Raw genomic sequence first — 144,179 nt, 5'->3', positions numbered from 1 at the left:
ACTCACGGTTTCTCTATAGAGAACTCACAGCCTGTCTCCCCCATATGCCCACCATCATCCCAGCTAGACTAGCCACAAAGGGTTGCAATTGAGCCTTGGGTAAGAATGTGGAAAGGAAGAGATATGCTAAGCTAGGACCTCAAGGTCATTCTTCAATGTCTGTGGTCTCAGTACGTCAGGAAGGACCAATCACCCAGTGGAGCACAGCAGTGGGGCAGGCTCAGACCATGTGGAGCTGGCATGATAGTTCCATCTCAGAGCAGCCATCTGTGCTGAGAGGAAAAGAAGGAGGAAAATGGACCAAGCCAGTGCTGCCCTCCAAAAGCCCAGAGTACACAGAGCGAGCCGCTGGATGGGAGTGCAGCAGAGAAGGAAAGCAAGGAGGCTGAGTGCTGCTCTGCAGCCATGGTCAAGGAACAAGCTGAAGCTCCTGGTTCCTGTCCGTGAGCCCCACAGGAAGAGGCTGAGAAACACCCTCCATTCTTTACTTCATACAGGGTCATGGAAAGACGGTTTCAAAGACAAATCTATCTGGGTGCAAAGCATGTTCATAACCATGTAGATTCTTTTAAAGATTTATTCATTTCCACAGATGGGGCCAGTGGCGCAATGGATAACGTGTCTGACTATGGATCAGAAGATTTATTCATTTCCAATTTAAAGGAAGATAGAGAGAGACAGAGAGAGACAGAGAGAGACAGAGAGAGAGAGAGAGAGAGAGAGAGAGAGAGAGAGAGAGAGAGACAGAGAGCAATCTTCCATCCACTGGTTCATTCCCCAAATGGCCGCAACAGCCAGAGCTGAGCCTATCTGATCTGAAGCCAATAGTGAAGTGCTTCCACTGGGATTCACATATGGGTGCAGGGTCCCAAAACCTTAAGCAAGGAACTGGATCAGAAGTGGGGCAGCAGGGACATGAACTATCACTGTATGGGATGCTGGCACTGCCAGAAGATTAGCCAGCTATGCCACTACACCAGTCCCACATAATTTTTTTTTATAATACACATTTTTGTGACCTTTTCGAAGACCACTCATATGCATAGGTTTCTAAACATTCTTGTACCAAAGTAAACTTAGTTTTGAATTTAATTTCTACAAAATAGATTTATCATTTTTCTTTTCGAAAATCAATCTTTGGGCCCGGCGCTTTGCCCTAGCAGCTAGTGTCCTAGCCTTGAACATGCCAGGAACCCGTATGGGCACCGGTTCTAATCCTGGCAGCTCCACTTCCATCCAGCTCCCTGCTTGTGGCCTGGGAAAGCAGTCGAGGATGGCCCAAAGCTTTGGGATCCTGCACCCACATGGGAGACCTGGAAGAAGTTCCTGGCTCCTGGCTTCAGATCGGCACAGCACTGGCCATTGCGGTCATTTGGGGAGTGAATCATCAGACGGAAAATCTTCCTCTCTGTGTCTCTTCCTCTCTGTAGATCTGACTTTGTGATAAAAATAAAATAAATCTTTAAAAATTTAATATTTTTATTTGAAGGATTTAGCAACAAAAAGATTAAGAGAGAGATTAAGATTAAGGGAGAGAAAGGTCTTCCATCTATTGATTCACTTGCCAAGTGGTCACAACAGCAGGGGCCGGGTCAGGCTAAAGCCAGGAGCCTGGAACTCTGTGCAAGTCTCCCATGTGGACAGCAGAGGCCCATGTACTTGGGCCATCTTCTGCTGCTTTTGCAGGTGCATAATCAGAGAACTGGATCCTAAGCAGAGCAGGCAGGACTTGAACCAGCACCCTGAAATAGGATGCCAGCATTGCAAGTTGTGCATTAACTCACTGTGTTACAATACCAACTCCATAATTCAGCCTAGTGTTTTTTTTAGGATTTATTTGTATGTATTGGAAAGTCAAACTCACAAAAAGGAGAGACAGAGCGAAATATCTTTCATTACTGATTCACTCCGCAAATGTCTGCAATGACCAGAGCTGAGCCAATCTGAAGCCAGGGGCAAGGAGCCAGGAGCCAGAAGCTTCCTCCTGGTCTCCCACGTGGGTGCAGGGTCCCAAAGACTTAGGCCATCCTCCACTGCTTTCCCAATCGGTAAGTAGAGAGTTCGATTGGAAGTGGGGCGGCTGGGACACATACTGGTGCCCAAATGAGATGCTAGCACTTAAAACAGAGGATTAGCCAGTTGAGCCATTGCACTGGCTCCTCAGCCTAGCTTTTAACTCCACTTTCTGGGAACCAAAGCACCCTCATGCCTGTCCCCAACACCTGTGCCCAGCACCCAACCCAGCACAGAGGAAATGTGTGGGTTTCTCTCAGCTTGGGGAAGAGGTAAAAAGAGTAAACTCCTCACTTTTATTCAAACTCTTGTTGTCTCAGCTGTGACTGCTTAAAAGGGCAGAAAGGGGAAGTGTCCACAAGTGTGAAATTTCCTTTAGAACTGTTTCTTTACCACCACTCAACTTGCTTTTGGCCCCTAACATCAGCAGGAAGACTTGAAATCCTTACAGGAAAGGTCACAAAGTGTCACAATCATTGCAACATTCTGTCCAGTCACAAGAGCCAACATAGCTGGGAGCCAGTGGCTGGGTTACTTTCCAAAGTTGAGCACTGGGGCCTTGCTGGCTGCAGGAAATGAGAAACAGTCAGGACATGTGTACATTTTCAGGAGCCCCCTCCCCCTCCTGTCCCCGAGGATCCTGGAGCTCACATTAGGGAAACCTCTGGGGCAGGCTCCTACCTCCATCCAAAACCATGCTCTCATTTCCCGTGTGTTTCCTGTGGATGCAAGTTAACAGCCTTTGTGTTCTCAGCAGTGTTCTCTTACTGGTATCTCTCTACCTCTCTCTTTCTCTCTCTCACTCTTTCTCTTTCTCAAACACACACACATACACATGCATTCTTAATCACAACTCTAGATCACTATGCCATGAAGAGCAGCAGAGGACCATTAGTTATATTCTCGGGTGTCAGTGTTGCACATAATTTGCTAAGCCACTGATTAGAAGTCCCATATATGAGCATAATGTTGAATCCCAGATGCTACGCTCCTAATCCAGCTCCCTGCTAATGTGCCTGGGAAAGCAGTAGAAGATAGCCAAGCATTCGGGCCTCTGCATCCACATGGGCGATACAGATGGAGTCCAGGCTTTTGGCTTTAGCCTGGCCCAGTCCTGCTGTTTTGGTCACTCTCGCAGGATGTCAGGCCCATCTGTGTCTTCTCAGGGACTATCCTGCCCCAGAGTAAAAGTGCCTAGAATTGTATGCGACAGTTCCACCATGTGGCCTGAGGTTCCCCAGATGGGTTGCAAAATTGGAATCTTTGAAGAAGCCCACGTGCTCTTTGTCCCAATGTCTGCTGATTCCATGGGAACTCTTGTCAGTTGCAACAGGTCATGCAGTCTGCAGCAGGCTGTTTGTGGGCAAGAAATCAATGTGTCCATGATGGATAGCACAGCCCACAGACAGCACAGGGTGAAGCCAGCGCCATGGAGATGGTGCCGTCAATAATCTGATTCTGAGGAAAGGCGACACACAGCCTATTGTATCTGGCCTCTTTCTAGTTCCGGAGGTAGTTGGAAGCTGGCGACCTATTGTTAACTCTTAATTTACTGGGCTTTTTCATTTAATGAGGATTTTCTTATTCCACTCCCGTTTTATAGATCTATAGAAACGATGCAGATTCTAAGTTTGATTTAAAAATTTTATTTACTTATTTATAAGTCAGAATGAGAGACATATGAGAAAAATAGAAAAAAAGGAGAGAGAGAGAGATATTTCCCATCCACTGATTCACTTCCCAAATGGCCACAACGAGAAGAGCTGGATCAGTGTGAAGCCAAGAGCCAGGAGCTTCCTTTGGTTCTCCCACATGGGTGTAGGGTCCTAAAGACTGGGGCCATCCTCCACTGCTTTCCAACCAGGCACACAAACAGGGAGTTGGATCAGAAGGAGCAGCCAAGACTTGAACCAGCACCCATGTGAAATACTAGTATCAAAGGCAGCAGCTTTACCTGCCATGCCCCAGTACTGGCCCCTGGTTTTTAATATTTCTTTTGAATAGACAATCTTCTTGTTTTAGAATCACTGTAGATCTCTTTCTGTTTTTTTTTCTAAGGTTTATTTATCTATTCGAAAGACATAGTAAAAGAGTGAGGTAGTACCAGCAAGATCTTCCCTCCACTGGTTCATTCCCCAAATCTGTAACAACCGGAACTGGGCAAGACTGAAGCCAGGAGCCTGGAACTCCATCCACATCTTCCATAGGGATTCAGAGGCCCAAGTACTTGGGGCATTCTCTGTTACTTTCCCTTAGCAGGGAACAGAATCGTAAGTGAAATGACCAGGACTGGAACCAGCCAGTACCATAGGTAGTACGTTAGCCATCTGTACCATACCATTGCCCCTAACCTCTTGTTTCTGGACAAAGCCTTAACCAAAGGGGTACTTAGAATGACTGTTCTAGAACTTTGCCCACAACTTTTATAATTTTTCCAGCAGGTTTAGTTATTTCACTCCTTTTTGTCTCTAAATTTTTCTTTAAGACATCATACTTGGGCTTTTTTCTTGTTAGAGGGTTTGTGTGTGTTGTTCACACTGTTCTTATTGAAATGGGGTTTGTGGGAATCACACCTATTATCTGTAGCAAGATGGGGTTTGTGGGTAACCTACTGTTATTACTGAAATGGTGTTTGTGGATGTTGAACCACCCTTTTTAAAGAGATAGGAGTATACAAATATAGCTCTTACTAATTTTTTTTCTTTAAGATTTACTGATTGAGATGAAGTTGTTGCATCTGCTCATCACATCTGACACCATGTGGGCAACAATTCCAGTCCCAACTTCTCTACTTCTAATCCAACTCCCTGCTAATGCATCTAGGAAAGCAGCAGAATAGAGCCCAAGTCCTTGAGCCCATGAACCCACCTGGGGGGCCCAGATAAAGTTCGTGGCACCAGTTTTTAGCCTGACCCAACCCTGGCCATTGCGGCCATTAGGGGAGAATACCAGCAGATGGACGATCTTTATCGTTCCCTCTTTCTGTGTATCTCTGTCTTTCAAATAAATAAAGTAAAATTTTTGAAGTTATTGATTGGAGCTAACATGATAGCTCGACTACATAATTTTCCACCTGAAAGCACTGGTATTCCATATGGACACCAGTTCATGCCCCAGTTGCTTGAACTCCAGCTCCCTGCCTGTGGCCTGGGAAAGCAGTGGAGGATGATGGCCCAAAGCCTTGGCACGCTGCACCCATATAGAAGACTTTAAAGAGGCTCTTGGCTTTGGATTGGCTCAACTCTAGCCATTGCAGTGAACTAATGAATGAAAGATCTTTCTCTGTCTCTCCTTTTCTCTATAATTCTGCGTTTCCAATGAAAATAATAAATAAACCTTTTTTTAAGGAAATTGTTTGCTTCGGCAGCACATATACTGAAATCAGAATGATACAGGATATTGATTTAGCTATTTGAATAGCAGAGTGCCAGAGAGAGAGAGAAAGAGAGAGAGAGAAAGAGAGAGATTCCACCTACTAGGTCATTCCCAAAATAGACACAACAACTAAATCTGGACCAGGCAGAAGCCAGGAGCCAGCAACTCCATTCCAGTCTCCCACACAGGTGGCAGAGCCCAAGGACTTGGGTTATCTTACGCTGCCTTCTGAGGCACAATACAAGGAAGCTGGATTGGAAGCAGTGAGCCGGACTCTAGCCAGCACTCTGAATTGCAAGCAGCAGCTTATGCCCCCTACCGTTACTGACAGAGGTTTGTGGTTTCAACCCCTGCTGTTCTAGTTGAGATGGGGATTGTCTGGTTTCATCTATGTCCTTAGTGAGAGGGTGGTTTGTGGGTACTCAGGGAAGTGGGCTTGCTGAGAGCAGCTTGTACCTACAGTTTTAGTGAGATTAACACACACATTTACAATCCTGAGGCCCATCTGTTCATTTAGTGACAGGTCCAGTCCACATGCACCTTTGCCTCTTTCACAGGGACAGAGTTATGACTCTCTCCCCAGTCTGTTTGCAGTTCAGAGCACTTCCCTAAAGCAGGCACTCTCACATTTTAGGCATAACTGGAAGATCTGTTGAACATCAGACTCCTGGGCCCCATTTTAAGAAAAGAGGAGGGAAAAGAAAGGACGAGGAGGGAGCGAAAAGCAAGGAGGAGTTCATCACATGCAGTAGGTCAATGAAATGACATGTGCACTTTCAAGAACCACTGTTCCACCACCAAGGAGCTTCTGTAGCCCACCCTTGACTCCTCTGAATGCATAGAAAACCCACAGCTTCCCAAGAAGCACCTGCAAGCTCACGCAGCTGAGAACAGCCACATCCCTGTGGGAGAGAGGCAGCCAGGAGCCAAAGTCTTCTATCTCTCTTGGGGTGATCTACACACATTTTTGCATAACATTTACTGTTTTTTGAGTGTATGTCTTCACATCAAATAGATTTGGGGGTTGTATGTGTCTATTTTTTATTGATCTCACACACATTTTTGACTGTTGTAGTTAAATAAATACCAGATATAGAGTGAGAACATATCTGTGCTCTGTAATCTCACATGAAAACAAGTCTTACTTTTTCAGCTACTATATATAAACAGAAGCTCCTACTTTTCTCCATTTTCTCCTACTTAATCCAGGGTCAAAGAAAGGTTTTGTTGGCTTCCATTCAATGGGCAGCTCCTGTCTCAGGCTCTATGAAGGGCAGACCAGACCATCCCAGCCTCCAGAAAAAGAATTACAATTATCTCTTCACACATTTGGTAAAATATCCCAGTAGACAGGGAGATTTTTCTGTGCAACCCAGGCACATATTGTGCAAGGAAAAAGTGTCTCTGTTCAACAGTAAGGAAAGCAATGTCTAGGATACCCAAGAAAGGAGCTTGTATTTGCTAATTCTAACAAGAGTGCAAGTGGCTTAGGGATAATGAAGATGGAGACCTGGTTGGACAGGGAGGGCCCAAGCCCAACAACCAGGCCTCAAGTGGGAAGACTGACAATCTACAGCATAGCCCTCCACTTACTCTTATATGTGCAAAGTCATGGGTCTTCTACCCCCTCCTGAACCCACAGAGTAATGGGGCTGCACTGGGACCAGCAGGTCAGCTCCTTGGTCCTCCCACCAAACTCAGGTGATCCTTCCATAGCCCCTGTAACCCGGGTTGGTTACTGTTATAGAAATGCTTCCGGTGCAGAGGACCTTGTTGTCCATCAGGCACAAGGTCAGAAAATGTCAGAGACAACAGACCATTCAAACATGGGAGGTTTTCTAGCCACTGTGTGCGCATTCTTGAGCCAACCTAATTTTAGAAATGCCTTTCTGATAACTTACTTGAAAAGCCATTTTGGGGCCCAGCGGTGTGGCCTAGCGGCTAAAGTCCTTGCCTTGTACGCACCAGGAACCCATATGGGCACCAGTTCTAATCCCAGCAACTCCACTTTCCATCCAGCTCCCTGCTTATGACCTGGGAGAGCAGTTGAGGATGGCCCAAAGCTTTGGGACCCTGCACCTGCGTGGGAGACCTGGAGGAGGTTCCTGGCTCCTGACTTCAGATCGGCGCAGCACCGGCCATTGCGCTCACTTGGGGAGTGAATCATCGGATGGAAGATCTTCCTCTCTGTCTCTTCACCTCTCTGTATATCTGACTTTGTAATAAAAATAAAATAAATCTTTTTTAAAAAAGCCATTTTGTTTTGGGCTCTTCCTAGCACACTGACTCTAACTTTCTCCTCTGAAGGATTGCTTCAAATAGTTAAAGAGTCACAATGTGGAATAGGCTCACAAGGAGAGACGCAGTACCAGGGAGTCCCTCTTTTCAGAACCATAGAACTCCAACTGACATTTGTTACCTAAGCTGGGTGGGGCGATTCTGTGAAATTGCAGTTCTGCACTGAGCCACTAGGTGTCGATGACATAGTAGGTGACAGATGGGTCTAGGCATAAATACTGATTTTTCCAAGACCACTGGCAGGAAGCTGGGTGGGAAGTGGAGAAGCAGGGACATGAAACCTGCACTTAAATGAAATGCCAGTATTGTGGGGAACAGTTTAGCACATTTTCAGATCCACTGATTATGAACACAAGTCTTCAATACATGTGGCAGTCCATAATTTCAGTAATTGTAAAAAGATTCGTTTATTTTTATTTGAAAGACTTACAGATAGAGAAGGCGCAATGGAGAGCTAGCTATTCCATCTGCTGGTTCATTCCCCAGATGGCATTGACCAGAGTGAGTCAGGCCTCTCACATGGGTGTGAGGGCCAAAGGCCTTGGATTCTCCTTCACCCGCCATTAGTAGGGACTGGGATCACAAGTGGAACAATCGGGACTAGAATCAGTGCCCACGTGGGATGCTGGCACCAGAGTTGGAGGATTAGCTTGCTATACTACTGCATTGGTCCCAATTTGAGTCATTTTTTTTTTTTATTAATTCCATTGCATTATGTGAAACAGTTTTATAGGCACTGGGATTCCCCCCACCCCTCCCCAAACCCTCCCCCTATGGTGGATTCCTCCACCTTGTTGCATTACCACAGTTCAAATTCAGTTGAGATTCTTTCATTGCAAGCATATACCAAGCATAGAGTCCAGCATCTTATAAATTCACATTTAAAATGTTATTTTTAAAGCATCTGTCATTCTGTTGCTGAAACATTAAATTGAGGAATGCCACAATTCATTCATATCCTATTTTACACAACTCATTACAGTACTGATGCATTATAATGTTAACTAGCTAAGTGAATACAAACCATTCCAGTTACAATTAATGTTTTCCTTCTATCTCTAGCTAGTGAGACCTGGCCAGACCCAGGGGGCGGAAACCACCAAGTCCGTTCCACTCTTCCTGATCCCCAACCCCCACCTGGGCAGGGGTGTACCTGCCCAGGAGGTCCTGGTTTGGGCTCAAGGCTCCACCCCAGTCATCTCCACCAACTTCTGTTTAGTGGTGACTCACGCAGAGCCACCCGTGCTGAGGCAGGGTCTCATCTGTGAGGCCAAACAAGTCCAGTTAAGCTCTGGTCCTTGGCATAGGTGGTTTGAAAGTGGTCTTCGGTAGAACAGCATTGAATGCTGGGAGCACAGCTGGACAGATGATAAGCTAGGCCAGGGCTCTCTCCATAGAAATTAAAGGACAAGAAAAGTTTACCAACTCACCTAACCTGTCAGTTCTTTCCCATGCTGTGGATATGCACGAGAAGAAATGTGAGGCTGTGTCCAGCATCTGTTGTGAAAAGTTCACTGCAAGGCCAACATTCCCCGAGTGGGAGTTGGCCTGCATGGACGGAGCATCCCAAGAGCAGAGTTGTGTTTTGTGTCAAGTGAACCCTCTTCATCTTCACTCAAGGATTTCTTCCAGTTAATAAATCACCTTCCAAGATATGGGATGACTTCTCTATTCTCTAACTTGCATGATGTTTAGCTATAAAGAGAGAGATAAAGATAAGAAATCCAATCCTTCTGGTGGGGCAGGGGGTGAGGAATATCCTCCAGGGTTTGCTCTGTTGTGCATTTGCCAGCATTTGGTTTCCTCCAGGCCTTGCTTCTTGTGATGGCAATGCCGATGGTACATATTGGTTATCGAGGTGGTGGAGACAAAAATAAGCACACAGCACACATCAAAGGACGCTGCTCTCTGGGCACAGAATCAGTGCATAAGCTCAAGGCATCAGCCTGAAGTAAGAGAGAATTCAGAGGAAAACCACAGAAGTTAAGTTCCCAAAATGCAGCTCCCCACAATCTACCTCTCAGGCACTTGTGTGAGCAGCTGAGGATTTCAACAAAAGTGAATTCACCTGTGACACTGCCACACGTAGTGCTCATGGAAGCTGCCAGTTGAGAGGGGAGGCACTGCTGTACACACACACCCCTCAGGTCAGTGACAGACAAGACCGTTCCATGCCAATAGCAAAGGCAAATCCTGCATGTTGTAACACATAATAATTAGAGTTAAATGTTTCTTCAAGAAATGCATGAAAACTCTACTGAAAACTTAGATGTGGTAGATGTTACTGTATGTCATTTAGAACTCCATGAAAAATAAAGTCTCTTAGGACCAGCATGGTAGCACATCAGACTAATTCTCCACCCTGTCGTGCCGACATCCCATATGGGCACCAGTTCACACCCACGCTGAACAACTTCCCATCCAGATCTCTGCTTATGGCCTGGGAAAGCAGCAGAGTGTGGCCCCAGACCTTGGACCCTACACCCATATGGGAGACCTGGAAGAAGCTCCTGGTGTCAGCTCAGTCTGGCCATTGGGACCATTTGGAGAGTGAACCAGCAGATGGAAAACCTTCTCTCCATCTCTCCACTACAGAGAGCCTTTCAAAATAAAAATTCTGCCTTTCAAATAAAAAACAAATGTTTTAGCAAAAATAAAAAGTCCCTGAATGATAAACTTTGCACCCTCCTACTTTAGGCATTTCCCTCTGGCTAAAATGGCATATCCATTTCCAACCCCCAGCTCCTTTCTGATAGATCTAACCCCCAGTACTTTATTTTTAAAGCAATTACTTGAATTTCTAATTAAGGGCAATGTATATCTGTTTCTCTAGCATGCACTTCTATGACAGATGCTCAGAAGGGCTGTTTGCTCGTCATTGGATGAACACAGGATGGAAGGTGAGTTGGAACTTCTGCTTCTCATCCAACCCTCAGATCATGGAATATACAAGTGCTCCTAAAGAAGACTCAGTAAACTGCGTCTGAAGTGCTGACCTCAGTCCCCGCCAGGGGCTGTATTGTCCTGCACCCTGCAGTCTCCAGTCTGTCCAACACTCTCTGCTTGCCTTCCACAGCCATTCAAACTGCCACCACAGTCAAGATACAGAGCGCGCGCGCACACACACACACACACACACACACACACAGATTTCATCATTGTCATTTGCAGTGGAACCCTATTCCTTGAGATCCCCCTGAGCCCAGGCAACACTGCTGTGCTTTCTTGCCTTAGAGTTTGCCTTTTCTATAAATTTATTTAAATAGAATTGTCCAGCAGTGATCTTTCATGTCTGACTTCTTTCTCTTACCATAATGTCTCCAGAAATCTATGGTGCAGTGGGAATTGGTCGTTGGTTTTCTCTCAGTGAATATTATTATTCCACTACATGGCTGTGCCTTAGAAGGATTCATCATGTGACAGACAGCTGAGCTACTTCTATGTTTTGGTTATTTCAAAGAAAACCACATGGACATGCAAGTCTTTGTGTAGACATGTTTTCTCTATGGCAAGGCAAGGGAGACAACAAGAGTACAAACTTTAAGGAGGCCCTCACAGTTGTGTAGGTGCAGCCAATCACCTGTGCAGCTCCTTAAGGTCGGTACCCTGAATACATACCTTGACTCAACCTCTGCCCTAGTTTCAATTCCTTAGTAACGATTGTTGAGTCAATGTCTAAGAGTGGGTCATATAGAAAGTACATGATTAAAATTATAAGAACGTACCACACAACTTCCCAAAGTGGCTGTATCATTTCACAGTACTTCCAGGTGTGTTCAAGAATTCCAGATACTCTAGACTCTCCCCAACATGCTGTATTTTGGTCTTCCAATGTCAATCATTCTGAGGTTGTGTGGTGATGCTTTTAGTTTGCATTTGCCTGGTGATAATGGCACTAAGCACATTTTAATTTCTGATTGCTTCTCATCTATTTTCTCTGATATATGCCTGTTGCAATAATTTGCTCATTTTTACAAGTTGCTGGTTATCATTTTTTTGTATTTTCTAAATACGAGTCATTCATCAGCTTTTTTTTTTAAAAGTATTTTCCATGGTGGCTTCCCTCATCATTTTGTTTAAATGTGATTGTTTAGTTTGAATAAGTTGTCTTCTATCTAGTTTTCTGGAAATTTTAGCAGCATTTAATTTTGCAAAATAGGGTGTTTTTTTTTTTACCCTATTGAAATGGCCACATGGGAGTGGAATAAAGGACACTACTTGGTTTTAGTTCAACCTATGTTGGAATAAACTCCACTTAATCAAGCAGTAGCATGTTTCCTAAATGTTGCAAGATCCAACTTACAAATATTTGGAGAAGTGAATGTGCTCGTGAGGAATCATGGTCTACTTGTTTGTCAAGTCCTTGCTTGGCCTGACTCTCCAGAATGTGCTGGCCTCATTAACTGAGTTCACAAGCAGTTCAGCCTCTTCTGTTTTCCGGAAACATTAATAATGGGTTGTTTCATTTTTTAAAATTTCTGCTTTTGTTGTTTGGCAGAATTTTTCTCTGCGGGAAGACTTTAAACGATAGATTCAACTTTCCTAATAGGTGAAAGGTTGTTTATATTATCTCATTCTTTCAAAGCCTCAATGGTTTGTGTCTTTCAAGGAATTTGTATGCACCATCACATAGACAAATTAGTTGGTAAAGTTATAACATTTGCATAAGATCATTTTCATGTGTTGAGTAAGTAATGATGTTCCTTCTCTTGTAATAGTGTGTGTCCTCTCCATCTTTTTCCTTATCATCTAGCTAAATGCAGTGTTATTATTTTTTATTTAAACAATAATATGTATTTTTTAAAAATAAAGAATAGAAAACCAAGCTTATGTATGGCTTTTTATGTTTGCCTACATTTTTACAATTTCCAGTGTCTGTTTTCTCCTGCTGAACTGAGTCGTCATTATAGTCCCTTCCCTTCCAACTGAAGTAATCTTTAAATTATTTATTGTGTAGATCTACCAGCACAAAATTTTGTTACTTAGTTAAAAATATCTCCTACTTTATTTTTCTAAAATAGTTATTTGTTTTTATTGGAAAGGCAGATTTACAGGAGGAAGGAAAGCCAGAAAGATGTTCCACCCGTTGTCTCACTCCCTTTAGGCCACAACATCCAGAACTGAAGCCAGGAGTCAAGAGCTTCTTCTGAGTTTCCCACATGGGTTTGGGTCCCATGGGCCATCCTTTACTGCTTTCCCAGGACAGAAGCAGAGAACTGGATCTGAAGCAAAATAGCTGGGACGTGAACTGGTGCCCTAGGTGCTTATAGGTGGAAGATTAACCTGCTGAACCACTATGCCAGACCTTACTACTTCATTTGTAAATACAGATACTCAGTGACATTTTTTTTTCATCAACACTTTGAACAATCATCCCAATGAATTTGGTTAACAAAGTACTATGAGAATGTCAACCACTCATCGTTGTTTCCTTATGTGTTTCCTATCATTTTGGAGGCTGTAATTTCACAGTTTTGTATTTTAAGGATTTATTTTACTTAAAAATCAACAGTTTTATTTTTATTATTTGACTACAATGTGTCTAGGAGCAGAGTTTTTTACATTTCCTGTATTTTCAAAGTTAACAATTTCTATTTAAATTTTTACATTTTGGGACATGTTTTACACCCTCAGATGTATTTTCTGCTTCATTCCTCCTTTTCTTCTGTAATCCCAGTTACATACATATCATATTTATTCATTTTGTCACATATAACACTGAGCTTGTATTCATTTTTACTCAATCTTTATTTTCTCCTTGATTCAGAATGAGTAATTCCTTCAGTTCTATCCTGTATTTCATTAGTTCTCTGCCAACTCATATCCAATCTATGTTTAGCGCATCAGACAAAACAATTAATATCAACTTTCAGATTTTTTTTCCATTATAGAATTTTCATTAGTTTCTATTTGGGGTGGGGTAGAATACTCTGTCAGCTCATTATTGATAGGGTACTTTCCTTCAATTCTTTGAATATATTTATAAAAGTTAAATTCACATTTTATCTGTTAAATGCAACATCTGGATGCTCTTGAGGTCAATTTGTTTGGTTGCCTACTTTTTCCTAAACATGTTTAACTTTTCCTTTGTATATATAGGAATAGTAAGCTAAAAATTAGTCATACCACACTGTATTTCAAAATAATTCTATATTTGGTCATGTTGATATGAGAATGAACATTGAGCTAGTACACGTTGATCCACTGAATTAAAACTGTAAACACTGTCAATTTCTCTGCCATATTTAGACACAGTTCTTTAATACTTTAAACATGTTTGGGTTCAAGCTTGTGGCATTACATTGCACACCACTGGGATATGCTTTTAACTGTGATTCATTTTAGTGATGGCTCTAGTTCCATGTAGCTCCATCCTTTGATTATACATTCCTCCTGCTATCTGCCTAGTTTCTCACCAGGCCTTTGAGTCTTCCCTTCATATTATATTTTAACTGTCAGGCAACCATTCAGAGAGTTTATTTTCTGAATTTCAATCTCAGTCCTTATAAAATTTTAAGCCAAAATCCTTCTTTTTAACTTCTAATTGCATGACACCTCTGAATTCTGGTCTTTGGTGCATGTAGCTGGCAAAACTGCAGTTCCTCCTGTGGGTGTGTCCCACAGTGGTGCCTGCTTGGATTTTGCTGGTCTGTGGGTTCACTCTGTCGCTCAACTGATTCACATTTTCTGCATCTCCCAACCCAGCCTCAGAATCTTGCTTGAGATTCTGAAGACCAAGCAGCACTAGGCACCCAGGCTACGTAGCAGACAATGTAGAAGGGCGTTTCCCTGCGCCTTGTGGAGCTGCACTGTCACTGCTCTGACAGTGAGTGAACCCAACCCTCACTGCTCCGTGCTGCTCCTTTCCACATGGGCAGGTTGAGGAAAGAGAGGACTAGCAGGGATTCCAGCTCTGTTCCAATGCCCCGTCCTGTCTTCCTCATTCTCACATCTTTCCAACCCATGGTGGGTTATCACCTTCTCTAAGGTCCCCTCCAACCCCAGCAGTTCCAGGTTCCAGGTCAGAAGAGAGCTGCTCTGGCTCCCATTTCCTCTGTAGGCGCCAATTTCCTTCCTGTGTGCCGGCATTCACCTCTGCTGCAGCCCCACCGGCCTCCCCTTCCTGGATCACACTGGGCATGTTCCTCCCAGGGGCCACAACACAGGCTGTCCCCTCTTCCTGGACACTGTTCCTGTGGACGTCAGCTAGACTGCTTACTCACCTTCTCCCAGTAGTCACCAGGAAAAGGCAAATCAAAACCACAAGATATCACTTTGCTCCAGTTAGGCTGCCTAAAGCAGAAAAGTTACATGACAGGACAGGCACTAGGGCAGGCAACTTACATGCTGTTTTTGAAGTGGCTGCATCTCATAATGAAGTTCCTGAGTTAGATACCTGAGGTCAGTGTTCTTACTTGTTGTGCCGGCTTCCGGCTGATGCAGACCCTGTGGGGCAGTTGTGATGGCCCAAGTTATCTGGGCTCCTGTCACCTACTTGGGAGACCCAGTTGGATTTCAAAATCCTAACTTCGGATCTGCCCAGCCCCACTATTGCAGGCATTTGGGAAATAATCCAGAAGATGAGAGCTCTGCTCTATCTCTCTTTCTCTCCCCCTCACTGGATTTCAGCCTCTTAAATAAATAAATAAATAAATAATCAAACAAACAAAATTTTAAAAAATTGATCTTCTGATATGTTCTAAGATGAGTTTTTCAATATTTTATAATAAGTGTTGGCAAAGGCATAGATGAAGTGTGACTCACACACTAGTGATGGAGTGCAACATGGTGTGGCCATCAAGTCCTAAAATGATTGGACACAGAATTTACCATTCAACCCGGTCACTGCACTCCTAGAGGCATATTCCAGTGAAATATCTGTTCATGTTCACTCAGGAACTTGCATGTGAATTATAGCAACATGGGTCATAGTAGCCAGGGAGAGGGGAGAGAGCAGGCCAAACAATGACTGAATGGATAAGTAGCAGCTGTAGAATGCCTGTTCCAAGTAGCTGAACCTTGGACTGCTTGTGTGAAGGAAACCATTGATTCCACCAGCAGGAAAGTCCTGAATAAGGAACTCTATAGGGATGGGAAGTGGATTAGTTATCACTTACAGCTGAAGAAAAGTGGCATTGGGAAGTAGTGTGACAGTTGAAGGTACCAAGTTTCTTTTGACATGATAGCAATGTCTTAAAATCTATTCTTTTGATGGCCATTTCTACCTGAACTCTGCATGAATACACTGTGTACTTCAAATGAATCAGATACATAGCACACAACTTTTATCTCAGGAAAGCTGTTTTTTTCATAATTTATTTAATTTTATTTGAAAGATAGACTTTACAGAGAGAAGAGAAACAAACAAGCGGGGAGGAGGTCTTCAGTCTGCTGATTCACTCCCCAAATGGCCAGAGCCAGGAGGTTTCTCAACATCTCTCATGTGGGTGCAGGGGCTCAAGGACCTAGGCCATCCTCTGCTGCTTTCCCAGACCATAAGCAGAGAAATGGATTTGGAAGTGTAGCAGCCAGGACACAAACCAACACCCATATGGGATGCCAGCTGTAGCAGGCAGAGGATTAGCTGTCTTTTAAAGCATGCATTGGAAGTATTAAAAAATGGGAAGTGCCTTTGTGACCACACTGACCTTGCTCTGAATTCCATCTCCATTATTAACCAGACTGGGTCTTGAATAAGTCACTTGGATTCTACAGGACTCATTTTTCCTGTCTGTAAAGGGGATATAGTGGCCATGTCCACTTTATAGGTTGGATTTGACAATGAGATCAGGCATATCAATTTTCAGTATTGCCTTGTTTATAATAAGCAATAAACTAATCTTATCCAGCTACAGGATGCCAGGGCACACCTGGCTGAAGGTAAACAAGTGATGTGAATGCTGAGACCATTAAGGACTATTAAGCTACCTGTAAGGTTTTGTCCACTGATGAAGACAAGGGTCCAAACCATGGGGACACACCTGCAGTACAGTTAGCTCTAGATACTTACCTGCAGGGTGAGGGAGCTGTGGTATTGCTCAGAATCTGACAGACTGTGCTCTGTAAAACGGGTCAGTGACCTGCTGCCCCCCTCTTCCACACATTCCCTTGGCAGGAGTTCCAAAAGAAGGAAGGATGGACAGAGGTAGAGTTGTGATACTCAAACAATTAAATAATAAGTAATAAATAATGGCTTTAAAATGAGCCAAAGGGAGTTAGACATTTGGTACAGCAGTTAAAACAGGGACGCCTACATCCCTATCATATGGCCTGGATTTAAATCCAATTTCAAGTTGTTGTTAATACTACCCCAGGGGGCAACAGATGACAGCTCAAACAGTGGGGTCCTTGCCATGCCTATGGGTTAGTGAGCTGGGCTGATTTCAATCTATCCCAGTCCCAGTTGCTTTTTTTTAGAGACTTGGAAAGTGACCCAGATGATGAAAAATCATTGCCCCACTACACCATCTCTCATAAAATGACAAAAAAATCAATAATTTTAAGGTGAAAATGAACAAATCATTTAACTAACTTTTATTTTTGTTTTTAGATTCATTTTGAATATCAGAGTTACAGAGAGAAACTGAAAGACAGGTATAGAAAGAGCTCTCACACCCACTGGTTCCCTCCCAGATGACCACAAGATCCAAGGTCAGGTCAAGCCTGATCCAGTAGTTTCATCTGAGTCTCCCACATGTGATGGCAGGAGCCCACATACGTGACCCATCATTTGCTGCCTTTCTGGACCATTATCAAGGAGCTGAATAAGAAGTGGAGCAATTGGGACATGAACCAGTGACCACAGGGGATGCCAATGGCATAGGCAGCAGCCTTACCTGCTGTTACAACACCTCAGACATTTCTTAAAATAAAACATACAAATAGTCAACAAGTATATGAAAAATGCTCAATTTATCATGAAATATAAATTTGTATCACAATTAGATATCATGTCCTGCCTGTTAGAAGGGCTAATATGGAAAAGACAAAAGGAAAATGTTGGAGAGGGTGTGAAGGAAAGGAATCCTCTTTTACTGCTATGGGAGTTTAAATTAGTATAGTCATTAGGGAAAACAATATGAAGATTCTTCAAAAATTCTTTTAGAAGAACTACTATTATAATTCAGCAACCCACCAGTGAGTTTATAACCAAAGGAAATGAAATCAGTATGTCAAAGAGACATCTGCAGCCCCATGCTTATTACATTATTATTCACAATAGCCACGATACACGTGAAATCATGCATCCATCATGAACAAAGACAAGAAAAGCAAATGCCTATTTATTTTAAATGCAGAAATATACAAAGAGGAAGAAAGAGAATGTCTTCCATCTATTGTTTTAATCTCTATGCGACTGCAATGGCCAAGGTGCAGCCAAGCCAACACCATGAGTCATGAACTCCATTCAGTTCTCCCACATACATGCCAGAGGCCCGAGTGCTTGGGGCAACATCCATTATTTTCCTAGCTGCATTAGCAGGGATCTGAATCAGCAGTGAAGCAGCAGGGACACAAAATGGCAGCATGGGTGGTGGCTTTCCCTACAGGGCCACAATGGTGGCCCCACACAGTCTTTAAGAGGGAAAACCTGTCATTTGCCAACAGTGATAAATGAACTGGTAGGATATTATGCTAAGTCAACTAATCCAGGCACAGAAAAAGAAATATTGTATATTCTCAGATGTGAAACCCAAGAAAGCCAAACTCTAGCAGAGAGCAGAGTGGTGGTAGCTAGAAGTGGTGTGGGCAGGAAGATGGAAATGCTGGTCAAAGGATACAGAATTTCAGCCTGATGGGAAGAATATGTTCAGCAGATCTATTACATGTGGTGGTAATAGTAATTAAGAATCATGTGTATTCTTGAAGTTCCCATAGAGAGTAGATTTTAAGTATTTTCAGCAGAGGTGACATACATATTCTTCATTTGAATGTAACCATTCCATAATGTGTACATATTTCAAAACAACATGCTATGTACTATATCTATATATCTATATCTATATCTATATCTATATCTATATCTATATATCTATATCTATATCTATATCTATACATATAGTCAATTAAAAATAAGCAAGCCTTTCAATGGGAAATAAACCAATTATTCTTGTGAGTCACAGGTCATGGTATACAACAGACAAATGTACAAGTGCCTAGCAACCTTGCCCTCCTGCTCTGGAGCAGGTTGCCTTTCCTCCTGGAAAGCAGGTGGCTGGTGTTTAGCAGCCATGATGTTAGAAAAGCGTGTTTCATTACACAATAAATGTGATTTGCACATTAAATTTGATTTTCAACCATTCATCCCCCTAGTTGGTCTTGGGTTGGTATGTTCTCAGCATTATCAAGCAGAAAAGGGCATTGAGGCCACCAGGATGAAGCTTGTGAGATTTTTGATAAAATTGAGTCAAGCAACTGTAACCTTTAAATTGAAGTGTGGAGCACAGGTCCATGGAACTATCACAGATGTAGATCTCAGCATGAATATACACTTTAAAGTGACCCTGAAGCAGGGCTAATTGTGCCCACTGATGCATGCATAAGCCAGAGTGGGTGAGGGTTGGTTGGTCTTTGCCGCAGCATTAGCTGACAGATCCCGGCACAGAGTGCTGCTTCTGTCGAGCTGAACTGTGGAACCACCTGGACAGTACATGATCTGGGAGTGGGAGAGGGCCCAACAGGGAGCCTGTGGGCACCTCCCTCTTGGGTTGTCACTCCCACTGGTGTGCATGAGAACCAGGACTAAGGGTAGGCATGGCTAGACAGAGAGTGGCACCTGCTGGCACATGTGTGGGTTGGATAGTGGGCCTGGTTAGGTTGAACTAGGCTTCAGTGTCCATTGACATGTATGAGAGCTAAATGAGATACAGGACAGACTGACCCAGTCTGCTGTACACACTAGCAATCACAGGAACCAGGGCAGGGCACAGGCCTGGTGGAGGTTATTGTGGATCACTTCAACTAGGCTGCAGCTCCCATTGGTTTACGTGAAGGCTGAGTGTGTGGTGGGCAGGATCAGGCTGGGCTGCAACACCCATTGGTTTGCGTAGCAGATGGGGTGGGGACAGAATTGACCTGAATTGCATGAAGAACTTTACTGGCAAGCACACACAAGAATCAGGTCTGGGATCACATCTGACAACGTTTTTTGGGTATCCCCCAAACTAAACCACTGAGCTCAGAACTCCAATCATGGAGAAAATTGCAGGGTCCCTGGTCTAACTGTGGAGTGCATGTGTCAAAGCTGGGCCTCCTCAGTGGCTTAGATGGAACAGTGGAAAGTATAACCCCATGCACTTGGAGGATATGGCAGTACATTGGAGCCTGCAGAGGATGGATCCTACAGAGGATAGAGGACAGAACAAATTAATCAACTACCCTAGCCAAGCACTAGCTGTGGATATCTGGACAAATGGAGACTCCAAAGTGGGCTATGTCAGCCAGTGGATTCCGGAGGGATTTCATGGTGCTTGGAGTAGCAAGATCAACAGCAGTTCAGAACTGTTGAACTATCAAAACTACTTGATCAGGACCCTCAGAGCATACCCCCACGTCAGGGACCCTGGGATGGCATCAGTGGCCGACCCCCATCCTAGGGTACTGAGCCGGTTGAGAGGCTGGGTGTGGATTCTTCTCTTATATCCCCTGTTCCAGCAGATACAGGAAGGAAAAAAATGGAATGCATAAACAGTGATCTCACCCATTTTGTTCTAGCCCTTGACCCTTCCCATCCTAATCAACTATGTAAACATCATCAAAAATAAAATAAAATAAAATGACCCTGAAGAATAGAGCCCATACAGCTGGAAATACTAAGTATATGAGGAAACAACATCCAAATATTTAATTCTGCCAGATGGATTACTTCTGGACACACTACTTAGAGATGTTGAACCCAAGGTGAAATCTAAGAGAAGGGAAGCTGTTGCAGGAAGAGGTTGAGGCAGATATAGAGGAAGAGGATGCGGTCGTGGCCGAGGACAAGGAGGTCCCACGGCATGTCTCTCAAGATTACTGTTTCAGAGTGATGAATGATTCTGCGTTCTTTTTGGTACATGTTTTGTTTATGTCACTTTTACATAAATGTTAAGTGTTGGGGGGGAGGAAATATTAAATTCACCCTCAGACAGCCATGCATGGCAGCCAGCTGGAAACAAGTAGAATGAGACAGTTTCTCACATGTCTTCCTCTCTCCATGTTCAAGGTTATGGCTTGAATTTAGCCATAGAAGAGGTTTCTACACCACAGAAGCCAGCAATTATTAGCAACCAGGGTGTTTTCCTTCTGTAGAGTTGTCCTTTAAACAGGTACTGAACATCGCTAGCAATGGGAAAGGCATCAAATGGTGGAAGCAGAGGGAGGGACCGCAAGAAGACCAGCGGAAACCCACTCCAAGGCCCTTGGTGTTGAAGAGAGCAGATGCCACTGCTAAAGTAGTTGTTGTTCAATGTGCGATGCTATTCTCCTTCTTTCTCCCTTCCCTTCCACAGCCTTCCATCCATGCTTATTACTGAGGCATGTGATGTGTCTGTCTTCCCTGAAAGATGGAGTAACAGCTGACGCTGGACTTTGTCCTTAAGGCCAGCCCTGTGGAGGGGCCATACCTGGATGCTGAGGACTGAAGGGGTGGGATGCCCACACAAGGAGGGCAAGGAGGCTGGGACAAGAACACACACACAACAACTTGGGGCCTATAAAACTCTATACATTCAACCCCTAGGTATCAGCTGAAGGAGCAGGTGCAGCGTTAAGGCTGTGTTTCCCCTCAAGGCTAGGTAACCACAGCAGATGGGGACTGAAGACAAAGTGAACACTCTTCTAGTGCCTGGAAACCAGTGGGCACAGTAAATACGTACTGAAGGGAAAACAATCCATGCTGCCTTATGTCAACTCATTAAGGTCTGCTTTCCCTTCCTGTTGAGACTCTGGGTCCTGAATTAGAGGAAGAGGCCCAGAGTCAATACACCCGGTGTTATCACTAGTGACCAGCTAAGGGCTGACCAGCTAAGGTGAGTCTGGAGCCCAGAGCACCTAATTCCACCAGCAGCGGTCACAGCTGGCTTCCTGGGACCATGGTAGTTGTTCCTGGGAGGGTTAGATTAAGAAACCACAGAGGATGGCAGAGAGGGGCTGAGCAGGCTACTGGAATGTGCTTCTTGGGTGCTGAAAGGGCAGTGGAGCCTCTACAAATGGGGCGTCATTTTTCCCAGTACCCACCTCCCGCTAGGGCCCCCTTCCCTTCTGGGTCCCTAAACAGGTGGTCTCCAAGGCCTGTGGGTCAGTTCTGGGGTCCACTGGTGGAAATTGAAGAGCCTGCAGTCCCCTGTGGGGGTGGACAGCGTTGACCCAAGCCCCTGGGGTAGGGGACTGTTGTTCTGACAGCACAATTCGTGCTCCCTAGAGGAACAGAGATGTTGAGAGCTAGGGAACGAGAAGTGAGATCTGTCACAAAAGAAGTTCAGTAGAAAGGCACGTGACCAATGCGGTTGGGTTGTGAAGGTCAGGGACATACTGAAGTTGGACAGGCACCCTGGTGGGTTTTGGGGGAGAGCGGGAGCAGGAGAGGGGGCAGGGCAGAGCACAGCCAGACGTATCTGCACAAGGGGGCGGGGGGGCTTCATTCAGACTCAATGACTGTGAGCAATGCCAGAGAGGGCTTTCAACTTGCAGACGATGAGGACCCATGACCCAGATGCGAGATCACCAAAGCTTCTCCCAGCAGTGTCTTCTGCAGGTCTGGGCTGAAGCTCAACGTGTAGACCCTTTTGCGATTCATTGAGTGCAGGAGGCACCCGAGGCTGCCACAGACCATCCTGTGGCCCAGCAGCTGCTGAAATGCAGCCATGGGTCTGGGGGAGGGGACATGCTACCTGGGAGAGGCCTGGTCTCCTTGCTCACTGTGGCTTCTCGGGGTCTGCAACTATCTTGCTAGGGGAGACTAGCTTCCCTCCGTCAATGCACTGGAACTTGTAATGACCATCAGTCTAGGAGGCAGAGATGTGGTAGTAGACTGGGCTCTGCCACTGACACATGTCCCAAACCTCAGTGAGATAACAGTTTCCTTTTCAGGAATGGGCAGGATTGATTCCCCATGCCTCCCACAGGTGGGTTGCCAGCAGGCACGTGGGAGGAGGTGACCATGGCTTGGCTGCCTGGAGAGTCTCTTGAGCAGACACAGCAGATCCTGAGCAGCAGGTCCATGAGTTGGATTCTGCTCATGGAACTCATCCTGGGGCAGGCTCTATTGTCACAGCACAGGAGCTCATTCAAGTTTTATTCAGGGTGCAGGACTGAGGGAGTGCTTCAGGTCAGGTTGCCCTGCCCCATCCTACCCTGTCTTCAGTCCCCATCTGCTATTGTCACCTAGCCCTGAGGGGAAGCACTTGCTCTTCCAGCTGCCCTGCCTCACACAGAACAGTCCAGCCATTCTCATTCTTAGATACTAAAACAAGTGAGTTAAATAAATGACATTATTAAAATATATTCCAGATTCTGTTAAAGCTTACCCAACAAGGAGAGCATAAGAAGTTCAGGATCCTTGGTCCTAGTTTTCCCGGTGACTTTGTGGCAGCTGCACATATATTCAGGGTTTGTGCTTGTGCTCAGCAGATCACTGAGAGGAAGAGATGACCTCATTCTTTGGGGTGACCCCACTCCCAGCTGCCCTGACTCACCACAAACCTTTGCAGCAGGCAGGGATAGCAGGGACACATGCATGTGATGTGAAGCTCTGAGTCCTGAGTTTTAGGTCTATTCCAGGGCCCTGGCTCTACCATGGACCCACAAACCTCAGAGGAGAATTAGAAAGAAGAGAGAGAGCCCAGACAGGACAGGAAAGAGACTGCCCAGTTGGCCTCTGCATGGCCAACAGCTGGAGCCCATGTTGGGCATTTCCGGGATGTGTCCAGGTCATGTAAATTTTGGGGAATTTTGTGAGTAATGGATGGGTCCTGCCTTTGGAACACAACCCCACTAACTTCTGCTTCTTCTGAACTCCTGCTCAGCATTCTCAACCATTGGTGGTCCTAAAGGACTCTCATCCTCAGGCAGTCTCTCTCTCTCTCTCTCTCTCTCCCTCTCTCTCTCTTCCCCCCTCCCCCTTTCTCCCCATACCCTTATCTACACCTTTTGGCTCTGCTTGGCTCAAGCCCTCATCTCTGACTGTGGATAGTACAACATCTCTTTCTGGTCCCTGTGGCTGGAGAGAATTCCAATAGTCTGGACTGCTCTAATTGGCCCAGAGCATGCATCTTTGATCCTGCCTCACCCCTTGCCGAAAGCTTCAGAATCCACAGAATTCATTTAAGATGACCCAGCCTGGCATGTGGCATCATTTACAGCATTGCACTTAGCGTGTGAACACAGACTAGGAGCTCTGGCATCACCTGGGTCCTGTTAGGGAGTGCAGAGTCTCAGTACCCCCAGTCAACTGACTCTGAAGCTGTTCCGTTAAAAGATGGCCAGGTGAAGCCCCTGCACAACCAGCAGGTTGCACTCAGTTTATTTTCTGCTTTCGTGACACACACACTTATGGGATCCCATAGATGGACTATAGCTCATAAGTGCAACAGCTCATCAAAGTCACGCATATACATGGTTTCCAAAATGTGCTAAAAGGTCACAGGCCCCACTAGTCTCAATCTCTCTTCCCCCAAAGGAAACCGCTTCTAATATTATTTCTGCTTTTCTTTTTCTGTGGTGACTTCTGTGTCCCTAGGCAACAATTAGTAAGCAATTTCTGGGGTCTTCAAGCTGAATTGTCACCCAAAGACTTCCCGCTAGTCTAGGAGGATTTTAACTCACTCGTGCTATCCCAGTCCCCTTTGCTACTCAGCACCAGCAGTGGCAATTTCTCCTTCCTACTACTGCCTTCCACCCCCTGTCTGCTGAGCCTCAGTTGTCTTCTTGTATTGAGAAACGGGGGCCCAGCATTGTGGTGTATCAAGATAATCCTCTTCATGCATCATTGGCATTCCATATGGGTGCTGGTTCCTGTCCCAGCTGTTCCACTTCAGTCCATTTTCTTGCTAATGCACATGGGAAGGCAAAGGAATATGGCCCAGTACTTGGAGCCCTATCACTATCACTCCTGTAGCAGACCAGGGTTGGATGCTTAGCTCCTTGCTTTGACTGGACCCAAGTTCTAGCTGCTGTAACCATCTTGGGAGTAAACCAGAGAATGGGAGATCGGTATCTGTCTATAGTCGATCTTTGTGTGTGTATGCATGTCTGTGTGACCTTCTCCATGTCACTCTGCCTTTCAAAATAAATAGATCCTATAGGAAGGGAAGGGCAGTGGAGGGGGACAAGCATTGCTTCATAATTTTGTTACTTTTCTATTTACTTCATATATACTTTTTGGGTACGTAAGACATTTATACATGGCTTCATACTTGTATATATTTAAGTAACATAATAAAATAATTTAAGTCAACAATGAGTACTGATAACTCTTTGAACGTAGTCTTTTTCTGGACTAGAATACAAACTTCTACTGATTATTAAAACAAGCAAAGGTAAAGGGACACTTTATAAGCAAAATGCCAACACTAAACTAACAAGATGGAGCGTAAGAAATTATAGGAGAATTCTATTTATGGATAATTAATGATGCAAAAGCCCCCAATAAAAATATTTTAAGAAATAGGAAATTAAAATAAACTAATCAGCTGAGGTTTTCTCCAATAATGTAAGACTGAAACCCTATTCACATATTATTAACACACAATAAAGAGCAAAACCATATAATATATTCAAAGATATTGGAAGTAAATTACAAAATGTGACATTTTATTTGTTGTAAACCTTTTTGTAGGATTGAATTGGTACATATCTTCTTACGGTAATGCGCATGTTCTCTGACCTTCTAAAACCTTTCACATTGAGGAAACCATTTATATTAAAATTCTCAATGAAACAAAATATTTTTTTCGTCTTTGTCTTTTATTTTGGCTTTGGTGGTGGTATTAATTAATGCAATTATGGTACAGAAAAGAACCATTCATAGTAATTGGAAAGAAACACAAGCTCTCTCTTTTAATTACATGGTTACTTACACACAATTTCAATGGGCTAAATAAAAACTGCTACAAACAACAGGGAAATGTAATGACATGGCTTCCAACATTTTATTGTTTTCAAATAGTTACAAGATAGTTACAAGTTACTATACATATAGAATATATATATTTGTAGCATTATATATATACTTACTGTAGCAACAAAATTAATTGAACATCATTATTTCCACAAGACCTACTTTCTGAACTTTTATGTTATGTAATAAAAACAAAAGGGTCTTTGAATTCCTTAAGTTTTGAGAAAGCCTGAGAAAATGCATTGACATGCTCAGAATGAAGCTGGTGGCTGGTGGAGTGTGAGAACTATTCCCATCCCTCTCCTTCCAACTTCCTCTGTCCTGGTCCCAGTCCTGGGTCTTGTATCTGCAGGAATCACAGTCACAGGCCACCCCTACTGGATAGCGACTCATCTCAAAAAGGCCCTGCAAAAAGCACCTCCACGAAGGTTCTGCCTGAAGAAGGGTGCTCCTTTAGAGGGATGGAGTGGGTCAGAGACCAGAAGTCATGGCTGCACCATGAAAGGATTGCCTCTCCATTTGATGCCTGAGTAGCTAGAGTGTCCACTTGCAACTTGTAATGTGAGAAAGTCTGGTGGGTCTCTTGGTTCCTTTGTGCTGCTATGCTGAAAGACCACAGACCAGTTCAGCAGAAACATCAGTATCTCACAGTTCTAAAGGCTAAGAAACCAAGATGCCTGTAAGTTCAGTGCCTGGTATCTGAGGGGCAGCACTGTCTGCTCCCCACACTGCCTCCTGGCCGTGTCCTCCACAGGGGACCAAGTCTGTGTTCTAACATGACAAAAGGCAGAAGGGCAAAAAGAGGTTAATTCTGTGGGTCAAACCATTTCTAGGAGCTTTAAAAACTGTCTGCAAGCACTGGCATCCCCTATAGGCACCAGTTTGTGTCCTGGCTGCTCCGTTTCCGATCCAGCTCCCTGCTTGAGGCCTGGGGAAGCAGTGGGGGATGGCTCAAGAGCTTGGACCCCTGAACCCATGTAGGGGACACAGAAAGAAGCTCCTGACTTCCTGACTTCAAACTGGGCCAGTTCTGGCCATTGTAGCTATTTGGGGAGTGAAGCAGCAGATGGAAGATCTTTCTGTCTCTTCTCTCTGTAAATCTGCCTTTCCAACCAACCAACCAAACAAAAAACAAATCTTTATACATAAAAAAAGTGCATGAGATAGTTTCTACTGATCTTCGATGGTGAGATGTGTCTTCGGTAGGCAACAAATAGATGGGTTTTGTTTTTTTTCTTTTTAAATCCAGTCTACTAATCTATGTTTGAATGATAGGCTTAAGTAATTTACATTCAGGTTTAATATAAATAGGTGGTAATTTGGTCTTGTCATTTTAGCAATGAGTTGTTCATGTTTGATTTAGTCTTGTTATTACTTTACTAAAATGATCTGCACATTTGCCTTTGGTTTGGGTGGGTGCTATACTTTTTCTCTGTCAAGAGAACATATTTAAGTATCCTTTGCAGGGTACGTCTATAAAAAGCATATCCTTTGAGCTTTTCTTTACTGTGGAAGAATTTTGTTTCATTTTCAAAAACAAAGGAAAGCTTTGGTGGGTACGACATTCTGGGCTGACGATTTTTTGCTTGTAGAATCTGGAATATGTCATTCCATTCTCTTCTGTAAAGTTTTCTGTGAGAGGTCAGCTGTGAGTCTGATTGCCATTTCTCTATATGTCCATTGATTTTTATCACATGCACATATAAGAATCTTTTCCCTTTGTGCAATTGAAGAGAGCTTGATTATCATGTGTTGTGGTGAAGATCGCTTTTGGTCAACCCTGTTGGGAGTTCTGTACCCCTCGCATATTTTGTGTGTCTCATATCATTTTACATTTATGTTATTATTTTCATTTCTTCCAAACAGTTTTTTTTCTCATTAAATTCTTCACTGGGTTTGGAATCAAGATGGTGGCATAGGGTACAGACATGTTCGGGATGACAGAGAATCATTAGACTGGGTAAAGCACAGAGAACAGATTACAGAAACAGATAGGGGTCAGGTAGTCAGCATGGGGGTACCTGGAGAACCCCTGGACACAGGGAAGAGTTGGTGATGGTGGAACAGTGTTACAGGGAACAGAAAATCCACCAGCCGCTGGTGAACAGCAATCCAGACTCCAGCAACAACCAGGGATCCAGCAGCAGGCACAGACCAGCTCTTGCAGCAGCCAGGTGGAAGCTTGGGTTTGCAGGCAGATCTCAGGAGGTGAAGCCAGGCTGGGCCTGGCCAATCCTGCCAAATAGTTTGACCCACAAAAGGAATTGCAGACTCTGTGAGGCAGACTGGTGGCAGGTCGGAGCTCACAGCACAGGAATCAAACACCAGAGTGGGCACATTTCTGGCTAGTCATGTTGGACTGATACCCCAAAGAGGACAATGCCAGTTTCTCATCCTGCAGGATCTATGTGGTCCCCATATCCAAAGGCCAACAGCCCTGGCACTCTGGCAGTGCCCCGCCGAGTGCCATCTGGTGTGTTTAGACAAGATCAGTGCAAGATAACAAACCAGTTAACTGAGACAGTTGACATCTTCCTAATTCAGGACACTGATTGAATACAAAAATTGACTTGTAGGCCTATAGGTAATACATCTTAGAAATCTGCACTAAGGAGAAAAATCCAATAAACAGGATTGCAATATCAAAAATTAAAAGAAGAGACAGAGGCACAAAGAATGTTACTAAAGACTCACCAAGAAAGGAGCAAAGGCCTCTACAACGCCCAGAGTTAACTGACCAAGACATTGAGAACACAGAATTCAGAAACTCACTATAATGCTTCTGACCAACAATGAGAAGTACATAATATAAGAGTTCAAAGAATTTAAAGAATTTGTCACACAGGAAATGAATCAAATGAAATTTGACATTTCAGAATTTAAAAATAGAGTGGAGCAAATTAAACATACAGTGGAGAGTCTAAAATAGAATGCATGATCAGAAGAAAAAATCTCAGAATTAGAAGATATTTTCTGTCACCATGAATAAACAAACAAAAAGCTGGAAACAGAGCTAGGCCAAGCTAAGCAAAAGTATCCAAGAATTTAAAAATAGAGTTAAAAGACCCAACATAAGAATTACGGGAGTTCCAAAAAATGCAGAAAGATAAACTGGGAATAAAGGTTTATTCAAAGAAATAATAAATGACAACATTTCTAATTTGGAGAAAAATTGTAAAATAATATACAGGAGGGTCACAGAACTCCCAACATAGTTAACCAAAAGTGAACCTCACCATGACACATGATAATCAAGCTCTCTTCAGTTGAACATAAGGGGAAAAAACTCTTAAATGTGCACATGAGAAAAATCAAGTGACCTAAAGAGGAACTCCAATCAAACTCACAGCTGACCTCTCAGAGGAGACACTACAGGCCAGGAGAGAATGGAGTGACATATTCCAGACTCTAAAAATTTCGGCCTAGAATAACATATCCTGCAAGGCTCTTTTTTGTCTTTGAAAATGAAATAAAATTCTTTCACAATAAAGAAAAGCTCCAAGAATTCGTATCCTCCAAACCTGCCATACAAATAATACTCACAGATATTATTATGAAAATGAAAAGGAATAGTAGCTACCAAAACAAAAGCAAATGTGAAGAACGTCCCATTAAAAGGCTAACAGAAGACTCAATCAAAGAACAGCCCATTGCTAAGATGACAGGACCAAACTGCCCTTTATCGATAATAACTCTGAATATAAATGGCTTAAACTCATGAAACACCATAGATTAGCAGACTAGTTTGAAAAAAACCTGTCTGCTGCTTCTAGGGGACACATCTCACCAACAAAGATCAGAGGAAGCTGAAAGTGAAAGGATGGAAAAAGATATTCCAATTAAATTGTAAGGAAAAATGTGCGGGGGTAGCCATTCTTATATCAGATGATATAGACATTAATGTGGAAAGCATTCAAAGAGATGAAGAAGAACACCATATCATGATCAAAGCATCCTTTAAGAAGAGATCACCATAATAAATGTATATGTGCCAAATGCCAAGGCACCTAGCTACATGAAACAAACATTAATGGATTTAAAGAGAGAAATAGACTCCAATACAATCATAGTGGGGACCTTAATGCCCCATTAACATCAACAGACAGATATAAAAACCAGAAACGCAGCAAAGAAGCAACAGAATTCACCCAAACTCTAGAGCAAGTGGATTTAGTTGATATCTACCAAATCTTTCATCCTACAGACAGAGAATACACTTTTTTTCATGAGTACATGGAACCTTATCCAAAATTGACCATGTTAGAGGCCACAAAACAAGCCTCAGCAAATTTTTAAATGAAAATTATACCGTGCATCTTCTCAGACCATCATGGAGCAAAGCTAGAGACCAAGAAGTCAAACACCAAGGAAGACTTGCAAACACATGAAGACTGAATAATATATTACTAAATGAACAATTGGTTGAAGAGGAAATCAAAGGGGAAATTTAAAAATTGCTTGCAACCAATGAAAGCATCAATACAACATATCAACACATATAGGACACAATCAAGGCAGTGTTAAGAAGAAAGTTCATCTCAGTCAATGCTTATACTAAGAAATGAGAAAAGCATCAAGTATATGAACTACCCTTACAGTTGAAGGAGTTAGAAAAACAACAGCAAAGCAATCCCAAGATTAGTAGGAAAAAAGAAATAATCAAAATAAGGGAAGGAATAAACCAAGAAGAGACCAAAAGAACTATACATAAGATCAATAAATCAAAGAGCTGGTTCTTTGAGAAAATCAACAAAATAGACTCCTCACTAGCCCAACTAATCAATAAAAAAAGGAGAAAGCAAATACACATCAATAGCATCAGAGACAAGAAAGGAAATAAAACAACAGATACCTCAGACATACGGAGAATTATTAGGCACTATTACAAGCAACTATATGCAAACAAATCAGAAGACCTAGAAGAAATGGAAAGATTTTTGAACACATACAATCCACCAAAATTGAATCAAGAAGTGATTAACAATCTAAATAGACCTACAACATTGATTGAGATTGAATCAGTAATTAAAGCCCTTCCAACCAAGAAAAGTTCTGGACCAGATGGCTTCATTTCTGAATTCTACCAAATGTTTCAAGAGGAACTTCTCCAATCTTCCACAAGCTTTTCCAAATAATCGAAAGGGAGTCTATTCTTCCAAACTCTTTCGATGAAGCCAATATCACCTTAATAATAAAGCCAGATAGAAAAACAACAGAAAGAGAACTACAGACCAACATCTTTGATCAACATAGACACAAAGATCCTCAACAAAATACAAACCAACAGGATCCAACAGCACATCACATACATCATTCATCTGGACCAGGTGGGATTCATCCCAGGCATGCAGGGATGGTTCAACATTCGCAAATCAATAAATAAATCAATAAATCACATCAACAAATTGAAAAAATAAAAACCATATGATCATCTCAATAGATCCAGAGAAGGCATCTGATAAAATCCAACACCACTAAGCAATATAGGCATAGAAGAAACATTCTAAAAACACAAAGCAATTTATGAAAAATCCAATGCCAGCATAGTTCTAAATGGGGAAACCTTGGAAGCCTTTCCGCTAAAATCTGTGTCTAGACAGGGAAGTTCCTGTCAACACTACTCTTTAATATAGTATTGGAAGTCCTTGCCAGAACTATTAGGCAAGAAAAAGCAATTAAAGAAATCCAAATAGGAAACGTGGAACTGAAATTATCTCTATTTGCAGATGACATGATTCTCCACATAGGAGAACTGAAAACCTCAGTGAAGACACTACTGGAACTCATAAGAGACTTTAGCAGGGTAGCAGGATACAAATATAATGAACACAAATTGATGGCACTAGTGCACACATAGAATTCCATGGATGAAAAAGAAATTATAAGTACAGTCCCTTTTAAAATAATGAAGAGGAATCTTAAATATCTAGGAATTAAGCTTATTAAATATGTAGAAGACCTCCATGATGAAAACTATAAAACATTAAAAAAGGAAATAGAAGAAGATCTTGAAAAATGGAGAAACTTACCATGTTCCTGGATTGGAAGGATCTACATCATCAAAATGTCCATATTATCATAAGTAATATACAGAGTCAATGCAGTCCCAATCAAATCCCAACAACATTCTTATCCGAAATAGAAAGAAGATACAAAAGTTCATCTGGAAACACAAGAGACCACGAGTAGCCAAAGCTATCCTGATGAATAAAAATCAAGTTGGAGGAATCACAATTCCAGACCTCAAAACCTGCTACAGAGCAGTAGTTATGAAAACAGTCTGGTACTTGTACAGAAACAGAGAAGATCATTGGAACAGTATAGAAACACCAGAAGGGAGCTCACACATGTATAGCCAACAAATCTTTGAAAAGAACTGAACATAATCCAGAGAAAAAACCTGGTCTATTCAACAATTGCTGTTGGAACAACTGGATAGCAGCTTGCAGAATAACGAAGCAAGACCCATACCTGAAACCTATATGCAAATCAGTTCTAACTGGATCAAGGATCTAAATCTATGCACAGACACCGTCAAACTATTAAACAAAAACAAAAGAAATACTCTCCAAGAAATAGGAATGAGGAAAGTTTTCTTAGAAAATAAGCAGTTGAAACCAAAATAAACAAATGGAACTACATCAAACTAAAAAGCTTCTGTACAGCAAAGGAAATGATTACGAAGTGCAGACGCAAACAACAGAATAGGAAAAAACTTGTGCATACTATACAGTGTACAACTTACAGGGGACAAATATCCAAGATTTACGATTTACAAAGAGGTTCAGAAACCCAGGCACAGTTAAAAAAAACTGTGAGAAATGGGCAAAGGAAACTAACATTTTTCAAAAGAATAAATTCAAATGATTAACAGACATGAAAAGATGCTCAGGCTCCCTAGCCATTAAGGAGATACAAATGAGAACCACATTGAGGTACCACCTAACTCCAGTGAGATTGGCCTACATTCAGAACTCAACTAATAACTCCTGCTGGCTTGGATGTGGGGAGAAAGGTACCCTCCTGCAGGGCTGCAGGCTAGTACAACTGCTATGGATATCATGTATGGCGAGTGCTTAGAGACTTGCAAATAAACTTGCCATATGACCCAGCTATTTCGCTCTCCAAAACAAATTAAAACTACATGTGAGAAGGGGATCTGCAAAGCTATTTTTAGAGCAGTACAATCTACATAATCAAAGACACGGAAGCAATCTAGATGCCCATCCAAAGAGGAATGTTTGAAGAAACTGTGGTATGTCTACTCTACGGAATACTACTCAGCCATTAAAAAGAATGAAATTAGATCATTTGCAACTAGATGGTCCCAATTACAGACCCTTATGCTCAGTGAAATAAGTCAGTCCCACAAAGACAAATACCATATATTCTCTTTAATATGAGGAATCCATCATGCAAATTGCAATTATAGTGGGGGAGTAACGGAGACTACCATATCCAGATGTGAAGACACAATGCAACATGCATTTCTGCTTCCAAACAAAAGATGAACTACCAATGAAAGTGTTGGAATATGTAGACAATGGGATGATGGATTGTCTGCCATTGTCTGTACCAGCAGTGTCAGGGCATACTTAAATATCAGACTGATGGAATTATAACTCCTTATGAAGAGTTATGACATTATGGGAAAAATCAATGGGGGTGGAAATTAGTGGGAGTGGAATCACAGACTACATAGAATTTTATGATAAAATTCAAAATTTTAAATAAAAATTAAAAAATAAAAAATAAAAACCAGCTGAGAAAAATCTGTTTCAAATAAAAATAATCTTAAGAGAAAAAAATGAATTCTTCACTGACTCATACAATAGCATCATTTTCTTCAAGAAGGTTCTTATCATTTCTTCAATGAAACATTAGTCACTCAGCAGTATGTTATTTAACTTCATGGCACTGTAAATATCTATTTTTCTTCCTGTTGTTGGTTTTGTTTTGTGGCTTTTCATTTAAAGAGATGTGTAGTAATTGTGTTATGGAGACAATCATATCCAGATGTGAGGATACAATGCAGTATGCATTTTTACCACCAGATCAAAGAGGGACTCCCAATGAAACTGTTAACTATATCTTGACAATAGGGTACTGGACTCTGCCATTTTCCATCCCTGCATTGATGGACATATGACTGTTTATGAGGAACTATACTACTGTAATAATATAGGGTAACTCAATGGAGGTATGGACTTGGGGAGGGAGCAAGAGAAATCACAGAGCCTATGGAACTGTATCATAAAACAGTAACAATAATAATAAATGGAAAAAAAAGAGGGAAGCCTGATCCCATCCAGAAGGACATCATCCTCATGCCTCAGTCACTTACCAAGCACCTCAACACTTAATCCACATGTTCTGACCTGCAGGACACGATGCTCAAACCCTGAGGGTGGACTGGGAATGCCGGGCTGCTAGCCCCTGGGCTGCTGGCCCAAGAAACACACAGACACATGTACTTGGTGGAAAAGAGTGCCTCATGCTCTTTATTTTGCTCCTCATATATATACCTTCTTCTCTAGGGGAGGAGGGGAAGGGGAGGGGTTTCCTGGAAGTAATTATCTTCATTGAAGCAGGGAAGGAACTAATCATCTATATTGAAACAGGGAGGAACTAATCAGCTGAACAGGAACAAGGGTGGAGGTTCTATTCTGCTTGCTCCACACAGGATATTCTGGCCTAATATCCTGCTTACTGTGGCCCTGCCTACCCAAGGCAGGCTTTGCAATGCAACAGGTTGTCAGGCATGTCAAGTCTAAGGCCCATAAGTCTGTGGTTACTAACATCCACAGCCTCGGGTGTAAGTGTCCATGTGCACTATGAAGCTGACTCACTCAAACATTCACCTGTGTGCTCCCAGGGTAGCAACTCAGATGTCTTTCATTGTCATGGGCTGGGTCAAAATTAGTCCCCTGAGGACCCCAGAGTGGAGCAGGAGGACAGGAGGGGGCTTGTATCCCAACCCTGGAGACTCCCGGATCCTCACCAAGGACTACCAGTACGGGCACTAAGGGCTTAATCCCAACTGCCAAGGAGACCCCTGGGAATTGGACTGCCCTCGTAGGCTAAGAACTCTGAGGTCATCAAATTCCTATCGGATCTCCCACATGGGATGGAAGAAGCCCAGATCCTTCCTTACAGGATCTAACATCATTGGAGCAATGGTCGGAAGCCCTGAGCGGTCCTCAGAAAAGAACAGTAAACTTGCTTCAGGGCTTGCGAGGGGAACTTTCTCTAGTCCTTATTTAATTCCAACTTTGGATCCCCACCCTCTCTTGCAATGACCATCAGGCTCGCTCCGGAGTAACCCCCCCCCCCAAATTAGATACAGACTAAAAAGGAAAGCTTAGAACAGACAGGAAATGGTCAGCTTGGACTCACACATACCTTACTAGGTGGGACACAAAGATTAGTTACTCCTCACTAAGGTATTGAAGATTTCTCTGCACACCCCTCCTAAAACTGCTCTGTGTCTCAGCTGTTAACATATGCCTTTTTAGAGTTATAAGCCTGTTTGGACTATCCTAAAACTCGCCAAGTTCAGTAAAAATCATGCTTCAATAGTATAAACTGCTAAATATAAAAATGAAAATAGACATGAGACAGCTGAATAGTACCCTGCAACCATTTTAAGGTGCATAGCAGCCGATTGTGTATAAACTAAAATTGAAAAGTCAATGAAGTAGTCACAGGACGTGGTTAAGAACTTGCATTTTCTACTATATTGGTCACTCAATACCATGTCAATTAACTCCATGATGTTGTAAATTGTTGTTGATGTTATGTTGTGGCTTTTCATTGGAGGGGATGATATTCTGCCAGCTCTACTTTCAGACCAGGGGTGGTCTTGCAAGGCAACTGTTGAATTTATCTGGACAATAAGATGCTGGACTCTATGCATGGTACATGCTCGCAATGAAGGAATCATGACTGGATATGAACTGTACCCCTGCTTTTAAAAAAAAGGAAGACACCTAAAGTGCTTTATTAATTAGACTTCTTCACAAAATTGCTACTTCAAATAAGTGTGTTTTTAAATAGGTAATGTTAAATCACCAAAGCAAACTGAAACTGAAATACACTGACTGTGTAAGCATTGCGGGTAAATTGATCTAGCCATTTATCCATAGCTGCCAAAAAAAACCAAAAAGACAAAAACCAACAAGCAAAATAAAACAGGAATATCATCTCAGACAAGAGACTTCAAAATCAACCAGTTCAGCAAAGAACTAACTAACCTTAACACCTGGAGACTGTACATTTGACCAATGACAAAGGAAGAACTAGAAGCAGCAAAAGCATCAATCTCTCTTAAGAATTTTCATCTGGTTTATAAAGACTGAGCTGATTAGCTGAACATTCTTTTGAAAAAAAAACTTAGAGATTTTTTTTTAAAATGTACGCTTCAATAGCAGAACAATGGACTTATGACTCTTTTTCAAGGTCTGAACTATTGTAATAACATAGGGGGAATCAGTGGGGGTGGGAGAGAAGTGGAAAGGAGTGGATGGGAAAGCTCTGAGGCTATGGAAATGTATCATAAAGCTAAAAAATAAAGAGTTAAAAAAAGATTAATCCCCTTAGTCCCAGTTCCACCATGGGAGGGACATTTGAAGACTCCAGGCTGAAGGCAAGATGGGGTGGATCTTCCCCAGTCCTTAATTGTGCTGTGTCTCCTCTGGTCTAGGTGTCTCCTCTGGGCTTTGGGCTCATGTGTAACTCCTTGTAGATGGTGTGGACAGCTGGAGTAAGCTCGGATCTCCTTGCATGGCAACTGCTTGCCTCTGTGTCATTCTACAATTCAAGTGGGGATGAGAACTGGGCTTGGTCAGCTTCTAAGAATTAGGTATAGGAGTCAGTTAAACTGCATCCCCTACTCTCTGTGTAATTCCAAATTCAACCAGATCACTCTGGCTGTCAATTCTGATACAATTTTCCAGAATGTAGCTGCAGCCCAGATCCCCATGATCTTGCTCTGTCCTCTGCCAAGGATGCTACACCCTGCCCTGCCACATAAACTTCCAGAGCACTTCGTCCTTCATGTCTTCTAGGGCCTGTATTCTCAGCCTCTGATCCCACTGTCCACCCCATGTTCCCCACTCCTTCTCCATGCTTTGTTTCTTCTTTAGCATTTGTCATTTTCTAGCATTTCATGCACCGCACTCTTACTTGGCATTCTCCTCACCCTCATCCTATTCCCATTACAGTTGTACTCTACAAGGTCACTGCAAAAAGTTCATGGATAAAGGGATTAGAAGATACTTTGGTATAATCTTGAGATCTATACATAGCTTTTCATAATATACACTTATCACTTTATAAATGCAATTTCAGAATTTTTCAGGGCAAGGCCAGGAATGTCAGTGGTACCTGGTAACTTGGAGATTCCCCAGGCCCAATGTAGACTCACTGAATCAGAAATTCCATTACTAAGCCCTCTAGGCAATGCTGATGTGCACTTATGTTTAAGAGCACTACTCCTGAGTCAGTCCCTCAGTGCCCTCTTCTCCCCCAGTTGGTCCTGTCATCAGGCCTCCATGCTCAGTGCAATTGGAAGGCAGGTGGTCATGGGAGATGCTGTCCCATGGAGGGCAAAACACAGGGAGCATAAATGATGGGCCTGGGGCAGGTAGAGGAGAGGTGCCAGGAGGGGAGAGAGAGCTGGGTTGTGGCTCCTCAGATCTCTGCATCTGTCCTGCCTGCAGGTTCCCCTGCAATCCCTGGTTTTACCTCCTTTAGGCCTTGGACAGACAACAGACCCTGGTCATTTACATTCCTGCCTGCCCTGTGTCTGAGCTTCAGCCTGTGGGTGGCGAGCCTCTCCAGGCTTTTTATCCCACTTTCTGCTTGGCTAAGTTGTGTAGCTTGGGCCAATCACTTGCCTCACTTAGCCTCACTCTCCTCCTGTGCACGGTTTGACCACCTCTCCTCCCTGAGTGGGAGGCCTCACTGATATCATGGATATGTATCTGTGAGGCATCTTTCCTTTGTAACCCAGCTTCCAGCATGCACCAGGTGCCCAACCTGTTCAAGGCAAGAACAGGACCAAGTCTGGTGGTGGAAGAGTATCCTGGACTTCCCAGGCTCCCCTGGCTTCTTTACATAGGTTGGTCTGTGGTCCAGTTCTCTGAAACTCACCTTTGGCTGTGTCAGGAGGCCGATCTCCGCATAGGGAGTGTCGAGACTATCGGCCCCTCCAGTCTGTTGGTTAGCACAGTCCACTGTGTGAAGGGCCTGGCGAGCAGCTGCTGAATGACAAAGCACAACTGAGGTGAGCCGTACTCAGGCCCATCACAAGGGCAGTCATGGTGCCCTAGGTCATAAGGTTAGGCCCTGTGCCACTGCCCTGCACTTGCCACCCACCACCTTTCCTTTCCTACAACTCCCATCCCCAGCAGGGCTGCACCCAGGCTTCTGCCAGGGAAGAGTCCCAAGAGAGACAGCAAGGTCCTATCAGTCCCTCCTGGGGCTGCTCCATCCATGGTACCCTCCTCCCCAGAACCACCATCCTTAAAGTCTCCCCAGCACCTGCCTCTGTCAGTCTTCATCTTCCTCCACCTGCAGATCCACAGGATTATCCCCAGGCCAACCAGTGGACCCAAGAAGATGCTGACTTTCCAAAGCCAATTGCTCTGAGGATGACCTGGGGTTGAAGAGAAGCAAGTATTGGCTCTGCCTCCTTCATGCCTGCTGGAACGAGGGGAGTGAGACAACTCTGGGTCAAGGTCTACCTCCTAAGTTGCTGCGGCTTGGATGGTTTTGCTCCTTCTAGCCCCTCTGCCTTCCTGCCTCTTCTCCTCTCAGGCCTCCAAAAGGAATATGCAAATAAAGGGAGAGGGGATGCAGAGATCTGTGGTTTCCAGTTGTCAGAGTATGCTGTGCTTTCTGTGAGGGATATATTTCTGACACTACCATAGAAGACTCCTATTCACCACTCAAGGCCCCAGGCAGATACTTCCCTTCTCTGACATATTTCCCAAGGCAGTTTTCCAAACTCTTTTATTTTCTTGAACTACATTCTATATTTCCCTTGACATTAATGTTTAACATCTGGTTTTATACTTAGAAATTTATTCCTCAATTTCATCTGTATTTTCTAATCATCCATGATATATTGTATGTCATACCATGCTGATACCTTTATGTATAAAGATTTTTTTCAAAAAATTCATTGGAATGCAGTCACAGAAGAAGTCCTCAGAAACTTCATAGGAATGTATATTATGAAAATAATTACACATGAATTTCAAAATTTGTGCACCAAGATAAACATATCTTTCAACTCCATTTCCATGAATCTTTTTTAAACACTCATAGATTTTTTCATTTTCATTCCTGTAACAACATTATGCAATAGATGGAAACATAACTCATCTTTTAGACAGAAAGTTCAAACACTTAAATAAGCTGACAAAGGCCACCCAGTGCAAAGTCCCCTTTTCTCTAAATTCCTTGCGGACAGGGACTTGTTTTCCTTTTCACTGTGCTCCCCCAGAGCATACAACAGATACTCAGGGAAGTTTGCAAGCAGAACATTCCTAGGAAGAATCAGTAAGCACATGGCCAGGAACAGACTGCTCAGACAAGAACCCCACAAGAGCAAGCAGAGCACAGACACTAGCAGAACAGAGCAGTTGGCCTGGCTAAACTTCCTTTTTTGCTTCCCTACTTGCTAGGAAAGCGTCTGATACAACAAGGGGCTGAGAGCTCAGTGTTTTTGTAAGTGAGCACACGCTCAACCCACCGTGGAGAGTCCCTCCATGCAGCCAAGGCGACATTAGGCAAACTGGGGGAAATGTGGTCATGAGTAGGTGACTGATGAGCACAGGGTCACTATAGCTCACACTACCCAGAGGAAGCTGAGTGTGGCTTAGACGCTCGAGGGAGATGATCATCCTGAGGAAGGCCATGCCAGGCCTGCAGTAGAAGCAGCAGGCACTTATCTACCTGCATGAGCCAGACATAAATGGTCCAGGCCATGCACAGCGGTGGGAGAACCTGAATCGGGTAGTGAGCACTCTAGGACCAGAGTGAAGAGTTCCTAGATGGTCTACCATCTTTGCTCCTCCAGTCCTTCTCTTCCTCTGCTTCGGTTCTAATGACTCATTCAGCCTCCAGAACTCTTTGATGCTAAGGGCAGGGCTTCCCATGTGCTCTGTATTTCTTGGTGGTGACAAAGACTGCAAACACAGGCATGGCTTCTATGCAGGCATATTTGAGAAGCATTAACCAGGCTGCAGTCAGGAGCACAAACCTTTGGTTCTACCACAGGAACAACCTTATAATGTACATCCATCCCATTACTTTTTTAAGTCCTCCCAGCCTTGCCCCTGTGCCCAGCTCCCCACCACATTTCATTATTTACCAAGCATTTTCTTAACCCTTGCTCACACACCACACTCACCCTTCTGTGGACAGATGTCCTTCAGGTCTAAGGTGCCATTCTTCTGGTCTGCAGGATTGCTGACCACACAGATGAGATGGCCATTCCATTGGTCTATGGGCAGGCTCAGGCTCAGATTCTTGGAGTAGGGGGTTGGCCCCAGTGTCCCATTCTGCCCCAGATCATTGCTCATCCAAGACACAGTGAGGTCTTCAGTGTACCCTGGGGTGTCACACTCGAAAGTAATATTGCACCAGCCTGATGTGCTGGATGAAAAATGAGTCTTAATCTGAGGGTGTGGAACGGGCTCTAGGGTAAAAAAGGACGAAAGAAAAACTAAGCTTTAGGAACGGGGGTCCACTGAATCTATCAACCACTCTCCTCTAGTGATGCAGCTGTGCACGGTTGTCCATTGTCCAAGAAGTGGCCTGAGGACAAAGGCTACTATCCCCAGCCCAAAGTGTTCTGACTCCCTGCCCAGAGGCAGTAGGTTGAGGCTCTTCCCCACTCAGGAGGGGACTAGGAGCATCTCTCTGTCCCATCTATTCCAAGAAGCAGGGGGAGGATCACTTCCTGGACTTTCCACAAACTGCCTCGGCTCCTCCACCCCCCGTTTTAATCCCCTAACTCCCCAGCTCCTTCAAGCTACCCTACTTGCTCGGACATTTTCCATGAACTTCGTGGGAATGTGGATTTGAATCTAGAATGTAAGCCCTTCCCACCCGGACTGAAACTAAAGGGGCAAAGCAAAGGGACTTCAGCACGTGAGTCCAGAGGAGGTTCACTGTCTCTGTAAAAGAAATTCAGGGTTGTGCAGGAAAAGAGTAAATGATGAATCCAAAAACCATGTAGAAATATAGAAATAAAGTATAGCACTAATCAATTAAACTTACATTCAAGCCTATAATATTAATCATTATGCAATAACTATAATGATAAATTATTCATAGATCCAAATGTTTTTCACTAAAGCAAATTTGTTCATTGTTTCCATTTCCACAGATCTTCAAACTGTCTTTACATATAAATGTGTATATGCAAATATTTATATAACTGTGTATGTATATAATGATCAGAACATGATAGTGCCTGAGATGATGATGAAAATAATGTGTTAAATTTCTTGTTACACCCTGAAAGAGGAAGTGAGTTTCTTGAATTATTACAATAAAAGTTTGCTTATTAATTAAGAGGATGAAAGCACAAGACTGTATAACTATCAAGATCCTAGAAAATTTTGATTCAAGGAAAACTCTATGAAACATACAAAGCGAGGAAAAAAAAGAAAGTATGATATACATAAATGTCAAATAAGATGTTGGTAATAGATCAATACATGTAAAACACAATTGAAATACATTTGAATTGATTAAATCCCTCTACTAAAGGGTAAGACTCAGCTTAGATAAATCCAATGAGTGTTACTTACATCACCTATTAATACATATTGAGATTTCAAAGAAAGAATAAGACAGGCTAGTAAAAGTCAACAAAATTATTACAGATGTAGAAATAGTTATTCCAGACCAAATAAATAATAATAACATTAAAAAGATTAAGTAAAATGAAGAGAGATTTCTACACACCTAACAACATGTACCATTAATTTGGAAATGTGTAAATTGATACAAAATAAAGTGAAACAACACAAAATACACAAAAAATGCTGAAAGTGCAAGGATAAGCTACCAAATCCACTGTTAAACAGAAAGGCAGATATATACAGATCAGAGTGAAGGATCTATAACAACTGGAAACAGACCAGAAGGCCAGGAGGACAGCCCACGAGGGAGCTCACTGCACACTCACTCCCACTGCCCACTCCGCTACTGCCTTCATCTATCATGGCATCAATAAGCTGGTTCTGTCCCTGGGTGTTTGTTTTGGTTGCAGTTCTGACCACCAAAGCAAGAGAGAAACAGTTAAGTGGGATGAAAGGTCTTCAGTGATAGAAAGAAAAAAACCTCAACACAGATAGACTTGTACTCCTCTTTTGCTGTGTTGGTGGTGGATGCTGTCTGGAGAAGCAGCCATTTTGTAGCTGTGAGGAAACAAGCATGACCGTAAGCTTTGCAAGGATGCCAGAACAGAAAGAGTGAGTCAGTGATGAAACTGAGCAGCTGGGCCATCGCTCTCCCCTGACTTTTTATACATGAGGAAAACAAACCCTCTTCAGGTAAAACTTTGAAAATCGAGTTTCATGTTCACATAGTCAGGCATTTTCCTTATTCATACACATGGAGAACAACAAAAGAGTAACCATTCAATCAGCAAAATCGAACGTTGATCTTCTTAAAGCACTAATTACAAGAAAAAATACTGCTAGACACAAATAAAAATTAAAAAATTAAAGATACAACTAAAAAATTAAAATTAAGGCAAATAATATTTGGAGTGAGAATTCAGGTATAACAAAAATCTAGAAAAGATATTATTAAAAGAATTGAAGGAAATGCCATGTCCAAATGCATATGACAAATTTGAAAATGTAAGTGAAACAGTATTTTGCTTGGAAAGTAAAGAGTATAAATTCAGTTAAATCAAGGCAGCAAACCTGAACAAGCCTACACACTTAAAAGAAATTAGATTTTTAAAACTGAGTGCATTTCGCAACCTTTTGGCTAAAATCAAGTGAAGACTGAATACTACCAAAGGGCCAAGGGATATAAACTTGGTTTTTCATAGACTGCTCCAGGGCTTAAAAAAATGTTCAAAAAAATTACTCCTCAGGTCAATCTTAAAGTATAATTATAAAGTTGAACACTCACATCAGATAAGGAGAATGCCAAAAACAAAACAGAACAAGTCAAACACAGTTACAAACCCATGGACTAATTTCAGTTATAAATAGAGAATTTTAAATCCCTAAACTACATATCAACCAATATAATCTCTTAATACATCACAATCAAGCTAGGTTTATTATGAAAACCTGAAGATGTTATAATTAGGACATTTATCAATGTCTTTTACTCCATTAACAAATGCAAAGACAATAGTTAGCATTGATTTAGCAGGGATTAATTCCCAGGCACAGCTGAAGGTCTTCCTATTAACTCCTGTAATCTTCATCACAACAACATGAGGTTGCAAGGGGGCAGCTACGGCAGCAGGATCCTCAGGGCAGGGATAGGCCAACTTCTCCAAAAAGAGTCATAGGGTAAATATTTTAGGCTGTAGAGGCCATAATGTCACAATGACACAACTTTGTCCCTGTAGTACACAGCAACAAAATACAATATGGAAGTGAATGGATATGGCCATATTCCAGTGAAACCTTATTTAAAAACCAGGCTTTGGGCTGAATTTGATCTGTAGCCACAATTTTTCAATCATCTATTTAGGACAATTACTAAAAACTAATTCTTGTGTCCTTCCCAAGATTCACTGGAGAAAATGGTATTTGTCTCATTGTAGTTTCTTTAGAGGACTCAATCTAATGAAAGTGTAATAATTTAAATATAAATCTAAGTACAAAGTGTTATGAATCATGGAGCTGTGTTTTGACAGATCATGCTCTTAGGTGTTAATGCTTTTCAATCAGCAACTGGTTCAGATGCATTTTTATTAGATGTTCTCAGTGAATGAAATATTAGGTTTTCATAGTAAAAAGCCTAGAAAAATCCAGTATACTTTTTTTTAAAGATTTATTTATTTTTGTTGCAAAGTCAAATATACAGAAAGAAGGAGAGACAGAGAGGAAGATCTTCCATCCAATGATTCACTCCCCAAGTGACCACAACGGCCGGTGCTGAGTTGATCCGAAGCCAGGAGCCAGGAACCTTATTGAGATTTCCCATGCAAGTGCAGGATCTTTGGTCCTGGGCCATCTTCAACTGACTTCCCAGGCCACAAGCAGGGAGCTGGATGGGAAGTGAGGCTTCTGGGATTAGAATGGGGATTAGAACAGGCATGTTCAAGGCAAAGACTTCAGCTGCTAGGCCACCACGCTGGGCACTCCAGTATAATTTTATAGGACTCCCTTAAATATTGTTTAACTCTGTTTGGCCGGAGAAATAGTTTCTGAATGCCCACTAGAGCTGTGTAAGAGGATTGGTGAGTGCCAAGGACAGTGGAGGGCAGATTTCATTCTCAAGGAGAGAGCAGTCAGCATGCTGGCTCCAGTACAAAGCAGACACAAAAAAGCATTTTGAAAGAACCTCAACACTTCAAAATATAAAGGCTCATTCTTAGGGCAGAAAGGGCAGGAAATCTTAATTTAGAATATTCAATTCTGAAAGCCAAAGGGCATGGGATGACAACAGGAGGCTCAGTTCTGTGGAAACAGGAAAGCTGGCAGCAAGTGGCAGAGGGCCTCCAGGGCAGAGAGTAGTCATTAGTCCTATTAGCAACAAGGAGGAAGCAAGTGCAGTTGGAAGATTTCATTTGGATATTGGTGCTTTATCAGGGAAAAATGAGGATGAAGGGAAGATAGCTAGTAACACTTCTGGCTTTTTCCTGGCAATTTCTCTTCTGCTACAACCTTGTCTTTTTTATATATGATTATCAATCACAGCACTCTGGCTTTGGTTACAGCAGAGAGGAGAAAGCTTGTGATAACTGGCTTTTTCCCTGACCAATGACCAATACGAATCAGCATGGACCTCAGCCTCAGAGTACTACAACTGCCCGTGTGAAGAGGGCCAAGAAAGCCCTTTTGCCCTTGCTTGGGTGAGATGCATAGCTGCCAGGGGACTGCATGGAGCAGCCCAGGGCAGCAAAGCTGATGAAAGCGTAGAAAGGAGACTGAATTAGAGACCATCTGGTCCCACCAGAGAGGAGAGAATACTCATTACCTTCCTCACCCCACAAGCCAGAGGGTCACAGAAGATGCTTGCTGATCTAAGTGCCTATGAGATCTGTGTAATCTTAATGATATAAACTCTGTGTTATCTCATTTGAGCAGATTTCCGTTTCTTGTCGCCAATGAAATAAGATAAAACTATATTTCTCTGAATGCTAAGCTTAGAATTTAACAACCAAGAGGAAAAAGAGAAACAGGATCAAGAATGAGAAGTTGGAGGCCAGGGAAGTAGCTAGCATATTTCGCACTCCTCACTCACTGAATGCCTCAACTCAGACACTCAATCCAGTCAGTCTAGGCTCTTGTTACAGGCTTTCCTACCTCCCATATTGGAATCCCTCATTTCTTCCCAACTTCCACGACATGAGGAATTGTGGGTTGTGCACGGGAGATGTGGGAGATGGGTATTCCCTGGAAATCCACTAGTCACCTCATCCACTGAGTCACCCTCTGCATCTTCAACTTGAATGTAAGACAGAGTTTTGTCCTAAGAACTCTCCAACAGGAGTGCAGATCAATTCATCTAAACCAGTTTCAACTAATGACCAGTTCCAATAGTCAAACCCCTTCTCAGTGTTTTTCCTTCATCTTTTCAATGTCCAATTTTGAGGTTCTCTTTCTGCCAACATGTCTTTAATATTTTTATGTCAGTCCTTGAAACAACCAAATAATAATATTTGTATTTTTCTGTTTCTAATAATTAATATAACATTTTATGAATGAAAAACCTTGTATCCTTTTGGGTAGCTCTGCTTCTCCCTTTTCTTGGATTCTTAATTAGGCAATTTAAGAAACTGTAGCTAACTTTTTGCTAAAAGTATCTTTAAAATTTAGTTTTTATTTTTACTGCATCAAAAGAGATGGAAAAAACATATTAGGCTTATTTACCGGATGTTAGGTTATTTTTATTTAGTTAATAACTATAAATGTCTTTTTATTGTCTGTAGTTTCTCCTTTTTCAACATCACAAAAAGCCCATGCTTACATACATTTATTTAGATAAACTCCATGACATTGAAGAAAATCAGTTTAGATTAACTTACTTTAGAAAGGTGGCTGTTGGCATGCTGGGTTGGGCAAGGACCCACATCTTACCATATACACAGAGTCGAAAGGACGCCACTTGAGATTGTCCTGAGTGGAATTTGATTTCTGCTGTGTACAGCCCACTCATTTCCACGGTGACATTCATGATGATCAGGAAAGCCAGCTTCGTCAGGTTGAATCTGTTCTTGAGGTCTTTAATTTGATACCAATCAGGACCAGGGGCATCGAGTCTCCAGGACACCAGAAGCTGCCTTTTCTTAGATGGGGGCTCCCAAGACCACTCAATCTCTCGGATATTAGGGTCTGGTGAGGAGTTCAGTGTCAGCTGCACAGATCCCCCCACAGTTCTGTTCAATGTACAAGAAGAGCTGGGGTCTTTCACAGCCTGGAAACCTGGTGAAGGAGAGTTAAAGTTAAAGGAAGAAAGGAGTGGAGGAAACAAGGCATTGCATCTACTCTATGCTTCCACTTCACATTAATTTAATATTTAGCAAAAGGAGAATGACCTCCACATTGACAGACAAGGAAACAAGCTGCACAGGTAACTTGGTAAGTGTTGCTCTGGCCTTGACCAGCAGATTTGATTAAAGCTCATATCTGTCACCCTCTTAGACTCAGGTTTTCCCTTCATTTTGTATTTGTGTCCAACATAATCTTTGTTTGAGTCCAGGCAGAAAAACTGAAAGTGTTAAAGGTGATGAATAGAAGCCAGCATTGTGGAGCAGCTGGTAAAAGAGCCACCTGCAATGCCAACACCTATATGGGCACTGGTTCAAGTCCGAGCTACTTTATTTCTGACCTAGGTCCTTAGTAATACACCTGCGAAAGCATTGGATGACGGCCCAGGTGCTTGCGCCTGAGAAACCAGGTGAAGCTCTTGGCTCCCAACTTCAGCCAAGTCACAGCTGTTACAGCCAGTTCAAGAGTGAACCAGGCAATGAAGATTCTCTCAGGATTCAAACTGGCACCCATATGGGATGCTGGTATCGTAAATGGCAGCTTTACATGATATGCCACAATACCAGCCCTCTCAGCCTAATTTAATTAAAGGAATATTTAATGAGAAGGTACTCCTCATGCTGCCATGCTGTAAAGAGGACCAGGCAGACCAGGTTGCTGCCCTCTTGGAGTTTCCTGCTCAGTGAGAGTGCTGAAAAGGATGAATAAGCACATGTATTGTGCTTCTAATTCACCTTGACCTTTTTAAGAAGGATGAGGCACAGACTGCACATCTGTTCCCTGGCCCTAGGGTTTCTTCTCCTCAAAAGGAGACTCTCCTGCCTTATGAATGAATTCCCTACCTTATGACTCAGAACCTATGTTGCACTACAGAAACGAAAAAATTTCAGATAGTTTTCCCAGCTTCCTTTATAGTTGGGCAGCACTTGACCTAGACTCCCTCAATTAATCCACACTTTCAAATACAAGCCAGTTATATGAAAAGAAAAGAACTACATGATCTAAGCCAATGACAGTGGTATCATGTCAGTAGCCATATCCAAATAGTACTAAGACAGGACAAGCATCCGAAGTTAGTGGTATTGGGCTGTGAGCAGCAGTGTCTATACCAGGAATCATGCTCCAGCTTCTACTACACCACCTCTGCTGGAATGGACTTAGAGTGTGTTTACTAGATAAGCACGGTCACCTTGAGTTCTATAATGTTTATGGTGCCTGACAATTCTAATATATACATTCAGCTAGTCAGTTGATATCTCTTATGTGTGACTAAGAACCATGATAGACTCTTGGAACAAGTTGATAGAACAGTGGTGGTTTGTGTAGGTGGCAATGTGATTCTTTCAGAAAAGTCCCAATGAGGTTGTCAATTAAACTGTACCTTGAATGATGCCAATAAGTATTCCAGGAAGAGAAAAGAGCATTTGCAAACATTTTGATGAAGAAATGAGCTTTACTTACATGTTGGACAAAAGGAATAGTCATGAGTGGAGAAAATAGGAAACTGAGACTTCGGGAAGACTTGGTGGAAATGTGGAGTTTGATTATATTAGGAGCACAACAGGAAGCCTTAATGGTCTGTAGCAGAGTGATTTAATGTGGTTAACACTGTTTTAAAGAGTTGCTTATTTTATATGTGAGAAACAGGGAGAGCTCTTCCATTGAATGATCCAATGGGTCATTAACCAAAGTATCTGGGGCTGGGCAAGGCTAAAGCCAGGATCCTGGAACTCCATCTCGGTCTTCCCTTATGGGTGTCAGGAACCTAGATCAGGGGACTAAGCACTCAGGCTGCCTTCTACTACTTTCCAACGTGCATTAAGAGAGTGCTAAATTTATTCCTAGACACTTTCCTTGTGCAATTATAAATGAAATACTGGTTTCTTTAAGATTCTTCATTGTTGATGTGTTGCAGCGCAATTTTTTTTCACGTTGGTTGTATCCTATAATTTCAGTGTTCATTTTTATTAGCTCTAATAGGCTTTTTTTATTAACTATAGGATTTGATTTTATATATAAAGAATCATTTCATCAGCAAATAAGAATTGTATGCTTTCCTTCTGTCCCATTTTCATTTCCTTTCTTGTCTAATTTTTCTGGTTAGGACTTACCAAATAGCAGTAAAGAAAGTGGGCAAAGCATTTAGTTTTTTTACCATTGACTATGATGCTCACTGTGGGCTTTTCTCAAAAATATCCTTCATAATATTAAGAAAGCTATCCTGTATTCCTAGTTTTAAAGCTGAAAATGTGTTGAAATTTGTCAATTATTTTTTTCTGCCTCTCAAATTAGCACATTGCTTCTCCCTCCCCCCATTTCATTCTATTAATATTACATAAATTGACTTTCTAATGAGGAACTGCTCTTACGTTCCTGGGATAAGTCCCACTTAATCAAAACTTGTCTCAAGGCTGGGACATCTCCTGTATATTCAGGCTCCAGAACAACCTTAGGGATTCTGGCTTGAGGTGACTTCATGAACCCAGAATCCAGGTCTACTTTGTAGTGAACCCCAACTCTGGGTCAGCTGCAAGGATGAATGCCTGTCCAAATGTACTTAAACTCCAAATTCATCACCATTAGAGCCAGTCTCTGGGAATATTCCCTGGAATTCCAGCACCAGTCCTACCTAAATGCCTACCCAAATACCAGAATAGCCTGCCTAAGGACTGCAATAGAAATTATATCCATGACCTATGGCTAGTGGCCTGCCCTGAATCTCAGATGGACTGACTGTTGAAGGGTTTTCCCTCCTGAAACCAGTCTATGGAGGTTTTCCCTCCTGAAACCAGTACATGACTGCTGGTTTAAATACAAAGACTGCAATGTATGATCAAAAGGAACATGAACAATCAGAGATTCATGACATCAACAAAGGAAAAAATAAAGTATTAGTAAATGTCTGTAAATAAATGGAGATTTACAAACTTCCTTACCAGAGAGCAGTTAAGAATTCCTGTGTGCTATGTGATATACACAGCTAAATAAATTCAGGGAGAAACACTGACAAACAAAATTAGAAGTCTAACACTGAGACAGAAACATAATGAAGGTCATGTTTACAAGCCCCTGATTAATTTCATACTTCATATAGAAATACTGAAAGTTTGTTCCAAGATCAAGAGTAGGGCAACGATAGCTACTTTCACTATACCTATCTGATTTGTATTTTAAATGACAGGGAGATCAATTAGACAAGAAAGAAATAAAAGGCATGCACATGATAAAGGAAAATGTGAAATTGTCTTAATTTGTAAAAGATTCCACAAACCAAAAAACATTAAAAACTGTTAGAATAAACAAAATCAGTTAAAATTCAGGACATAAAATCAACACCAAAAAATTGTAACATTTCTATATACCAAAATGAATTTTCTTTCAAAGACATATTCAAGAGAATAATCTTTCTTAGCATAATTTCAATAGAGAGTAATACATTTGTGATACATTTTGTTAAAGCAGTCAAAGATCCATATAGTGAAAATTACTTCATCAATAAAAGCCACAAAGATGACATGGAAAGATACTTCATGTTCGCACATTGGAAAACTGACAGTGCTAAAATGTCAGTACTATGCAAAGTAATATCTAAATTCATACTCTAAAAGCATACACAGAAAAACAAAAATGAACAAATGAGACTACATCAAACCTAAATGCTTCTTCACAAACAAGGAAACAATCAATATAGTGAAGAGGTAACCTGTGTGGCAGGAGAAGTATTTACAAACATACACCTGATAAGCAGTTAATACCCAAAATACATAAAGGATTCAGACAACTCAATAGTAAGAAAACAACTCAATTTTAAAATGGGCAAAAGATCTGAATGGGTGTGTTTCAAAAGAAAATATCCCAACAACCAACAGATATACCAAAAATATTTAAAACCACTGACCATCTGGGAAATGCAAATAAAGGTGAAAATGAGACCTCCTTCATATCTGTTAGAACAGCTGTCATGAAAAAAGGATGTGGAACAAACAAAACCCCTGTACACAAGTGGTGTTGATAGGAATGTAAATTGGTACATACATTATAGAAAATAGTACCAAGATTTCTCCAAAAACTAAAAATAGAACCAGCTAAAATCCTACTTCTACTTAAAGAAAGGTATACCAGTATGTCAAAGATATCTGGACTGCAAAGTTGAGTGAAAATTTATTCACAACAATCAAATTTCCTGGATTGAACCCTGACCTGGCCACATATGTAGCTATCACAGTTCTCAATCTTCAAGGCCCAGCAGGCTCTCCCAGATCTACCTTCAAGCTCCAACACAAGTGAATTTCCAGGTCTCTGAAAGCCAATGTCTCCAGGTTCCCCAACTCCTCTCTACCTCACCCAATAGTCATTTGACTGTTTTCCTATGAACAGAAATTCACAAAACCTTGTGGTACATGCATCTATTGTTGCTTGGTTCCAGAGAAACAGGCTTTATGGAAACTTCTAGCAAAAGCTTCCAGTGAGGATTGTATGGTCAAGGTGATGTGAACAATGAATTTATTAATATTTATTCAGGTTTATGTCTTCTGCAGAGATAGAAATATTAAATGGAGAATGATATGTGTGAAAACAGAAACAAAATTTATTTGACAGTGCAGGGAATAAACATATTCACATGGAGTATGAGCAGCCTTACACTGAAAAACACATGAGTGAACCAAAGAGCAGGCTTTACACTATCAAAAAAACAGGAACCAAAAATCACAGCTGTAACTGGGAAGATCTGCCTGAGAACAGGAAGCTAAGAGAGTGCAGGGGTCTGTAGGGATGCAGAAAGGACAGCTACTTCACTCTGAGTGAGGCCCAAGGTGGAAAGAGAAGGTTCTCCCATCTTCTGCCCCCTTTAGTATTCCATGCACCTGGAAGCAACAGGTACATCCTGGGAAGCCAGGCACTTTGATTGGCCAGCAGGAGTGCACGTGGGGAGGGGGACATCAGCTTGTGACTTCTAGCTCACAGAACTAATAGCTGCCTGCTTGTTTATCCCACATCAAAGGGATGCTTAAAGATTTTTAAATTTCAGGCCTCTAGCAGTAGCCTAGTGCCTAAAGTCCTTGTCTTGCATGTACCAGGATCCCATGCAGACATTGGATAATGTCCAGGCTGCTCCACTCCCCAATCAGCTCCCTGCTTGTACCCTGGGAAAGCAGTAGAGGATGGTCCAAAGCATTGAGACCCTGCACCCACATGGGAGACCTGAAGTAGGCTCCTGGTTCCTGGCTTCAGATTGGCTTAGCTTGGGCCTTCGTGGTCACTTAGGGAGTGAACCAGTGGTTGGAAGATCATTCTCTTCATTTCTCATTTTCTCTGTATATCTGACTTTCCAATTAAAATAAATAACCCTTTTTAAAAGGATTTATAAATTTTGTTACACTTTTGAACAGCTAATGGAGACACATGGCTCAGGATGCAAAAAGCACAGAATGGCAAACAATGAGAAGACCCTCTTTATTCGTTTTCATTTTGCCTGTAACTTTTCCATGTGCAAAAGAAAAAAAATGTGGTTCCCATCCTCTTTTACACAAATGCCAACTTACTATGCTTTTTCCCTTAATGAGTTATCTTGGCAATAATGTCATTAAAATACATAAAGGTTGCCTTTATGTTTGCATTGGATTTCATTGTATTGTTGTGGATCTGGTTTCTTCAACTAATGAGCAATCTAAGTATTTCCCATTTTTTATAATATTTCCTAACTGTATAGTCATTTTTATAATAAAGAAATTTTTTATTTTTATGTTTTCAAATCTATTAAACTTTTCTAATTTTAGATATTTTATATTTTTGGTGTCTAATATGTCATAAAGCTTTTCTTGGCTGTTAAAACTCATCCTTTCTTCTTCCATGTTATTTCAGATTTCTTATGTGTTGTAGTTTTTAAGATTGAGAAAATGTATAAAACATGAAATTCACCATTTTAAGTATGTTATATGGCATTTAAAACATTTATTGATACAGAATTACACATACATAATTATTGGATACAATGTGATGTTTCATATTGTGTAGTGATCCAATTAGAGTAGCTCACATATTCATCTGCTCCAACTTTTATTTCTTTTTGGTGGGAACATTCAAACTCCTTGCCTAGTGATTTTAAACTATGCACTACATTGTAGCTAACTACAGTCCCTTCCCTGCAGAATGGAACATCAAAATTTATCCTGCCACTAACTATAACTTGTTCCATTGACTGACCTCTCCACATTCCCCCTGCCCTGGCCCTTCTCCACCCTTTGGTGACCACTGCTGAATCAGTGGTACCTGATTCAGTACCTGAATCAAGCCCTGGCTCCTTCTCATCTGATCCAGCTTCCTGTTGAAGTGCACCCAGAAGGTAGCAGAGGATTATTCCAGTACCCTGTCACCCACATGAGAGACCGAGCTGAGTTCTGGGCTTCTGACTTCAACTAAGCCAAGCTCTGGCTGTTGCAGACAATTTGTGAGCAAACCTCGATGAGACATCCCTCTGTGTATTAGTCTCTCTCTGTCTCTCTTTCAAACAAAATGTAAATATAATGAAAAAGAGAAAAGAAGAAGAATCAAATGCTTTACAATTCATCTTAACAGAACAACATAGCCACGATATGAAAACCTGAGTATGGTTGACGAGCCTCATGCAGCTCCTCTATCTTTTCTTTTTAATTTGTAAAATTCCCCTACTTTTTTATTTCCTAAATTGTGACAAAAGTCCTCACATCAGCTGGTAGTAACAGGGCAAGTGAGCTGAGGCTTACATGGGAACTGTAAAGTATTCTCATGATCTTTGTTCTGTAGATTTAAAACCATTCTGAAATAAAATGTTTTGTTAGTTTGTTCTGAAGAACATGTGTATAGGGCTCAGTACGGTAGCCTAGCATCTAAAGTACTAGCCTTGCATGTGCCAGGATACCATATGGCCAACAATTCTAAGCCCTGTGGCCCCACTTCCCATCCAGCTCCCAGCTTGTGCCCTGGGAAAGCAGTCTAGGATGACCCAAAGCCTTGCTTGGAACCCTACATCTGCATGGGAGACACAGAAGAGGATCCTGGCTCCTGGCTTCAGATCAGCTCAGCTCCGGCCCTTGCAGCCCCTTGAGGAATGAATCATTGGATGAAGATCTTCCTCTGTCTTTCCTCCTCTCTGTATATCTGCCTTTCCAATGAAAATAAAATAAATCTTAAAAAAAACGAGTATAAGAAAAACATAACTATGTTCTAATCAATATAAAACTATGAACAGTAAATAAAAATCATGGAAAATTAAAATTAAAAATACATATTGTTAGAGTTTTCTTCTGGGCACCTGCTCTTCTGATAGTTTTCATAAGGGTGATCATTCCACTCTAATATAAGATGCCCTGAAATATTTCCCAAAGAATCCCTTCAGCTTTGCTTGTCATGGAAAGTTTTAAATTCACCTCCATTTCTGACAGAAATCTTTGCTTAGAGAGTATTCCACCCATCCAGCCAACCCTGCTATGGGGATTTTAAATACCTCACCCCAATTTCTTTCAGCTTTTAAGATGTCAGCTGAGTAGTTTGCCATTAATTTCTGGGTATTCCCTTCTGACTTGACACTTCCTTGTGGCTGGTCCTGTAATTCTCTTTCCTTATTTTATTTTTGTTTTGCTATGTTTTGGTAATTTGTCTATAATATGCTATAATATGACCTTTTTTGAGTCAACCCCTTAGGGATCCTACGGACTTCTGGATTTGGATATCCAAGTCTTCTCCAAGATTTGGAATCTCCTCACCACTGTTTCATTGAATAGTTTTATATGCCTTTTCCCCTCTGTTCTCCAACTGGAGCATACACAGTGCAAACATTTGCTCACTTAATAATGTCCCATAAGTCTCAATATGATTTTATTCCTTTTATTGTTGTTGTCTTACTGAATTATTTTGAAAGATCTCTCCTCAGTCTTTTGGAATCACAACTGTATTTCAGAGTTCATAACTAGAATTTAGAATGGACTGTTTTCCCTCTGTGTGAATGATCTTAATTTTGTCTCAGCGGACTCTAATTTCCTCTGTTTCTCTGTTCATTTAAAGGGACTTGTGAGATCTTTATGGTCTTTCACTATCTAGAGAAATATGATGTTTACCTATAACTTGAAAACATCCGCTGTGAACTTGTAATGCATTATTTGTAAAGTTATTGAGTCGGAATGTTTTCAGGTTGATTCCTCTGCTGAGGCTTCTTCAGGGACTGAGATGTGCTCAATACCCCTACACTTTTCTTCCTTATTGTAAGCTGAGTTTCTCTGAATGAAAAATCCTCTACAGGGCTCATTGCCACCTACCCTATTTGTTCACAAGACTCCAGGAGAACGGGTCTCAAGGTGACTTCATGCAGGAGGAGTCTAGAAAGGGGAGACTGCAAAGTGTGATGAGCTCTTTCCGGTGTCAAGCAGCAGTGTGGTAATCCGGCAGCTGCTCACATGGGGCTCAGTGATGAAAGGGCCCAGGTCTCTCCAGCAGTAAACACCTCAGATATCCATGGTTTACATGAAGACTTCCAGTGGCATCTTGTTTCCTTACCAAGGGAGCTTCCATTTGCTTCAGGATTGATCTCTACAGCTGCAAGGGCAGATGCTTGTGCCTAATTCCCTCCTTTACACAGCCATCATACAGCTCCTCGCCCAACAGCATCTATTCCTGTGCCACCCTCCTGCCCCAAATCCCAGTGGGTGGAGTCTCCCTCCACTCAACCCTCACTCCACTGTGCTGTCTAAGATTGGATGCTGGAGGCAATTCCTGGTCACATATTAAACACAAGCCCAGGGGCTCAGGAACCACAGTGCTCTGCTTACACAAGGGTTTGCCATGGCAATTCCATTAATAAGTTAGATCCTAAGCCTGGACTCAATTGCCTCTCCTTCCTTCAAGCACAAGACATCTCTGTCCATGTGGTGCTTCTTGGAGATGGAGGAGGGGAAAATGAACAACTCTTTTCTTACCAACTTTTTCAATATGCTTTTTCTTTATAATTAAATCTGTGGCACTTGTGGAATTTACTTTGCTTTGAGGTATGTGGTATGAATCCAACTGTTTCCCCTGATGACTAGCTAGTTACCTCAAAATCATTTCTATGTATTATCCATGCATTCTTTTTTTAAAAAGATTCATTTTATTATTTATGTGTTATTGGAAAGTCAGATATACAGAGAGGAGAAGAGACAGAGAGGAAAATCTTCCATCTGCTGATTCACTCTCCAAGTGGCCACAATGGCCAGAGCTGCACCAAACTGAAGCCAGGAGCCCGGAGCCTCTTCAGGTCTCCCACGCAGGCATAGGGTCCCAAGGCTTTGGACAGTCCTAGACTGCCTTTCCAGGACACAAGTAGGGAACTGGCTGGGAAGCAGGGCTGCTGAGATTAGAACTGATGCCTATATGGGATTTCCACATGTACAAGTCAAGGACTTTAGCCACTAGGCTAATTCTTGTGCTCTTAACTTACTACATTACTGATCGTATTTCTATCATATGTTTTTGTATCTGATAGGGCTGGTCCCCTGATTATGTTTATTTTCCAGGATAGTTTGGGAAATTTTTGCTCATTTTTCCATATGAAGACTGTGTTTATTTTTTCTAAACACAGTTGGTATTATTTAGTGGGATTGTGATTACTTTTTTCTAAGATTTATTTATTTTTATTAGAAAGTCAATTATACGGAGAGTAGGAGAGACAGAGAATATCTTTCATCCACGAATACATTTGCCAAGTGGCCACAATGTCCAGAGCTGAGCTGAGCTGAATCAAGGAGCTAGGAGTTTCTTCTGTGTCTCCCACATAAGTATAGGATCCCAAGACTTTGGGTCATCCTCAACTGTTTCCCCAGGCCACCAGCAGGAAACTGGATGGGAAGTGGAGCCACCAGATGCAAACTGGGACCTATATGATATCCCAGTACCCACAAGGCAAGGATTTTAGCTGCTAGGCTACTGCACTGGGCCTGGTATTGTGGTTACTTTAAGCAATAGCTTCAAGAGCACTGACTTCTACATAATTTAATTTCCTATTGGAGAATATATCATGTTTGCATTTTTAATCCAGAAATTAATTTGTGGTTTTGGCCCCATTGTGTATTTTTTTACATTCCTTCTATCATTTCTTGTTATATTTATACAAAGACACTTCATGTATTTAAACCTAAAACAATCTTCTGGTTACCAGTATCATGTAACCAGTCTATTTCTATGAAGTTTCATCCAACTCCTTTCAGAGTTCTTTCATCATTTCATTTTTAATACAATTTTTCTATGAATTCTTGTTTTTTGTTTTTTTAATAATCTTTATTTACTCTTTAATATTCTATTCCTGGTTGAGAGGGATGCATTCCTATGTGAGCCTCTGATTAGTAGGGAGAGAGTCAATTATGGCGGGAAGGGTCAGGTTTGGAGGAATAGGTAGGTGGGATAAATACTTCAGTTTTTTTTCCTCTCCCCTGTCCATAGAGGGCGAAAGAGGAAGGGGAAGCTCCTTGCTGTCAAATTACAGCAGCACCTGGGGATAGGAGAATGGTCGTTTTATGACATCTTATAGAAGAATGTTCTGATGATGTTACCTGAGTAATTTCTGATAGTTCTAAGACATTGACAGCTTAATTACGCCAGAGTTGAGAAATCTTTGAAATATCTATTGAGAGACCAAGTCTACCTTAGTGGTCCAGGAAAAAAGCTGTTACAAAGCTTACCCAGGACAGCGGTGCAACATGTTCTGCTTCCTGTCCTGTGACAAGGCACCTGACATTTTTCTGCTGGTCTAGAGGGGCGTGCTGTTACATCCCTCATGTGTATCTGGGCAAGTTATCCATGGCACGGGCATCAGCAACTGCAGTCCTAATCCTGATATACACATTCCATGGTTGGAACACATATATTGTGATTTCCCTGAGTCCAGTGATCTGGTTGAGAAGTCACCTGGCCATAACCTCAGACTTGGGTCTTCTGTGTGCCAGCCAATACAGGGTCAGGTTCAGTCCATCACTTGCATCACCCAATGCACTTACCAGTGGTTGCAGCTGCCTTGTCAGTTCTGCCCCTACCCTCATTTCACACAGACCAATAGGTGCTCCAGCCTAGCCCAGCATGGCCTGCCACAGACCTGGTCTTTACACACACCAGGGGTACCTGGTAGTAGTATTCACAGTAGTCCCCAATAACCCAAATTAGGCCACCCCGGTCCTGGTTGTGCCTTGCCTGTCCCATTCCATATCTTATCCTACTCACTTATACACCCATGGAAGTTGCAGCTCAACCTGCCCCCAAACCCAGCCCACATGTATGCAGATGGGTGCCACCTCCTTGTTGAGCCCAGCCCCCCCCCCAGCCTTGGTTCCTGTGCCCACAGTTCCCCTAGTAGGGGGACCCTCAGCCCAGGATCTTGTAAGGGATACTACACTCCAGCCTGATGCCTCACACTCAGCCCTAGCACTTTCCAATGGAAGTTATAGCCTAGTGTGACCCCTAGACTTAGTCTATAAACCTGGCTGACAGAGGCTACAGCCCTGCCAGGCCCACCCCCACATGCTAATTCTCATGATCTTCAGTGGAAGCAGTGGCCTAGCAAGGGAGTTCCTGATGTTCCCTTACCAGGTACATTCTCAGCCCCTGTGTCTTGCACATGCCAGGGAGGTACTGCATCCCAGACTGACACAGCATGACCCCAGTCTCAGCACTTACCAGCAGGTGCTGCAGCCTGGCTCAGCCCAGTCTGTGCCCCGTTTCAGTTCTCACAGGCAGGTGCAGCAGTCTACCCCAGCCTGAACAAACCCCAGTCCTGGCCCTCATGCGAACTGATAGGCTCCACAGCCCACTCAGGCTGGCCTGCACTCTGTTTTGACTCTTGCTCATGACAGTGTGTGTTGCAGACTAGCCCAGCCATGCATGCCCCTCATATGTCTCAGCTCCCTTACCTACCTGCGAGTTTAGTGGCCCAGTCTATGGAAGCCTCCAGAAGGTAAACATGACCTGCTAAACATGACCTCAGTGCCCCTCACTCCAACATGTCCCCAGACCTCTCCCCTGTGCCATCTGCAGCCCCTCTACCCCAGAGTGGTGCACAATGTGCCTGGAAGTCGGGGTGGCATGTCCTAGCCCAGTGTCCTCTGCCTTCTACTGTAATGTGCTACATTTCTTTAAAAAAAAAAAAAAACAGAATAAGCAACTATGCTGGCACCTGGTATAGTTAATTCAGATTTGGCATTAACCAGGCCCAGAAGGCCCACCAGCTGTTGGCTCTATCAGCTGCTTTTCTCCCAGCAGTGTAATATTTGCCTAGGAAAACAGCAACCTGGGAAGTTGCCTACAGCTGGAGGTCTTTTATGCTTTAGAAGTAAAAATATTAAATCAACATTAAAAATGATAATATATCTCCTTTGAAATATAACTCATTTTTTTTCTCTGTTGTAATCAGGTTACTGAGTATGTTTAACTGTTAAATTGTAGTGGAGAGGTTGTAACTGTTCTCTAAACACTGACTGTAAATTATAACTGTGACAGCTTTTGAGCAATTTAATCTTTTGCTGTTTTGTGTCTGAGCTAGGAGAGAGAAAAAGAGAGCAGGGGGAGGGGAGGGGAGGGGAGGGGAGGGAAGGAGAGGGGAGGGGAGGGGAGAGGAGGAGAGGAGAGAGAAACTGAGCACACTTTCTCTTCCATATGCTGGTTCACTTTCCAAATGGCTACAATAGTCACACGAGGCCTACTCAAAGCCAAAAGCTCCATCCAGATCTCCTATATGAGTAACAGGAACAAAACAATTGGGTCATCTTTCATTTCCTTCCCAGGCATTTTTATAGACAGCTGGACAGGAAGTAGAGCAGTTGGGACTCAAACTGGTGCCATTGTGGGATGCTAGTGATGGAGGCAATAGCTGGCTATTGAAGACACATGAAAACATACATCCCACAGTTTTTTCTTTGCAAATTTTTAACAAACTAAAATTAAATGTGACACTGTTTTCATTAAATGTTTAATTTTTAAGAAGAAAGGAAAAGGGAGGCATTGTGGCCCAGGGATTAAGATGCCTCATGGTTCACTAACACCCCATATTGAAGTGTCTCTGTTTTCTACCCAGCTTCCTGCTAATGCACACCCTGAGAAACAGCAGGTAATGGACAGGTACTTGGGTCGCTGCCATCTGCATGGAGACCTGACTTCATTCTGGCCTAGCCATGTCTGTGGCAGGCATTTGGAGATAAACCACTGAAACTCTGCTTTTCAAACTAAATAACTAAGAATAGGGCCTGGCTAACTTATAGATAACAGATTTGAAACTGCATTAGACTTTAGCAAAAACTATACAGACATACAGTGGGATCCAAGGGCGATTCTGACAGCCTCTTAACAGGAGGTCATATGCACAAAGCAGGAGGGGAACAGGAGGATAAGAGGAGGTCTGTATTCTAATCCTGGAGCTCCCCGGAAACCTCCCAAATGCTTTCACTGGATACCTCATCAAGGACTGTCAGTATGTATACCAAGGACCATATCCCAACCGTCAAGGAGATCACAGGGAATTTGAGTGTTCTTGTAGGCTGAAAACTCTGAGGTAAACCATTCCCTATCAGATCTCCCACATGGGATGGAAGCAGCCCAGAACCTTCCACACAGGGTCTAATGACATCGGAACAACAGCCAGGATCCCCGGGTGATCCTCAGAGATAGAAGAATAGTAAACTTCCTTCTGGACTCAGGAGAGGAACTTTCTCTGGTCCTTACTTAGTTCCAACGTTGGCTCCCCATCCTCTCTTGCACTGACCATCCGGGTTGCTGTGGAGCCCCCAAAATTAGATCAGATAGACAGAGAGAGACTAATATGGAAAGCTTAGAACAGACAAGAAAAAGTCAGCTTGGCTTCTCATATACCTCACTAGGTGTCGGAACACAGTCCACAGGAAAGCTGGGACAGTGGAGGCCTGTGGGACCCTGTTGAGAAGAGGCTCCAGAAAAGAGAAGGCGGAAGGCCTCTCACCCAGTGTTCTCTTGCCCAGTGAGTCCTTGGATGTGCTTTCATCCTCTCCTTGAAGACAGGCAGACACCTCTGCTCTGTCTAGTCAGTCGAGGACAGACAGTATTATCTATTCCCTGTTTCAATAACTCTTTGACTAAGTCACCTTGTTAGCTTCTTTGTTGTCTCTGTTCTTAGACATGATATAATTCTGAGTTAGGTCTGAACCATTGTTTCATGAAATGTATAAAAACTGAAACCCTGAAAATAAACTTTGTCAGTTGCCAAAAGAGAACACTGTTTCCCCCATTTCTTCAGGTCACATTTCCTCCCCAGGAACCTGCAAGGTAAACTTGCAGCTAGGTAGGACACAAAGTTTGGTTATTCCTCACTAGCTAAGATATTGGAGATTTTTCTGTGCATCCCTCCTAAAACTGTTCTACTTTTCAATTGTTAATATATGGCTTGCTAGAGTTATCCTAAAATTCATGAAGTTTTATAAAATCTCACTTGAATACTATAAACTGCTAAATATAAATATAAATATTTATATTGAATATATATATATATAAAGACTCAAGACAGCCAAATAGTATCCTATAACCATTTTAAGGTTTACAGTTAAGAACTTGCACTTTCTAACACATTAGACATTCAGTAGCATATTTAACCTCATGATGCTGTAAATTCCCATTTTTTTGTCCTGTTGTTGATTTTATATTGTGGTTTTTCACTTAAGGGGATGTATAGTAACTGTTTATTGGAGACTATCATATCTAGATATGAGGATGCTCTGCCATCTCTACTTTTGGATCAAAGATGGACTCTCAATGAAACTGCTAAATTTATCTTGACAATAGGATGCAGGACTCTCTGTATGGTCCATGCCCACAAAGATGGAATTATGACTGTTTATGAACTATGCTATTTTAACAATATAGAGGAAATCAATATGGGGGAGGGCTTAGGGAGGACTTAAGGGAAATCTCAGAGCCTATGGAACTGTATTATAATGTTAAAAAAAAAAAAAAAGAAGGGTGGGTCTCAGGACAGGGCGTCTCATGCTTGGATCCCAGACACCAGCCACCACATGCACATGGTGAGCTGTCCCCGGGGCCTGCCTGGGTGTGGATGAGCCATGGCTAGGCTGAAAAATCCAACAGCAAGGACCAGTTTGGGTTGAAGGCCAGTCAGGAAAAGCCACAGTTTCTGCTAGGACAGGAGGTGAACTGAGTAGGGCTGGCTCAGAGCACCAGAACAGTGTGGGTCAAGCCGGGTTAGGTCACAACAAAAACTAGTGCACAATACGGAATGCCAAGGAGGGGTTGCCTGTACCAGATGTGACTGCAGCGGCCAACCAGCACACGTGAGAACCAGGAAGGGAGGGGGCAGAGCCAGCAGGGGAATAAGGGGTGGTTCCCTTGCTGGACAGCTACTCCCACTGGACAGCGTGAGCTGGGATGGGGCAGACCAGACTGGGTAGGGCTACAACACCTGTGCGCCACATGTGGACCATATCAGGGAAAAGCCAGGCTGGGCGGATTATTCCTACTGGTGCAAACAAAATTAGAGTGGGTGAGGGTTGTTTGGGCTTAGCTGCAGCTTCAGTTGGCAGAAGCTGACACTGAGGGCTAATTCTGTCAAGTCAAACCACAGAACTATCTGGAGAATGCATAATCCGGGAGTGGGAGATGCCTGGGAGGGAAATAGTGGGCTCCTCCCTCTTGGGTTACCACTTCCATGGGAGGGCACGAAAACTAGGACAGGGGCTGGGGTGGCTAGATAGACACCCAACAGCATCTTTGTGGGCTGAATAGTGGAGATGGTTAGATGAAACTAAGATTTAATACCCACTGACATGTATGAGAGCCGAATGGGGTGTGGGACTGACTGGACTACTGCTACACATACTGGCAAATCAGGTTAGGGGCGGGTCTGGTGGGGGTTATTGTGGGTCACTCCAACTAGGCTGCAGCTCCCACTGGTTTATGCGAGGGCCGAGTATGTGCTGGGCAGAACCAGGCTGGACTGCAACACCCATTGGTTCCAGTGGAAGTTGGGGCTGAAAACAGAACCAACCCAACAACTGCAACCACCAGCTGATCAGAGCAATGGACTGTGTCAGGCCCTGTACTTGCTAGTACATACAAGAATCTGGTCTGAGAACACCTCAGACAAAGTTTCTTTGGAAATCTCCCCAATCGAAATGCTGGACTCAGAACCCTAACCAAGAAAAGACAGAACAGGTCAATCAATCATCTCAGCTATATGTTGGCAGCGAAATACTGGGCAAACGAAGACTCTATGATGGACTATGTCAATCAGTGGATTCTTCAACAATCTCATCATGCTTGGAGTTGCAAGATTGGCAGCGATTCATAATTGGTAAACCATCAAAACCACTTGAGTAAGAACCTCGGAGCATGCCCTACATCCGGGACCTGGGGAAGGTAGGAAATTGGGTGGGCTTTCTCCTTTAATACCCCCTTTTAAACATGAAGGAAACAATATGGAAATATATAGTCCTATAGCCCTTGAACCTTTTTACCCTAATTAACTATGTAAAGATTGTAAAAAAATATAATAAAAATAATAATAATAAAAAAGAAGAAGAAGAATAGGGCCTGGCATGATAGCCTACTGGCTAAATTCTTGCCTTGTATCCACTGGGATCTCATTTGAGCGCTGGTTCATATCTCTACTGTTCTACTTCCCATCCAGCTCCCTGCTTGAAGCCTGAGAAAGCAGAAGAGTATGGGTTAATGTCTTGGGACCCTACGTCTATGTGGGAAACCAGAAGGAAGCTCCTGGCTCTTGGCTTTGGATCAGCTCAACTCTGGCCATTGCGGCCACTTGAAGAGTGAACAAGCAGACAGAAAATCTTTCTCTGTCTCTCTTCTCTGTAAATCTGCCTTTCCAAAAACAATAATAATAATTTTAAAATAAAGAAAAAAGGACAAGAAGTCACTAGTTCAACCAACTTTGGTTATTAATAAAAATGAGTTAATCTATAAACTCAGTACTGCCCAAAACAGCTTTACTCCACGCATTTACAAGAAAGGGGTTTTGATTTGTCAATACTTAAAGCATGGAAAAAACATTGTGCTAGGGGTACTGCAACCCAGGCACAATCCCCCTTGCCCTGCCATGTAGACCCTAGAAGGACCAAGTACAGCTGTTCTGTGTTCAGAATTCAGATAAGGCTGATGCCCACCTGGTTTAGCTGCCTATCATTCTTCATAGGACGTCCGGCCCTCAGTGGTTGTTGGGTAACCAGCAGCACGTAAACAAGAGGGCTGTAGGAGGCAGAGGTTCTTCCTGTGCCCCCTTGCTCTGCCACCCACACAGTTCTGGGTGGAGGGTGACAGATGGTGTTGGAGATATCATGATAGAAATTAGTTAGGAGCCCTTTGGATGCAGCTAGTGCCACGGAAGAAGGAAAAAAAAAATTCTGAACTGATCACTGATTCAACAGGCACTGAACTTCAGCAGGAAAACAAGAGAATCTTGTATACAACAGATGTTCCACCTATGTTGACTCCTGTAATTGCTTCTGACCAAATCTTATTATTATTTACAAATATCTGTTTATTGATAAACTTATTTATTTGAAAACTAGAGAGAGAGATTCCATCTACTCATTCACTTTCCAAATGATCACAGGACTGAGACTAGATTAGGATAAAGCCAGGAGCCCGGAACTCTATCTGGGTCTCCCACATTAGTGGCAGGCATTCATCTTCCACTGCTCTCCCAGATGAATTATCAGACAGTTGCATCAGAAGAAGAGCAGACAGGACTTGAACCTGGGAGGCTGGCATCAGAATCTATGGATTAACCCTCTGAGTCTCAGCACTATCCCTCAAATCCTTCAAATATCTCAGTTTATGAAAGTTTTTACACATCAAGCCAGCCTTGCTTGCTAAGAGCATCACTGCCATCACCTTAATGTGACTTGATCAGAGGTAATGCATGCTCTGAGTTCCTCTTTTTTGTTGTTGTTACTATAACTAGACCAGAATAAAATTTTTATGCATATGCATCTTTGTGCCAGATTTTTCCTTTGTGGTTAAACCCCAGAAATGGAGCTCACATAGTAAAGGAACATTTAACATTTCAAACAAAATGTTTCTGACGCTGCAAACAGGCTACCAAACAGCTTTGACTCATTTGACTAATTATCTGGCAACACATGAGGGTATTCGTGGCACTGTTCAATGGCCACACTGAGTGTTCTCCTAAAAATGCTCATTTTACAGGCAAACACACATCTCATTTTTAATTTGCATGCATGGTTTTGCATAAGAATGACCATCTCTGAGGCTTATTTATCTGTGTCTTCTTTGTCTACCTTCTTTGTTCAATTACCACCAACAGCAGCAGTGTCTCCTTTATTAATCAGCAAGGAAGACCAGCGCTGGCAGCAGCCACCTTTGTGTAGGAGGTGGAGGAAGAGCAGGAGAGATGGGAAACGTCAGACTTGTTTGTTGCCACAATACTATCAGTTGCCAGAGGAAAATCCTTTCTATTTTTAAATTACTGTATCATGGTGCCACTGTGAATCACAGGCAAGAAAATGGCACTATATTTTCTTTAATTTGTGTATTTCTCATCAAGACAGAGAGGTTAAATGCCCTACACATAAATCATCTGCCTCCCTGTGTCAGACAGTGGTCAGTGTGTGTATGTTTCCTTCACTCTCACAAACAGCACCTGGAGGGAGGAGTTAGTCTAACCATCTCACAGCTGGGAGAAATGAAGCTCAGAGAGAAATAACTACTTGCCACCAGGGATATCTTATTTGCAAGGTCTTAGGGCCAGTACAGGGCAGAGCCAGAGTTGAGATCCAGTGGGTCTGACTGCGGTACTCAGTTCCTCTTTGGTTCCCCTGCACTCAAGGGCAGGGGGCAGAACACAGAGCCAGAGCCTAATTCTCACCAGGCAGTAACCACAACACACACTGCCACCCAGGGCTTGGAAGCAACTTGTAACCACACATAAAGGTTAGGGATGGATAAGAGCTCAGTCTCCCTTCTCTATTTATTGAGCCTGCCGCCAGAGACTATAAGTTGTTTTACACCAGGGCAACAGGAAACTGGAGCTGCAGCCCCCGCTCTCGGCGTCAGTTTGGCAAGCTGTGCACAACGGGATAAAAAGCTGTCTTTTGGAGTACAGATATGAGCCAAAAGAAAAAGAAGTCAGCGCTTCGCCATGCTTGAGGAATTAACAGGCTGAGTCCAGGAGAGCCCAGGCTGTCTGCCTGCCTTCCTCACAGCTGCCTTGCCCTCCCACCACAGCCCTCTGTTCCTCCACTCACCTAAAAGGAGGCTGGTGCTGAGCGCCAATATCTGGATATAGAACCAGCAGCTGCCAGCTAAGGAGTCCATTTCTCACAGAGGATCAAAACAAGCCGCTCACTCACCCTCCGCTTGGCTTCCATCACGTGTAAGCAAGAGGAGGGGCGGGGGGGAGCTTGCGGGGAGCTTGGAGAGAGAGTTTATCAAAAACAAATTTTTAAAAAAAAACAAATTTTTTTTTTAAAGAATGGTTTCTGACAGTAAGAATTCTTTGTGTGGGGCATATAAAATTTGCAAAATACAAACAGCTTGTTAACCTACCTCACAAAAGCTATCTGCCACACAGGTTCTGCAATAGCTTTTCTGGGTATATATATATTTTTCTCTGCATTCTCCAGTAAGTTGCTTAAGCTATCGTTGTAAAGTAGTAGTCTTTAAAGTATGTTAGTGAGATCATCATGGTACAAAAAGAAAAATATGTCTGTTTTTATTTGCATTTACAACAAGAATGAGGCTCTATTCAATAGCTGATAGATTTTTCCATGGCACCCAGTTTCATTTGTTTGTCAGGCAGTGGAGTGTATATACTAGCCCCTAGGGGGGCAGTAGGTGGACCCCAGACCCAGGGTGAGAGTTTCAGAGGGTGGCTGTCTGGTGGGCGTGGACATCTTCAGAGCGGCGAGGAAGAAAAACTTCCCCCTGCTATTCATAGACTAGAGGTTAAACAGGATATAAGCCAAGAAAAAGTCGGCACAGCCAACCCCTTCCTTACACCTGATGTAAGCTCTCCATCAGCTTATCATGGTGCAAAACAAATAACCAATTAAATTAGACAAGACACCAGCAAAATTCAAAATGATCAAGCAGGCCCCTTGAAATATAAAGTTGCTCTGCCATTGTTAATAATTACTTGATAATATAATAATTAGCTTGATAAATGAAAATGGCAACTTGTTCCACTTTTATAACTATGAATTTGAATTTTTTATAAGCCACCTTGCTGGCTTTGATAAATAGACAGATACTTGCCTTCTTTCTCATACATTTTCACCCTTTCCCCAAATCCCAAATACCCCAAGACACAACTTGACTTATAAAGCATGTTCAGAACTGGAGAGTACAAAACACTGAACAGTTATAGAGTTTATGGCACAGAGTCAGAGAGGTTGGCTCTTCTTCTGCCCAGATTAAAAGCTAGAAAACAAGGCTAAGGGAGATGCTTGCTAATCAAATTATTGAGCACCTGGTGAACAGACCAACAGAGCAGTGGTCGTTTAGGGTGTTGTGGAAATCTGCTGATTCGACTCCTATTTGTAACTCATAATGAGGGGCTCTTAGTAGAGTTTCTGTGATGGGGAAGGGGTGAGAAATGCAAATGAGAGGAGGAACAGCTCAGTCCTGCTGACAGCTTGGCTGATCCATGATATTACAGGAAGCAGGAAACTGATTGACAACACCATTCAAGGATAGGGAAGCCATTGGGTCTGGCATGCTTTAAAAGTTCATCTCTGTATAACTGAGAGACTGGATGAAACTTGCTTTGAATTTCACATTTATTAGCCCAGAATGACCAGAACCATCTTCCATTCAGCCATAGACTTTCATAATCTCTTCTGCATGCCTTCTACATGATCAGATCTTTTCTGGAATTTCAGATCTACCTTGCTTGCATGCTGTGCAATCCACACAGGCTGACCCTGCCATTTCATCCAACAATTCACTCAACATCTGGAGTTTGCCTGAGGGTCTTTACCCTGGGCAGCCTCCTTGCTCTTGTTGGCTCTATTACCACCTGTCCTTTCACAGCCAACTCTTCTTGACACACGGTTTTCCCACAATGTCCAGTCCCTCAGGCTTCTCTACCCCAGCTGTTTCTCTCATGCCTTTTTCCCTTGGATTCTTCAGGATTTTAGTGTCTTTTCCATCCCATTGCCTCTTCTCAGGAAAACATCTATAATACCATATTTCATACCCAAAGGTAGGAAAAGAGACAATTAATCACAGTGCTTCCTATGGCACTGGGCTCCTCCATCCAGTGTTATAATGTGGACTCTTCTCTGGAGCTTGAAGCCAGGCACTCTAATGTGGGATGAGACATCCCCAGAGCATCCTCACTGCTACATCAAATACCCATATCAAGGTCTTCTAAATATGAAATGGTTCAAGACACTGATTTCTCTCACATTTTCTGACCATAATTTCTAAGCTCAGAAGCTGGAGGTTACCTCTGGATGTTGTCTGGATGTATGTTTCAATACATTTTCTTACTCCCAGGATCCAGGCAGTGTTTTGATAAATCAAAACTCCATACATACCAAAGTGGATGCCCTTCCTGTAATAACTCCTGCCTCTACCCACAGGTCTGAAGATTAATTGGTATAAAATCTATATGGAAACTCCCCTTGCAGATGATCTCTGGCTTCTTCTGTTACTAGACAAAGGAGTTCTTTATCTTCCCTCCAAGAGCTCAGCTTTGCAGGAATCTAACTTCCGTGGTTCAGCACACCTGCATTGCTTCCAGATCCCTAAAGCAAAACTGCTGCCTCTCAGTCCAAACTATTTCTTGGGTATATTGGACAAATAATGCACCATTTCTTCATCATTCTCAAGTAACTTCAGTAAGAACAATAACATAGAGATGGCATTATAGCATACCAGCATCCTAAATGGGTGTTGTTTCAAGTTCTGGAAGCTCCACTTCCAGTCCAACTCCCTGCTTATGTGCCTGGCAAGACAATGGAAGAAGATCCAAGTACTTGGGCTCCTGCCTCCTTCATGATAGACGTGGTTTCCTAACTATCCATTAGTCTGAGACTTTGTAACGTTGAACATGCTCCAGTCCAATCAGAAGCATCTAGATCATCCCATAAATCTCATAGTCCTTAAGCTGCCTCCTCTTCATAGTTTTCTAACACTGAAGCCACTCACTCTGCTATCATGTTCCTTATAGATTGGCTGATTTAAATGTAGAGAGAAAGAGAGAGGGAGAATTTCTAAATACCTGCAGCATCCATCCAGGCCTGCACCAAGCCAAAGCCAGAAGCCAGGAACTCATGCTCATCTCCCACATGATGGCAGGGCTGTAAATACCTGGCCATTCCCCACTGCTTTCTCAGGCACATTAGCAGGAAGCTGGATCTGAAGTAAAACATACAGGACTAAAAACAGCCCTCCAACATTTCATGCTGATGTTAAAAGAAGCAGCTTAGCCTGCTGGGCTTCAATGTGACTCCCTCTGCCAATGTTTTCTCTCTCTCTCCTTTCTTCCTTCGTTCCTTCCTTCATTCCTTCATTTCTTTCTTTCCTTCTGTCTTTCTTTCTTTCTTCCTTTTTTAAGGATAAAACATTCATTTTAGCTTTTACTATTACATAGACACAGGGATTCATTCCCCCTTCCACTAGCCATGTTCCATCCACTGTTTCCCCCCACATTATTAAACTGTCAACATTTTCAATAAGTGCCTAGTTGCTGGTGACACAAGGAATAATTTAAGCCACTTCTTGCTGTCAGGTACTATGAACTACCAATGTCTCACCTGTACTAGCAATTTTTATAGATACTGTGGATTAGTTCCCATTATACAGTAAAAACAATGTGTTTCTGAGACCAGTGAAATGGCTCAGTGGCTAAACCTTTGTCTTGCACAAGCCAGGATCCCATATGGGCGCCAGTTCACATCCCAGTTGATCCATTTTTCATGTAGCTCCCTGCTTGTGGCCTGGGAAAGCAGTCGAGGACAGCCCAAAGCCTTGGGACCCTGCACCCACACAGGAGATCTGAAAGAAGCTCCTGCTTTCTGCCCTCAGTTCAGCTCAGCTCCAGCCACGGTGGCCACATGGACAATGAACCAGTGGATGGATGGTCTTTTTCTCTATTACTTTTTTCTCTGTAGATCTGCTTTTCCAATAAAAATAAAAATTTTTTAGACAATAAAATAAGTGTTTCTTTAAGTCAATGAAATAAAAATGCTAGAGCCTTCCAACTCATCCAGGTCAGAATGCTAGATTCCATTTTTCTTTAGAGTTTCTTCCAGATACTACCTTTTATTTCATCTGTTCTTACTCAAAAATTTTAACTGAGACCAAAGGTGTTGCAATTGAAAATGATTTGGATCCTAAACCCAGGCAGATACTTAAAAGCCAAAGGCTAGGTAGTCATTGGCACTACAAATATACATTGCCTGTCCTATTGGAATGCTTCGTTTGAGTTTTGACTCCTCAATCCAGGTTCCCACTAACATGCACTCTGGAAGAAGAGGTGATGGTTCAAATGTCTGGGTCCTCCCTAGTCACATAGGAAGCCCAAACTGAGTTCTGAATTCCTGGCTTTAGCCTGGCCCAGCTTTAGCTATTATAGGTGTCTGGGGAGTAAATTAATATGTAGAGTATCTATCTATCTATCTATCTATCTATCTATCTATCTATTTATCTATAATTATATCTGTATCTAATTTATCTGTTTTTAATTAAAATAAATAAGGAAGTTTTAAAATTAGAAAGATAAATAAAACATAAGGTCAGATAATGACATTAAGAGGGCACAAACTTAATCCCATTATGCTGCTTGGAAGTGGACCCTAGGGGATGTGAACATTCTGGGTTAGGTTGCTGGGGTGAAGCTCTGTCATTGAGTCAGGGTGACTTTGGAAGGAGAGACATGGACAGGAGTTTTGTCTGACCCTTTGATGTTCTACTCCAACCCCGGACTCTTACAGCCAAAACACCACTGCCAGAGATCAAACCAGTGTCTGCCTAAGCCTAGACTACGGAACTGCAAAACTGAGCCAAAATAAACCTTTCCTGTTTCTACAAAGTCTGTTGCTTCAGAAACTTCAATGTTGCAATGAATCCTAATACACAGTATACTCTGTTTATGTTCAGGAGAAAATGTTTACCAGAGTGTGTTCTAATTCAGTGATTTTCCTCTGGGGACCGAAGAGACAAATTCAAGACAGAGATCACAAAATTAGTTTCAGAATCATGTGCAGAACTACAGGAGCTACTAGTTCACGATCATGACATCTCCATGCCTGCATACATACCAGGCAAAGCGGCCACCTGCACCTGGCCTTCACCCCATCTCAGCTCAGAGTCAAATAGTAGTCCTCTCTAAGGACTGCGAAGACCTGTGCTTAAATGATTCCAGAAATGTTATTCATTACAGTACAGGCAGGTGCCCTATATCAAGGATGCACTGGGAGTTGGGTGAATCAGTTCATGATGTCTGATGATGTTGTGCTCAGAGATCTTCTTGAAGCTGGCCTGATGCCCTTGCAAGGATTAACACAACAAAATGCCCATGGCTTATCTAAATGCCCAGTTGCACACTCATAGTCCTCCTCTTCTTTTTCCTCTCATGCTAACCTCATCATAGGTACAACCATGCCTGCTGTCTTGATTATTGCTCTGCCCTGGTTTCCATGAAAAAACCCATACATCCAGAAGTTGCTAATGTGATATTATTGCAGATTTGAGTCTATCTCAGGGAGGCATCATTTCACTGACCACACATGGGACTCCCTGTTTGCCATCCCTTTCACACTCCACCTTCTTCCACAGTTTGAGTACTGATTCATAGCCACTCTCTGGTCCTGGGATACCCTCTCTGGACAGATGATCCAGAGTCACTTTCTCTAACTCATGCTCTAATGGAGCAGTCTGGTCAGCCTTTATATCTGCTCAGCTTCTCCCTGGGAACTTCTAGAAAGGCAAACTTTTGAGCCAACATGGTGGCTCAAGAGTCTAATCTTCTAACTGTAGTAATGACATCCCATGTAAATGCCAGTTTGTTTCTCAGTTGCTCCACTTCCAACCCAGGTCCCTGTTTATGACCTGGGAATGCAGAGGAGGATGGTTTAGTTTCTTGGAACCCTGAACCCAAGTGGGAAAATCAGCTCAGCTCTAGTCATTGTGATCATTTAGGGAGTGAAACAGTGAATAGAAGGCTTCTCTCTCTCTTTCTCTCTCTCTCTGTAAGGTTTCATTCAAGAAAAACATAAGTGTATCTTTTTTTAAAAAAATATAAAGGATACCTTCCAATTTCACTGTATCATTGAGTACAGAGTCAGGAACAGAGATGAATGAGAATTAAAGAGTGGCGGGCATGTGACTTTCAACCACTTAGCCAAAGTGCAAGTAAGCCAACTGAAACCATTTCAACCTTTTCATGAAGCATAAGATACTTATTGCTAGGTAACAGATAAACTAATTACTTCTGCTTTCATGCATTGTGGAGGAAAGAACATCGTCTTCCTTGACAAATTCCCTAAAATACAATACAGCTATAATGCTTCAACCATACGTGATAAGAGGAAAACATAAAAAGCGGGTCCAGCGCCATGGCCTAGTGGCTAAAGCCCTCTCCTTGATTGCGCCGGGATCCCATATGGACGCCATCTCTAATCCCGGCAGCTCCACTTCCATCCAGCTCCCTGCTTGTGGCCTGGGAAAGCAGTCGAGGATGACCCAAAGATTTGGGACCCTGCACCTGCTTGGGAGACCCGGAAGAAGTTCCTGGTTCCCGGCTTCAGATTGGTGCAGCACCAGCCGTTGCAGTCACTTGGGGAGTGAATCATCGGACAGAAGATCTTCCTCTCTGTCTCTCCTCCTCTCTGTATATCTGACTTTCCAATAAAAATAAATAAATCTTTAAAAAAAAAACATAAAAGGCACACTCGTTTATTTGGAGCCAGGCACACCTGGGCCTTCGGGAGCCTGTTCCAGATAGCTACAACACCAATCAAATTGAGGAAAAACCAAGAAAATATATGACAGCTGACAGAGCTCTGTATCACTGGCCTCACCGATAAATGTTGGAAACAGCTGAATTCTGACTCTTTCCTGTTTCACAATTGTGAAAATAAAGTCACTGCATGTGACACACTGAGCACATGGCCTGACCTGCCATCAGCCCCTGATCAACTGCTCTAGGGGTGGGAGACAGGAAACAGACAGGGAGAAGCTCAGTTTCTGCACTGGACTGCTGACGCAGACTGGGGACACAGAAATAGATTAGAAGATGAAAACAAACGCAGCCCTGGAATCATCAGGCATGAGTGCCCGTGGGACTTCTAGTAGAGCTACAGGCAGTGTCCAATGCCCAGCAGACAGTGGGTGCAGGAGACACAAGTGTGGGCATCAACAGCATGTGATGACAAGGGAAGCTGGGACAGTAGATGTCCTAGTGAGACAATGGAAACGGAGAGGAAAGTGGGACCAGGACAAACCTTAACTAGAGTTAAGGGAGGCATAGAGGAGGAGGAGCTGCAGCAAAAGGACCGAAGGAACTGGTAGCTGAGAAAGAGATCCAGGAAACATGAAATGAAGAAAAACAAGGGAGAGCATTTCATGAAGGAGAGAAAGAACAATGAGGGTGTGAAGCTAAGAGGTCTGCTATGGAGAGAGAGCACTGAGAAGAACAGCTGAGGACTGCACCAAAGGAGTGCGGGCTCAACAGAGCGTGCCAGACAAAAGGGGAAATGCACTGGAGGACAAGATTCCCAAAAAGGAAGAAATTAAACTCGGAGAACTCATCAAAAAGTTCACAGAAAGGTAAACTAGAAAAAGCTCTACAATTTCAAGTGTTGGTGCAAGAGGTTCTTGCGCCACCATACACTTACCTTTTAAATCCACTTGTCCAGGTACTTCTGAAAGGATCTTCAACAGTGAAGTTAGCCTCATTTGCACCACTCTTGTAGATGAGGGTATGCACCTTGGATAATAGGAGCACAACATCACCTATGGGGACAGAAGAGCCAAGACGGCTGTGAATAAAGCCAGCTCAACCTAAATGGAGAATGTCAGGACTGAGAACAAGCCAAATGAGGATTAGGAAGTTTGTGAAAGGAATGAGCAGAATGAAATGCGGAGCCAACTTCCTGGCTTTGAATCCTGGTTCTGACAATTGAATGAATTGGAGAAAATGATTTTGTAGCTCTAAATCTCCTTTTTTATACCTGTAAAATGGAGATGACTACAACAATGTCAAAGTGTGTATAGCATTAAAGCGACTAAAGCATACAAAATGCTTACAACAATGCATGGCATATTTTAAGCACTCAATGGTGCTAACTATTGTTACTTTATATGATCTTTCAATATCTAGCAGGCACACACCCAATGGCCAAGTGCTATTGATGATGGATTGTGTCAGGCCATCTGGTTATTGCACAGACAGAAAACAGTTAAAACAATCAATCTAAGCCTTTGATTTCCTTAACAGGCTCTGGCGCTCAAGGTTATACTTCATTACAGGAAAGAACACAGACTACAGTTAAACAAAGTGGAAAAAAACACAGGGAAAAGATTCCAGGAAAAGTAGCCAACAAGTTGACATTGCATTCCTGGCATCAGTACAATTTGCAAACTGGGTCTTTATGATTGAAGTTATTGTTTGGGTCTGAGATTTCTAATGGTCCACCATGGTTTGTTTATCTCAGTGTCCAGTCATTCTGGAAATCACCTGGAACATGTGAGCCAAAGCCTCTGCTGTAAATCACACTGTTGGTCATTCGGCATGACCAGTCCCAGCTAAGACCATGTGATGCATCCAGCGCCCAAGACAAATCATACTGTTAGGCTTACCAATGGCCCAGTGATGCAAATCAATCAAAGAAATCCCAATCAGGTGTGACATTATAAGAAACAAAAGATTGATTATAAAAAAAACCCAAGCCCAGAGGGCAGATCTCACTGAAGATAGAGTATAAATTATGACTTTGTACAAAGTGGAAGAGATGCTGCAAGCAATGTTAGACATCAGCATTTTTTTTCAATTCATGATATTTTGCTCACCTGGAATGTCTGTTGGCTGCTTCTCCCAGTCTCCTATCGCCAGTCTCTGGCCACATTGTGGTTTCCTCTCTCCAATATGCTCCTTCCTATCCCCACCACATGATGTTCAAATCAGATAGTTCCCAAAGACAGGGTGGAGCAACATGGGGCAGGGGCATATGAGCCCTGCTCTCCCCCGCCCTAAGGATGGTCACTGGAGGAGCTGTCCAAATGTGGACTCACATATAAGAACGTTGACTGCACTGACACCCTTGGTGACATTTAACTTACATAGTGGGAGATGTGGAAGAAATCAAGCCAAGGTAGACTACTTTCCCATCAGAGAATCCACACAGCAGTTTTCACTGATTGAAGCCCAGTTAACTTAGGGTCACACAGTGGGAAGTGAGAATTCCTGTCCTGGCAAGGAATTCAATCTGAGCCTTAAGTAGGTATTAATAGTTAATTAATTAAACTTGGGGTGTCTAATTCCTGTATAAATAACTTCTTCTAGTTCCAATGGCTCTGCCCATCACCGCTGGGCCTCCTCTACCTCAGTCTGCTGCTCTCCCAGTAACAAGAGTCTATTGGTAGGGTTTAGGTGTGATGGGAACAGAAAAAAAAAAAAAAAGAAGAAATTACTCATCTCTACATGGGTTACTTGCAAATGTGTTGGGTCTGCAGACTTCAAGCTATGAAGTCTTATAGTTTAATGTCTAGTTTTTTTTTTTCTATTTATTTATTTAACTCCTTTTGAAATTACAGTTGTCTGAACACTAAACTTGTTGAGGCTTAAGGACTGAACACCCAGGCATGGTCTGCCTCAAGCATCCCTCACAGCAGCAAATCCAGGCATTGTCACCCTTGATGCTTTCTTTCCCACCTCTCTCATGACTCATTAAATCTGTTTTATTTTATTATTTAGGAAGCTCTTACATAGTCTACTTTCCTACATCTTTACTGCTACCACTGTGGTTCAGCTCATAATCTCACAACATCTTCTCTTTAATTATGACACCAACTAATTCACATACTGTCCCTCACGGCATACTCTGCATCCAGGAGCCCAGATGACCATTTCCAGGCTCACACATTAGCATGTCTTTATTTGCCAGTGCTTTCGCTCTTAGCAGATATTCCCACACTGTTTAGGGTCACCCTCCCCACCACCCCGGTCTCATTCATTCCTGTCCTGCTCTGTGCTACCTGATCAGAGTGTTCCCTGCCTTTCAGTTCCTCAAATACACCACATTGCCCTTATCCCAGGGCCTTTGAATGTGCTTCCTCCACCTCATTTATTCCTAATTGACTTCATTCACTTTGAAAATTCCAGCTCAAACACCCCTATTGCAAGAATTTTCCCTGATTATTATGTCTAAGAAGTATGTGTTGGACATTCTCACAAAAACTGAATTTCTTCCCTTAGAGCATTTATGTATGTTTGGAATTGTGTATTTATTGGTGCTACTTTAAATAAGATGAAACTTTCAAACTCTGCATCAGAGACCCAGCGAGGCAAAGAGTTTCTTTATCCATGTGAGAACAGAAAGATGTGCTGTTGATCATCCTCCAGCTTAAAAAGGAAAATTTCACAGACACCTGTGACTTTCACAAAGCAGAGAAGACTGTTTAAACATTCTTGAAGAGCTAAATTTACAAAATAAGAAAGCTGGTCGTAATAGAGACCGTTTGAAAGATTAGTCTTCACAGGATATGGTAACCCCTGAAGCCCAGGTGTTAGAAACCATCAACTCAAGAACCTGGTTTCCGGTCTCATTGGCCTGGTCTAGGGGACAGCTTGTGGTCTGTCCATCATGTCCTGTTCTAACCCACTTTAAGGTGAGAACACACAGAGAGGCAGGTCCCTCACTACAGGCATACTTTCTAAAAGCAATTCACACACCAACACTAGCAACCTTCAACTCTGAGGTATAAGTTTGTTTGTTTGTTTGTTTGTTTGTTTTTCATAATGGAAGACAAATGCCTCTGGATGTTTTGACTAGAAATGCCAAAATGGTTACTTACATGATTTCTCTCCTATAATCTGGTAACATGGAGGCGTTCACAGACAGATTCCTCCAATTATGTCAGTTTGTTTTCTGCTGCTATAACAGAATACCACAGACCAGGTAACCTATAAAGAAAAGAGTTTTATTGGGCTGCCAGCTCCAAAGGCTGCATGTCTGTAGAGTAGGATAGTGGCATCTGACAAAGCAAGCCTGGGCTTGGGTCTCTCTTCTCACAGCACTATTACTGAGGTCCCACCTTTGTGCCCTCACCCGACTCTCCTTGCCTTGCCAAGACTCCACTTGCAAATGCCACTAATATATGAAGCTGAGGATTAGATTTTCTTTTTGTTGTTGTTGTTGTTTAAAAGATTTACTTACTTTTATTGAAAAGTCAGATATACAGAGAGGAAGAGAAACAGAGCGCAAGATCTTCTGTCCGATGATTCACTCCCCAAGTGATTGCAACAGATGGAGCTGAGCCTATCCAAAGCCAAGAGCTTCCAGATCTCCCACACAGGTGCAGGGTCCCAAGGCTTTGGGCCATCCTCGACTGCTTTCCCAGGGCACAAGCAGGGAGCTGGATGGGAAGCAGGGCCACCCAGATTAGAACCGCTGTCCATTTGGGATCCCCGCACACTCAAGGTGAAGACTTTAGCTGCTAGGCCACCATGCCAGGCCCTGGATTATGTTTTCAACATGTGAACCATTAAGATGTGTACTGCAGCCACAGCACCAACATTAAGCCATCCTTGTATTCCAAGGATAAACAGGATTCTGGTGTTGAATCTTGAAATCTAATAATCACCAGGCTTAGTTTTCTATCTTTTTAAAAGATTTACTTGATTTTATTTGGAAGATTTATAGAGAGGAGAGACAGCAAGATCTTCTATCTGCTGGTTCACTACCTAGTTAGACACAACAGCTGTACCAGTGCTGATCTAATGCCAAGAAACAAAGCTTCCTCCATGTCTCTCATGTGGATACAGGGCCCAAGGACTTGAGCCATCCTCCTCTGCTTTCCCAGGTCATAAGCAGGAAGCTGGATAGAAGCAGAGTGCCTGGGACACAAACTCGTCTCCTGTGGGAAGCTGGTACTGCAGGCAGAGGATTAGGCTGATAGGTCACAGTGCCAGCCCTAGTTTGCTAATGTCTTGTCTAGGATCTGTAAGTGAGGTTAAGCTGTGATCTTTCTTACTCTCACTTTCCTTATTACTAGATTTTGTATCAAGTTTAAATGAAGTTCATAAAATGAATCATTCAGTTTCCTACTTTCTCTCTTATCCATAACAGGGCATAAAAAATTCAGTTTCTCTGTTCCTAGCACATTTACTAGAAGTGAGTGTGACTAACTCTCTTACCTCTTTCTGTTCATTGTTAAAATTTAACATCTTCAGTGAGGCATGCCTACAGCCCTCTTGGAAAGAAGCATCATTCCAGAGACAGATATTTGGCCTTGAAATTAAGACTCAGGCTAAGACATCCACATACCATGTGAAAAAAAAAAAAACAGGTTTTATTGACAGCTTTGGAGCTGTATTTCAGCATTCTACTAATGGAGAGTGTGGAAGACTGTGATCAAGTAATTGGCTTCCTCTCATTCCATGGGAGACTTTATTCAGTCTGCTGCTGCTAGGCTTCAGCCCCAGCCAAGCATTACTATTGCTGGAATTTTGGTAGTAAACCTTACCCTGTGCCCACATGGACATGCCCGAGGCCCACATGGTCATGCATTGCCTCAACTGTGTAAACAGTATTCAAAGAAACTTCAAAAATAAAGTTTTTTCTAGGACAAGTGTCTTTCATTCAGTACTTCTTAAGTGGGTATTTATTGGAGATAAGCAGTTTCAATTTTTCAAAAATTCATATTTATTTATTTGAATTGCAGACTGATAGAAAACACAGAGACAGAGAGAGAAGTCTTCCTCCTGCTGATTCACGCCTCAAAATCCATCAACAACCAGGTATGGCCAGGAGCCACAGACTCCATCTGAGTCTCTCTTGTGGGTAAAAGGACTCCAATCACTCGGGCCCTGCTCTGCTGCCTACCCAGGTGCAGCAGAGGAGTCAGAACTTAGAGCCGTGCACTCTTACAGCAAACGAACATCACAATCAACCATTTAGTTGTTTCAACTGTGGTTCATCAGAGTCACAAGGCCTTTTGTTAGTTGTAGCCTCAGTAGAAGAAGAATCCCAAACCTAGTCGCAGTGCCTGATTCCCACAGATGGAAGGCAATTCCCAAGTGGTTGATTTCATACCTGGATGCTAAAGCATTGAGAAGGATGTAAGTCACAAGAGGAGGTGAATTTTGCATGGTAGGGAAAGCTGAGATTCGCTCCTATCCTTTCTCCGTAATAGGGATTATGTGTCACCTTCTCAATACATGACTAGGAAAGCTATTTTGCCTCTCTAGAATCTCTTACCATCACTGAAAATACCCTGCTTTCCCAGAAGGAAACCCAAAACCAAATGAGATCATGAATGAAGAATGTGTCCTTCAATACAACAATCATCTTTTGTCCCTTTCTGCCTCAGAACAAGTGCCCCTATTCAAACCCTAGATGAGTCACAGCCATCTCACCAGACTGACTCAATATTACCATGGCATGCAAGGCCACAGGGGCCACAGAGGACTTTAGCATGACCTGAAAGAGCAAGGACCTCCTCAGGGAGCAGGTTCAGAGTGAGACACTGCAAACAGTGCTCAGCTCAGAGAACCAAGTTGCAAGTCTACCCCTGAGGCAACCCAATGCCAAGTCTCATCTCTCTGGTCCACATCCAGGTAAACCAAGAAAGTGTCACTTCATACCTGGGTAAAAGTCTTAGGAGCTCAGATCCTGTCCCTAAAGTAGCCTGGGGACACCCTTATCCCAGGAGATTTTGGGGAAGCAGTAACTGCTGACTGTCCCCATGCAAACTCTCCCAAGTCAAGATAAATCTTGGTAAAGAATGACACAGCTTCTGAGTTCAGTCTCAGAGTATGAGCATTCAGACTCTGAACTGTGGCCAGCACTCAAAACAATACGAAACTGTGGGCTCCCATTACTCATGCCTTGTTTCATGCAATCATCAGTGCTGTACTGTGCTGCACAACACAATGAGAACTGCCTGCAAAGACAAGTCCTCAGTATCCCCTTTGTCATGTGCATTCGAAGACTTTCAGGCCTCAAACAATCCCATAAGGCATTTCTTGATTTGATTGTCTTCTAACAAAAATGATGTCCAGTTTTGGAACAGAATGCAATCATCTGTTTACTCCATCGCCCTGTAAGTAACATGATTAACAGCCATGGAAGTGAGCAATTCATGAATTGTACAATTGGGTCTGTTTGACCACAATTTCATGTTGTGTGCATGCAGATGAAGAGATTTTCCGGGGAGGTTGCAACAGAGACCCTGAAATATCCTTTCTACACAATAGGCAGAGAAAGAGAGAAAATGAAAATAGATTATTATCTGATTCTGAAGTGGTAAGTCTTCCTTTGGCTTAATTTAGCTTTATCTACTAGAACACAGATCTGATTATGTTACTACCCTTCTCAGTAATTGCAATCATTTTTATCTTTCTTCTGAGAAGCCCTACAGAAGTTGTTGCTACAGAGAAAGAAGCAGACCACTGTGAGAACTACTTTGCTTATCAACTTTTAGACTTCCTTTTCATCCACGTAAATGTACATGAATTTATTTTCACATTATTAGGATAATATTGTAACTATGCTATGGAGATTGAGAGAGAGATGCTGGACACAAGTGTAAGATGACACAAAATAGTCTTTATTGGCAAGCTTGGCAATGGCAGCACCTGCTACACTCTAGGAACCCCCACCATGTTTGGAGTCACACCTTCCTACTAACAGCTGCAGTTACTAGGCAGCCATCTATCTGGTGGTAACAGAAATCAGCAAATCATTGAAACCTTGAGAAGAACAATGGTCATTATTGTGAAATCCATTCATTAAAACAAACGCCTATGTTCCAGCTTCCACAACAATATAAATTATCCTAAGTGACAGAAAATAAACAACCTGGACACATTTACAAAACTGCAAACCTTCACAAAATAAGTCACCTCTTCCTGGCTTCTCTGCTAAATTTTAGTAATGCCAGTGGTCTACAAGGGCCTCACTCTCCTGGAACTCTTGAACATACACAAATTAGAAATAGAAAACATCTTTGCTGACTCACCCAAGCAGCGAACCCAAGGTGAAGGATACAGACATACGTGGGCCATGTTAAAGCACTGCCTCCATCCGTGTAGTCTATTCATAGGAAACAAGAGAGCAAGAGGCCACGAACAGGGGAATGAAGCATGTGACAAGACAGGAGAATGAGAGTGAGCTCCCTTTTCACTGTGTGCTTTAAGAGGCTTAGAAGGGGAAAGATTAGGCAACAACATAACACTGCCCCTCTCATGTTGCAGATAATAATAGGTGAATATTATTTTAGTTATAGGTGGCCAGAAGGCATTACATTGGCAGGGGAGGTGTGACTTGCAAACTCATGACTCTGAACTAGAAACCTAAGACCATATCAACTATACTCCATGAAACAGGTCATGGGTAACTTCCCATATAACTATACAAAGATGTCCCTTATTCTTGTTATCACATTAACAGTATTCTATCATATGAACAAGTGGTAACTGATTGAACTGGTACAACTTAGGTTTGGAACAAAAGTATAGGTTCTGATTCCAAAGTCTGACCTCCAGCTCAGTCACTTATTTACTATGTGACATTGGCAAGTTCATTAACTTCCCCTTTCTGTAGTTTCCTGTGAAGGACAAAGTTATTTACACACCAGGGTTGCTGCCTTACACCTGGAGGTCTACTTGACCATTCATCTCGCATTTATTTTCCTGTTACAAGAGTATTTTTTCTTATTTATTTATTTATTTATTGTCATTAGATCCATAATGCTTGCTTTAAACTGACATTAAAGACACCAGTGCCATGGCATAGTTGGCTAAGCTTTTGCTTATGGTGCTGAAGACTCTACTTTTTTTAAATAAGATTTATCCATTTTCATCGTAAAGTCCGATACACAGAGAGGAGGAGAGACAGAAAGGAAGATCTTCCATCCGATGATTCACTCCCTGAGTGGCTGCAGCAGCCGGCGCTGAACTGATCCGAAGTCAGGAAGCAGGAGCTACTTTCAGGTCTCCTATGAGGTGTAGCATCCCAGGGCTTTGGGCTGTCCTCAACTGCTTTCCCAGGCCTCAAGCAGGGAGCTGGATGGGAAGCTGGGCTGCCAGAAGTAGAACTGGCACCCATATGGGATCCCGGCACATGCAAGGTGAGGACTTTCGCCACTAGGCTACTGTACCACACCCCAGAAATTAGTTTTCACTGAGATTGGAATGTAATTTGAGTTGATTGTTGTAGATCCATGATTTCTACAGAGATGTTAATATGATGGCTTAACTGTCTTTTAACTCTTACCCAAGTATGGTACAATTGATTCCAAGGAACAGGAGTTACACAGATAGTAGTATAGATACAGTCACATTTTAAAGTGGTGAGATGGGGACTGCACTTAGTCCCCCGGCATGATGACAGCTGACTCAAGATGCACCATTTCAGCATGTAACTGATAATCAATTTATTGTTGTACCACCCACCAATGTTCTGAATGCTGATGCCATTGTTGCACAAAATGTGCAGTTTAAACTTCTTGATGCAAGACAACCCCTGTTACTGCTACTCTGGGGGTGATTATAATGATTCCCAGAGTGGCAGTTATTAGTGCTTGAATGAATCTTTTTTTTTTCAGTTCTGTATTAAGGGTGTATAACATCAGGGAAGAGGGAGATTTTTCCCAAGGTTGTATCAGATGGACAGGAATCCACACACCTACATGAGCTCTCAAAATATAATAGATGCAAGAGAGAAATTTACAGGAATAGAATTATTAAGGTAAGTAAACAAGATACAGTAAACACATGAAAAAAATCCCATAAGAGTTAAAATGAGACAAGGGCAGGCAGCCGCCATGCTCCCCACATCTGATGGAGCGCCAGAGGGCCAGGGGATGCAGGCTTGGGTGGCGGGAAGACAGGTGGTGAGGGCCTGAGGATGCAGGCTCAGGTCAGGGGAAGGCTAGGGGCATAACACCAATGGGCACGTGGGGACCTGGGAGCTCACCTCCAGACAGGTGGAGCAAACCTGAAGATTTCCTTATGTGTTTGGTCCTGGGTGAGGTGAGGAAAGCAGAAGGGAGAACCCAGATTAGCACACTGCTCTGGTGTGCTAATGGACCAGGCCTGGAGACCTCACCAGGCCTGGATCTTGGATGTGTAGAGGGGTAAGGCACCAGGACAACACATGTGCCAGGAGTTTGGGACCCTGGTGGGCAACAAAGCACTAGGCCAGCACAACACCCACTGGGCTTCCAAAGGCTGGGCTAGGCACCAGGATTGTGGATTAATTAGGGAAAGGAGCAACAGGGTGTGGGGTAGGGAAGATCATCCTGCAAGTATCTTACTCGTGAGGAATGATTCCTGAGTGACTTCCAACAACAAGGCCACTGTATTTACAGGTACACGAGTGGACTGAGACCTGGTGGTTTGGAAAGGAGGGACCGGAAGTCCTTTATGGGTAGGACTGATGCCTCAGCCCACCTGACAGACCTGAACTAGTCTTGTTAGTGTGGAATATTGCTGATCACCATACACCAGCCCACGTGCAAGCTATGACTGGGGGCCTGTCTGGCAGGGCTAGATTCCAGTACCTGAAAGTGAGTATCAAATCAGGGGACTAGTCACATTAGGTTGGGCCATGACACTAACCAGCAGAGAAGAGAACCAGGTCAGGGGTAGATTCTGTGGGGGATATGTGGGTGCAACCCTGTGGTATTACAAATCCTACTGGATAGCTTAAGAGTTGGGATGGTGATGGACTAAGCTAGGCATGATCATGGAACTCACTGACACTCACACATATTGGGTCTGGGAACATCAAGCAGGGCAGGTCCAGGCTGCAGCACCCACATGAACACCCTGAAAAAGGGTGTGGGGAGGTCCGGGCCACAGCATCCACCAACTTGTACAAAGGCCAGGACAGATAGAGCAGGACATGATGCATAAGGGCATAGCACCCACTGGCATGCTTGAGATCTGGGTCAGGGAGTGGCCCAAGCAGTGTTATTAGTATTCCAGAATACTAATCATTTAGTTGTCTCACTCAGGATAGGGATTTTTAAGGCCATATTATAGAATGTAGATGTAGAAAATATTTGTCACCAGGAGTATTAAAGTATCCTTGAGGCAAAATTTTTAAATTAAGCAATAAAAATATTGAGAAATAAAGTGTCTCTGGGGTATGTCCCCCTTTTAAATTTTTTTTTACAATTGACTTTTTAAAATATGATATGTACATTTAATAATAGCTTATCTCTGAATGTTATAAGAAATATCTGTAATGTGTAGGATGGACCACTCCAAGCAGAATGTTTTGAAATTTTTACTAGTATATGCAAGTTTACTGCTTGTATTAATAGTAGAGTAGGGCCCACCGCTGTGGCCTAGCATCTTAAGTTCTCACCTTGCATGTGCCAGGATCCCATATGGGCACCGGTTCTAATCCCGGCAGCTCCACTTCCCATCCAGCTCCCTGCTTGTGGCCTGGGAAAGCAGTCGAGAACGGCCCAATGCATTGGGGCCCTGCACCCACATGGGAGGCTCCTGGGTTCGGATCAGCACAGCACCGGCCATTGCAGTCACTTGGGAAGTGAATCATCAGATGAAAGATCTTCCTCTCTGTCTCTCCGCCTCTCTGTATATCTGAATTTGCAATAAAAATAAAATAAATTTTTTTTAAAGTAGTAGAGGAAATTTTATGATTGGAAAATAGGTGAAAAGGAAAGATTTAATAGTTGAAATATTAAAACCACAGGTTTTGTGCAAAAGAATTTAGAAAAGCTGTAAGATAATATCCATGAAGAGGTAAGTAAGTTGTCTAGTTGTTTGCATGTGTTTAGGCAGTATTGCAGGAAAAGTTAGTTATGAGTTTGTTATGGGAACATCATGTTTTAAACGATCAGTTTGTTCTGTATTAATAGTGATTTCACTAACCTATGACTCCATTTCACTTTCTGAGGAGATTTCTATTTCAAGAAGAGTTTTGACTGTTTTTCTGGCTTCCTTTATCTCCCCTTCTTTTGTAATGGAAAGTGGGGTGTTAGAAACCCACAAAGGAGGCAAAGGGCAATTAGGCAACTCAACTGCTGACTGATATTCCCTGCTCTGTTGTTTGACTCAATCCTTTCCTGTGTCAGAAGCAATTTCCCTGGCAATATCAGATTCTGAATGCTTTAAATTCGTGTTGATTATGGAACAAAGAGTCTTCTCAGAGCATGCAATACCTGTTTTCACACTTTAGAATTTAAAACACCTTTCTTGTGAGAGGAAACAAATAACAATGTTTTTTAACCAAAATAGTTCTTTATATGTCTTTTGTGTGTACTTTAAGTCTGGAGCCTTTTACTAGCCACTGTAAGAGTCAGGCCTGGCACATGTAAGAGTCAGGCCTGCTGTCACTGCAAGTAAGATTTCCTGGGGGACTCCCCAGTAGGACCACTGAAGTCTGCTCACAGAGGGGATATCTAATATATGTCCATGCTAGGATGGACTCTGGGACTTCTGCTGAAGACAGAAACTTCAGCAGCATGTGTAGCTATCCTCTGAGTCAGGTGCATCTGTGCTTTTTCAGAATGTGAGCAGTAAAAAGTTATCATCAAGACAGTGCCAAGGCAGAAGCTAGCAAGCAAAGAGCTGGCAGAGAGACCACCTGTCACCAAGAAGCTGAGGTAGCTAGAGTTGGCCAGTTCAAATTGTGTGAACCTCTGTGCTGGGCAGTGCAGGTGGCACAGCTATGAAGTCACTTGTTCCAGGACAATTACACGACAAACATACGTCTCACAAATATTTATAAAATAAATACAAAATACAAAGAGCATGATGAAAACAATTGCTGCAAGTCTCTTCTCTCTAATGCACATGTTGAACTGATACTCATAAAGTACCCAAATGAAAAGGAACGGCTCAGTGGCATTTAGTGCACTGACAATACTGCACAGTCATCCCCACCGTTACTCTCATCAATGTCAGTGACCTCTTATCTGACCAACACTGGTTTCCTGTTTCTCTTGTTTTCCCAAATCATCAGTTCCTCCATTTTACCATGAACACCAGCTATGTCCAGCTATTTTGGCTGTGGCTTTCTGCCCAGTCATTGCATAATGCACCATGAGTATTTTCACATGTACATGCCCGTGGCAAAATTGAGGAATCAGAAGAGTATCTATTGAAGCAACTGTCAGAAGACTCGGCTCCGACAAGAGAATGAGATGACAAAAACCTTTACAGCCCTTATGGGAACAGATTCTGACCTCAGGTTGGGAACTTTCTGCTACTTCACCATTTCTGTTTGCCAATTAGACTAACATTTGGGAGTGGAACCCCAGGAGATCAACTAATAGCAATCTCTATCAAAGTTCACAAGGTCTATTGTTCAGCTCCTGCCATTCTTACAAATTCTCCCTATCTCTCACATTAGGCAATACAAAATCCTCATGCAACACCAAGACCTAGAGATGAGTCAGTTGAGGCAGAAGATACAAAATCGGAAGCATATAGCCCAATCACCACAATATGCATCTTACCAACCTTCTCACCCTGGATGGCTGTAACAACTACCTGGGCCATAGACTCCCAGAGCAACTGGCTGAGCTATGGAGGATGACAGAGTACCTTCCCCACCATCTGAGCCCAGGTAATAATGACCACACCTCCCTGAGTATACAGAGCTTTTCACAGGTCCCAAGATCATAGGCAGTCATGGCCAAAAGTGACTTTTCACCAGTTGCTCAGGTTTCCAGTAAATTAGGGCCATATGTGTTGGGAAGAGGAGGAAAGGATTGAGCAGATCAAAATCATAATGTGAAACTCCCTCCTTCTTCCCTAAAAGAACAGGGCCTCTTGGGGAGGAAGCAGCATCCATCTAGTTTGAATACTGGTATGAAGTGGTTGTTCTTGGAGTAGGCAACAAGCTCCCAGGCTCCAGCCTAGATATAATTATTTGAACTACCCATGAATAAGGACTTCATCAGTGTAAGAGGCTCCTATGATTTCTACATTAAAACTTCAAAAACATTGTTGATCCTCCTAAGTCTGCAACCCCCTAGTTCATTATATCACTGTGAACAATGAAGACTGCATTATGTGGAGAACAAGGTTCCTTGTGGACTCCCAGGTAGCATCTGTGTTCTTTATGCTCACTCCTCTGTCCACATGGATATGTCTGCAGCAGACCCTGTAGACTCACCTTGGTTTGGAAGAAGCTCTAAGATGGAATTCTCATCACAGCCCTCAGGAGGGTCATAGACATCAAGTGGATTTTCACTATTGCCTGCAATCACAAGTATTGGTGCCAGCGTAGGTCATGGTGAGGGGAATAAAAGTATTCTGACAAACTTGGCCGCTTTCATCACAGATGGGCAGTCTACCGAAAAATGGCTCTTCTCATCACCCTCCAATTGTTTGCTTACTAAGATTTCTATACACGGTTCTTTGAGCATATGTGGTTGTTGAGGTTAGGTGCCACTCTTGTCCTCAACATCAAAGACATGGTTCCTAAGATCCCTGTTTTGAGCCCTAGGTGCACTCTGCAGAGCTGGCCTCAGTAAACAGTCATCTGAACTTGAACTATGGTTATGCAACAAGGTGGAGGAACCCACCATGGGGGGAGGGTAGGGGGATTCTATGTAATTACAACACAGTGTAATTAATGAATAAATTTAAAAAAAACAGTCACCTGAGCATCACATCATAACACTCCTATTGCCTATGTGAAGAATTTACATTGAAGCAAAGCTGAATTCAAACTAAAGAAACATACTCACTCACATGCACCAAGTACCCTAAATATTGTATCTTTGTGAATGTCTATACACATGGCACCCATTAGTCTAATCTCAATGTCAGTGTACATTGAACCTACAGCAAGCATTCTATCTGCTGTGTCAACTTGAAATGACACTTTCAGAGAACTGTAGAGTAATTTTTCAATCTGAATTCATTCCACTGTATCCATGGGGATCATGTTGCTGCATCATGCAGCAATTGTCCACAGGCTGGCTCAGGAAAGCAAGGTCACTCACAACACACTCTAACACAATGATGCCAGAAGGTGTCTTGGATTGCCAGAGAATATATGTATCTTGATATTTATGCTATTTCATGCAAGTTCTCTATACTGTGACTGGCTCTATTTGATTTTATTGACAGAAAATTTAAAAATTGGCAAGGATGAAGAAGGGCAACTGCCACTGCAATACCAGGTAAGTCTGATCTTCCAGGACCATTAATGCCAACTGAGCCCGAACTTACAGAACTCCTCTGTCCTCTGGAGGGTAACAGATCTGCTGAGTTCATCATCTTCCACCTGTCAGCCTCCCACAGATGAACCCTTGAAAGAACAGTCTTTGTTGTGGTTAATATCTCCTTTTTTGGTTAAAACTTCTGGAGATTCCTCAAATGATGAACAATAAGTGGGGTGAAGTTTAATGGCCCATTTATCTTGATGCTCACACACTCTGACTTCTCTCTCAGGGAGTGAGGCAACTTACTTTGCACTGTTTGCCTTGCTTCATTATCAAAGAAAAGAACCTAGAAAAAAGAATATCCAGGAAGTCATCACATATAGGTGTACAATGGCTCAGAATTTCATTGTCTTTCTTAGCAACAGAAAAATAACATGTATACAGAGGTCAACTTACATGTGCCAGAATTCCATTTGAAGGAGACTCCCTGAAGAAACAGTCAAAGAAATCTTTCTCAGTTTCCAAATTTCCACTCTGATTCATCTTCTATCTGTCCTAGAAAATATGGTGTCTTAATATATGACCTGGCACAATATGTGGCACACACACACCAGGAGTTACAGGAAAGCAGAACACAAATATCTTCATCCAGGATGACTCTGTCCTTCAGGAACAACAGGACAAGTGGCAGGAGCACAAAAAACACCTTTTCAGTAGCTTAGTCCAAGTAAGATGAACACAAGCCTGATGACACCGCTGCTCTAAGGTCCCTGTCTCAGAATACTCTGTACCTCCACTAGATTCATTAGGATGGGATGACAGCATGGAGACACTCTGCCATGGAGGTCAAGGTTGGATGGGAGTGATGGAAATCCTGGAAAAATCATGACATTTTCCCAGATCCTGTCCTTGGTGCTATATCGTCTGAGAGTGGACAATGTCACATTTATCCTTTCTCAATCACTGATTATTCATCTACAGTCTGTCACACAGATTTGGAATATCTGTCTTAGTAGCCATAGCACCAAAAACAGGTATATATTATAATAGATCTAAATGATGATGCCTTCACTGTGCAGAGTTGGATAAGGGCCACCATATTCTGACTGATAATCCTGAAGTGGCTGTTCTTTACACAGAAGCATGGATATTTATCAGAGTATAGGATCCTGTTCCCTGCTCAGGGTCTCAGATGCATGTGTGATGTGGTACGCATGGATGTGAACAAACTTTAACCACCACTTATGTTGATTTAAGACATGTTCCTCTTTAAGCCATTCTGGGTCATCATGATTCTTTTGGTGGGTCTCACAAGACTAATGACTCAGGATACAGACACTTTGCATTGAGGAAACATGATTCAGTCTTCAAAAGCCCATGGAAAATGTGTCTATACGGACACTAATAGATTTCAAACATCTATTTCAATGCTATCTTTCAATTCAAATTTTCCACAATCAATGGATGTTTTCTAATGTTAAAGACACATATATTAAAGGAGAATAGCTTTTTCACAAAAATTTGGACTCAGGGATGCACATGTTGAAAGTGAGGAAGGGTTCTGCCTGTACCACTACAGTAATAATGACTGGGAGTGGGCAATGATACTTGGTGACAAAAGGGCAAGATGAAAGACTGCAGAGGCTGAGTGAGGAGGAGATCAGGCACCAGGCCATTTTGAGAATTTTCAACGACAGAGAAGAAGCATGCATACCTAAGACTATTGACACCTTTGATTCAATGCACATACAACAGGATCAGAGAGTTTGATAATCTGGATATTGACAATGGAAGTCTGATAAAACAAGAACAAAGATACCAAGGCATCTGTAAGGAAACATGGACAATCAAGTGGAGAAAGAGGATGCCTGCAGAAGGTAATGAGGGGAGCCCCCAGAAGATGCAGCCAGTCTTGCCAAGATCTCTCCCCTCAGCATGGAAGACTGTTTATTGGACCCTCAATTGAGCCTAATTTTTTAAAAAATAACTTCAATTGAGTATATTGCCCAGGGTCCACTAGGTTGTGTGAATACATGGAGTCTGCAGTTACACCTGAACTCTGCCCGCTAAGTCACTATCCTCATTACTTACTCCTAGCACACATGGTATCCCAAAAGGAAGTGCATATTTGGACAGTTGATCAGAAATTACATATGGTGGGAAGGTCACAATGTTTTTTTATTATTATTAAATTTATTCATTAATTACATTGTGTTGTAATTACATAGGATCTGGGATTCTCCCCCCACTCTCCCCCCATGGTGGGTTCCTCCACCTTGTTGCATAACCATAGTTCAAGTTCAGTTGAAATTCCCTCTTTGCAAGTATATGCCAAGCATAGAGTCCAACATCTTATAGTCCAGTCAAGTCCAACTACTTATTGGGTAGACCCTCTCTGGTCTGAGGGCAGAGACAGCAGAGTATCATCCCAGTCAAATGCACTAACATACCATCTGTAACAATTAACATCGTTATGGAATTAATTGACATGATATTGAGCAGTCAATATGTTAAAAATAAATGCGATTTCTTAACCACTTTCTGTGACCCCCCATTCACAGTTCAATTTTAGTTTATATACGACATATGACATAACATCCATAACATAACACGTTATGCTTAACATCATATCATCTTAAATTAAGGCAAACATGTGGTATCTAACCTTTTGGGGTTGGTCCATTTCCCTTAGCATTATGGTTTCCAGTTTGGCCCATTTGGCCACAAAGAATGTTACAAAATCTTAGGATGTCACATAATAAATGGTCCACAGCACAAACTTTTCCTCAGATCCATGTAGAAACCAAAGAAGTGCTTTTCCTCATGTGGTAAGAAGGGCCAGCATGAGAGATACCCCCCATGAGAGAGACAGAGGGAAGAAAGCAAGTGGCATGAGGCTAAATTGAGTCCAACCATTCTTTCTTGGCCACTGTGCTAGGTAATGAGCACCTGATCAGGTGATATGCAACATGAATGCCTTGAGCTCACAGTTTGAGGTTTTCACCTAAAGTAATTGACATGTGTTGTGAGAATCAGAATTATGTCATGACACTCAGGTGATTCTCATCCACAATATTTCAGGTCAGCAACGTGGAAATGCCTCACATTGGGGCCAGTCTAAGGAAAAGGATTAACATTCACCAGCCATTAAGGGAATTCATACTCTCCTCTCACCAGTAATATTTACATAATATGGGAAAACATGGGGTAGACTATAGCAGTTTTATTTGATGCACATGTGCTCAAATTGTTCAGAGAAACAAAAATGGAGTAGGTTGAATCTGTTCAAACACAAGCTAATCCTTTTGGTTACATATCTTCCTTATTCTGGCAATTGAAAATATTTCAAAATGCCTTATGGTATAGCCTGGTGTGGAATCAATGCAAGGATTTAGGAGATTGTAGTGGGCCATAGTTACCATTCCTACTCTCTTCATCCCCTTTGAATTTCACCTTTTCTTTCATTTCTCTGCACCTTAGGAAGACTTAAAAGTCTTTGTTGTAAAAGTCATACAAAGTTCCTTGCTAAGATGTCCCAATATCCTTCATGAAATGACAAATAATCTTCCAACCTTTATGGAATTGACCTGCAGCTTATGTGTAATTAATAGGTTGTCATTTACGTATCATGTGGTAATTCAGGTAAATATCAGCCCCATCACCACCTTCTCGTAAAGCATGGAAAGGAACTTGGATTGTGTCTGATGTCCCTGCTGACTTTCACATCTTGGGTTTCTGCCATGGCTTGCCCACGCTGCACTCAGAGACTTGGAGATGGAGCTCAGAGACTGTGTCTCTGTAAAGGCTTGTCTACTTCTATAACAACTGGTTTCTGGATGTGCATGATGGATATTATCGGCGTCCCTAAGAGAGAAGTAAGCCATTACATTTAAACAGATCAAGATAATCAGCAGGATCTTAGGTGATGCCACAACCAGCATGTTGAAGGAGTGCGAGAATCCTGCATTCTGCTCCACAGGCTGAGGTGTAAATTCAGGGAGGGTTTGCTCTAGCTATGAGTAGCACACTCCTTTTGGCAGGCTTGAGGCCCTGTCCCTCACCACATCCTCTCCTCTGGAGCCAATTCATTTTCTGGCCTGTAGAGGTAGTCCATGGAAGGAAGGCCTCCTGGATCATCTATCAGTAATACCTACACAAGATTCCCATTTGCTTTCTCTCTGTCTCTCTCTTTCCCTTTCACATATCAAAGATCCTGAAGCTATGAAAGGATATTGTTAAAACAATAATTGCTAACTTCCATTCCCACAGGCAGGTTGGAGGAGAGACATCAGAATCCATCAGCCTCCACTTGGGATAAAAACCTCAGCAGACCAAGGCCCAGAGATCAGACTGTTGGGAGTCCTTACTCTCATTCCCATCCTATAAAGAAGCAGCATCAAGACCAGCTGCCACGTGACAACAGCCCAACTGAATATGCACTGTCCCCACATGGGATGCTCCAGGAGCAGCCAGGATGCAGCAGGCAGTGCTCTTGCTGAAGATGTTTACCCTGGATGGAATCATGAGGAACTTACCTGAAAACAGGAGAAGATAGACTATTGAAAGGGACAAATGACCTGGCATGTCTTCTTCATGGAATAACACAAAAAAACGTAGAAGAGCCATGTTGGACTTAAACAGAGTATGAAAATTAACTGTTGGATTTCTTTAGTCCAGTGGAACCAAAACTACCTTTTCATATTTTTGTTACCATTGATGGTCATGACACGTCAATTTTCTGGCTCAATGATCTATATTCTGGAATTTTCCCATAGCTTTTTGTGATTCCTTACTGATGAAATATTTACACATAAATATTGCACATACTTAGTCCCAGATGCTTCCTACCACATCCCATGTGGAGGCAACGAGTTCAGCATGTCTACCTCTGTTGTCAGTTAGCTAGGTAGGAGAATAACAGATCTGATATTTGAAAACTTCACTATATGGTCTATAATTTAAAAATCAGGAGAGTGTTCATTTGAGAATATACTATCATCTCATTCCACACTTCTCTTCTGCTGAAAACATTAAAATCCATCAGACATCCCTGCTTGTAGCCATTCATCTATTTGTGATCACATTTGTGGAAATTTTTTTAAGTATTTTTTTTTAGATTTATTTATTTTATTGGAAAGGCAGATGTACAGAGAGGAGGAGAGACAGAGAGGAAGATCTTCTGTCCAATGACTCACTCCCCAAGTGATCGCAACGGTTGGTGCTGCGCCGATCCGAAGCCAGGAGCTCTTCTGGGTCTCCAACGCAGGTGCAAGGTCCCAAAGCTTTGGGCCATCCTCAGCTGCTTTCCCAGGCCACAAGCAGGGTGCTGGATGGGAAGCAGCGCCCATATGGTATCCTTGCGTCTTCAAGGAGAGGACCTTAACCACTACACTATCGCACCGGGGCCTGTGGAAATTTTTTTAGAAACAAATATTTGCTTTCAGAATGCTAACGCTAACCAACTTCTTTTCTACTACAAAAAAAAGCAACTCGGGCCCGGCGGAGTGGCCTAGCGGCTAGAGTCCTCGCCTTGAAAGCCCCGGGATCCCATATGGGCACCGGTTCTAATCCCGGCAGCTCCACTTCCCATCTACCTCCCTGCTTGTGGCCTGGGAAAGCAGTTGAGGACGGCCCAATGCTCTGGGACACTGCACCCGCGTGGGAGACCCGGAAGAGGTTCCTGGTTCCCGGCATCGGATCGGCGTGCACCGGCCCGTTGCGGCTCACTTGGGGAGTGAATCATCAGATGGAAGATCTTCCTCTCTGTCTCTCCTCCTCTGTGCATATCTGGCTGTAATAAAATGAATAAATCTCAAAAAAAAAACTCTCCTTACCATAATTAAATGTAATATGAATTTTCTTGAACTATGCAGACAAGTTTTCAAAAAATGTATTGCATATCATAATTGATTCTGCTACCAAAAGACAACTCTGCATTCTAGAATTTCAACCTTAACCAGATTTTCTTATGCTGTGGAAACTCTCTGCTTTCCCAGAATTTCTATCTTACTCAAAATTGTCTTCTGTTTAAAAATATTAAAAACTGAAAAAATTTTAAAGTTAAAAAATTAAAAACCTCTCTTTTCTAGATGATTAACCTTAAAAGCAAAATGTTCTTCAGCTGTGAAAAAGGATATTCATTCCCAAACTTTTATTGTTAATCAAAACGTATTGTGTGACTAATAACTCCCCATTCTAGAATTTCAACCTTAACCAAAATGTCCTACACCTCTGAAAACTTCTGCACTTTCCAGAATTTGTGTCAATCAAAATTATCTTGTGTTATAAAAAGGACTTCTCCTTTTTAGATACTTAAACTTTACCAAAATGTTCTTCACTATGAAAATAGTAATACTTTCAATGTCAATCATAATCAATGTTTGTAACAGAGAACAAATCTCTCTTCTTGAATTTCAACCACAAAATTTTATACAGTTTTGAACTTGCCTGTTTTCCAGAAGTTTAACCTTAACAAAAAATTTGTCCAACTAAGAAAAATCACACTACTTTCCAGAATTTAATGTTCATCAAAATTATGTTCTGCTCAACACGAGTCCCTAGTGAATGTCTGACCTTCAGCATTTTCTTCAGTCTGAACAAGAACATACAATACCAGAATTTTAACATTAATCAAAATTATTTTCATCTTTGGAAAAATTCTTTTCCAGAATTTGAATGCTAGTCAAGTGACTAAATTAAAAAAAAAAGAAAAGAAAAGAAAACCTATTCTTCCTTCTAGAATTTCGACATCGTTTGGAATTGTCTTAAGCTATGAAAACATCTATCCAGAATTTTAGCTTTTATCAAAATTCTCCTTGGCTATCACAAACAACACTTTTTTCAGAAATTTATTGTTAAAATTTTCATCTGCTATAAAGTATTCTCCTTTCTAGAACTTTAACCAACTCTTCTCTCTAAAATTTTAACTTTAGGACCTGGCGTGGTAGCATAGTGGTTAAGGTCCTTACCTTGCATGCACTGGGGTCCTATATGGTCGCCGATTCTAATCCTGGCAGCTCCACTTTCCATCCAGCTCCCTGCTTGTGGCCCGGGACAGCCCAAAGCTTTGGGACCCTGCACCTGCATGGGAAACCCAGAGGAGCTCCTGGCTCTTGGCTTCGGCTTCTCTGTCGCTCTTTCTCTCTGTATATCCTCCTCTCCTGTAAAAATAAATAAATCTTTCAAAAAAATTTCTTAATCTTAATCCAATTATTCTTTGCTATGACTAAAAACACTTTTTTTTCTGAAATTTTAATGGTAATCAAAAATTTTCTTCTTCCACAAAAAACAATTCTGGTTTCTAGACTTTAAATGTTCATCAAAATTTCCTTCTATTATTTAAAAAAAACCCACAGCAATATTAATTTTTGGAAATTAATATTCACCCAAATCTTTCTGTTATGATCATCTCATTTTCATAGTTTTAATGCTAATCAAAACTGGATTGCATTTATGACATTAAAATTTTTTACCTATAACTTAGCTATTATAGTGTTTTGATTCCTATCCTTCATCACCATTTCATGATCATTTTTGAGAAGCAGACATGGCTGTTGGGGATTGCCAGGACGAGGCTGGGACTGCAGGGGTCTGTCTGTTTCAGAGGGGGCAAACTGGGGAGGGTCAGTTCTGTGGGTAGCCAGGGCTGTGCTGCTGGCAGCAGCTGGGAGGGGCATCTTCTCCTAGAGGCAGGGGCCAGCCAGGAGCTCAGGTCTTGACAGGGGCTGAATTGCCCTGTACATTGGTTGCTGAGAAGGGTTGACAGACATGCATACTGTAGTCTATGCCTAAATCACATTCACGAGAAGATTCTCTTGAATAATAAAGGATCATAAGAGAGAGGTGAGACAAATTCTGGATTTGGTGGGTGGGTTCAAGGGGTAGTGTCTGTAGCGCTGGTCCAGCCTGTGATTTCCTGGATTGGTGGTGTTGCTTTGCCACCTGATTCCCTTGGCACCCCACCTCCAGGAGCCCCTACGCTTGTATCAGCTCCCATGCCTGGGTCAGAACAAGTCCTGAGGACCATTTAGAACCCTCTCTTGCCCCTGTCCTGCAGGGAACAAAGGAAGGAGGGAAGGAGGGAAGCTACTTTTCAGCTAGCTCTGGGGATTCAGCAAGAAAGGTCCTCACTTGGCTCCCAGTCCCTGCAAACCTCTTACTTCCCCTATGTGACTCACAAAGGGGCAAAGAAACATGCTCAAGGAGGTGAGGGCTTTCTTATTGTAGAGCTGTCCTACTTGAAGAGCACACAGTGCAGCTTTCCTCTGCAACTCCTGCTGCCCCACTATCTCAGGCTCCTTCTTATTTCTCTGGAGCAAATATGGGAGACACAGGTTGTTTTTTTATTATTATTAAATTTATTCATTAATTACATTGTGTTGTAATTACATAGGATCTGGGATTCTCCCCCCACCCTCCCCCCATGGTGGGTTCCTCCACCTTGTTGCATAACCATAGTTCAAGTTCAGTTGAAATTCCCTCTTTGCAAGTATATGCCAAGCATAGAGTCCAACATCTTATAGTCCAGTCAAGTCCAACTACTTATTGGGTAGACCCTCTCTGGTCTGAGGGCAGAGACAACAGAGTATCATCCCAGTCAAATAAAAACACTAATATACGATCTGTAACAATTAACATCACTATGGAATCAATTGACATGGTATTGAGCAGTCAACATGTTAAAAATCATCCGACAGATCATTCATCCAGATCAAGTAGGATTCATCCCTGGAATGCAGGGGTGGTTCAAAATAAGGAAATCCATCAATGTGATACACCACATCCAAAAACTGAAAAACAAGAATCACATGATAGTATCAATAGACGCAGAAAAAGCTTTCGACAAAATCCAACACCACTTCCTGCTAAAGACCCTAACCCAAGTAGGCACAGATGGAAAAATCCACAACATAATCAAAGCAATATATGAAAAACCGAACGCCAGCATCATACTGAATGGAGAAAAACTAGAACCCTTCCCACGGAAATCTGGAACAAGACAGGGATGTCCACTTTCTCCACTGCTATTCAACATGGTTCTAGAGGTACTCGCTGAGGCCATAAGACAAGAAAAAGAAATCAAAGGAATCCAAATGGGAAATGAAGAAGTCAAGCTCTCACTATATGCAGATGACATGATTCTTTATATGGAAGAGCCAAGAGGCTCAACACAGAGACTACTAGAACTTATACGACAGTTCGGTAGAGTGGCAGGGTACAAAATTAATGAACAAAAATCAACAACCATAGTGTATGCTAATAGCCCCAAGTTGGAAAAAGATCTAACCAGCAAGATACCATTCAAAATAACAGAGAAAAGTATGAAGTATCTGTGAATAAACCTAACCAAAAATGTAGGAGACCTATTTGAGGAAAACTACAAACTGCTTAAAAAAGAAATTGAACAAGACCTAGAAAGATGGAGTAACATCCCATGCTCCTGGATAGGTAAAATCAATATCATTAAAATGTCTATATTGCCAAAAGCAATATATACATTCAACGCAATTCCAATCAAATTGCCAAAAACATTCTTCACGGAACTGGAAACGATGATCCAAAGGTTCATCTGGAAACACAAAAACCACGAATAGCCAGAACCATCCTGAAGATCAGGAAGTTAGCAGGGGGATTCACAGTCCCGGACCTCTGGACATACTATAGGGCAGTGGTTATCAAAACAGCCTGGTACTGGCACAAAGATAGAGAGGAAGATCAATGGAGCAGAATAGAAACACCAGAAGGAAACCCACACAGATACAGTCAAATAATCTTTGACAAAAAGACAAATGATAATCCAGGCAAATGGGAAGGTCTCTTCAATAAATGCTGTTGGGACAACTGGTTAATAGCCTGCAGAAACAAAAAGATAGATCCACATCTCTCACCATACACTAAGATCAGATCTAAATGGATAAAAGATCTAAACCTACATCCAGAAACCTTCAAACTTTTGGAAGAAAATGTTGGAAATACTCTGCAAGATCTAGGGATAGGCCCCTACTTCCTAAGAAGGACACCAAAAGCAGTAGAAATCGAGACCAAAATAAACAAATGGGACCTCATCAAACTAAGAAGCTTCTGCACAGCAAAGGAAACAATCAACAAAGTAAAAAAGCAGCCCACAGAATGGGAGAAGATCTTCATGCACTACATAGGTGATAGAGGGCTAATCTCCAGAGTATACAAGGAATTACAAAACAGCCAAACACCAAAATAAACAAGCCACTCAAGAAATGGGCACAGGAAATGGGCAGACATTTCACAAAGGAACAATCCCAAATGGCAAATAAACATATGAAAAAATGCTCAAGCTCCCTGGCAATAAGGGAAATCCAAATTAAAACATCAATGAGGTACCACCTAACGCCAGTAAGAGTGGCCCACATGAAAAACACCAACAACACTTGCTGGCGAGGTTGCGGGGAAAAAAGGAACCCTACTCCACTGCTGGTGGGGCTGCAGATTGGTACAGCCTCTATGGAAATCAGTATGGAGAATATTCAAACAACACAGGTTGTTTTACAGCTCAAACATTTCCAACAGGGACACTGGCAGTGATAATGCAGCCCTGAAGCGTATTCCCACAGAGCAGAAGAAAACCTCAGTGTTTGCACACAGCCACTGCCTGGAGTGCATTCCTGTGGGAAGAAGCCCACAGTACTCCCCTCATTTAGGGGGCTGCTCATTTCCTTTGCATGGGCCAATTGGGGCCAGCTTGAGTATCAAGGATCATCTTGTGATCAGGTTAGAAGTGAACATCCAACAGTAAGAACCAGAATGGTTTGAAGGCTGTTCAAGAAAGGCCACTGTCACTGCTAGGACAGGTGGACAAAGTAGGGCTGGCCCATGGACCCACCAGTATGCGCGAGATCCAGCATTGGGAGAGGTTCTGATGGAGGAGCTTGGGAAACTCCTTTGTCGGGACACAGTCCCTGCAGGTGGGTGCAAGAACCACGATAGGGAGCAACCCAGACCAGGCCAGAGAAAGATACCTACCAGCATACATTTGGCACAGGTCAGGGGTGGACCAGGCAGCGCCAGTTCACATCATCCACTGGCAAATCTGAGTACCAGAACAGAGTGTGGATCAGGCCAGGTATGGTTATAACATATACCAGTACACGTCACAGCTGGGATTGAGTGCCTGGTAGGCTGGGCTCACCAGCATCAGCAGGGATTGGGGGTAGACCAGGCCAGGCCAGTCTACAGCACCCAGTGGCAAAGGCCAAGGCGAGGGGGTTCATGCCAGACTGGGCTGCAGCACCCAATGAGCACATGCAGAAACCAAGGAGGGAGCGGGTAAAGCTGGTAAGGGGAATGTGGAGGGCTCCCCTGCTGGACAGCCACTCCCACTGGAGAGTGTGAGCTGGGATGGGGGCAGAACAGACTAAGCAGGGCTACAACACCTGTGGGCCTCAGGTGAGCTAGCTCAGGAAAAAGTCAGGCTGGTCTGATTGTTCCTACTGATTAAGCAAAAATTAGAGTGGGTGAGGGTTGGTTGGGCTTTGCCACAGCATCAATTGGCAGAGGCTGGCACTGGGGGCTAATTCTGTTAAGTTAAATGCCAGAACCACCTGAAGAGTGCATAATCTAGGAGTGGGAGTGGCCTAGGAGGGAAATAGTGGGTCCCTCCTCTTGGGTTACCACTCCCACTGAAGAGCATGAAAACCAGGATTGGGGCAGGAGTGTCTAGACAGAAAATCACCTGCCAGTATGTATGTGGGCTGGATAATAGGGCAATTTGGGTTGCACTAGGCTTCAAGGCCCATTGACATGTACGAGAGCTAATGGGATGTGGGACAGACTGAACAAGTCTGTGGTACATAGTAGCAAGCATGGAAACCAGGGTAGGGGGCAGGTCTGGTGAGGGTTATGGAGAGCCTTCCCAACTAGGCTGCAGCTCCCACTGGTTTGCGTGAGGACCGAGTATGAAGTGGGCAGGGTCGGGCTGGACTGCCCATCAGTTTGCGTGGAAGACAGGTCTGGAAACAGAACTGACCAGCAATTTCAACAAACAGCATGTACATAAGCTGATTGGGGCAACAGACTGTACCAGAACCTGTACTGGCAAGCACACACAAGAATCAGGTCTGGGATCACCTCAGACGAAGTTTCTCTGAAACTGAACTGCTGATCTCAGAACCCCAACCATGAAGAGATTATGTCAGCCAATGAATTCTGAAGAGATTTCATTGCGCTTGGAGCGGCAAGATTGGCAGCAATTCAGAACTGTTGAACTATAAAAACTGCATGAGCAGGACCCTCAGAGCATGCCTCAGATTGGGGACCTGAGATGGGTGGGAGGCTGGGTGAGGCTTTTCCCTTTATCTTTTCCCTTACCCTGGATACAGAAAAAAGATAATGTTAATATGAAAACAAAGAAAAAAGACAAATCAAATTAAAATCTCAGGGGAAAGCTTCAATAATAGAATGAGTGGAGCAGAAGAAAGAATCTCAGAATCACGAAGACACCTTTTGCAGGAACTCTGAAACAGAAAACTGGAAGATTGTAGTGCCAGAAAGGTAAATATGCTTTTTTGTATATTCATTTTATTCATCCTTTAGCTTCATGTATTACTTTAACCGCTCGAGTCCTCTACCTTATGCAAGGCTAGGAGCTAAAACCCCAGTCCAGATCTCAGGATAACAAGGCACTGCATCATTCAATGAAACACCTTTCTGGGAAAAAAAAGATAAGACAGAATCTGTACTTGGAACAGGAAATCAAATGAGAATAAGAAATGACCACTTTCCCTTACAATGCTCCAGTCTATGGAATCAGATGAATAAATGGGATTTCCTACTTTGGTTAGGGTGATTATTATTAGCTCCATACAAAAAGTGATAGCTTAAAAATGTAACATAACAGGACATTCTTGTTTTAAAACTCCTATATTTTCAAAAGTTGCTTTACTCTCATAAAACACTGAATTGATTTTTCCACCTTGGGTATCTCCACTCTACATTCTGTTGATGTGACATGCTCAATGAGCAAAGGGACAAACACACTCTCACAGTGCTGTTCAATGAAATCTGCAGAGCAGGCCTAGGACACACTCCTGGGCCAGCAGAAGGATCTGTGCTGAGGAAAAAACAGGAGCTGTCACTTACCATAGATAGAGAAGTGGGAAACCTGAATAAATTATAATCCTCCTGTGTATATGGCCCAATCCCAGTACTATCCACTGTCTTGAGAAGTCAAATTCTCTATCATGAGAGATGTTGAATTGAACACACAGGTCCTCTCTTTGAACTTGATTGGAGGCTGAGCCACTTGGAAAAAACTGGCCATCTGTGGAATTTCAGGAAGCATCTGTACTCTGCCTCAGGCCCAAAGCCCCACCAGATATCCTCCAGCATCCTCCTGACATTGGGACCACGTGAAACCACACTGAACCTCCTCGTACCCCCTTCACAGCAAAGTGGATGCTGCTAGGATCCATAACCCCAGAGCACTGGTCTTCAGGACTGTTGGCCGAGGTGCTGGTGATGCCTAGGAAATTGGAAAGAGGAAATGAGAGCATTTTCTCAGTTAACTCAAGTGAGAGGAGAAAACTTTTTCTTCTTAATCAAAATCATCAAAATATCCCCTTACTTTTGGAAGACAACCTGAAGCAATGTGTTGGAAGTGATTCTGTAATCTACTGCTGGTTCTAAGGGAGTGTATCCTTGCACAGGTGCCATCCCCTTTCAGTATCCTTCCCTACATCATAATGACCATGTGAACTGCATCAGGTCATGGATGCAGATTTCCCAGCACACATTGAGGGCATCATTGCAGAAGTCTGCTTCTGAAGGAGCTTCCAGGATCCCACCCTCCTCACAGCCACACTAGGATATAATCCCTCCCTGCACAGTGGTTGCACTAAGGGGAATAAGAATAAAGCAAACATGACTCCAGACCTGTAAGACTATGAATTTATGTCTCTGTTGAACCCTCTATTTCCTTCTAGCTCTGACGGAACAGCTGCCATGCTGGGAGCTGACCCAGGAGGAGTCCCATGTGGTAGTCCATACCCAACAGATGAGGAGGAACAGACAGATGTTCTATGCTGTGTGTTGACAACAGATACAAGTGTGGGGACAACCAGGGCCACTGGATCAAAGTACTTACTGAATGTAGGGCAAGCACTTGCTCTTTCCATGAGGAAAGGAGGCAACTGGACTTGCTGAGGGACAAGCTTGGAAACCCCTCCTTGGAGGGTACCATCATGACGGCTTTGGATGAGTAATTCAGGTCCAAACAATGTCTGTCTCTTTCCCTGCCTGCAGCATGAGAAGGGTTATCAAGAAAGAAGCTTGTGTTTCCTCTAACCAGGCAGGAACTCTGTTGGGCTGGCTGAGTCTTTAGCAGCTGCCTCTGTCCAGCCAACCTGTGGCAAGTCTTGGTTCGCAAGCTGCCTTGCACACCAAGTTTCCACGCAGTAGGGGCGGCATGGCATGGCGGGGCAATAACATCTTTCAGCAGTGGGTCTGAGGACAAGAAACCCTGAAGCTACTATCAAAGATAGAGGCAGAAAAAGACAAGTGCAGGTGGGGGAAAAGAAAGAGGAAGAATCATCCTGTTATACAGGATAGGGGAAGGGGCCACAGCTGGGATCCCAGCTCTGAAAGAGGCACAAAAGGCTCAGCAGCAGTCCATGCAAACATGGAGCAAAGCTGGTGGCCACAAAGAATGACCTCACTAGGTTTGTCTCCATATCTGGTATGCGATTTCAGCAGGCTTCACCAGTCTCACACTGTAGTTCACAAGGGGAAGGTAAGCAATCTATTAGAAGGGTACTGTAAGGTACACTAAGGTAGACTAGGAGTAAGAAAAGTCCTGTGACTGCTAATGGGCCTTGGTAACACTACCAAACATATCAAAATCTAGTCTAAATGTATATATTCCATTTTAATAGCTTCATTTATAATCACAATGAAATCACATTGGCTCCTTCCAAACAATCGATCTTTAGAGAAGTACACACTATACTCACTTCTCATGAACTCAAATGAAGTTTATTTTCTTTAGAACATGATTGTCCTGCATGGTGTAGTGGCTTAGCAGCTAACGTCCTTGCCTTGCACTCACCAAAATCCCATATGGGCACCGGTTCTAATCCTAGCAGTCCCATTTCCTATCCACCTCCCTGCTTGTGGCCTGGGAAAGCAGCCTTGAGACCCTGCACCTGTGTGGGATCTGGAAGAGGTGGCTCCCAGCTTCGGATCAATCAGCTTCGGCTGTGGGGCCACTTGGGGAGTGAATCAATGGACAGAAGTGCTTCCTCTTCATCTCTATATATTTGACTTTCCAATAAAAATAAAATAAAACTTAAAAAAAAAAGAACATGGTTTTCCACAAATGCTGTCTGGAAACAAATCTGTTGACAAATTTAAGAAGGACAGTCCTGGAAATACTTAAGGAACATGTGGATAAAGGAAAAAGGGTTGCTCCCAAATGATCCCTGTAACCAAGACCATAGGACCTATGTGCACATCGGTTACGTCAAACACATTTGTTGATTATCAGGCACAGGTCAGTCCGGCCAACAGGTATTTTTCCTGAATGTCTCATGGGTTTAGGGTCATTCTTTTCTCACAAGGCAGAGTTAAAAACTCATTTAAATTTTGCATGAGGTTTCTAAGGGACTGATGTAACTGCAGGAGCCACCACCTAATACACCAAATACCATCTGAGCAATGGTTTAAGTCCTGGCTACTCTATTTCCCGTCCAGCTCCCTGTTAGCGTGCCTGGGAAAGGAGCAGATTTTAGCCCAAGTGTGTGGCCCTTGCATCCATGTGAGAGACCCAGTAGAACCTGCTGGTTCCTGGCAGCCATGCAGCCATTTGAGGAATTAACCAATGAGGTAGATAGGTAGATCATTCTCTCTCTCTCTCTCTCTCTCTTTCTCTCTCTCTCTCTCTCATAATCTTGCTCTGTTTCTCCCTGTGACTCTCCATCTCTGTCTGTCTTCATTCAACCTCTACCCTTTCTGTAAATCATAAAAAGAAAAGTCTTTTCTGAGATAAAATAAAGAGCACAAAGAAAAAGAATGATGGATCACTACAGGCTGCTCCAAATCGCTAAGAATAACAGATCCTACATGTGTGCCACCCAAGGTCAGTTGACATGGTAGACATCACATATACCTCAGCCCGGCCCAGCAAGAGCTTCAAGAATGTTTTGCTGCCTTTCAGGGGCAGTTTGGTCTCACAAGATAGAGTTGAAAACTCACTTAAATTCTAAATGACTTTTTTGTGTCACAGTGTTTATGTATCCAGCCCTGGAGCGTGGAGACAGAGCAATGCCCAGCTCAGGTTCTGGTCAGTAACATAGAACTGAGGCCAAAAGTGGACACCAATTTCATTCCTCTCAGGTCTTTGTCATCTTGAAACTATCACTTTACATCTTGCCCCAGATAACCAATACTAAAATAAAAAACTCCAAGTTTCTTTTCTTTCTTCCCTCCTTCATTTTTCTTTCTCTCCTTCTTCCCTTCCTTCTTCTTCTCTTTCTCTTCATTATTCCTATCACACCAGCACCATATGTATGCTGACAACTCCATATAATGTAATGCATTCTGTGTGTCCAACAACTGTAGAAATGGGGAACGCCTACATTTGCCTATCCATAAAAAATAATCTGGTAAGGGTCCAAACCCAGTATGTTCTCAGAATGTCCTTCTGATAAAGGTTCTCTAATCCATGGTTCCAAATAATTCTCTGCAAATCCAAATACTAGTTAAATTTCAAAACAAAAATCACTGGTGCCAGCATGTGGCACAAACAATGTAAGCTGCCACTTGGAATGCCAGCACCTCATAATAATAATAGAGTGCCACTTCCTTCACTGCCTGCTCCATTTTCCACCCTATGTCATGCTGATCCACTGGGGAAGCATTGGAACATGATCCAAGTGCCTGGAGCCTTACTGTCCTGGGAGACAGGATGGGTCAGAGGCTGCTGGCTTCAACCTGCCACAGCCCTGGTTCTGGCAATCATGTGGTGAGTGACTGAAGTACTCTTTCTCTGTGTGTCTCTTCCTCTGGACTCTATCACTCTGCCTTTTTTACAATGAACAACAATTTTTTCAAACAGAAAATATTCATCAAAGCTTAGAGCTATAAAGCTTTCTTAAAGTTCATAGTTATAAAGGCTATTTTCTCTTTAGTTTTTATATAATCTGATACAAACCTCACCTCTTAATCATGTTATTAATGTCATACACACTTCTAGCTGGGATGGACTTTCTCTCGGTTCCCTTTGGACCTCACTCCTGTTCTTCTCTGCTTTCACCTGTCCATTTTGTCCACTCCATTTCCACATGATCCCAGAATCCTTCTCCTGTTTCCTTTCCCATTTTCAACATTTTTGTCAACTTCTGGGTATAGAGACCTTACATCTTAGAGGCTGATTCTTCCTTTATAAAGTTAAACGATTCATGCTGTGCAGCTTCATGAATCAATTTTTGACAAGATCCACTAGTTTCATATCAAGGAATTTGGAAACCAATCTGGACAACAGGTCAGTTTGTTTCTTGGCCCCGCAGTACCTATGGCACACACCCAACACAGAATTGTCAGTGTTCACTCTGGGTGAGCCCCTCTGTGCCCAGGATTTTACCTGCCAGAATAAAGGACCAGGCCTGCTTTGGAATGAGCACCACATATCATAGTTGCATTTCATGGTGTGTAGAGAGGTAGCATAGAAAAAAAATGAAGGGCATCCCCACCGTATTCATTATGATCAAAGAGAAAGCTTTTTCAGCATTTCCAAGTGAAACACACACTGAAGTAGGATACAGACTTGATGAGCAGCTATAAGGGAAGCCTGAGACCTCCAGGCACCCTCCTACTCCCACCAAAAGGTACGGGGAGCAGAGCCCAAAACCTTCCACTTTACTCCAGAGGCACCTCTTCCAACTCCCACACCAGGACAGCTGCAAACGCTGTCAGAAACCTTAAATTCAACCTGGGGCACCCTCCAGAAGCTTTTTTCCCAGCAGTATCCTCCTAACCAGGCTCTGACCCTCTCTCCAGGTGATTCCACCCCTGCCTGGACATGTAACACAGGAGACCCTGTGGCCTGGGATAAAGTCTACTTTGAAGCCCAGGGCACCGAGTCCACGCCCCAGCCTTGACACCCTGCCCCTCCTCCACCAGATGCCATCTCCCTCCTCCCCATTTCTGTCTGCCCTAGGCAGCTACACCTATCAGTTAATACACTGCTGCTTTCTCTTTTTGTCCCCACACCACAGGTTCCAATAGCCCTGCAGGAACTCAAAAGCCCAAGCCAGTCTAGCCTGCCCAATTTCCCTCCCTTTGTGGAAATCAGACACTCAATGAAGAGGGAGCTGAAGCCCAGCGGAGAACAGGGGCTTCAAAACTGTGACCCTTCGCAGCTGCTACTGGCTATGTAGCTGCAGAGGAACTATCAGGAAGGGAAGAGGCAAGGAAATATGAAAGGTGCTTGCAGAGCCCATTTGCTCTTCTGTAACCCAGGGGTGGAGCTCAGAAGGGTAGAGTGACAGACCTTGCAGGCAACCCTCAATATGGAGGCAGAACAAAGGTGTTTATGGACCTGAATCCACCACGTACTGACCTCTCTGCAGACAAAACCAGGGTCTCTCACTTACACACCCAAATCCCACCTGTCACCTGCCCTTACCACCTTCCTGAGCTGACATCCCACCTTACTCTCTGTCTTAAATCTGAATCCTCCCTTTGTCCAGCATATCCATGCCCTACATGCTACTCACATGGAGGCCTGGTATAATCATATTGCTTCTGTGATCAACTGTTGGAATACTCTATTCTTCTGTTCAAAAATCTCCTGTGTAGAACTCTAATGTCACATCACATTACCTGCCTCATTCACCTCATTTCACCTCATTTCACCTCGTCAAGTAAGTGTTGCTTTATCCCACTATAACACAAGAGGGCAACAATAGTACAATACGATATTTGGAGTTAGGCATGACAGTGACATAATTTTTATTATATTGCACTGCAATAATTGTTTTTATTTTATTGTGTAATTATTTTGAATCTTTCCTGTACCTAATTTAGAAAGTTTGCTTTCTCATAAGTATGTATACCTAGGGAAAATAGAGCACACATTATATGGGGTTTGACAGTATCTATAATTCCACACATCCACAAGGGATCTAGAAATGCATCCACTACAGATAACAGTTAGTACTCTATGATCACATATACAATGAAAATCTCTGCATGTATTTAAACACTGAATTAAACAGATCAATACGAGGCCTGCCACAATAACGTAGCGGCTAAGGTCCTTGCCTTGAACGTGCCAGGATCCCATATGGGCGCCGGTTCTAATCCCGGAAGCTCCACTTCCCATCCAGCTCCCTGCTTGTGGCCTGGGAAAGCAGTCAAGGTCAGCCCAAAGCTTTGGGACCCTGCACCTATGTGGGAGACCGGAAGAAGTTCCTGGATCCTGGCTTTGGATCAGCACAGCACCAGCCATTGCGGTCATTTGGGGAGTGAATCATCGGACGAAAGATCTTCCTCTCAGTCTCTTCTCTTCTCTGTACATCTGCCTTTCCAATAAAAATAAATAATAAAAAACAGATCAACATATGCTAAGAAAAGTATGAGGAAGGAAAAAATTAGATAAGGATTAAACTAAAGTTTTATAGCCAGGAAAAATAGGATAGAGGTGACATTTGTTGGAGTAGAAAGATGTGTAGCAAGCACTTTAAGAAGTTGCATTTTAAACATGACAAGATCCTGTTATGCATCCCAGTGGATAGTTTAAGCACATGATTGGCTATTTACAATATGCAGTCCAGAAAACTGGTCCAGGTCAGAAACTTCAGAGCAACCAACATAGGAGTTTACAACCATGAAATGACATTGATCTATGTGTTTCTAATGACTGCCATAATACAGCACCGCCAATTTAGTGACTTTAATACTACTAATTATTGTTATCCTGTCATTCTGAAATTTACAATTCTGCAATAAATATAATTAGAATAAAGTGAAGGGGGATTAAAGTTACTTTGACACTAACGAGACATTGTAAAAAGCCCAATTTCAAGATTTGCTAGAATTTAGCTCTTTCTAGCTGTTCCCATGCTAGTTCTAAACGAATGCCTTTTCGGGCTGTCCAAGGTCACTGTTGTGGAAGTTCCAAATGCTCATCTTGCTTCTATTGCCTTCCAAATCAGGATCCAGAACTCAGCTCCTCCAGCACAGTCAACAGCTCTACAAGGTACCCATGCCAGAGCTCATGTTCTCATCTAGACACACAGAGTGACCCAGCAGAGAAGATGAGAAATAACAATACTCACTTAGAAGGAGATCTTTTATGGGAAGGCATCTGGAGTCACTGCAACACCAGAGGAAGAGAGGGCAGCTTGGGAAAGGCAGGGGGGAGTAATAGGCCTGGGCAGCTTGAGGAGCTGTGGCCATCTGCTCCAGTTAAGGCAGACAAGGACAGCTGGGCTTGGACAAGACCCAGAAAAAGGAAGGGCCAACAGGCATCTGGCTCAGAGCACAGATGACCATCAGTGCTGAAATCTGCTTCCAACAATTGGATGATCTCCATGGCCTGGCCTCGGTTATCGATGTTACTGTGGATGGTAAGGATAGGCTCCTTATTGTTGATCTCTACCCTGGGACTACAAATCAGCAGTGAAGGGAAAGAGAGATCTCAATATGACCTGCACAGGAAAAAAAAAAAAAAAAGAATAGCAACTGATATGACTGTGAATTTCCTCAAAGCAAATGTAAATTCTCTTAGGTGAAACCACCACTATTGCATAACAGTGAAAAAGAGTAGAGATACAAACAGAAGGTAAGTGGGAATCCTGGAACTAGGCATTCAGGAAAAAATGAGTGTCCAGTTCTCACCTTATCCATGCCTTCCCGAATCTTCTGCTTCATCAACTGTGCATAGTGGATGCCACCATCATCAGCCCTGTCCTGCTCCAGCTAGGATGCTGTTTCTATGCCTAGGAGATGATGTTCACCCCCACGATCTCCTCTTCAGAGCCCACTCCCTGGCATCACAATAGTGGCAGCAGCTGTAGTGATCTTCAGAGTGGCAGGGAGCTATCAGGACCCAAGAGGGGAAGGGCAACCTGCCTCTTCCATTTTCATTATTCTCCCCCTGTTTTTGACATGTTTTCCAATGAACTAGTTCAGCTCCCAGACTCAGCAGTACAACCAGAATAATCTCCCAGAAGCACTCCACAAAACTAGCAATGATCTGACAGTGCACGTCTGTTTAAGTCACAAAGAATGAGAAAGAAAAGATGAAGCAAGGGAGAAGCTGTGGTAACCATTGCCATGAGGAGACTAAGAGGGAAAGTAGGTGGAGCAGTTGAAAGGGGTCTAGTTCAGCAGCTGACATGGGAGGAGCACAGAGAGTCATTCACCAATCATCAAGTTCCTCTTGATGCCAGGGAAGCTGAGATGCACAAGCTGTGGTTTCAACCCTGGAAAATTTTATCACCAGGGAGGGAAGGCCAAGAAAATAGTAACAGATTCCAGAGAGAGATTGGAGCTGCAGCTGAGATGGATTTGTGTTAATTTGTTTAGTTTAAGAGACAGAGAGTTCCTGTGCATTGATTTACTCCCTGGGCAAAGCCAAGAGCTGAGACCTCAATCTAGGTCTCCCATATGGATAACATGGACAAGATTCCTGATCAACCACCTGTTGCCTTCCAGAGTCTTCAATGGCAGAACCAGGAATTAATCCAGGAACTGGGATATGGGAAGCAGGTATTATAATCAGCCTCATCTCTGCCAGGCCAAATGACCACCTCTTTATGCAAGGTCAGGTCTTCAAGAAAGGCCTCTCAGAGGAGACATTGGGAAAAGTGTATCGTGAAAGACAAGTTGAGGGTTCCCAATTATTCAAGCTGTGGCAGTATGATTATGAGGATCACCACATTAAGGAACAGCTGTGTGTGTCAAAAAAGGCAGTGCTGGATTTCTCAACAGAAGAGGAGCAGCTAAGAGAAAAAGCAAGATGTGAAGAGGGCCCAAGGAAGGAGAAATTCTAAGTCCAGAGACTCCTGTGGGCATGATAAATGCTTAGCATTAGCTGAAACTTCAGGATAGAAATGAGAAAAGAACATAACAGGGGCCCTGATCTATCCAATCCCTCCAGCAGCTTCAATATTCAAGGTTAGAGAGTATGCAGTTCTCCCTGGTGTGCACAAGGATCAGGTTTGTAGAAGCCTGCCTGGGCTGGAACACAACATCTAGTTGTTTGCATAGGACATGGGATTTGGAATAAAACTAACCAGATAACTAAATCACTAGTGTATGCATAGACTGATGCAAGTAAAGAATCAAACAAGACCTTGTACTGACTGCAACTGTGACACTCAGGTCTGGGGTCAACATAGGTGAGTTTTCTTACGGGACTCTAAAACTGGGCCACTGGACTCAAAACACCAGCCACAGGGAGGATTTTAGGAGTGAAGAATATGTGGCTAAAAAGCCACAGACAAGTACCAAACCCTGGAACACCGATATTAGATGCAGCATCTTAATTAGCATCATAACCTTTAGGCCAAAGGCCCACTCTAGTCATAATCTTAAGGCATTTTGTAAGAACGCTATTCATTTTATTCGGTGTGTCCTATTGTCAGAAATGTTTTACAATGTATTTTCCGATTATGTATGTTTCAGACAAGGGAGTTTTAAAAATAAAGCAGTAAAACCATAAAAAAAAAAAGAATATGTGGCTAGACCTTGCAATGTATGTGTTGGGACTGGACTTTCTGGATTGCTGATGCCTGTGCAGTGGACGGAATGCCTAGGTGCATATGGTGAACAAGATGACAAGCTCATTTAGACCTGCAGGAAATACCAAGTACCATGTCAGAAGATAGAGAACAGAATGGATTCAAGGATGCTCCTGACTGACCATTGGCAGCGTATGTCTAGATGGATGCACTGGGGTGGACTCTGTAAGCCTGCAAACATTGGAAGGATTTTCTCAACACAGCATCTCAGAACTATCAAAACCACTCAAGCAGTACCAATGGAATATCTTCTCTACATTGGGGTTTCTAAGATGATATCAAGTGGACTCCCCAGGTTCTGATGTAGTTTGGTACTGGGAGAGACCAACCCCCCATGTCTCTCCTCCTCTCTAACAGAGGAATTTCTCCCACATGCCTTGACCCTCCTCATTCTTTTTTACTTTTTAAGATTTATTTATTTTTAGTGGAAAGGTGTATACAAGAGAGGAAGATTTTCCATCCGATGATTCACTCCCCAAGCAGCCACAATGGCTGGAGCTGTGCCGATCCGAAGCCAAGAGCCAGGAGCTTCTTCTGGGTCTCCCACATGAGTGCAGGGTCCCAAGGCTTTCGGCCATCCTCAACTGCTTTCCCAGGCCACAGGCAGGGAACGGGATGGGAAGCAGGACTGCCAAGATTAGACTGGCACCCATATGGGATCCTGGCGCGTTCAAGGTGAGGACTTCAACCGCTAGGCTATCATACTGGACCCAACCCTCCTCATTGGTGGTCCTCACAGCATGAATCCTTGTCGATTACATAAACATCAGAAATAATATAAACTTATTTTTTTTAATTTGGAGAGCATGAAGTTCCCTCAAGATACCAGGTCATTGACTCAGTCAATGAAACATACACTGTGACCAAACTTTGACCAGACACAGTGCTTGTAGCAGGAATTTCAAGAGAAAAAGATCAACACTACTTCATGAAATTATGCTAGTCTGTGGGCCATTGAATTATAATAAATAGGTTATGAATACTGAGTGTGGGAAAGCCATGGACAGCTCATTAAAGGAAGTGATTCCTGAAAAGCTCATCATAGCAGAACACTCTCAGGGAACTACAGCAAGAAGTTCCTTGTGAAGAGTCCAAGTGAGGCCAACAACACAGAGGAGCATGTACACCCAAAATCCTTCAGGGAGTCGCTGGGGGTCACATTACAGTCAACACAAGTGAATGACACAATGTGACATTTTTTCTCAAGATGACTTTCAGCCACAATGCAAAAAGGGCTGCGGGAAAGACACTCTGGTAAGCCAACCTGGATTGAGAATTCTAAAAAAACCTGAAACAGTTAGATGTGACTCCCAAACTTCTCTGAGTGGTGTTTAGGTAGAGCGGGTATTACTTGACATGGCAGAGAGAAAAGTAAGAGCACTCAGACACAAATATCACCAGGGTCTAAGGTGGCCACTTTTCTGGTCCACCTGGTTGCTGACCATACAGGTGAGGTTGGCTCTGGCTGACTCACAGACAGACTCACATCCAGTGTCCAAGAGGTGGGGGCTGGTCCCGGGGTCCCTCTCTGCTTCAGCTCCCAGGGCCACTGTACTCTCCAAATCACATTCAGCTCCAAGGTGACCCCTGTGGCCCTGCATTCCAGGGTGACATTGCACCAGCCTGACAACAAGGACAATGACTTGGGCAGAAGCTGAGGAGCAGACACTGGCTCTGGGGCAGAGGGAGGCAGAGCTGTGTAGAGTTAGTTATCAGGTATGTATTCTCACCATGATCTCACTGAGCCCACACTCTGCCCAATGAGAAAGGTAGAAGCACATCAAAGACAAAACACAATTTCCAAAAACTAAACATTGGGCAAATGATAATAGTGACAGAAGCCAGTGAGTTCACACCCAGCTTACATTAGAGTGAACAAGTCCAAAATTCCCCAGGACACAGTGAAGACTGGATTCCATCTTCAAAGGCCCATCATTTTTAGGAGAGTAGTGTGACTCCAAGAAGGGGAAGAAACCTGGCGCCAAAATTGCTATGATGTTTGGGAAACCACAGCCGTTCTGTGAGAGCACAATAGAGAAGCCTTGTGAGGCCAACAAAAGGCCCAGCCTCTACCCGTTTGTCGGTAATGTGGTGGTGGTGACCAGGATGACTGCTCCAAATGTGGTCGGTAATGTGCAACTGAGCTTATGGGACAGGAAGCGAAAGAGCAGATTCTCAGACCCATGTTTAAATTTACTGTCCCCATTCCAGTTCTTGTAGGCACATGCAAAACAGGATGGGGAGTAATGGCTGCATAGGCAAGCTTTGCAATGACCACCCCAGGCACGAAGGGAGGCAGTCAGCCAACGAGTTGGGATCATAAACAGTGAACCACCCTGAGTGTGGTATGACAGAGTAAAGCTGCTGTAACCAGGAGTACAGCTCTGTGGCTCACATCAGCTCTGGTGCCCGCCTCAACATCTTTAGCAACCAGGGCCCCAGTAGCTCCACATTATGCACAGTGCCATAGGGGAAGTCCCACATGCTCTCCTGGTTTTCTTCTTTAATGTGCAACTTGTTGGGGCCACTGTGACTGCTCTGTTGGCTAATCCTCCACCTCCAAGGTTGACATCCTATATTGACAAAGGTTCATATCCTGACTGCTCTGCTTGGCTTTAATGGCCAGAGCTGAACTGATCTGAAACTAGAAGTAAGGTGCTCCTCCTTGTCTCCCATGAGAATGCAGGATCACAAGGTTTGGGGCCTGCTTTTCCAGGCTACGCACAGGGAACTAGATGGGAAGTGGAGCTGCTAGGACATGCACTAGTGCCCATATGGGATCCTGGTGCATCAGAGAATTTATCCACTGAGCCATCGCTCCAGACCCAATTGGTGTCTTTCAGGAACTTTTATGAGCATGTGGAAGTACACATACTCTCAAAACACATATAGATGTATTTTCTATTTTTCTAATTAACACACATATGTGAAAGTTTAATTTGCAGATTTGATATAGGAAGGGATTGAAAATAATTACTCATCAGAAAAAGGAACAAATATTGAAATGCACTGTATTAAAAATGTTGACATGTCTTTCTCCAAATATGATATCTTACTATGTTTGTCCTTGTGTGAGACAGTGAGATGATACATACTTGATGACATGAAATGAGGTGAATGAGGCAGGTAATGTGACGCAGTGCTAGGCTTCTACAGGAGTTCTTTGAACAGAGGACTAGGATATTGTGAAAAATTTTGTTAAGTAATGTGATTATCACATGCCTATCATGTGGGTAGCATGTAGGACATGTCTATGGTGGACAAGAGCATTTGGATTCAGGGAAAAACTTGGAAATGCCAAAAAATTTTTTTTAAAGATTTATTTATTTTTATTGGAAAGACTGATATACAGAGAGGAGGAGAGACAGAGAGGAAGATCTTCCATCCGATGATTCACTCCCCAAGTGAGCCGCAACGGCCGGTGCTGAGTCAATCCGAAGCCGCGAACCAGGAAGCTCTTCCAGGTCTCCCACGCGGGTGCAGGGTCCCAAAGCTTTGGGCCATCCTCGACTGCTTTCCCAGGCCACAAGCAGGGAGCTGGATGGGAAGTGGAGCTGCCGGGATCAGAACCGGCACCCATATGGAATCCCAGCACGTTCAAGGCGAGGACTTTAGCCGCTAGGCCATGCCGCTTGGCCCGGAAATGCCAAAAATTTTTCTATTTGTGCAAAATGTATAAGACACATAGGTGCCCTTTATTTTCACTAGGCACTGGCTCTCACCATACCTTGAAATGCAGCTCCAGCCCACTGGAGTCTTCAGATCAAAGCAGGCTGGGTCAGGTGTCCTGTCCTGGGGAAATGAGGGTCCCTCTCACACAGGGTGTCTTAACATACTCTGGAGGGTCTGTACCATGGATATAGGGGTTGGGAGTAATAAACTATTTGAGCTCTGGGCATAAAAATGCCAGAGCTAGTCAGTGGCACTAGGTTTGGGGTATACCACTATTCCTTCTTTTTTTCAGGTTACAACATGAGAAGCAAAAGAGTAAACATAAAAAGAAATGACTAGAGGGCTGCTGCCTTTGTTATCTTTACCTAATGGGGCATTAAACATAGGGCTGTGAAATGAAATGAAACCATGCTTGGAAAAAATTAGAAAAAAATTAGATAAGGAAGTGAGAATGTGGGCAAGGGGAGGAATGTGAGCAGTAGGGAGGTTGGGATGGGAAGTATCAGTAAGACCCTAAATCTGTATTAACATATATGTGGACATTGTTCGCTTTGTATAAACACATGAATTAAAAAGAAAATTGAGTGAATTGGCTAGTTCAAAGCCCACAATCTTGTTTTCTGAATGTGAAGTGTCCAAGCTGATAAATGTTGACCCTGGTGGGGAGCCAGGCTATTATTGTGTGTGTTCTGGGGTGCCGGCGCAGCTCACAGCAAAAGGCACTCTCACTTAAAGCTGTTCCTTTTAAGGCAAACAGCTGTAGTGAGTTGCAGAGCTTCCTGGTGCTTTTATTCCCAGGAGGTATTAACTCAACTGACTTGACTGGCTCTACTGAGGTGATGCAAACAGATCTAATTCCAAAATTCTGTAAGTATGACCTCCCATTTGGCTGTCAATTTTTCATAGAGATGTGATGATTGACAGAGCATTAACCACAAAAACAAAACCACACGTGCCATTTGTCATGAGAAAGGTTCTCATTTCCTTGTAGTGAGGTTTCTAGATGGTTCTCAGTGACGGCGTTCTGGAACCTGCGCACCATAAAGGAGAAGCAACCTCCCCAAAATCAGGACTTTGCACACAATGTTGAAAAATGTGTGGAAAACAGGAGCTTGCAAACATGGACCACAGGACCTTGGGAAACGGGGGCAATCAAATGCAGGCAAAGGAAGCAGAGTGGACTGGGAGTGAAAATAAAACGAAAAACAAAATCAGGAACTGAGAGATGATCTATCCCAGCTAACGTATATAACAAATCAAGGGCAAATTTAAGATTCTATCCTTCTGAGTATGAAGAAATGAAGTAACACCAGTAAGCTCTATTGTAAGAAGAAACTGTAAACCCTACTGAGAGCTGGTAAATACTGTCATCACTGTCATTTTTTCTTCAAGCTCCAACCAGTAGTTGAGCTTGCAGAGACGTTAGCTGGAATACTGGATCAGTGAGCACTTGCGACCATGACACATTGAGTAAGCAGTGAGCCTGGACAAATCAAAGAGTTGGATCCTCACAAGGTGACAGCCTTGGAATAGCAAAGATCCATTGGTCTTGGTCACAGGAAGCTGTCTGCAGCCAATCCTTTTTTTCTTTATCTATATGCTCCTCATATATTAATAGGAGAGTCTTATTATTTAGGTTTTATTATTGTTTTCCAGGATACAGTTTTTGTAGATATAGGGACTCCCTCCTTTTACCTTCCTTTTCTCCCTCCTCATTCTCTCCCCCACCATTTCTCCCCACATTATTACAATCATATAGTCCTTCAGCTACTGACACAATACCAGCATTCTGCTGTTGAAGTATATCATGGTATTGTAGATAGAGGCAATGGAAAAAAATATAGATCAAATTGTCAAGGTATATTTAACAGTTTCATTATGAGTCCTTCTTTTATTTGGGAGTAGAGACGTATATTGCAGCACTTCTTCATATACTGGTTCTTCAGTCTCCATTATTGAGTTCACCTATGAGAATGTATGTATTTATTTGTATAACTCTACAGCTATTTGTTTTGTGCTCTGCATGAAGGTTGCCTTAAATCAGAGAGAACATATGGCATTAGTCCTTTTGAAACTGACTTACAGAGACTGGCTTATTTCTCCTTTTGAAACAGGTATCCTACTACCCTGCCAAACTCTCTTCTGAGTTCTAATAGTCTCTTGATTGACTCTTTTTGTGGGCAGTTGAGAATGAAAACAGAGGACTTGACAGGCCACATGTACCTGGGGAGTTGTAGCCACTAGGTCAGGGTTAGTCAGAGCAGCACAATTGAAGCTGGACAACAGCTACAAATGAAGAGTCTGCATCCACCAGGCTTGGAGTGCAGGTGCCTCAGAAGTTCAGTTCTGCTTCCTTCACTCACATGTTCTTCAGCCTTAACTAGGTTAGGAATCCAACTGTAGATGATAATGGTAAATTTCCTTTACTCCAGATGTTGTTCACCTCCACCCTGGGAGACAAGACCAAGATTAAGCAAAGATGTTGAAGAAAAAACAGGCCCAGAGGAACCAGCACACAGACAGTACCCACTGACCAGCAACATTGGTGAATACCCCCAATAATCTGGTAACATAACTGAGCAATTTTAGATTTCTAATTTTAAAATATTACTGAAATTATTAAAAAATGAAATAATAGTGGAGACAAATAGCATGACCAGGATTTGAGAAGCACAAGAGTAACTTGCATGTCAGTTACAAAGACATGCATGTGCTTAGGCCCAGCTAGCCATCACTTCCAACTCTCAAGTAGCCCTTGTCTTCCTGAATCTCATCCTTCATTGGCTGTACACAGTCAATGCCACCATCATTAACCCTGTGGTCCATCTGCAAGCCAGCACCTGTCATACACAGACTGAAGGCTGATTCTATGCCTGGGAGCACTGATCCTTCCCATGTCATGGACACCAAGTTCATGGCCACAACCACCATCTCCTCTGCAGGGGACACTATCTGGCAGCTAACACAGGTGCAGGAACCTGGGGGGAAGAAGGAAGGTAACTAACTGGCCAGGAAAGGGGAAGGGCAATCTACCTGTTCCTGTTTCCTTCTTCTTCCCCCGCCAAGTCTTCCAAAAGTACAGTCCAGCAAACAGGATCAGCAGTGCAACCAGAAGAGCACCCCGAATTACTTGCCAAAGGATGAAATAGTTCTGTCCATGAGACTTTAGTTCTGTGACATAGAAGTATCTTTTAGATAGAAAGTTCAAACACATAACTAGTCTTTTGAAGGCCACCCAGTGAAACGCCCCCTGTTCTCTAAATTCCTTGAGGACAAGGACTTGTCTTCTTTTTCACTGTGCTTCCCCAGAGCATACAACAGGTACTCAGAGAAGTTTGCAAGCAGAGCACTCCTGGCGGGAATTAATAAGGACATGGCCAAGAACAGACTGCTCAGACAAGAGCCCCACAAGAGCAACCAGAGCTCAGGCAGATATAAGCAGGACAAAGAAGCTGGACTGGTAGACCTTTTTTGGTTTGCTTCTTGCTAGGAAAGTATCTGCTATAACAAGGGGCTGAGAGCTCAGGTTCTTCGTAAGTGAACACACCCTCACCCCCCATGGAGAGTCCCTCCATGCAGCCAAGGTGACCTTAGGCTGACTGCGGAAAATGTGGTCATAAGTAGGTGACTGTGGTGAGCAGAGGGCCACTACAGCTCACACTGACCAGAGGAAGCTGAGTGTGGCTTAGACACTCAAGGGAGATGATCATGCTATGGAAGGCCAGGCCAGACCTGCAGTAGAAGCAGCAGGCACCTATCCACCTGCATGAGCCAGGCATACATGGGCCAAGCCATGCACAGCGGTGGGAGAACCTGAACTGGGCAGTGAGCACCCTAAGACCAGGGTGAGGAGGTTCTAGAGGCTCATCCATCCTTGCTCCTCCAGGCCTTCTCTTCCTCTGCTTGGGTTCTAATGACTCATCCAGCCTCCAGAACTCTTTGTTGCTCGAGGAAGGGCTTCCCATGTGCTCTGTATGTCTGGGTGATGACACATATTCCAAACACAGGCACAGCTTCTATGCAAGCACATTTGAGGACTATAACAAGACTGCAGTCATTCACTGGAACAGAACCCCTTAATCCCACCATTAAAACAGCCTTATAATGTACATCCATCCCATTAATTTCTTGAGTCTTCCCAGCCTTGCCCATCCCCCACCCCACTGCATCTCTGCCAATCATTTTAATCACCCTTGCTCATACATCACACTCACCCTTCTGTGGACAGATGCCCCTCAGGTCTAAGATGGCATTCTTCCAGTCTGCAGGATTGCTGACCACACAGGCGAGATGGCCATTCCACCGGTCTATGGGCAGGCTCAGGCTCAGATTCTTGGAGTAGGGGGTTGGCCCCAGTGTCCTACTCTGCCCCAGATCATTGCTCATCCAAGATACAGTGAGGTCTTCCGTGTACCCTGGAGTGTCACACTCGAAAGTAACATTGCACCAGCCTGGTGTGCTTGATGAAGAATAAGTCTTAATCTGGGGATATGGAACAGGCTCTAGGATAAGAAAGGATGAAAGAAAAACTAAGTTTTAAGACGAGTAAAGGATGAATAAAAAAACAGGTAGAAATAAGGAAATAAAGTATAACACTAATCAGAAATCAATTAAGCTTGCATTCATGTCTATAATATTATTCATTACATAATAAGTATAATGAAACTTATGCATAGCTTCCAAATGCTTTTTACTAAAACAAATTGGTTCTTTGTTTCTGTTTCCACACATTTAGAATCATCTTTGCATATGAATGTTTATGTATACATATTTATAAAACTGTGTATACATTTATATGATTATAACATGAGGTAGAATGAGATTATGATGAAAAATACGTGTTAAACTCTTGTTAGACCCAGAAGGAGGAATGAGTTTGAGATGTTGCAGTAAAAATTTGTCTAGTAATTAAAAGGATGAAAGTAAAGGATTGCATAATTTTCAAGATCCTAGAGAAGTTTGAAGCAATGAAAAGGAAACTATTAGATGCGGAAAACTTAAATAAGATGTTGGTAGTGGATCCATGTATGTAAAACAGAATTGAAAAACATTTGAATGCATTGCATGCCTCTATTAAAGACCAAGACTCTCAGCTTAGATAAATCCAATGAGTGCTACTCACATTACCTAGTAATACGCATTGAGGTTACAAGAAAGATACAAGAAAAAGTCTAAAAAGAGTCAAGAAAATTATTACAGATATAGAAATAGTTATTCCAGACAAAAAATAGGACTAAAAAGATTAAGATGAAAAGAGAATTCTACAAACCTAACAACATGTACCATTAATACAATTTAGAAATGTGTATATTGATACAAAATAAAGTGAAACAACACAAACACACACAAGATGCTGAAAGTGCAAGGATAAGTTACCAAATCCACTGTTAAACGGAAAGACAGATGTACACAGATCAGAGGCAAGGATTTGTAACAGCTAGAAACAGACCAGAATGGCCAGGAGGACAACCCACGAGGGAGCTCACTGCACACTCACTCCCACTACCCGCTCTGCTATTGCCTTCATCTATCATGGCATCAATAAGATGGTTCTGTCTCTGGCTCTTTGTTTTGGTTGCAGTTCTGACCAACAAAGCAAGAGAGAAACAGTTAGGTGGGATGAAAGGTCTTCAATGGTAGAAAGAAAAAGCCTCAACACAAGACAGACTTGTCCTCTTGCCCTCTTCTTTGGCTGTGTTGGTGGATGCTGTCTGAGAAGCAGCCATTTTGTAGCTGTGAGGCAACAAGCATGACCGTAAGCTTTGCAAGGATGCCAGAACAGAAAGAGTGCGTCAGTGATGAAGCTGAGCAGCTGGGCCATCGCTCTCCCCTGACTTTTTATACATGAGGAAAACAAACCACTCTTCATGTAAACCTTTGAAAAATCAAGTTTCATGTTCACATAGTCAGGCATTTTCCTTATTCATACACATGGAGAACAACAAAAGAGTAACCATTCAATCAGCAAAATCAAAAGTTGATTTTCCTAAAGTATTAATTACAAGAAAAAAATACTGCTAGATACAACCTGAATATTAAAGTCATCAGTAAATGACATTAGAAATGAAAAGTGAGGTATAGCTAAAATCTAGAAAAGATATTATTAAAAGAATTGAAGGAAATACCATATCCAAATACATATGACAAATTTGAAACTGTAAATGAAAGTATAAATTCAGTTAGGTCGAGGCAGCAAACATGAATAAACCTATAGACATGGAAGAAATTAGAAAGTTTTTAAGACTAAGTGCATCACTTCTCAACCTTTTGGCTAAGATTAAGTGAAGACTGAGCATTACCAAAGGGCCAAGGGATATAAACTTTGTGTTTCATACACTGCTCCAGGGCTTGGAAAAAAAAGTAAATTACTCCTCAGGTCAGTCTTAAAGAACAATTTAAGTGGAATACCCACATCAGATAAAGAGGATGCCAAAAAGAAAATGGAACAAATCAAACACACTTGCAAATCCATGGATTAATGTTGGTTATAAATAGAGAACTTTAAATCCCTAAACTAAAAGTCAACCAGTATAATATCTGAATACATCACAATCAAGCTAGGTTTATTAGGGAAACCTGAAGATGTTATACTTACGAAATCTATCAATGTCCTTTACTCCATTAACAAATGAAAAGCACAGCTTTGGCACAGCTCCAAGGTCTTCCTATTAACGCCTTTAATCTTCATCACAACATCATGAGGTTGCAACGGGGCAGCTATGGCAGCAAGATCCTCAGGGCAGGGATGGGCCACTTCTCCATAAAGGTTTATAGGGCAAATATTTTAGGTTGTAGAGGCCATAATGTCACAATGACACAACTTTGTCCCTGTAGTACACAGCTACCAAATGCAATATGGAAATAAATGGATGTGGCTGCATTCCAGTGAAACCTTATTTAAAAAACAGATGTTGGGCTGTAGCCATAATTTGCTAATCATCAATATAAGACAATTATTAAAAATAATTCTTGGATCCTTTCCAAGGCACACTGGAGAAAATAATATTTTACCATAGCTTGTTTAGAGGATTCACTTTAAAAAACTTTGTACTTAGCACTTAGTAAATGCAAAGCACTTAGCACTTTGATTTAATAATTTAAATACAAATCTAAGTACAAAGTGCTATGAATCATGGAAGTGGAAGTGTGTTTTGACAGATCATGCATTAAAGCTTTTCATTCAGCAACTAGTTCGGATGAATTTGTATTAGAGATTCTTCTCAGTGAGTCAAAGAATATCAATCAGGTTTTAGTAATAAAAAGCCTAGAAAGATCCAGTATACTTTTGTAGGACTCCCTTAAATATTGCTTAACTGTGTTAGGCCAGAGAAGTATTTTCTGAATACCCACTGGAGCAGTGTAAGAGGCTTCGTGGATGCCAAGGAAACCAGAGGGCAGATTTTGTTCTCAAGGAACGAGCATCCCACATGGCTGGCTCCAGTGTAAGGCAGACAACATTAAGATCCAGAGAAGAACATGTTGAAAGAACCTCGACATTTCAAAGCACAAAGGCTCTTTCTAAGGGCAGAAAGCTCAGGCCTTATTTAGAACATTCAGTTCTGAAAGCGAAGAGGCAAGGGAGTGACACCACGAGGCTCAGATCTGTGGAAATGAGGAGGAAGTTGGCAGCAAGTGGCAGAGGGCCTCCAGGGCCATGGGCAGCCATTAGCTTTATACGCAATGTGGATTAAGCAAGTAAGTTGGAAGATTTCTTTGGGGCACTGGTGCATTATCAGGGCACAAAAGAGAATGTAGGGAAACTGGTTAGTAGCACTTTTGGGTTTTTTTTTCTGGCAATTTCTTTTCTGCTACAACCTTGTCTTTTTTATATATGATTGTCAATCACAGCACTCTGGCATTGGTTACAGCAGAGTAGAAAGCTTGGTTCTTGCCAGTGAGAACTAGTTATTCCCTTGACGAATGACCAATATGAGTCATCATGGTATCAAAGCCTCAGAGTACTAGAATTGCTCCTGTATGGAGAGCACCAAGAAAGCCCCTTTGTTCTCTGCTTGGGTGGGATGCATAGCTGCCAAGGGACTGCATGGAGAAGCCCAGGGGAGCAAAGCTGATGAAAGGCAAAATTAGAGACCATCTGGTCCCACCAGAAAGAGGAGAGAATACTCATTATCTTTCTCATCCCCACAAGCCAGAGGGTCAGAGATGCTTGCTGATCTCAGCACATCTGAGATCTGTGTTATCTTGATGATATAAACTGTCTCTCTTAGTCATTTGAGCCAATGCTGCCAATGAAATGGGATAAAACTGTATTACTCTGAAAGCTACACTTAAAATTTAATAACCAAGAAGAACAAGAGAATCAGGGTCAAGAATGAGAAGTTGGAGCCCAGAAAAGTAGCTGGCATATTTTACACCTTTCATTAACTGAACACCTTAACTGAATCCAGTCAATCTAGCCTTTTGTTACAGATTTTCCCACTGCCCATGTTGGATCTCTTCATCCCTCCCCAACTTTCACTACAGGAGGAATTGTGGGTTGTGCAGGGGAGATGTGGGAGATGGGTATTCCCTGAAAATCCACCAGCACACATCAAAGACGAGAAAGGACCAGGCAGGACCAGGCACATAAGAGCAAGGATTGCAAATAAGAATGGCACATGAAGAAAACAGCCAGGAATCAAATCTTATGAGCAGGAAAAATGATTTAAAAAGAGAAAGAGTAGAGTAGGTTAGAAAACCGCTAAAACATCCCTGCAAGATGACGGAGAGTAGGTAGAGTCAGACAAAGAGTGCTCTGGGAGGCTGGGTACCTTCCAACTTCTTTCCCACTTCCTCTAACTCTTGGCCTACCCAGGCTCCCTACTTCCTGGAGGATAAAACAGTTGGCTCATTGGCCTGGGAGAGCCAGGAGACAGAGCCTGGGTCATCCTCTGCATCTTCAACTTGGATCTAAGACAGAGTTTTGTCCTGAGAACTCTCCAACTAGACTGCAGGTCAGTTCACCTAATGACCAGTTCCAACAGTAAACTCCTGTTTAGTGTTCATCTTTCATCTTTTTCAATATGCAATTTTGTCATTCTCTTTTGCCCACTTTTCTTTAATAAGAATTCTTTATGTCAGTTTTTGAGACAACCAAATAATATATTTTTGTGTTCTAATAATTAATGTAACATTTTATGATTGAACAATTATCCTTTTGGGTGGCACTGAATCTCGATTTTCTTGGATTTTTACTTATATAATTTAAGAAACTTTAGCTAACTTTTGCTAAAAGTGTCTTTAACATTTAGTTCTTAGGGTCTGGGTTCAGTAGCCTAGCAGCTAAAGTCCTCACCTTGCATACACCAGGATCCCATATGGGCACAGGTTCTAATCCCAGCTACTCCGCTTCCCATGAAGCTCCTTGCTTATGACCCGGGAAAGCAGTCAAGAACTGCCCAAAACCTTGGGACCCTGCATCCACATGGGAGAACCAGAAAAGGCTACTGGCTTCCCACTTGGGGAGTGAATCATCAGATGGAAAATCTCCTCTGTCTCTGCTCCTGTTTCTCTGTATATCTGACTTTCCAATAAAAATAAATAAATCTTTTTTAAAAATTAGATTTTATTTTTAAAACATCACAAAGGATACAAATAAAAAACCCACATTGAGTTTATTACCTAATGTCAGGTTATTTTTATTTAGTTAATAACTATAAATGTGCCTTTTTATTGTCTGTAGTCTTCTCCTTTTTCAACATCACAGAAAGCCCATGCTTACATACATTTATTTAGGCAAGTTTCATGTCACTAAAGGAAATGCTGGGTTGGGCTAACTTACTTTGGAAAGGTGGTGACCCACATCTTACCATATACACAGAGTCGAAAGGCCTTCACTTGAGATTGTTCTGAGTGGAATTTGATTTCTGCTGTGTACAGCCCACTCATTTCCACGGTGACATTCATGATGATCAGGAAAGCCAGCTTCGTCAGGTTGAATCTGTTCTTGAGGTCTTTAATGTCATACCAATCAGGACCAGGGGCATTGAGTATCCAGGACACCAGAAGCTGCCTTTCCTTAGATGGGGGCTCCCAAGACCACTCAATCTCTCGGATATTAGGGTCTGGTGAGGAGTTCAGTGTCAACTGCACAGATTCCCCAGTAGTTCTGTTCAGTGTACAAGAAGAACTGGGGTCTTTCACAGCCGGGAAACCTGGTGAAGGAAGAGTTAAAGTTAGAGGAAAGAAGGGGTAGAGGAAACAAGGTGTTGCATCTACTCTATGCTTCTACATCACATTGATTTGATATTTAGCAAAAGGAGAATGACCTCCACATTGACAGACAAGAAAACAAGCTGCACAGGTAACTTAGTAAGCGTTGTTCTGGCCTCAACCCAACAGATTTGAGGAAAGCTTATGTCTGTCACCCTCTTTGTCTTCTGCTTTCTTTCTTTCGGTGCTTGTGTCCAACACAATCCTTGTTTAATTCCAGGCAGAAGAACTGAAATTGTTAATTGTGAAAAATAGGAGCCAGCATTGTGGTATAGCCAATAAAGGAGCCACCCACAATCCCAACACCCATATGGGCACTGGTTCAAGTCCCAGATGCTCTGCTTCTAGCCTAGGTCCTTAGTAATATACCTGGGAAAACACTGGATCATTGCCCAAGTGCTTGTGCCTGATAAACCTAGGTGAAGCTCCTGGCTCCCAACTTCAGCCTATTTATAGCTGTTACAGACAGCTGGAGTGTGAATCAAGCAATGAAGATTCTCTCAGGATTCAAACTGGCATCCATATGGGATGCTGGTATTGTAAATGGCAGCTTTACATGCTATGCCACAATACCAGCCCTCTCAGCCTAATTTAATTAAAGGAATATTTAATGAGAAGCTACTCCTAAAGGTGCCATGCTGTAACGAGGACTAAGCCTACCAGGTCCCTGCCTTCTTAGAGTTTCCTGCTCAGTGAGAGTGCTGAAAAGGATGAATAAGCACATATATTGTGCTTCTAATTCACCTTGACCTTTTTAAGAAGGATGAGGCACAGACTGCACATCTGTCCCCTGGCCCTAGGGTTTCTTTTCCTCAAAGAGGAGACTCTTCTGCCTTATGAATGAATTCCCTACCTTATGACTCAGAACCTATGTCGCACTACAGAAACTAAAAAATTCCAGATAGATAGTTTTCCCAGCTTCCTTTATACTTGGGTGGCACTTGACCTAGACTCCCCCAATCACATGCCCTTACCCCACACTTTCAAATACAAGCCAGTTATATGAAAAGGAAAGAATTACATTATCTAAGCCAATGACAGTGGTATCATGGCAGTAGCCATATCCAAATAGTACTAAGACAGGACAAGCATCCGAAGTTAGTGGTATTGGGCTGTGAGCAGCAGTGTCTATACCAGGAATCATGCTGGGCTGGACTTAGAGTGTGTTTATTAGATAAGCAGAGTCACCTTGAGTTCTCTAAGGTTTATGGTGCCTGATAATTCTAATACATACATTCAGCTAGTCAGTTCTCTTATGTGTAACTAAGAACCATGAAAGACTCTTGGAACAAGTTGATAGAACAGTGGTGGTTTGTGTGGGTGGCAATGTGATTCTTCCAGAAAAGTCCCAATGAGGGTGTCAATTAAACTGTACCTTGAATGATAGCAAGAAATATTCCAGGAAGAGAAAAGAGCACATGCAAACATTTTGATGAAGAAATGAGCTTTACTTACATGTTGGACAAAAGGAATAGCCATGAGTGCAGAACATAGGAGACTGAAAAGCAGGGAAGTCTTGGTGAAAATGTGGAGTTTGATTATATTTGGAGCACAACAGGAAGCCTTGAGGGTCTGTAGCAGAGTGATTTAATCTACTTAACACTGTTTTAAAGATGTGCTGTATTTGTAGGTGAGAGATGGGGAGAGATCTTCCATGCAATGAGCCAATGGGTCATTTTTTTAAATTATTTTTAATAATCTTACTTAGTTGATTAGGGTACATAGGGTCAAGGGCTACAGGGTGAAAGTGGGTAATACCATTGTTTCCACACTAATATTATCATTTTTCCATGTATCTGGGGTCAGGAGAGAAACAAAGGGAAAAGTCCCACCCAACCTCCCACCCACCCTAGATCCCCAATGGGAGGCGCGCTCTGATGGTCCTGCTCAAACAGTTTTGATAGTTCATCAGTTCTGGATTGCTGCCAATCTCACCGTTTCAATTGCAATGAAACCTATTCAGAGTCCACTGGCTGACGGTCTCTTCATTGTTGGGGTTCTAAGATCAGCAGTTCAGTTGGAGGGATCTCCAAAGAAACTTCATCTGAGATGATCCCAGGCCTGATACTTGCATGAGGTTGCTAGTACAGAGTCCGACACAATCCGTCACACCAATCAGCTTATGCACATGCTGGGCGTTGCGATGGCTGCGTCCGTTCTGTTTCCAGCCCTGTCTTCCTCGTGAACCGATGGGTGTTGTATTCCAGCTCGACCCATACTCAGTCCTCACGCAAACCAGTCGGAGCTGCAGCCTAGTTGGGGTGACTCCCCATAATCCCCACCAGTTCTGCCCGCTACCCTGGTTCCCATTTGTCAGTATGTACCGCAGGCTTGTCCAGTCTGTCCCACATCCCATTTAGCTCTCGAACATGTCAATGGGCATTGAAGCCTAGTTCAACCCAACCAATCTACTATCCAGCCCATACACCTACTGGCAGGTGCCTTTCTGTACAGCCACCCCTGCCCCTGACCTGGTTTTCGTGCAGTCCAGTGAGAGTGGTAACCCCAAGGGAGGTGCCTACTATTTCCCATCTAGGCCACATCCACTCCCAGATTATGCACTCTCTAGGTGGTTCTGGCATTAGACTTGACAGAATTAGCTCCAGTGCCAGCCTCTGCCAGCTAATGCTGCGGCTAAGCCCAACCAACCCTCACCCACTCTAGTTTTTGCTTGCAACAGTCGGAACAGCCAGCCCACCATGGCCCTTCCCTTATCTAGCTCACATGAGGCCCACAGGTGTTACAGCCCTGCCTAGTCTGATCTGCCCCCATCCCAACTCATGCTTTCCAATGGAAGTAGTTGTCCAACAGGGGAGCCCACATTCCCCTGTCCGCTTTGCCTCCTCTCCCTGGTTTTCACATGTGCTGTTTGGGCGCTGCAACTACATCTGGTACAGCTCATCCCACCTTGGCATTCCTTAATGTATACTGATATGTGTCGCAACCAAACCTGGCTCGACCCACACTCTGTTCTGGCGCTAGGACTCACCAGCGGTTGATTGAACAGGTTCAGCCTGGTCTGCCCCCAACCCATGCCATGTGTATGCCGGTGGGAAAATTTCCATTGGCTGTTCTGGGCTGTTTCCTATTGTTTCTTGTGCTTACTTGCAGGGATTGTTTCCTGCCAGAGAAATTGTCCAGGCTCCTCCATCAGAAACTCTCCCAATGCCAGATTTTGCACATACCAGTGGGTCCATGAGCCAGCCCTACTCAGTTTACCTCCTGTCCTAGCAGGAACAGTGACTTTTCCTGGCTTGCCTTCAACCCAATCTGTTTCTTAACTGTTGGATGTTTCAACCCAGCCATGGCTCTTCCATACCCCTATACAGCTCACACATGGTTCAGTAAGGGCTGAGACCTAGCCTAGTCTGTCACACATCTCCCCTGGTCCTCCAGAGCACCAGATGGTGTTGGAGTCTGGCGCGGCTTGGCGCTTCCATTCCCAGTCCACACTTGTGCCAAGTGAGAATTACAACCGTATCCTGACCAGAATGCTGCCCCAATTCCAGCCCATGCGCTCATTGGTGGGAACCTCAACCCAGCTGGGGTGTCCCCTTAGCTCCCCACCGGGCCTTAGATCATGTGCAGGCCAGTGGTTGCTCTGATTCAACTTGGCAGAGTCCCTCACTTGTCCTGGCCCCTTAGATGCTGTGGCTTATCATCCCTGGCTCACGCAGATCAGTAGGTGCAAGGGCCTACTCAGCATGACCTGTGCTCCAACCTGATGTCTATTGTTTCTTGTGAGTTAAGGTTTGTTTGGCCCTGCCCATTCTGCCCTCTCCCAGTGACACACTAGCCCATCCCCACAATGTTCCAATGGATCATTAACCAAAGTGTCTGGGGCTGGGCAAGGCTAAAGCCAGGATCCTGGAACTCCATCTCGGTCTTCCATTATGGGTGTCAGGAACCAAGGTCAGGGGACTAAGCACTGAGGTTACCTTCTACTACTTTCCAACGTGCATTAAGAGAGTGCTAAATTTATTCCTAAACACTTTTCTTGTGCAATTATAAATGAAATACTGCTTTCTTTAAGATTGTTCATTGCTGATGTGTTGCAACACAGCAATTTTTTTCACGTTGGTTGTATCCTATAATTTCAGTGTTCATTTTTATTAGCTCTAATAGGCTTTTTATTAACTATCAGATTTGATTTTATATATAAAGAATCATTTCATCTGCAAATAAGAATTGTGTGCTTTCCTTCTGTCCCATTTTCATTTCCGTTCTTGCCTAATTTCTCTGGTTAGGACTTACCAAATAGCAGTAAGGAAAGTGGGCAAAGCATTTAGTTTTTTTACCATTGACTATGATGCTCACTGTGGGCTTTTCTCAAAAATATCCTTCATAATATTAAGAAAGCTATCCTGTATTCCTAGTTTTAAAGCTGAAAATATGTTGAAATTTGTCAATTATTTTTCTGCCTCTAAAAATTAGCACATTGCTAACCCCCCCATTTCATCCTATTAATATTACATAAATTGACTTGCTAATGAGGAACTACTCTTACATTCCTGGGATAAGTCCCACTTCATCAAAACTTACCTCAAGGCTGGGACATCTCCTGTATATTCAGGCTCCAGAACAACCTTAGGGATTCTGGCTTGAGGTGACTTCATGAACCCAGAATTCAGGTCTACTTTGTAGTGAACCCCAACTCTGGGTCAGCTATGAGGATGAATGCCTGTCCAAATGTACTTAAGCTCCAAATTTGTCACCATTAGACCCAGTCCCTAGGTATATTCCCTCGAAACCCAGCACCAGTCCCACCTACATGCTGACCCAAATACCAGAAGAGCCTGCCGAAGGACTCAAGTAGAAATTATATCCATGACCTATGGCTAACGGCCTGCCCTGAATCTCAGATGGACTGACTGTTGAAGGGTTTTCCCTCCTGAAACCAATACATGACTACTGATTTAAATACAAAGACTGCAATGTATGATCAAAAGGAACATGAACAATCAGAGATTCATGACATCAACAAAGGAAAAAATAAAGTATTAGTAAATGTCTGTAAATAAACAGAGATTTACAAACTTCCTGACCTAAGAGTAGTCAAGAATTTCTGTGTGCTATGTGATATACACAGCTAAATAAATTCAGGGAGAAAAACTGACAAACAAAATTAGAAGTCTAACAGTAAGACAGAAACATAATAAAGGTCATGTTTATGAGCCCCTGATTAATTTCATACTTCATATAGAAACACTGAAAGCTTTCCTCCAAGATCAAGAGTAGGGCAATGATAGCCGCTTTCACTATACCTATCTGATTTGTATTTTAAATGACAGTCAGATCAATTAGACACAAAAGAAACAAAAGGCTTGCACATTATAAAGGAAAATGTGAAATTGTCTTAATTTGTAAAAGATTCCACAAACCAAAAAAAAATTTAAAACTGTAAACAGAATCAGTTAAAATTCAGTATATAAAATCAACACCAAAAAATGGTAACATTTCTACATACCAAAACAAATTCTGTTTTAAAAAAATAGTTAGGGGGCCCGGATCCGTGGCCTAGCAGCTAAAGTCCTCGCCTTGAAAGCACCAAGATCCCATATGGGCACCGGTTCTAATCCCAGCAGCCCCACTTCCCATCCACCTCCCTGCTTGTGGCCTGGGAAAGCAGTCGAGGACGGCCCAAAGCATTGGGACCCTGCACCTGTGTGGGAGACCTGGAAGGAAGAAGTTCCTGGTTCCTGGCTTCGGATCAGCGCAGTACCGGCCATTGTGGCTCACTTGGGGAGTGAATCATCAGACGGAAGATGTTCCTCTCTGTCTCTCCTCCTCTCTGTATATCTGACTTTGTAATAAAATAAATAAATTTTTTTAAAAAATAGTCAAGATAATAATCCTTTTTGGCGTAATTTTAATAGAGAGTAGAACATTTGTGACACATTTTGTTAAAGCAGTGAAAGATCTATATAGTGAAAATTAATTAAAAATCAATAAAAGCAACAAAGATGGCACAAATAGATGGAAAGATACTTCATGTTCCCGGATATAAAAACTGGCAATGCTAAAATGTTAGTACTATGCAAGGTAATACCTAAATTCATACTCTAAAAGCATACACAGAAAAACAAAAATGAACAAATGAGACTACATTAAACCAAAATGCTTCTTCACAAACAAGGAAACAATCAATATAGTGAAGAGATTAACTGTGTGGCAGAAGTATTTACACACCATACACCTGATAAGCAGTTAATACCCAAAATACATAAAGGATTCAGAAAACTCAATAATAAGAAAACAACTCAATTTTAAAATGGGCAAAAGATCTGAATAGGTGTGTTTCAAAAGAAAATATCCCAACAGCCAACAGGTATACCAAAAATATTTAAAACCACTGACCATCTGGGAAATGTAAATGAAGATGAAAATGAGATATCCTACGTATCTGTTAGAACAGCTATCATGGAAAAACTGTGTGGAACAAATAAAACCCTCGTACACATGTGTGTTGATAGGAATGTAATTAGTACATACATTATAGAAGATAGTACAAAGATTCCTTCAAAAACTAAAAATAGAACCAGCTAAAATCCCACTTCTACATAAAGAAATGTATACCAGTATGTCAGAGATATCTGGACTGCAAAGTTCATTGAAAATTTATTCACAACAATCAAGCTTCTTGGATTTAACCCTGACCTGGCCACATATGTAGCTATCACAGTTGTCAATTTTCAAGGCCCAGGGCCTGGCTCCGTGGCCTAGGGGTAAAGTCCTCTCCTTGAATGAGCCAGGATCCCATATGGGCGCCGGTTCTAATCCCGGCAGCTCCACTTCCCATCCAGCTCCCTGCTTGTGGCCTGGGAAAGCAGTCGAGGACGGCCCAAAGCTTTGGGACCCTGTACCCGCGTGGGAGACCTGGAAGAGCTTCCAGGTTCCCGGCTTCAGATCAGCACAGCACTGGCCGTTGCGCTCACTTGGGGAGTGAATCATCGGACAGAAGATGTTCCTCTTTGTCTCTCCTCCTCTCTGTATATCTGACTTTGTAATAAAAATAAATAAATAAATGAATAAATAAATAAACCTTAAAAAAATTTTTCAAGGCCCAGCAGGCTCTCAGATCTACCTTCAAGCTCCAACACATGTGAGTTTCTAGGTCTCTGAAAGCCAATGTCCCCAGTTTTCCCAACTCCTCTTTGCCTCAACCAATAGTCATTTGACTGTTTTCCTATGAACAGAAATTCACAAAACCTTGTGTACATGCATCTTTTATTGCTTGGTTCCAGAGGAATATGCTTTATGGAAACTTCTAGTAAAAGCTTCCAGTGAGGATTGTATGGTCAAGGTGATGTGAACAATGAATTTTTTAATATTTATTCAGGTTTATGTCTTTTGCAGAGATAGAGATACTAAGTGGAGAATGATATGTGTGAAAACAGAAACAAAATTTATTTGACAGTGCAGGGAATAAACATATTCACATGGAGTAGGAGCAGCATTACACTGAAATACACATGAGTGAGCCAAAGAACTGTTTTTATACTAAGAATAAAACAGGAACCAAAAATCATAGCTGTTATTTGGGAAGATCTGCCTGAGAATAGGAATCTAGGAGATTGCAAAGCTCTGTAGGGATGCAGAAAGGACAGCTACTGCAAATGAGTGAGGCCCAAGGTGGAAAGAGAAGGTTCTCCCATCTTCCACCTCCTTTTGCATTCCATGTGCACCTGGGATACAGCAGGTACGTCTGGGAGGCCAGGCACTTTGATTGGCCAGCAGGAGTGCACGTGGGGAGGGGGACATGAGCTTGTGACTTCTGGCTCACAGACCTAATAGCTGCCTGCTTGTTTATCCCACATCAAAGGGATGCTTAAAGATTATTAAGTTTCAGGCCTCTCCAGGGGGCAGGGGGACCCCAGGGTGGAGCAGGTGGACAGGAGAAGGCCTGTATCCCAACCCTGAAGACTCCCAGATCCTCACCAAGTACTATCAGTACTGCCAAGGAGACCACGGGGAAATGGAGTGCCTTCAGAGGCCAAGAACTCTGAGGTTACCCACCACCATTTGGATCTACCACATGGGATGGAAGAAGCCCAAATCCTGCCTTGCAGGATCCAAGGTCATCGGAATGACAACCAGGGGCACTGAGCAGTCTGCAGAAACAGAAGAACAGTAAACTTCCTTCGGGACTAAGAAGAGGAGCTTTCTCTGGTCCTTGCCTGGGTCCGACTTTGGGTCCCCACCTCTCTTGCAATGACCATCAGGGTCGCTCCAGAAACCCCTCAAAACAATCAAGCAAACAAACATACAAAAAAACTAGAATAGATAGAGAACAACAAGGAAAGCTTAGAATCAGACAGGAAACTGTCAGCGGGGATGCACTTATAATTCACTGGGTGGGACACAAAGATTAGTTACTCCTCACTAAAGTATTGAAGATTTCTCTGCAACCCCCCCTAAAACTGTTCACCTAAACTGTTGATATACATCTTGTTAGAGTTATAGAGTTAGACTACCCGAAAAACAGCCAGGTTCAGCAAAATCATGCTTCAACACTATAAACTGCTAAATACTAAAATTAAAATAGACATGAGACAGCTGAATAGTAATCTATAGCCATTTTAAGGTATATAGCACCTGGTTGTATATAAACTAAAAATTGAAATGTCAATGTAGAAGTCACAGGATGTGGTTCAGAACTTGTATTCTTTCTTTTTTCTCTTTTAACATTGGTTACTCAACACCATATCAACTAATTCCATAACGTTATAAATTGTTACTGATGTAATGTCAGGGCTTTTAATTAATCGGGATGATACTCTGCCGGCTCTTCCTTCAGACCAGAGATGGTCTCCCCAAGAAACCATTGAACTTATCTGGACAATAAGATGCTGGACTTTATGCTTGGTATATGCTTGCAATGAAAGAATCTCAACTGAATTTGAACTGTGGTGATGCAACAAGGTGGAGGAATCCACCGGGGGGGGGGGGGTTGAGGGGTGGGGAGGAATCCTAGTGCCTATAAAACTGTGTCACATAATGCAATGTAATCAATAAAAAATTAATTAATTAATTAATTTTTAAAAATAAGTAAATTTCAGGCCTCTCGCAGTAGCCTAGTGGCTAAAGTCCTTGCCTTGCATGCACTAAGATTCCATACAGGCATCTGTTCATGTCCAGGCTGCTCCACTTTCCATCCAGCTCTCTGCTTCTGGCCTGGGAAAGCAGTAGAGGATGGCCCAAAGCACTGGGACCCTGCACCCACACAGAAGACCTGAAGTAGGCTCCTGGCTCCTGGCCTCAGATTGGCCTTTGTGGACTCTTGGGGAGTGAACCAGTGGTCAGAAGATCTTTCTCTCTGTTTCTCATTTTCTCTGTACATCTGACTTTCCAATAAAAATAAATAAATCTTTTTAAAAGGATTTCTAAATTTTATTACACTTTTGAAAAGCTACTGAAGACACATGGCTCAGGATTCCAAAAGCACAGAATGGCAAACAATGAGAAGATCCTCTTTATTCGTTTTCATTTTGCCTATAATCTTTTCATGTGCAAAAGAAAAAAAAACGTGGTTCCCTTGCTCTTTTACACAAATGCCAGCTTACTGTGCTTTTTCTGCTTAATGATTTATATTGGCAATAATTTCATTAAAATACATAAAGGCTGCCTTTATGTTTGCATTGGATTTCACTGTATTGCTGTGGATCTGGTTTCTTCAACTAATGAGCAATCCCATTTTTTATAATTTTTCCTAACTGTATAGTCATTTTTATAATAAAGAAATTTTTTATTTTTATGTTGTCAAATCTATTAACTTTTCTAATTTTAGAGATTTTATATTTTGGGTGCCTGATATGTCATAAAACTTTTCTTGACTGTTAAAACTCATCCTTTCTTTTTCAATGTTATTTCAGATTTCTTGTGTGTTGTATTTTTTTAGATTGATACAATGTATAAAACATGAAATTCACCATTTTAACTATGTTACATGGCATTTAAAACATTTATTGATACAGAAATAGACATACATAATTATTGGATAGAATGTATGCTTCATATTGTGTAATGATCAAATTAGAGTAACCTTTATCATATCTTTAAGGTGGGAACATTCAAACTTCTCACCTAGCGGTTTTGAACTATGCACCACATTGTGGCTAACTATAGTTCCCCCCCACACACACAATGGAACATCAAAATTTATCCTGTCACTAACTATAACTTGTTCCATTGACTGACCTCTCCACATGCCCCCTGCCCTTGCCCTTCTCCACCCTTTGGTGACCACTGCTGAATCAGTGGTACCTGATTCAGTACCTGAATCAAGCCCTGGCTCCTTCTCATCTGATCCAGCTTCCTGTTGAAGTGCACCCAGAAGGTAGCAGAGGATTACTCCAGAACCCTGTCACCCACATGAGAGACCGAGCTGAGTTCTGGGCTCCTGACTTCAACTAAGCCAAGCTCTCGCTGTTGCAGCCAATTTGTGAGCAAACCTCAATAAGACATCCCTCTGTGTATTAGTCTCTCTCTGTCTCTCTTTCTTCCAAACAAAATGTAAATAAAATGAAAAAGAAAAAAGAAGAATCAAATGCTTTACAGTTCATTTTAACAGAATAACATAGCCACGATATGAAAACCTGAGCATGGTTGATGAGCCTCATGCAGCTTCTGTATCTTTTCTTTTTAATTTGTAAAATTCCCCTACTTTTCTATTTCTTAAATTGTGACGAAAGTCCTCACATCAGCTGGTAGTAACAGGGCAAGTGAGCTGAGGCTTACATGGGAACTGTAAAGTATTCTCATGATCTTTGTTCTGTAGATTTAAAACCATTCTGAAATAAAATGTTTTGTTTGTTTGTTTGTTTTTGAAGAACATGAGTATAGGGCTCAGTACGGTATCCTGGCATCTAAAGTGCTGGCCTTGCATGTGCCAGGATACCATATGGCCAACAATTCTAAGCCCTGTGGCCCCACTTCCCATCCAGCTCCCAGCTTGTGGCCTGGGAAAGATGTCTAGGATGACCCAAAGCCTTGCTTGGAACCCTACATCCGCATGGGAGACCCGGAAGAGGATACTGGCTCCTGGCTTCAGATAAGCTCAGCTCCGGCCCTTGTAGCCCCTTGAGGAATGAATCATTGGATGAAGATCTTCCTCTGTCTCTCCTCTTCTCTGTATATCTGCCTTTCCAATGAAAATAAAATAAATCTTTTTTAAAAAAACACATGAGTATAAGAAAAACATAACTACGTTCTAAACAATATAAAACTATGAACAGCAAATAAAAATCATAGAAAATTAAAATTAAAAATACATATTGTTAGAGTTTTCTTCTGGGCACCTGCTCTTCTGATAGTTTTCATAAGGGTGATCATTCCACTCTAACGTAGGATGCCCTGAAATATTTCCCAAAGAATCCCTTCAGCTTTGCTTGTCATGGAAAGTTTTAAATTCACCTCCACTTCTGACAGAAATCTTTCCCTAGAGAATATTCCACCCACCTAGCCCACCCTGCTATGGGGATTTTGAATACCTCATCCCAATTTCTTTCAGCTTTTAGGATGTCAGCTGAGTAGTTTGCCATTAATTTCTGGGTATTTCCTTGTGACATGACACTTCCTTGTGGCTGCTCCTATAATTTTCTCTACGTTTTCTTTTGTTTTTGTTTTTGTTTTGTTTGGTCATTTGTCTATAATATGCTTATGGAGAATCTTTTTTGAGTCAACCTATTAGGGAGCCTACAAACTTCTGGATTTGGATATCCAAGTCTTCTCCAAGATTTGGAATCTCCTCACCACTGTTTCATTGAACAGTTTTATATGCCTTATCCCATCTGTTCCCCTACTGGAGCATACACAGTGCAAACATTTGCTCACTTAATAATGACCCATAAGTCTCAATATGATTTTATTCCTTTAATTGTTATTGTCTTACTGAATTATTTTGAAAGATCTCTCTTCAGACTTTTGGAATCATAATTGTATTTCAGAGTTCATAACTAAAATTTAGAATGGACTGTTTTCCCTCTGTGTGAATGATCTTAGTTTTTGTCTCAGCTGACTCTGATTTCCTCTGTTTCTCTGTTCATTTAAAGGGACTTGTGAGATCTTCTTTATGGTCTTTCACTATCTAGAGAAATATGATGTTTACCTACAACTTGAAAACATCCACCATGAACTTGTAATGCATCATTTGTAAAGTTATTGAGTCGGAATGTTTTCAGGTTGATTCCTCTGCTGAGGCTTCTTCAGGGACTGAGATGTGCTCAATACCCCTACACTTTTCTTCCTTATTGTAAGCTGAGTTTCCCTGAATGAAAAATCCTCTACAGGGCTCATTGCCTCCTACCCTACTTGTTCACAGGACTCCAGGAGAACAGGTTCTCAAGGTGACTCCATGCAGGAGGAGTCTAGAAAGGGGAGACTGCAAACTGTGATGAGCTCTTTCCGGTGTCAAGCAGCAGTGTGGTAACCTGGCAGCTGCTCACACTGGGCTCAGTGATGCAAGGGGCCCAGGATTCTCCAGCAGTAAACACCTCAGATATCCATGGTTTACATGAAGACTTCCAGTGGTATCTTGTTTACCTTACCAAGGGAGCTTCCATTTGGTTCAGGGTTGATCTCTACAGCTGCAAGGGCAGATGTGCGTAATTCCCTCCTTTACACAGCCATCATACAGCTCCTCGCCCAACAGCATCTATTCCTGTGCCACCCTCCTGCCCCAAATCCCAGTGGGTAGAGTCTCCCTCCACTCAACCCTCACTCCACTGTGCTGTCTAAGATTGGATGCTGGAGGCAATTCCTGGCCACATATTAAACACAAGCCCAGGGGCTCAGGAACCACAGTACTCTGCCTTACCCAAGGGTTTACCATGGCAGTTCCATTAATAAGTTAGATCCTAAGCCTGGACTCAATTGCCTCTCCTTCCTTCAAGCATGAGGCATCTCTGTCCATGTGGTGCTTCTTGGAGATGGAGGAGGGGAAAATGAACAACTCTTTCCTTACCAACTTTTTCAATACACTTTTTCTTTGTAATTAAATCTGTGGCACTTGTGGAATTTACTTTGCTTTGAGGTATGTGGTATGAATCCAACTGTTTCCCCTGATGACTAGCTAGTTACCTCAAAATCATTTCTATGTATTATCCATGTGCTCTTTTTAAAAAAAAAAAAAGATTTATTTTATTTTTATTGGAAAGTCAGATATACAGAGAGGAGAAGAGACAGAGAGGAAAATCTTCCATCTCCTGATTCACTCTCCAAGTGGCCACAATGGCCAGGGCTGCACCAAACTGAAGCCAGGAGCCCAGAGCCTCTTCAGGTCTCCCATGCAGGCACAGGGTCCCAAGGCTTTGGACAGTTCTAGACAACCTTCCCACGACACAGGTAGGGAGCTGGATGGAAAGCAGGGCTGCTGAGATTAGAACTGATGCCTATATGGGATTTCCACATGTACAAGTCAAGGACTTTAGCCGCTAGGCTGATTCACGTGCTCTTAACTTACTATTTTACTGATCATATTTCCATCACATGTTTTTGTATCTGATAGGGCTGGTCTCCTGATTATGTTTATTTTCCAGGATAGTTTGGGAAATTTTTGCTTATTTTTCCATATGAAGACTGTATTTATTTTTTCTAAACACAGTTGGTATTATTTAGTGGGATTGTGATTACTTTTTTCTAAGACTTATTTATTGGAAAGTCAGTTATACAGAGAGTAGGAGAGACAGAGAAGATCTTCCGTCCACAAATTCACTCCCCAAGTGGTCACAATGTCCAGAGCTGAGCTGATCTGAATCAAAGAGCTAGGAGTTTCTTGTGTCTCCCACATAAGTATAGGATCCCAAGACTTTGGGTCATCCTCAACTGTTTTCCCAGACCACAAGCAGGAAACTGGATGGGAAGTGGAGCCGCTGGGACACAAACTGGGATTGATATAGTATCCTGGTACCTGCAAGGTGAGGACTTTAACCGCTAGGCTACTGCACTAGGCCTGGGATTATGGTTACTTTATGCAATAACTTCAACAACACTGACTTGTGCATAATTTAATTTCCTATTGGAGAATATATCATGTCTGCATTTTTAATCCAGAAATTATTTTGTGTTTTTTGGCCCCATTATGCATTTTTTTACATTCCTTCTACCATTTCCTGTTATATTTATACAAAAATATTTTATGTATTTAAACCTAAAACAATTTTCTGGTTTCCAATATCATGTAGCCAGTCTATTTCTATGAAGTTCCATCCAACTCCTTTCAGAGTTCTTTTTTCATTTCATTTTTAATATAATTTTTTCTATGAATTCTTTTGTTTTTTGTTTTTTTAATAATCTTTATTTACTTTTTAGTATTGTTTACCTAGTTGAGAGGGATGCATTCCTATGTGAGCCTCTGGTTAGTGGGGAGAGAGTCAGTTATGATGGGAAGAGTCAGGTTTGGAGGAATAGGTAGGTGGGATAAATATTTCATTTTTTTTCCTCTCCTGTGTCCATAGAGGGCAAAAGAGGAAGGGGAAGTTCCTTGCTGTCAAATTACAGCAGCACCTGGGGAAAGGAGAATGGTCGTTTTATGACATCTTATAGAAGAATGTTCTGAGAATGTTACTTGAGTAATTTTTGATAGTTCTAAGACATTGACGGCCACCCACATGGAGACCTGACTTCATTCTGGACTAGTCATGTCTGTCGCACGCATTTGGGGGTAAACCAGTGAAATCATGTTTTCAAAATAAAAATTAAAACAAAAGATGCAAAATTCATTTAAAATTAAAATAAATTAAAAACAGCAGAAAAAGGACAATGCGTCACCAGTTCAATTAACTTCAATTATTACTAAAAATGAGTTAATGCATAAACTCAGCACAGCTTAAAACTGCTTTAATCCATGCACTTACAAGAAAGGGGTTTAGTTTTCTCAGCACTGAAAGCATGGAAAGAACACTGTGCTAGGGGCACTGGGTCCCAGCCACAATCCCTCCTGCCCTTGCCATGTGGTAGCTTAAAAGAACCAGGTAGAGCTGTTCTGTGTTTGCTCAGAATTCAGGTAAGGCTGATACCCACCTAGCTGGGTTGCCTATTATCCTTCAAGGGATGCCAATAACACTTGGGGGCCAGTGCTGGGGCTTCACAAAACCGGCACCCAATCCTTTCAATCTCTCAGTTCATGAAAGTTCTCAGTCACCAAACCAGTCTTGCTCACCTAGAGCAGTCACTAACACCACCTTAACGTTGTGACTTGATCGGAGGTAATTCACTCTCTTACTGAGTTCCTCTTTTGTTGTTACTATGACTAGGCCTTAATGAAAATTTTTTGTGCATATGCATCTTCTGTGTGATATTCTTCCTTTGTGGTTAAATCCCAGAATTGGAGCTCACGTGGTAAAGAAATGTTTAATATTTCAAATGCAAATGTTTCTGACAATGTAAACAGAATACCAAGAAGCTTTGACTCATTTGATTAACTACCTGACAACACACGAGGGAATGTGTGGCACTGCTCAATGGCCACACTGGGTGTTCTCATAAAAATGCTCATTTTATAGGTAAATATGTATCTCATTTTTAATTTGCATGCATGATTTCCCATAAGAATGACCATCTCTGAGGCTTATTTATCTGTGTCTTCTTTCTCCACCTTCTTTGTTCACTTACTACCAACAGCAGCAGTGTCTCCTTTATTAATTCGTAAGGAAGACCAGCGCTGGCAGCAGCCACCTTTGTGCAGGAGGTGGAGGAAGAGCAGGAGAGATGGGAAAGGACACACCTTTTGTTGCCACAATACTATCAGTTGCCAGAGGAAAATCCTTTTCATTTTTAAGAAACTGTATCATGGTGCCACTGTGAATCACAGGCAAGAAAATGGCCCTCTGTTTTCTTTTCTTTGTTTATTTCTCATCAAGGCAGAGAGGTTAAAGGTCCTACACATAAATCATCTGCCTCCCTGTGTCAGACAGTGGTCAGTGTGTGTGTTTCCTTCACTCTCACAAACAGCACCTGGAGGGAGGAGTTAGTCTAACCATCTCACAGCTGGGAGAAATGAAGCTCAGAGAGGAATAACTACTTGCCAACAAGCATATTCTGTTTGCAAGGTCTTAGGGCCAGTACAGGGCAGAGCCAGAGTTGAGATCCAGTGGGTCTGACTGCAGAGCTCAGCTCCTCTTTGGTTCCCCAAAGGGTTTTGCACTCAAGGGCAGGGGGCAGGACACAAAGCCAGAGCCTAATTCTCACCAGGCAGTAACCACAGCACACACCTGCCACCCAGGGTTTGGAAGCAACTTGTAACCACACATAAAGGTCAGTGTGGTAAGAGCTCAGTCTCCTTTCTCTATTGACTGCGCCTGTCGCCAGAGCTGGTTTCTGCCAGGGCAACAGGAAACCTGAGCCCTAGCCACAACTCTTAATGTCACAGCACGATAAACAGCTGTTTACAGCAAGGATAAACAGCTGCCTTCTGGAGTTGAGGTTTGAGACTCAGCTTCCTGGGCTGTGCGCAGGCAACCTGGAGCCAACACAGAAAGAGGTCAGCCTTTGCAGTGCTTTAGGAATCAGCAAGTTGATTCTATGAGCATCCTGGCTGGTCCCCTCCTCCCTCACAGCTGCCTCAGCCTCCCGCCGCACCGTTCTGCTCCTCCACTCACCTAAAAGGAGTCTGATGCTGAGCGCCAATATCTGGATGGAGAACCAGCAGCTGCCACTTAAGCAGTCCATTTCTGCCAAGAGGACCAAGCTGAGGTGGCCTCATCCTCTGCTCACCTACTCCCCTCCCCACCCAACTTCCCTTGTTAATAAGCCAGTGAACCAATGACAACAAACACACATTAAAAAAACAAGACCGCTTTCTGACAATAAGGATCATTTGTGTGACTCATGAAATTTGAAAATACAGTCCACTGTCCAGAGAAATAAAACAGCTGGCTACCCACTTCACAAAAGCTCTCTGAAATACATGTCCTGGAGTGGCTTTTCTGAGTATATTTTCTTTCTCTGCATTCTCCAGTAAGTTGCTCAAGCTATCGTTATAAAGTAGTAGTCTTCAAAGTGTGTTAGTGAGATCATCATGGTACAAGAAAAAAAAAATGTCTGTTTATATTTGTGTTTACAATAAGAAAGAGCCCCTTTCCAATAACTGACAGATTTTTCCATGACACCAGGTTTGTTCTGTTTGTCAGGCAGTGGATTGTGTATGTACTAATCCGGGGGCAGTAGAAGCCCTCAGACCAAGGTTGAGAGCATGGCCTTGAACTCCTGGTCAGCTTCAGAGCATGGCAGTCTGTTGGACATGAACATCATCAGAGAGGTGAGGAAGACTTCCCCCTCTATCCCTAGACAAAGCAGAATGTAAACCAACAAAAAGTGGGCACAGCCAACCTGTCCCTCACACCTGATATAAGCTCTTCATCAGCTTATCATGAGGCAACACAGATAACCCAACTAAATTAGACAAGAAATCAGCAAAATTCAAAATGATCAAAAGACCCCTTTGAAATATAAAGTTGCTCTGCCATCGTTAATAATGACTCTTAATCTGCTGCACAATGAGCCTGCAGTTTTCAGCTAATGTGTGCAGCCACCACAAACAGCAAGACGTGAAAAGACAACTTACATCATGGCTATGGGTATATCATATTTTTTTAAAGATTTTATTATTATTGGAAAGCCGGATATACAGAGAGGAGGAGAGACAGAGAGGAAGATCTTCCGTCCGATGACTCACTCCCGAAGTGAGCCGCAATGGGCCGGTGTGTGCCGATCCGAAGCCAGGAGCCAGGAACCTCTTCCGGGTCTCCCACGCGGGTGCAGGGTCCCAAAGCTTTGGGCCATCCTCTACTGCTTTCCCAGGCCACAAGCAGAGAGCTGGATGGGAAGTGGAGCTGCCGGGATTAGAACCGGCGCCCATATGGGATCCTGGTGCTTTCAAGGCGAGGACTTTAGCCACGAGGCCACGCCGCCGGGCCTAGCTTTGTCATTTTTAAGGGTTCTTTTGTGTATATGCTTTAAAATGTTATCTAGTTATTTATTTATGAATTAAACAAGACTGTCTCTATCCCTCTTTATCTCTCTGTCACACACACACACACACTTTTGGGCTCCCCACCCAAACTTTCCAAATTTTGTTGACATAATCTGGGGTTTTATATACAGTTTATAATTGCTATATACTTTATATCTTTTTTTCCAAAAAGTTTAAAGCTATCTGTATTACAAATTTAGTTTCCCAACATCCTAAGAGGGATGTAGCCAAGTTCAAGTTACTTTAAAAGGAAGAGAGGTTTGATGTAAGGATTCTCATGTACTGTAACTGTACCTGGATCTGGAAAACCTCACGAAGGTGGAAGCTACAGAAATTTAGAATGTTTACATCATTTCTCTGTGAAACAATGTTATGACAGATGTCTATGTCTGTTTGTTACATAATTGGTTGCTTAAAAAAATACCTAATCATGCTGACCCAAACAAATTATGGTCATGTCTACAGCTTGTGTCCAAAAAAAAAAAATCTGTAGGGAAGCAGTGCAGGGCAGGCATCTCCCAGGACTGTTTATACTTTTCTGTTCTTAGTGTGTAGGTCCTCCTACCCTCAAGGTCACAGAAACGGCTGCTACAACTGTAGTCATCATGAACAATCTCCAGGTATCAAGGAGACAGGAGTACAGGGTGGAGAGAGTTTTCTCTCAAGCCTCATCCAACACTTTGGCTTGCATTTCATTGGCCTTTACTTAGGACACTGTGAGAGGTCTTTAGGAAGTTCGTGGAAAATGTGTATTATGAAAAAATTATGCACGATTTTCAAGATTTTAATACCAAAATATGCTTACTTCTTAATTTCATCTTCTTCGAGCTTTAAACCACAAAGTTGTGAATAACTTGGATCAAGCTGGTAGAAATGTAATCCAACTATGCTATTAGGAGGCGAACCTAATGAGAGGCCCCTAGGTCACTGGGGCTGTTCTTAGAAAGTAGTTCTGATGTCAGGTTGGTTATCAAAACCAGAGTGTGACTTTGCTTCCTGGTTGGCCCTTGCCCTCTATCTCATTGTCACCTTTATCAGAAGAAAAACCAACAGAGCTGCCCAGTCTTCAACTTGAAACGATCAAAATGTGATCTCCATAACAAAGTTAGCTTTCTCAGGTGTTTCACTGTAGCAGACAAAAGCTGATACAAACAAAAACAGTGTTGGGTAAGCAAGTAGCAGTGTCAGCTGTAACAGCTATCAACTTCTTTGTGCATCTATATGATTCTGCCCCTGTTAAAATATAGCCCTATAAGGAAGAATGTCAAGAACAAAGTGCATGTTACATTTACAACATCCACTTGCATGTCTACGTTCCCACCAATAGTCCATGAGAAGGCTCATTTTCACATAGCTTTACCAATGATCTGTCAACTTGATACATGAAAATGGTATCTTGTTCCACTTTTTATCTCCCTGCTGATTATAAATTTGAATTTTTATAAGCCACCTTGTTGGCTTTGATAAATAGACAAAGTTACTTGCCTTTTTTCTCATCCATTCTCACCCTCTCCCCATATCCCTAATATCACAGACACAGCTTGAATTATAAGGCATGTTCAGAACTGGAGTGTATGAAACACTGACCTGATACAGAGTTTATGGCACAGTCAGAGAGAGGTTGACTTTTCTTCTGCCCAGATTAAAACCTGGAAAACAAGGCTAATGGAGATGCTTGCTAATCAAAGTATTGAACTCCTCGTGCAGAGACCAACAGGGAAATAGTT

The 144,179-nt window shown here is 42.6% G+C and overlaps 1 protein-coding gene across 1 annotated transcript; it reads right to left on the bottom strand.

Annotated features, from left to right (window-relative positions):
- Positions 1-36,319: 36,319 nt before the first annotated feature.
- On the bottom strand, positions 36,320-141,149 carry LOC131479515 (uncharacterized). Its single transcript, XM_058660475.1, has 7 exons — positions 141,080-141,149; positions 124,082-124,426; positions 46,081-46,425; positions 40,203-40,490; positions 38,331-38,441; positions 37,937-38,046; positions 36,320-36,592 (listed from the first exon to the last, which is right to left on the bottom strand). The coding sequence occupies exons 1-7, from the start codon at positions 141,147-141,149 to the stop codon at positions 36,482-36,484; spliced, it is 1,380 nt and encodes a 459-aa protein (XP_058516458.1). The 3' UTR covers positions 36,320-36,481.
- Between the last annotated feature and the right edge of the window lie 3,030 nt (positions 141,150-144,179).

This window comes from Ochotona princeps, chromosome 2, assembly GCF_030435755.1.
Source record: "Ochotona princeps isolate mOchPri1 chromosome 2, mOchPri1.hap1, whole genome shotgun sequence".
NCBI classification, from domain to species: Eukaryota; Metazoa; Chordata; class Mammalia; order Lagomorpha; family Ochotonidae; genus Ochotona; species Ochotona princeps.
This window is presented reverse-complemented; position numbering and strand designations above follow the sequence as displayed.

Coding starts and splice junctions, on each gene's coding strand:
- LOC131479515 (XM_058660475.1), bottom strand. CDS start 141,149: ATGGACTGCTTAAGTGGCAGCTGCTGGTTCTCCATCCAGATATTGGCG. Junction 40,491..46,080: donor CTTTCGACTCTGTGTATATG/GTAAGATGTGGG, acceptor TTTTTACCCTAG/AGCCCGTTCCACACCCTCAG. Junction 38,442..40,202: donor GGACATCTGTCCACAGAAGG/GTGAGTGTGGTG, acceptor CTTCAACCCCAG/GTCATCCTCAGAGCAATTGG.